The following is a 144,179-nucleotide window of genomic DNA, read 5'->3' as shown; positions in this document are numbered from 1 at the left end:
AATAAGTTAATTAATCGCAACTCGACACGAATTTTCTCATGACTTTATCAAAGAAGAAGCCGCCAAGTCACTTAGCGGCTCACGTGAGTCTGTGAGGCAAATGACTTTCATTTCAGTTTATAGAGGAGATTAGAAAACTGGCTAAGATATGTGTTGAGGAAGGAAACCTACCTCATTTCAGATAAGCCGATATAGAGTTTCGAAATGCCGAATTTATGCTTTCTATTGACCATTTGTTTGATTAACTTGTCAAATGTCTCCTGTAGCTTGGGTGCCCCTGTTTTCGTAATAAAAATCCTTCGAAATGAATTTACTTTTCTTTAATTTGCAGAATATTTTTTCTAACAACTGATCACTTTCTGGTATACAATATAAATCTGGTGTACAAATTAAAAATATCAATGTAATTGTTAAAAATATCAACCTAGAGCCGTTGATAAATCTGCTCAAAAAACAGATTTTTTTTCTTTCTTAATTTTTGCATATGATCTTACGATAAGTGCATGATCTTTCAAAATATACACTTTTATTAATGTACTATAAAATAATTTTATTTTTCAAAATTCTGAAAGTCAAAACAATATTCAGAAACCATAGAGTGCTGAGAATTCTATTACGACAAAGTTAAACCGCAATAAAAGTCATAAAAAAGAAAGTTTCTAACATTCACTAAAAATTGAAAATATATTACAAATATGAATGGATTACAAGTATGAATTATATTACAAATATGAATTAATGTTCTAAATGCATTAGATTTATTTAGAGCATTTCTATTTCATTCATGATTTTGCGATTTTATTTTGAGCTCCAGAGTTTCATTTAAAACTTTTGTATACGTTTTAGTACACTAATAAAAGTGTACTTAAAAAATTTTTTACTTCTAATTTTTAATATTTCAAAATATTAGAAAATATATTGCTCATTTATGGCATTCGGTGGGATAAGATCAAGTACACGACAATGCAATTCAGATCAAGAAGATTTTAAAATGTTTAATGTTGCTACTTAATAAGCGGCAACTAATCAAACAAAAATTTCGTCTCAAATGTAGTCAGACCTCAAGCCGTAAATATTAGGATGATATCAATATTATCGGTTATTTTTAAGCCACTTTATAACCGCAGATTATGGAACCTTATTTCAAAAAACAAATGATTACATTTTACATCTGGGAGTTATTTTCCCATAGCTGTAATAAATTTCGATAATTTTGTTTGATTTTATAACCACCTTTATTCGATAAATCACACAAAACTGTATGTTACAAAATTTGTTCTCCCCGAAACATCTGGGCATTTCAAGTGGACCTCAAAAGAATTGAAGGAATACATATAAACCAATTTTCAGTGGAAGCATAATATAGTTTTAAAGAAAATATATAATTCTTTTTGGGGAATACTAGTTAAGACTTTGAGAGAATCTAGGAAACTGATTTTAGTCCAACTAGAGAGGGAGAAACAAGAAAAACGGAATCAACAACTGGAAAAGTATTTTATCTTCCTTCCAACACCTCGCACCCGACCGCGGACATAAATAACGTGTGCTATCCTTAAATCTTACGCCCACCACGGTGAAGCTTAGGCTCCGATTTCAGAACCACCTGCAAAAAGTGGGGTTGCCCCCTAAACTGCTGACTTCACTCCAGCAATTAAGTGAGGATATAGACTCGGGAAGATTCTTATTCCAAAGCTAAGAAAAATGAATGGCACCTTTTCGGTTGTGAGGAACTAGAGAACGAGAAATATTTATCTCCTGAATATTTAATTTCAAATAATTTTTTTCCACTTTTAGAGGTAAAATTTTTAATTCAACTCCAAATTATAATAATAAATAGTTTATTATTATGATAAACTATTTATTATAATAATTACAAATAGTTCACTTTATTATATATCTTTTAATTCCTATAAATAGTTCCGTTTAGTTATAATAATTAATTCTTATTTATCATTTCATTTTATATATTAGTTTCAAAGGAAGCACGTAAGGCATAAAAATAATATTTAAAGAAAAAAAAAAAAAAAAGAGGCTCGGGATGCAAATGCAGAAAACAAAAAAATGAGTTGATTCTAGTAAATTAAAATTTGCTTCTTGATACTCATAAGTCATGAGTGTCAGGAAGCAAATTTCAGTTGTTTAATTACAACTTTTTGTTTTAACATTTCGAGATTTTTGCTTTTGTTGTCTTAAATATTCTTATATCATGAGACATGAAATAAGCTGAAACTTTCTAAGAAAGTACGATGCAGTTCCTGCATGTTGTGATTTTATTTTGACTCTTCAACTGGAAACTAGTATAAAATGTTTCAAAAGCTACTCATGGTGGCACAAGGGATGCTCAAACTTAGGAGGGAAATGTGTGTTCAATTTTTGAAAATAATAAAAAAGCCCCGATATTATTGTACTATGAGTCAGAATTTTAAATACAATAAACCTTTTATTACATACTATTCCAGAAAACGTATTTAACAATGCTTCATTAAATAGTATGCTGCCTTATATTTTCTAGAAATAAAAATATGTTCAACCGTTACTAGGATTGTCATTTTGCCCTGAAATCAAAATAATTTTACCCTAGTGCCGAGGCATGGTGACATTTTTCTATTGTTGTTTTAAAATTGTAGAATAAAATTGATTATATTCAAATAATTCTAATAAATTAAAATAATATTAAAATTTACTAAAAAAAAGTAATTTATCTCAGAAACTGAATTTATTAAAAATGATCAACTGAGCATATCGTCATCTTGCCTTCATCTGTTTTTCTATTTTTGAAAAAAATAGCAGAAAAAACAGGTTCATACCGAATAAAATTTTGTTATTATTAAATACAGGTACTACCATAAATCTGAAAAGAAATTCCATAACACCTGAAGTATTTTAACTGTGGAAAACTTTCATAATATTAATTACAGATAAACAACAAATGTTCTATATAACAAAATAATAAACTATAGGTATATGCCTTCTAATTGTTATTTTTGATTGGCTAAAGGTTTACTTTTCAGATACGTAAAAATTTCATTTTCAGTAATGTGGCAGAAAGAAAAAAAAAAAGATTAGCATTCAGGCCGCATATTGTTTTTTCTTTCCATTTATCATAATAAGTTTTATAACGTGAGATAAATACAATGATTTTTTGCCTTTACAGCACTCATTAAGACATGATTTTGAAGCATTTACTCAAGAAGCTCTTTCACTCGCCTATATTCGACTGCACATTCATGCTTAAGATGTAAACAGGAAAGTGCAACTTTTATTCAAAACCATTACATTCTGAGATCTTTTTTCTACCGGCTCTGATGGCAACTGAAGGGTAAGTGTTCTAATACATAAAATTTTCTAAATATGGGGAAATTATAAATTTTGAAACGAAAGTTATTGTACTAATATATATTTTCTAATAGAGAATCTTTTATTTAATAAAAAATAGTGAGAAACCTTTTATTCACTCTGCAGTAACAAGCAACTTGGAAATCCATTAATACTTCAAGTCTTTCTGCTTTTTTGCGTTCAGCATTGGATTCATTTGGCCATAATTGTCACCGATTCGTATTTTACATACTTTAACATCTCAGTTATGCATTTGTCGAAGAATTTAATTGGAATATTTTAAAAAATATATAATTTTCATTCAATTTTATTTATAATTTTCATTTAAAAATATCTTGCAAATATTTTCTATTATGCACGAAGATTCAAAAACATTCTAAAATGTTTCAATGTTTTGTCTTTTATGTCACATTACTCGGTAATCCGAAATTGTATCATTAAGCATATTTAATTACATTTCTCTTTGTTTATCATTAATAATCGCTACCTTTTTTCTGATCTGTGTTCTTTACTCATGCGTACATCTAGAATAGCGATCTTTTCCCCCTCTCTCTTCGAAAGGGGCCGTGGAATATCTTTATAGCCAACATAGAATGGAGAGCTGATAAAACTTTGGGATATTATAGCTGTTTTTTAGTAATCTTTTTAATCTTCAAATGTGTGATTGCTTACACGAAGAATTCGTTAGAAAATTTCAAACTTAATGGTCTTGGGAATCTCATAAGGGATTCGAGATGCCGACATATAAGGTTAACTTTCGAATTCTGGTTGATACAGTCATCTTATACTTATCACATAATTGCCACTGAAAATTTTGTGCATTAGTATTTGTTGCCGATCTTTGGATAACAAGTAAAAGTGATATATGAATTGGAATATAAAATGTCGAAAAAATATTAAACAGAGTGGAAGAAACTGTATGGATACATATAACACATATATATATCCAGATAAATTCAAAATCCAGGAATTATTTTTGAGCTTTTTTTATTTTCGATTACATAATACGTAAAAATAATAAAAGGCTTTACCTTTTTCAAATTAAGATGTTAAATTTTTACTAGGGACATTGCTTGGCCAAAAACAAATTACATTCTAAGTCCTGAGTAGAAATGTATAATTATTTTGAAGCATCGATACGCATTATTAACTCTAATCTATAATAAATTTGCATAAATATGTATGTGTGTGTAAATATAATTTTTGAAGCAGAATCGCGGCCGAAGACAGAGAAGACACTTTGAACTTTAAACTTTGCTTTTATTCCATCTCGGGAGGCATAATTTATGTACAAGCAGCGTTGACGGACTAGCTTTCTGTCACCAGCAATACAAGAACAGAAGAAGCGTAAAGAGAGAGAAAATATTTTCCCGAGTTATTTATACTAAGAAATTTTGATAGGGATTTTTCACGTATCGATTTAGGTAAGGGAATTATAGGGATCTTTTAAAAAGAATTCGTTTGGCTCACCGTTTATTATCCCTTTACTCGGAGCGTGTGAACTGCTGATTTAAGTATTTTTACAGCTTCTGTTGAATTAATTAAATAAAGAAGATGGAATTGGATCAGGAAATAAGAGAACGTTTTAGAATGAATTTAATATGGGCTAAATGAAGATAAAACTTTGGAAATTAATTACGGTTAATTTAGATTTTAAAATATCACTACATACACACACACATATTTGAGCAGTTTCATGACCGAAAAGACAGACACTTTGAAATTTTTTAACTTCGTTTTATTCCATCCTGAGAGGCATAATTTATGTACAAAAAGCGAAGACGAAGCTGACGTCCTTTCACAATGATGAGCAGAAGAACGAAATAAAGGCAGAAATATTATTCCCGGTGTTTTTATACTATGAGATTCTGATAGGGATTTATTTACACGTGTCGATTTAGGGAAGGGAATTATAGGTATCTTTTAAAAGAATTTGTTTTGCTTGACAGATTTTTTTCGCTTCACTCAGAGCGTGAGAATCGCCGATTTAAACATTTTTACAGAGCTTGTGTATCATTCATTAAGTAAAAATGGCGGATTTGGATAGGGAAATGAGAGAATATTTTAGATTTAAGTTAATATGGGTTAAATTAAGATAAAAATTAGGAAATTAATTAGGATTTAATTTAGATTTAGAAGCGTCATTGTATATAACTTTTCCTTTGTTTTAGTGGCTCCTCCATAAAAGATATTTTACTAGAAATTCATTTTTTTCAAAAGGTCAATAACTCTGCCTTCTACATCAGAATAAATATTTCAAATCAAATTTCAGGTCAGTTAACTGAATTCTGTTTAACAGCGTAAGTGCTCAATCGAACAGTGCTTTTTCAAAGATATACATAAAGAAATATACGCCGAAAAAATAGTTAAAAATTCAATCAAACTTGAGGCACATTCATTTATGATCGTCCTGAGAATTAACTGGCAGATTCAGAATCAGAGATCTGGCCTCCTTGTTTTAGAGGTGCTATACCAAAGTGTTTCCAGTATTTTATACCTTGATTTTGAGCAGAATAAAGTATAAAAAACAAAAGATGAATTTATTATTCTAACATAGAGGAAATCATAAATATTACTTATAACCATATTTGTTCCTTTTCCTGTTATTTACAACAACTATGCCCCAAAATATTTGTTAAATGGTAGAAAAGTAATTGGATAAGTGCAAATGTCAGAGCAAAAGCCTTTATTCAGGAGCACGCGTAAAAATATGCTGAAAGCAAAAAAAAAAAAAAGTCCTTTCTTTCCCTTTCCATGTGCAAAGAACACTGAATTCCGATGAGAACTTGCTCCTTCCTTCCCAGTCATTTCTTTGTGGGCCATATGGCATAGAAATTGTCGAGGAGGTTTCGGATTATTTACCCGCAAACAGCCTGTTATCCAGACACTCCAGTAATTGACAGGTTTCTAACGCATTGCTGGCGATGAAATGTGTCGGGGCCAATGAGGGTAAGCAGTAATCACCCGGACACCCATGGACATTAGAAAGTTGAAGTGTCAAATTCGCCTTGGTTCGGAGAAAACTCGGAAAATACCGTGTTTCCACAACGGAGGGATGAAGAGAATGAATTAGCTTTATGGGCGTCAAGACGGTTGTAATGTCCCACTTGAAGTGTGTTGTTGCACGGGGTCATGCGAATCTGTAAAGCTGGCATCCAGCGAAAATTCGTCACACGTTACATTTTTATGTTCACAACAGTGGATTTGATATTTAGAGCTAGCATAAGGTACTGAAAAAGCTGTTTTTATTGGATGTATCGAGTCTAGTTATGGACGTTTGGTAGTCAGGCCATCAGGCATCTATCTGCAAGGCAAAGGAAACTATGAAATCTTTTAAACTGCTAAGGCTTATTGTTGATAGAAATAAGGTTCGCTTTTGCAGGCGTTTTATATCCCAATATATAATAAAATCTATAAATCGATGATATTAAAAAATGAAATATTTGTGAATGAAATATTATTATTAAAAATGAAACTATTCAAGAAAAAAATGTATGCTAGGTTTTTAAATAATTTCACAATTTAAGATTTTGCAGTTAAAGAAATAACAGCATATTTTAAATAATATATTAAAATATTCAGTCAACGAATGAATCGATGAATGAGTGAGATATCTCATGTGGACAATTTAAGATTTCCTTTCCAATGAATGAAATTTTTCCTTTCAGGTAATCAAAACTTTAATTTAACTTATAAGGATAATAGAGGGTAGCCATTAACGAATGTCTCCTGTCTGGACGCATCTACAGCTGAAAAGGATGATCGGAATGAAACCGAATTTTACAAACAGAATATGGAAGACATGGGTACATGAGTTTTGAAAAAAATAGTAGCAAATTTCACCGATAAGAGAGATTTTGGAGTTGTCGGAATGAGAATGAGTTGATGGTTACAATGATCGCACGGAAGATAAATTATTAAAAAAAAAAAAAAAAAAAACCTTATTAATATTAGCTTTATAAAAAATACATAAAAATTTAATGATAAACAAAACGAAGCTTTCATTCTGTTTCACTTTGATAAACAGAATGAAAAAAAAAAATTATCTTTTATAAATTAACATTAAAGTCCCTTGCTCTACGCGTAACATTTTCAATCTGATGACCTTCTCTAAGATCTAAGACCTTCTCTCAGCAACTTTTAGAACAATTTTCTACTGGTAAATTTATTACTTATCCCGAATTCGTAAATGAAATTTGGTTTCATTCTATTCACTAATTTTAACTGCAGATTTTTTCAAACAAAGTTATTTTATGATCACCCTCTATTAAGTTTTGGATATTATGAGCCCTTAAGCGAGTGCCCTTCACTAGCAAAATATTCGTCATCACGAGCATGGTGCAATATAGCCAGTGGCATTGCGAAGGCAAGGCATGAAATTATTATTCATTCCTTCATCATGTTTGGCTATCTAAAGAAACAAAATTGACCAACATCATGTCTTCGTTTCTACTAGGAAACGAACGCTCCGGTCATTTCCTAGTTAACGAAGCTCTCCGGCAATTGCTACGCCACTGGTTGTGTCTTATTTACCACTAAATATCTACACCCTTTCTACATACATTCGAACATTTCCTGCAGATATAATGTAAAATTTTGAGATAAAATATGGAATCAAGTTCAAAGTTCAAGATCAAAATTGCTAACTTTGTCTTAAAATAGGCTTGTGTAGTTATAAAAAGCGTCTTTTAATGACCTAAACCAAACATAAATTGTTAAATACTAAATTATGTCCCATTTCTTAGTCGTTAATTTTGCAAATTCAAATAGGAAATTGAAAAATTATTTGAGGATTTTTAATAAAAATTTAAAAACTTGTATTAATTAATCAAGCCAGTGCCATGGATTTGATAGTTTAAAATTAATATATACGCCACCTTTTTCTATAACATTAACGGAAGGGGGGGGGTGATAACTAATCACTGTTCCAAAATTAAAATTCAAGCATTTCAGCCCTGCATGCCTGATGTCATTGACAACAAGAGAGATTCGTTTTGGCTTTTTTGATTCCGGTTCGTGTAGGAACTTAAATAAGATTTGAAATTAATTAAAGTAATAAAGCTAATATTTAGTTTTTTTAAAAAACAGATTACACCATCATAACTATACTTTTACCTAGAAATTTTGAATGCTGATAAAGAGTGAAAATTGAACTCTAATTTTGAATTGTATCTTTGTAATCTGCTTCTCCCCAAACTTATGTTGCTGGGGTTTCCATTAATAAACCCATTTACCAATAAATAAGGAATAGTAAAAAAAAAAATAAATAAATAAATAAATAAAAAAATAAAAAATAAAAAAAAAAGTATTTAGTTGCATTTTTTTTTTTTTTTTTTTTTTGAAATGCATGTATCGATATCAGCATTATAAGAAAACATCTATAGCACAGATAATATCGTGCATTACATTGTATAAACGACATGATGTTTCCCTGGATAGCAATCAGATTTTTAAGCATATCCTCGATTTTTTTTCACGCTAGAAGAGTACATGGATAGGGAATAACTGAAATAAATGTTCCTATGTTTATTTTATTCCGAGACAGGCGGATCAAGTTTCTAAAACGTTTTTGTGATAAGACGATTCGTCGTTTGAAATTGAACATTGACTGCCCCGCCTATCATAAATCCCTCCCTCTTACGCGCAATGATTGGGTGTAAGATAACTGGAAGGAGGGTGCATTCTCTGAATTCCTTTAAAGAAATGTGATGTAATATTGAGTTTTTTTCACATATTCATTCTTTGCGAAGTGATGAAAGATAAGGCGCAGAAGAAAGCGAAGAATCATTTAATGAAATAAGGAATCGTATTGTTGCTAAACTGTACTAATTTTTTTGCTGTTCATCTTTTTATAAACCAATCAAATAGGATGATTTCGACAAATTAACTGAAATCTTTCTTTTGTTTGATCTATTGTTTGCATTACTAAGCATAAATAATATGAAAATTTATTAATTATAAACAAATGAACGATCAAAACATAAATATAATGCTGCAACAAAATTGAAAGATTTGGAAGTTCTTTCTGTTTACATACAAAAATGGAATTGTAGCCTAAAATAAATATACTGAGACATTTTTTTTCCTAAAGTATAGCATTAAATATAATGATAGTTTACATTCTTTGGCAGAGAAAAATTTCTAAATAAAAACCCAGAATTTAACAAATGTTTCCTACTCTAGAAAAAATATGCCAAAAAGAAAATTGTAGAAATAGAATATTTTACCTTGAAACTGGAAGGAACTGAAAGTTTATATACAATTTTTCTAAAATGAAAATTTGCTCTGATTAAAGTTTTAAACCTTACCAGCAGTATTGTTTCGTCAGCTTCGAAACCAGATTAAAAGGCATTCTAATACAATGAATGAATAAAATATATAATTTAGGAAATCTATAAATTCAAATTTATCTTTATATTTCTCAAAAAATTCTGAATTCCAGCATCGGATATTCTGCGTTTCAAACAATTAAATAACTAGCAATTAACGCCTCTTCAATTTAGTAATATTTTCAAAACAATATCTTAATATAAGAATTTATGTAACTGTTACAAAGGTACCCCTTCTACCTTCCGAGGTCAATGACCTCAATAATATTTACTTAACAAGATGATTCATTTCAGCAATATTTAATTTCATCATTTTTTCTTGAATATTAAAAAAAAGCTCTGAAAGTAAGAGTATCCTTCCTTATAATTATAATCTTTGGATCAATTAAAGATTTAGAAAATCAATGGCATTTATTGTTTTGTGGTTGCTCGTTAGCTCAGAAGTTGTTGGAAAAAAATATCAATGCAATATATATATATATATATATATCATGAGCAAATTAAGTATTTGCTTGTCATTGCTGAAAAAACCAGTTATCAAATATGTTCTATTATGTTGCTATTCAAAAAATATCATTTTTTTTTTTTAAATTGAAGTTTAAAATAAGTCTACTTTACCCATAAAAAGCCTATAAATTTCAATTTCAGAGCCAAATTTGAAGTTTGTTGCAGTTCAGACGTATTAAAAAACAAGTGCAAGATTTAAATTCCTTATAATTTTGCCAATAGAAAATTATATTATTACTGTAAATATGATTCAGCCGATAAGGCTATTAGTGCCACTCCTTCTCACACTTCCGTATTTACACCTTCAATTCGATTATGCTAGTCCAAATATGAGTATCCAATATGAAATGTAATAAATGATCTGCAACATTCACAATTTTGTACAAGTAACAATTAATAGTGATTGATCTCTCCTCACAAAATTTTTCATTTGAATAACTTTGTTGAAAACGATGTACAAATTATTTTTGTAGAAATTCATGCACATTTTTTTTTTTTTTCATTCGAATGACTTCCAACAACAGAAATTGAATAATCAATAAAACAAAGTGTCTTTTTTGAAGCAACAAAAAGCAAAACCGACTCATAAACAGCAGGGAGGGCGGAATGATGAAGGAACAAAGGCGAACTTTGGATAGGGTGGGAAAAAAAAGAAATCAGTTGGATACCCACCAAGCTAGTCTGGTCGCACTACAGCTCAACTGTCTACAAATTCAAAAAAAAAAAAAAGAAAGGATCGCATTTGATTTTCAGATAAATCATTCAGTTGTGAGTGTAGTGAGTCATTTCGGTGTCTTCATCGGATGCTCGTTGAACAGCCTGCATTCCTCTTTCTCGTTGATTCATTATCTTTCTTATTTCATGTTTTATTTTATTTTATTTATTTATTTGATTTTGATCCTTTTCGTTGATTATCAAATTCTCAGAATGAAAAATTAAGCAAATTTGATTTTTAAAAAATAAAATGGAAATAGAAATGCAGCATATAAAAATAATCTTAGGGGAGACTGAATCTCTGTCACTGATCTTGTCTAAATATATCATTTTAAAATGTTGTATGTGGAACTGCCAACGCATTTTATTGATGTAAAATATTTGTACAGGTTAGCTACACCTGTTCTCAAGTTGTTGCCTGTAATATGTGATGTATGATTTCCACTTGTTCTGAAATTCTGTGTGTTTAAATAATTCGTCCTTAACAAAGCTTCTTCAACTGTGGGTTACGTTGGAATATTTCCTTATTTGAAATATTTAATAATGCATGCTTTAATAAGTATCTTAAATACTAGCACATATTTAAAAAAATAACCCACATTAATTGAAATACTGTTCTGAACTTTATAAAATGAAATGTCGTTTTTATTTGGGATAATAGTTATTTTTAGTTGCAAAAATAACGATGAATTATTTTTATTATTTATTTTGTTTCTTTTATAAATGATCGGAATAACAAAGAAAAAAAATCGAACAGAAAGGAGTGGAAGGATTAAAGAAATCTTGATATAGAAAAGTGCTGTTTAAACTTTTGCCACGCCCTTCTCTATTCCCACCGCTGCCATTTTGCTTGCAAGATTATTTGGCAACCACAAGAATGAAGACGAGTTTGTTTTCGACTCTAAATGCATAAATAACTAAAATAACTAATAACTGAAAACAAAATGTTAGTTAAAGTTAAGTAAGAAGGAATTCCATAAAATTCTTTCATTTAAAACTTTTATGAAACTTTTCGAATCAAAATTATTTTTTGGTTACTTTTACTTTCTGACAATGATAAATCTGGTAGAAATACCCGCAATCATTTTTAAAATACATGAAAATTCCTGTATGTGACTCTACGTGATATCGAAATCCACATTGAAGATGCTCAGGATCATTGCTCTTCCGGTTGTTTTGTTGCAGTTAGAAAATTTTCACAAACGGCTTTGGAATGACATTATATTGAGCATCACAATATGCAACTTATAATCAGTCATTCAATATAAATAACTTAAGATTAATATTTATAATTTATGGAATATAGGGAACGTTTAGTTTAAAAAAACAACAAAAATGAAGGAAAGGAAATCTTAAGAATAAGATGGGTGGTTAGTCAGGATTTTAAGATAAAATCAGTTTTAAAATATGCTGCGATAGTGGTAGAAAAAGGGGTGCATTGTTACCATGTTTCTGAAGATGCCATCGACTATGAGACAACCCATAATCAACGAGGTAGTCTTCTAAAGGGAGATAGTGATTTCAAAGGGCACTTTAGAAATTGCAAGGGAGGGGGTCACAGAGGAATGTCCTGCTAAAGGGTAGGTACGGTATTTATTTCTTAAACAGTGCAAAGAATACAAAAGAACGTCCACTCTGATATATGAACTGTCACAGATCTCCTAAAAGATGCTTGATGACGCTTAACCTTTTGGGATAAGTACTTAACATTTACCACAATGTTCTAATTTTGGTGCTACCATTTATCATATTAAAATCATTTTGATTTTCGTCTGAACATTTCTACATTAACATACCTATTTTGCTGAAATTTCCGCCAAAGTTGAAACTTTACATTGTATCCCAGTACCAAAAGTGTGGAAACATAGTTTTAATCCCATAACGTGCAATGATGTTAAGCACTTCAAATGACAGAAATTTTTCTATCTATCAGTAACTCCGTTTGTTGTTTGTGTTTGGTTTTATTGCTCAAAAGCCAAGGTTGAGGCCAAACAGATTATATTAATGAAGCAACTCTAAATAAGTATGAATAGAGAATAATTTATAAGCCAAAAATCACTTGGACGATTAAAATTACTTCTTATAGAGATTGAAATAACTATAAATGTTTCAAATTGAATGTATCACCTAATTAAAAGAACAAGAAGGAGCATTCATAAGAAAAGGGGTAGGGTTTGACGGTTTTCAAAAACCGGTTTTTTAAAGTAAATTTGTCACATTTGAAAACCGGTTTTAAGAATTCATATTATTATGTAAAAATTAATTTTTAACTTATTTGATTTGCTATTCATTCTATGCAACGGGCAGCAAATACATTTTTTCAACGTTGCAAGTTGCGTTGGTCAGTGCTTGTGCACTGCACAGTTGCGCCTCGAATTCGTCAATTTATGTTTTTCATGAACATCCCTTTTCATTTTTTTTTTTTCTAGGCGAAACAAAAGTTTGATAAAGTTTATCTCTCGCTTCTCGTCGGATGTTTTGTCTATCGGTATGAAGTCGGTGCTAATAGAAACGTCAGCAATTTGACTGGCTCGTTTCGAAGAACGTCTGAAAGGAATAAATAATTCCCCGTTTTCTGCTTCTTGATCACAGTATTTAATGATATCATATGAAATTTTCTTCGTACTACTCCTGAAAGCTTTTTTACACCACTTGAACTAGCCATATCAATACGAAATATTCAGTTAAAATAAAATGCTGTCAGAAATGACATAACACTCACATACACGTGGAAAAAAAATAGAACTAAAAAAGTAATCCGAGGTCAAATGTGCTCATCGTTCTGCGTCTCATCCCTTAATGAAATGGAATTGTCGAAATGTGGTCTCAGAATCCGATCCGTCTCGAGTCACGACAGGTTTGCTTAATATTGTGAAGGTGAAAACTGGAAACAAAAATATAAAGTTGTTATATTTGGTAAAAATAACGTAAATATTAAGTATGTTTAATTTTTATGTTTATATTTTCTATTTTACATTTTAAAATTTAAATTTTATCATATAAATTTCTTCTATAAAAAATTAGTGTAAAATAAGAAGTTCTGGCTTCTGTTTAATGGAATTTTAAATAAAACACAGGGTGTTAAAATATTCCATATTTTCTTTCGCAACGTTTTAACATAAATTATGTCTTTAGCAAGCATTGGAATTAGATTAAAAAGTGTTTTTTTTTCTTCAAAATTCCTAGAAAATGTATAGATTAGTTTATTTTAAACTGCATTAATATTAATAGTTAAAATAATAAAATTGTAAAATAAACGTCAAAAATATTTATTTAATAACTTTAATTTCATTTTTAGATAAAAGTGAGTAAGTCGGAAGTTTGGGATAGTTTCAAAAAGTTCGGGATAGACAAGGCAATCTGAAATCATTGTAATAAAATGTTGAGCTGCAAAGGATCATCTGCGAGCAATCTACATAATCATTTGAAAGCAGTTCATAAAATAACTGTCGGAAATAATATAATTGTTTAATTTCTCGAAGACCCTGAAGGAAAACTTACAAATCCAAAGACACTGAAAGCTGAATTTTCATTATTTGAACAAACGAATAAAAGAACAAAAAACTTAGATTTGTAATTTGATGCAAAACTCAGTAACTAGTGAACGAGTATTTTCAATTTCAGGCAATATTGTGTCCAAAATAAGAACGAGACATTGGCATCGTTCAGTGGATATTTTATGTTTTTTAAAATCCTATTTTCTTAGGAAAAATTAAAATTAGTGAAAATAATATAAATATTATTTGAAATTTTTGTTTGTTTTCGTTATTTTGTGTAAGTAATATGTATATGTAATCTTTAATTTTGTTTTTTATATTTTAATTTCGATGTTGATTTCGTTTTTTGTTTTTTATATAAATTAAAATAAAATTTAAAGAAATAGAATAGGGAAAAATATTTTATTTTTCTTTATTTAATTTTTTTTGACAAAAATTCGAAAACCGGCTAAAACCGGTTTTTTGGAAATATTGATTTCGAAAACCGGTTTTTCAAAAAGTCGGTTTTTGTATAAACCCTAAAAACGGGCTACCAATACACCCTGGCACTGCACAGAGAATCCATATGAATGGATATATAGATCAGAGGTGGCGGTAGAGATTTGCCGACGAGGGGGCAAGCCAAATCCGAAAGGGGGGCAAGCACCATATCTCTAATTTGACTTCAAAATAACTCTTAATAATTAATTTTACATTTAATTAAAGAAAATAAAGTATTATTTAATTCTTTTTTATTCATATCCTTTTTTTTCATTGTTAAAACTTTATAAAGTTATTTGTAAAAAAAACATGTTCTCAGTTTCTTTTACTAACCATCAAAATATTGTCAATATTTATGACTATGTTTTTTATGAGACTCTTGAGATTTAATTTCTCTGCGATCTAATTTAAGAAAAAAATAGTCATATTCTATTCTAGATTGTAGTATATAGATAGAAGCACAGATTGTACCAGATTGACGCATCGTGATAAATGGAAAAATGTATACTCTTACTATTTTATATGAGAAGCTATATAAAATGAACGTTGAAACAAAAAGTTTTATAAAAGTAACTGTTTTAGAAATTCAGAATAATAAATTAAAAATATTCGATGTTTTCTTCAAAAACCGATTTTTCTGTTTAGTCCCCTACCTGAAATATTTGTTAAGTAAGAATTGCAACAACGAGTAAGAATTAAGATGTGTTTCGAATCCGAGGAGAATAAGTGCGCGTACTCAACAAACCTTTACTATAGTTCGGACACGAACAATATAGAATGCAGAAAAGATTCAATATGTTGTTTATTAAAATATTTTGTAAATATATGTACAAAATTACTATTTTATGCAAGATATAAAAAATATTCTTATGAGAAATGGACTGTTTAAACGTTAGATCCCCCTTGTATTTATTTTTCTATATATATTTAGGCTTAAAAAAACCAATGCATTTTATTTGAAAAAAAAATTAGATCTTGAACATGAATTCACCTATCTTCATTTTTATTTATGTACTTTCTGACTATTCTATGTACTATTGAGTACTTCCTTAATTCGAAGATATTACAAGCTAATTTCCTACCAAAAGGTGAGTTTATCCCCTCAGTTGCATACATAGGCTTTTTTAACCCCTTCATATATAATGACGAGTCTAACTGGAGTATGGAATTATTTAATTTTTAATTTTAAATCTGAAATTAAGTTTAAGTATTATAAAACGCTAAAATCACTTGAAAACGCATCATTACCTCAAATGCCCTTATATTTTTCTAGTGATTAAGGTAACGATAATTGTCCCAAATAAGATCTGCCATTTACTTAGGAAGTAAGTAAATTCGTATATCAAGGGGTTAAAGTGTTATTTATAATTATACTAAGAATGACTATTTTAATCATCTTTTTATCAATACATCTTTATTCAAAGTCTATTAAAAATTTAGGAGCATCTGAAATTATATACTTTTTGCCAATAATAGTAATTGAAAGAAAAGTATATATAAATTATACGTTCTCCGATTACATAGTCATAATATTGAATGCAGAGTCTTAAGCATTTAGGTAGTAATTTATTTAAAAAAATTAGCGCATACTTCGATAAACTCTTTTAGTGTAGCTAAAAAGTTACCATACCAAATTTTTTTTTTTGTCGTCAACTGCAGTCAGTATTATTTCTGTAGAGTAATAATTGTAGCCTGATAAATTAGATTGCAAAAGAAAACAAATATTTTATTGTTGAATGGATTTAATTTACAATTATACAATTTACTTTCTCCATTGATTTATAATGAATTCACATAATTTGGTTACAGCAAAATAACTCTTCTTAGTATGCATACTCACAAGAGTGTCAAAAGAAAACATTGTGTGTGTACGTGTGTGTGTTTTTTTAACTAGATTAACTAGATTTTAGTCAGGCAATTCTCATAGTGAAACGAATAAAATAAATTTATCAATTCGCTACCGAGGAAATAATTATATGAATAAGATGATGATTAATTTTAGAACTTGGATTTGAGTTATGAATTATAGAAAACAACTCTTTTGTCCTATTCATGAATAATATAAAAGTTCCAATTCCTCTAATAATTCCACTGGCAGGCAATAGAAGTGCTCGATGAAAACAATTTTTTTTTTTTTTTTTTTTTTTTTTTATAATCAATGACAAAATCTTAGCCGAAGGATAAAGATTAGTCGGGATAAATGTGACGTGTTCATTTGCCAGATTATTGACTATTCTGCTAAAAATAGTATAAATTATATGCTGAATGAACATTATGACATTTAAATAAAATGACTGAGAATTTGGACTCGTCGACATCCCTTCACATTGAATTCTTAGTCAAACGATCAAATTTTCTTGACAAAATGCGACATGTCTTATACACATGCCGCTTCGTCGGTTATATTGCCAAAAGTAGTGCAAATTGAAAGATTGATGAATGACATTTGAATCAAATATCTGAAAATGTGGATACTTTCTTCGACATTCATCATATTTAGTTCATAGTCGGCCGCCCAAAAGTTATCGGCAGAATGCGGTATCTTATTCACTTGTCGGATATATTGCCAAATTTAATGCAAATTAAGTTAAGTGAACGACATTTCAATCAAATGTCTGAAAATCTGCAGATTTAACATCTTCGGCACTCGCCATTGAGTTTAGTCGAGCGACCAAAAATTGCTGGCAAAATGAAAATATCACCTTGTCAATACCTTATTCACTTGTTACCTTGTCGGTTATATTGCCAAAAGTAGTACATATTATAAGCTTAATTAATGTCTGAAAATTTGCGAACTTAACGTCTTCGACATTCATTGCATTCAGTTCTTAGTTTGGTCTATCAAAAGTTGTCTGTAAAATAGGGCATATTATTGACGTAGAATTCTATCGATTATTGACCTACCTCCAAATGATGTTGCTAAATATATCCAAAACACTTTAACCATTACTTGAATATTTCGATTGTTTACAATATATTAACTTTAAGGTGAATTTTAAACAATCATTCGATAATGCTCAACTCTCTTCAACCATTATGAAATGGTAAACACTTTTGCCAACGAAACTGAATTTCTCGCCGACGGGGGGGGGGATATCGCGAGATTATAATTCCTCCTTCCCCTGCAAGCTCTACTGTAAACGTAATATTTTCTGTCGAAAGCGTTCTCCATATATATTATAATCCCATATTGTCATCCGATTGAACCTTGATCATTATTCTAGAAAACCCATTTACACTAATCTAGGATACAATTCTGACGTGCCTTGCACCAGAGCTGGATGGATTTTGTATTCGAAAGCTTAAAGACGGCAACAAGCCATGGAAACCAAACAAGTGGGCTTCCTCGCGTTTCTTTATTGTTTATTAAATAAATAGTCAGATACTTATGGGAACTCCTGGAGTCTGTACGCCATCGGTTTGGTACAGTCTACTTCTTAGTTACGTGGTCTGCTGGGTTTAAATGCATTTTAACAACCAGCACTCACCTTCTATTTCCTAACGACAAAAACTATTAACGATTTTGGAATGTTTAACTCGCTACATATGCCTTTCAAGGATCGACCATTTCAATGATATCCAACACTTACACCTTTCTCTATGTCAGACAGAGCTGAATTTCGTGGCTAATGCCAATGCTGGATCCTACACGATATTTAAGTATAGAAGATGTGACGTCATCATGACCGCAGATAATCTCATTTGCATGGGTGTCCAAATACTTTTTGGTAGATAGTGTATAATCTTAAGTTCTGTTGTTTGAAATTGCCTTCTGGATTGCTATTTGTGCTATTAAGTATTTAGTATTTATTTATTATTACAATTTAGTATTTAACTCATCTTTTTGTTGTTGTTGTTGTTGATTTCAAAATTCTAAAAAGTGAGGAACATAATAATAGAATATTACTCTATCCTGGAGTTCTTTACCAGGGCTTCAAATACTTTTTACAAATGCAGCCTCATTTGAGATCATATTATTGGCGTTCCCAAGTGTATTCATAATCAAGGAAATTGAAAACAAAAACAAATAACTGATCTGCAATAAAAGAATTTAAAAAGAAATATAGTTTATAGTGCGTATTTGTAAAACTGGAATGAAATTCTTAGAATTAAATGGAGTTATTTATCGCAACTTAATAAATAAAAAAAATCCATATTGCAAAGGCTGACGAAATTATAATAGCATAAAAAGATTTCAAACAATCATGATTAGAACCTGGACCCATAGCTTAAGGAGTTATGCTCCAGTCCATTGATTTGAAGTGAAGTAGATTATAATTTGCAAAGATTTTTGGTATAGTGATATCTCACTTCGTCAGTCGGAGAGGGGCGTTCCCGACTGCCTTAGGATTGAGACAGACTCCTGTTAATCTGATAAAGGTAATTTTTCTCGTGCTTCTATCGCAAGTTGTTTATTATATTCGGTAAATATAAATATCATTACTATGCGGATGTTTTCTAGTACTTTGCTTTAGGTTATAAACTGATAATTATAGACCATTGCCGTTCTAACAGTTTTTTTTTTTTTTTTTTTTTTTTTTTTGCAACCTAATTTTTCTGAGGAGTCAGTTATTTCATAACCCTGTAAGTATTTTGCTGCAAATGAAAGTGAATAATGTTTGACGCTAGTTTTTAATTTTTCTGTAGTTAGTTATCTATGGAATATTCATTCTCAGCCAGCGTATAATATGTATCCTCGTTTGTAACGTTTTGTCACGCAATTTTATTGAATGCCAAGTTGGTAATTGTGAGCCATTGTTCTGAAAATTAATTTAATCTCATTTTCGACACTTTTTGGACATCTTTTGAGCATTTACTCTTCTACTCTTCTTATATAAGCGAAATATGTTGATTAAGCTCCAATTATAACAATTGCTTTATTGTTGAAGAATTTTTAATTGAAGTTCGAATAAGAAATTTATTAATTAAAAGTTTCAATGGCATATCCCGACAAACAATTTGTTTGTCCATTTGGGTCACAATCTTTAAGTTCAAAACCTTTATGGCTATATTAGTATGTGCAATATTTAGTTCGCAAATGCAAAACAATCGCTTTATAACTGCATTTTATCCCTACACTATGAAATCTGAAACTATAGAATTACGAGAATTTGAACAATCGAATTCAAATATATTCCGACATATTTTTTAATGAAACTTCTAATTTCTCAAAGCATATTTCATTTCTAATTGTTTATTTGATATTTTTTTTTTATCTCGGTTGGTTTTCTCTTGAACTGTGAAATCTATACTTAACAAGGAAGTGTATATATTTGTGCCGGAAGTTTACAGGACAGCCACTAAAACTATGAAATTCGGCACAGGTATACTTTATAAAATGAAAATGTTTATCTCTAAGCGATTTTATGAAACTTTAATTGCATACTAAATGAAACTTGAATTTTCTTGGGTGATTATTTCCTGAAACCTTGAAGCAAAAATTTAGTTTCTGCGTCTTTTTAAAATTTAAAAGATTGTCTAAGGAAATGTTATTACCATACAATTTTTCTGAATTTTGACAATATTTAAAATAACTATTAGTTTTTCTTGCTTTACATTATTGTAATGATATTCAAACCATTTGTTTCATCAAATAGCAATCGCATGACTTCCTTCTATTTCTGAAAGCATCTGGAAAAAACGCTTTTACTAATCCTGGAACAAACTGTAATTACATTACCTTAAGATAACTTGAAATTTGATTTAGAATACTCGGAAAATTAATTTTGAGAAACTTAATAAACATTTAAACGATATCATGGAATTATGCTTCATTAGGAACATGCTTCAGTTGAGGATAGAATCATGAGCGTGAAGTTATATTTACGAGATTCAACATAAAACAAAAGCAATATTTCCAGAAAATCGATCAGTGGTTAGTCTGTAATACTCTCCAACCTGAAAGCGCCTGTATTCGTCAGTGAGAATTGAAAGTCGCCATCCTTGGGGTATCTGAAGATGGAATGTTGCAGATATTGTTTTAACTTTAAAAATTCGCCTGAAACTATAATGTGAGCTTAGTAGCTTCTCTAATGCGTTGAATTCAAAGATTTTATATGCAAGCGTAGTGTTAATCTTTTAAGATAAAAGGACCAAAACGAGCCACTCTGATGTCGAAAATGCAATGTATGGTTACAAGGTAAAAATACCGCTAACTTTGTTAATTGCTCAATTTATGTAGAAATTTTTTGTGGAGTTCACATTTCAAAATTATATACTTTGCAATTAAACCATTGCATTTTGTTCATGAAAAATTTCAATCTTAAATGAAATTTCATCTAGGGGCAATTGAATGATTGGATTATGTCGTATCTAATAAGTTATGCTGTGCGTTTTGATGGGTTTTAATTTATCATGCCATTTCTCCTAGCTTATTATAATCGCTAAATTTCGAACTCGAGTTTTTGATGAATTGTTATGTTTCAGTCCTCCACGAGTTCGGAAACTGTCTTTAGAGATGTCTGTATTTGGCCATAATCGAAACGCGTTGAGCTACAACAATGAAACGTAGCTCAAAATTTTAAGAGCTCGATTAAATTTTGGCCAAAACCATTCACAGAACATCTGTGCGAGTACAACACAATAGCCATGAAGTATAAAAAGGTAGACGCTTGGTATTTGGTACAATTTTAACATCTAAATTATCTGTGCCAAATTTGAAACTAATCAGTCAATGGGTTGACTATCAGTAAGTATATTTGCATGTGATAAAAACTCAACATTTAATAAGATGAAATCTGGCATGTGATTTTCGTACACAAATTGGATTTCTAACAATTTTAATTTCGATCAACAAAAAATCCTTATATTCTCGGTTCACTAATATTGAGGTACAAAACGGTCATATGCGGACATCAAATAAAAATAAATTCGTGGTTTTCATGGCCTTAACAATGGTTTACAATTTAAATGCTAGGGCAGGAGGATAACATCTGTATTGGGGAGTTTCTTGAAGACGCTTCGGCATGTTTTGTCAAGCATTTGTTCCACATCAAAAAAACTGAAACTGATTATCTAGCATCAGCTCAACACCAATAAGCTGTCTTTTAATTCTTTATTAAAAGTTTCGCAAAAGATGAGTCTCACTCGTGCATCGAATTACTGAATCTTTAATCTGCAATTAAGTAAAAATATAAATCTAAAAGGCAAATCATTAAAACGCTTCACTACCCAAATGCCCTTTTCATAGAAATTAAAATAATGCCCCAAATAAGTTGCATCATCTGATTAGCAAAATAAATCACTGTCAATGGTTTTATAAACTGAGATCACTTGAGGGATCATATCATTTTCTATATCTTTAAGTTGTGAACAGTTTAAACACGTTTCATTTATATATTTCCGTTCTTTTCAGGCTATTTAATTTGTCATCTCATCTGCTATTGTCTGGATACTTGGCGAGTCGAGAAAATTAGTACAAAAATGTCGGGATTTTAGAAGACTTGCTATAGAAGAATCGACTAATGCCAAACGCAGTGGTGGCTGACTTCCGTAATTATCTGCTGGTGCAATTAGTTTCAACAAGGATAACGCTGGATCCGAGATGCGTTACGCCAGTACGGGACTTTTACAAATGTAAGTAAATTGAAATATCATTATTTTTCTTAGTTTACAATTACTTCCTCTCAACTTTTATGCTTAAATGCTGAATGTTATATTTTAAGCAGCTTACTTAAAATTGTCTCCTGAAATTAATATATTCAATTGCTAATGCTATTTATTGACAGTAAAATCATACTAAGTATATTACTAAATGAGTTTGCTGCATGTGCTTGGTAGAAGTGTTGATTTTTTTTAAATTGCGATTCCATGTTCATTCATACTTTCTAACATATAAAGTACTGTAATTGTCGAAAAATTCAAATTCGAGATTTTCACCACCCCGATTATGAATAACACGAAGTTTGTTCGTCTGTGATACAGTTCAAAAATACTTTGAGACAGACGGGTGAATTTGGACTACGGTTTTTACGCAAGATTTTTAAATTGTTGCCAAATTATAAGCAAAATCCGTCCTAAAGAAATCTGCCCTGCTGCTTAAATAAAAATTAGCACTAACTTCAAGAGTTCAGATGCAACTTGGTACATATTTCAATAGACTAGTGTTGCTTTAAATCTAGACATTAACAGAGCTAAACTAAACTTGGTACAGGCTTAATATCTATAGTATAGATGTCCATTAAATTTTGATCATCTATCAAGGGGTTCACGTTGGTCGGTCAGTCTGTAATTTCAAAAGCATGTAAACATATCTATACTTGTATAAAGTGTGTGTGTGTGTGTGTGTTGGCGCTCTACAGGTCAGACCGTTTGACCTACAACTACCAAATTTGGTACATGTATACCTTGGAGGTCGGGAATGTTCACCTGGGGACCATTTTTATGAAATTTTAATTAAAAACTAACTTTCCCGCCAAAAACTTTTCATTTTCCCCACCGCCAAATGAGTAAGGCTTCAGTTTTTTTTCCTACTCGAATTAGGCTAGGCTTAAAATGTTTTCGACCGATTATTTTAAGATTCGTTTTATTTTCTTAGTGTTTGATGTATTTAAAATTAAACGTTGTTAATTAATCGATCTGGCCATGATGAATCTGAGAAAATATTTCGACAGATTCTTGAAATATTACATAAATTAAGATTCTTTAGTTTAAACGCTCAGTGACTGTTTTCAGTAATCATAATACAAAAAATACTTTGTTTCAGTAAAAAATCTTACTATATTAATTGCAGATTAATCCTTTCCACTTTAAATTAAAGTATAAATTCTATGGGAGCTAATAGAAAATTAGATACATATTACGTTATTATTGAAGGCCTTTATAATATGAGTGAATTATATGACTATCCAAAATTTCAAGTTTTAAAATATTTTGAAGTAGCTATTAAAGTAATTGCATAAAATATTTATTAAAATTTTACTGAACATTAAGATTGAAGAACCGGCTGGTCGCCAAAGGCGGATAGTATATATATATGGTTTTGGGTCAAACCGATTTCAATCGGTTGGAATAAATGCGCCTAAAACGCATTAGTCTTTCGGGTACTATTAACCGCATGCTAGGTATTAATGGGGACACCGTAACATTCTGACGAATTTAGGATCACACGATAAATTCTTTATTGAAATGAATATTTCATAATTGAACACCAAAGCCATGGAACATGTTCTCTGGAGTAACACCTTTTTAGAGTATGTGAGTTTTGGTGCCCACTTCAACTGGCTCTTATTTGTACGGTTAAGAATATATTTAATTCTTCAGTGTTGAAATAAGTTATATATTGTGAAGCAAGATACTTAAATTTACCTCTATTCCCAATAATTTTACTCAACTAAAGCAGTCTAGCCAATTAGCAACAGGCTGTTTCAGTCATAAACTCTACTTAAAATCGTCCTTTCAGCATTTTTCAATTTGTTCATAAAATTAAAGTTAAATGTTTCAAAACTGTCAATTAAAATCCGAAATGTGCTCGAAATGGTTAATGGATCTGTTGCCATCTAGAATGTTTTTAACCAATTGAGTTCAGGAGTAAACTTACGCCATCTAAGTCAAATGCCGATGAAACTGCTCATGCACTCCACTACTTCAATTACACGCAGTGATGTGCTCTTTCATACATAAATTAGGAGTTTAAAATGGATGCGGCTTATTTAATATTGGACGCCTTTCTTCACCAATTGGGTCACCAGGTGTAAAACTCATAAAATTCAGTTAAATATTTGTGCTTTGGTCTCTTAATAGCTTGATCAAAATATTAAGCTTTAAATTCACAGTTCCATAGCTCACATTATAGAAGCCTTACGACATTTTGTCCATCGTAATATCTATTTTCTGTCATCTCCAATTTGCCGTAAGATTTAAATTTGAATTTGAAATGAAAGAGAACTTCAATAAATGCGAACTTTTTTACTAAAACCAGTCATTTTTAATTACAGAAAATCGAATCTTTTGGTTTTGTAAGCTTATATGTATCGAAGAATATTTTATAATTCAGTGAACTTCTGATTCGTCAAATTCAGTTTTTTCTTCAAAAAGATTTGAATGCAGCAAGTGTTATTTCAATCAATAAATGTATCTCAGAAAATTATGAATTCTACGTTATACAGTTCTTTGATCCTGTAAATCATAGTCGGTAAAATTATCTTGCTTCTAACGGTTGTCTTCCGAGATCAAGCCTGATCTAGTTATAATGTTTTGAATATTATTTTAAGATTATCAACGATTGCATTATTTTAGACAATCGGCCTTAGAAAATCCGAGCCCTGAGTAGCGCTTTTTCATCAAGATGATTCTTTTTTATAGAATAGGCATTCAAATTTCCCTTAAGACAATTTAATTGCAAAAGTAATTGCAAAACTTAATATATTTTAATTGCAAAAGAGTGGAACTTTTAATAAAATAGGCTTGAGACATTAATATTTAATGACTTATAGAATATAGGATCCGTATAAATTTTTTAATGTAAAAATAAATCTGAGCGTAATTTATAGGAATATTTGATTCAAACTATATAAAATGTCTCATTTAGACTAATTCGCGTATGTATCTAATAAAGTTGTAGAAATCAGCTCTTGGTCCCTGATTAGTGTGGATATCCTATGTATTAAGTTGTATATGCCTTAAATAAGATTGAATTATTGAACTGATAACCATTTTAAAACATCGTAGAACTTTTTACGTATTGCTTTTTTAGAAAATATCGCATTTCATAGTCTATTTCATACAAATGCTAAAAATCGCATTTTTAGGTTAACATTTCAGAAAGAGTTAATTCGGTCTTTTAACTGGAGTTTTTGCCAGCGTAAGTGCAATATGATAAATAGAACTACTTTTTTCTACGCACTTCATTTCTTTGTGAAATAAATTGTTTGAAAACATTTAAAATATTCTTAAAATTCATTAAAAGTAGAAACTTAATTTATAAGTTAACATTGGTATAATTTGATTTTTTTGAACTTTAAAATGATGCAGAAACCATTTGGGCTATATTTTCGGAAGTCATAGAGGAAAGATACCGATATTTCGCTTCATTTTCAGTTAATGAAAATTCTGATTGAAATTTGCACCTTTTCCCGAAGTAAAATTCCCACCCTCTAAAATGCGTTTCTGACAAGTTTACTAGTTCTAAGTCAAACGGGTTTTGTATGTAGAGCGCAGATATATTAAATTAGCATGAATAGAATATCAAATACGGCGAGATTTTTCTCGCCCTGTATTTCCTTTTCTGACGAAAGCCATAATCTTCAAGCCACAACTATTACGCCGATTTCCTCAATTTACTTTCTCATAAAAAGTATTGCAATTTGCAAAAAAACTCAATTAGGGATTTTTCACGAATCTTTTCAGATATCTTAAAATCCACATCGCCTTTTTGGCATTTATTCCCGATTTTCTGTGAAAGTAAATTCAAACGCTTTGAGCTAAAAATATGAATTTGGTGTGGGACTTAATATCAAATTAATAGTTCTGTCAAATTTTGGAGAAAAAAATCTAATCGGGGAAAGTTAGTCGAAGCTATCCGAGTAAAACGAGCGCAATAAATACAAAACTTAGAACCAACGCATAGTTAAGTGCAGCCAACGTATAGTTTGATACACAAGTTTAGCATCTAAAATGTGGATTCGGTTCAAATTTGGAATCAAATTCGTCTCCAAATTTGGCTTTTATCGATCTGTACTTGCATATCAACGCAATTTAAGTTCATATACAAAATTCTATTTATTTCAGATTACATTTATATCTGTCAAATTTTTGTTTTAATCAGTGAGCAACCAGTGGGAGTAGTTTCACCAAGTTTCCTTTCTAATAAGTGTTATTCCAGAGAACGTCACATGTAACATGTGTAATTGTATTTTAAGCATTAAGTATGTGTTATGTATATGTAAAAACTTTTTACTTAGACAAGCCACTTTGAAGTCCATATCGTTATGTCAATTGACACCCTTGGGGCTGGCAATGCTTTACTTAGAGAAATTCGAATTAAAATGACTTGCTTTTAACAATGTTTATTAAACATAACCGGAAAAATAACGTACGATAATTCGGTCTTTGTACCACTGAACCAAACTAATCATAGTCAAGCTCGGAGAACGCCTTGCATGGCATTAGTCTACTATAGACAAGAAATGCTAACTTTGACATCAGTTTGCCATTTTTATTGAATCCGACTTTTGTTCTTTGGCGAGTTTTTTGCCGATTAATCCTTGGTTTGAGGCAAAGAGTATTTGAAAATCGAATTTGTTGATGCAATTTTTTTGTACAGTTAGAAAGTCTACTCTTGTAATCGCAATCACATGCCAAATTTAACACTCAAGTAAAGTTTACACGTTTCTGAAAGTATGAATCGGCCAACTGTCAACCAAGTTGGATTTGGCTCAAAAGTTCATAGATGTTAAATCTGTGTACCGAAGTTAATCCATTTAGACCCGTTTTTGTAATTACCGCTTTAACTTAAATGCGAACAGACATCCACTGGACGGATTTTGTTCAAAATTTGACTGAAATCTACAAATCTCGTGTGAAAACTGAGTTTGTTGGACATTTGGAAAAGATCCATACAGAAAATTATTTCGGATCCGAATTTTATGGTGTCTTTGGGGTTTTTCAAATTCCGCGCCATAGTCTCCAGTAAACTAAAGGATTCGAACCCGACCTTTTTCGTGATTTGTGGTTGGCAGCAACTGCAATGCAAATTTGGCTGCTGTTTAAACTCGCCTCATGTAAGTACTTTAGACGGAATATGCGAAGTGGTTTAAGCTCTTCGGTCGAGGCGGAAGATAAGTTAACTGTGGGCAACTGGTTTGTTGCTTCACCTTTTTTAAACGGTTTCTTTCAGTTCGTTTAAACTTTAGACAGAAAGGATGAATGGTTCGAATCTGTTGACCAAGATCTGGTAATGTTAATTTGAACTTTGATTTTAACATTTATCGTATTTTGATTGCACCAGTAATGAGCACATTGACTTTATACTTGATAATCAATAAGTTACTTTAAGGAAATTGCTTTCAACTTTATGCCTCCTCGACATAAAATTTGTCTAAAATTTGGGTTAGTTTACTCAGAGGAATAAGTTTTCATATGTCTAGCTTAAAGCTTTTTCAGTTCTGCCATATAGATTTAATGCTGGAAGAACACGGACGGACTGATATAATTACAAAAATGTTTATTTAATTCGATTTCTAAAATGTGGAGACTCGTCAATATCGAGTTTGAATTTTTTGACGATTACAATACTTTATCGATACATCGTATACGAGAAAATGCCAGTTACGCCAAAGATTAATATTTAGTAACTATTGATCACCAATGCCAGTCAAAATATTGGCATATTTTGCCCAAGATTCAGTTTTATGTGAAAGTGTAACGTTTATTAAATGATTTTGGAGAAAGCCAATCCAATTTTTGTTGGATGGAAAAGAAACTGGTGGTCTTTATATAGTCCAAGTGTCACCTGCTCCATGCCGCGCTTCAATTTTTAAGCTCTCAAAATATAAAATTTCGATATAGCCCCAGAATCACCCTCTGGAGTCATTTCGTCGTTTTTCTTCAATTTACGTACATATCTAACCAATAAAAATGTTGACGGCTTAATGTTAAATGGCATTTTCATTTAGTATAAAATTTATTTTATAGATTTCGAAGAACTAGTCACCTACGGTGGCTAGAGATTTCTAAAATTACAAGCCTATTGACATGACATTTGCCATTCGAAATTATTTTAACTGTTTGGTATCTAACTCTGTATACTGTGTACAGATGAGAATCAACTGGACGTAGTCTTGCAGAAATTTTCGCGCATACTTTCTACTTCATCGTTACACTTACCTTCCTTCACATATAATTGTTGAACTTGGACAAGATTGAACTCCACGGGTGCTGAACTTCATTTTCAACTCCTGTATGAGTCTTGCTCTAGAAGTAGAGAATTTTTTCGATGAACCATATATTCAGAAATATAGAATCTTGGTTCGACTGAGGTCACAATTTAGCAAAACTTCAATTTTAGTAAGATTACATAGACAAATAACATTTGATATAAATGCGACGTTTATAGCGCTGCGTTTTTGAGTTATCACTTTTATATCCATAGGAAAGTACAGAACAGATAAAATCTCAATAGATTTATTTCGAAATTTTCCTTTTGTATTTTTCACCTTAAATGCTAATTGTATATACCAAATTTTATCTATCTAGCTCTTTACGTTTTGTAGTTATCGTATTCCTTTATGTTCGTATCACATCTTGTAGAAATCTAGCTATATTTACAAGATATGTAAAGACCACATACCAAATTTCATCCATCAAATTCAGTTTGCAAGTGTTCAAATAAGATCCAAAAATGTTTTTCGAATGCGGAATGGCTTAAAGCGTGGATTCGTTAAAATGTAGAGTTCGAATTTTTTGACGTTCACAATATTTTCTTATAGTTCAGACATGATTAAGTAATATTTGGTAAATTTTTATCTCATTAAACTTTATAATACTTTAATTTTTATCTCAATTCTACGTGTTTAGAGGTTTAAATAAAGTTATTTCTTTTTAGGGTTATTGGTTCTTTCATTACTGAATGCATATAAGAATCTACTGCAAGCTGCTCTGAAGGAGGAACCTGACCAGATAAGTTACTTCAGGAATCTGTTATTCCTGTAAACCCAAGCTTGTTTGCTCTTCCCGAACAGATCAGAAAGTTTCTTCAGAAAATATAGCCCGGAAGAGCCCAAGGAATTGAATTTAACATGGTAATATTTTTGACTTAAATTATAATTAAAAATATCTTTGAATATTTTCTGGATTATTTAAGAAATCTTCATAGTATGTTATCCAAAATAGGATGTTTCTAAAGATATAAAATTTGTGTAAAATGAGCATGTCCAATGAATACTTGAAGCGCTTGACTGACTCTAAATTCCCATTGTAGACTGTCTTAGCAAGTGCTCTCTGCTATTTGGCAGATTTTTCCGAGTCTCGACGAAATTTCAAAAATCTGACCTTGTTAGCAGAAAAACTGCAATTTTCTTTCACAATTGCATGCGAAAGATCTTTGATACAGAAGCTCGAATGATTTTGATTCTTTTTTGTCCATTAGATGTCTAATTTTCAGTATGTTAATCGTTTTAAGTGTTGTGCAGTTCATTGCGAAGTAGTGTAGAAATCTTTTTCCAGTTCTGAAAGCTCGAAATACTTCGATTAACGTACGGCGGTTCAGCCTCTTCCCTCCCCCCCCCCCAAATCTTCATTCCATTAAGATTAGAATTCGAAACTAATCCTTCTATAAGTGGCTGCTCCGAATAATAGTATACAAGCCTCGACGCATCAATAAAACTATTGTCTGTGAAGAATACGATATCTTGTCTTGTGTTTTGATAGACCATGTAAAAATAAAAACATAAATTTGAAACCGTTTTAAATTGTAGTTAAGTACCCGCAGCATACCTTTGAATAAAAGAAAATCAATCCAAGAAACTCAATACTTTGAGCACCGAAAAGTATTCAATATTAATTCGTCCGATTGAAAAAATTCAATACTTATGATATTGAGAATAAAATTGGCTTCATCAAGTCATCTGACTTTTTGCCTTTCAAGACTTAAGTCGTGACTCTTCAAGCAATAAATTTTAATCTCAGAGCCAAGAATGTGAATATGAAGCATGTTAAAAATATATACAAGTTTACACACGGTAAAACTGAAAAAATGGCGACATTAATTTTGGAAATACTCTGAAATTTATTAACTTAAAAACGAATATTAATAGAGTTAGTAGAAATTTGTAAATCGTATAATTTTTCCATCTCGATTCCATTTTTCTCCTAGGAAAGTAATGCATCAGAATAGGAAATGCTGTGCGTTTGTTATTAATTTTAAATTGTGAGAAAGTGTCCTGAATTACGATTCTGAAATTGGAAGTTCAAAAATTAATATGGTGTCTACCACAATAATACAGAAGTAAAGACGTAGAATTAAGATGGAAATATAAATTTTCCGACCCTTTAACTATGCGCCTAATGCTCATCTTTCTCGATATCTAAATCTTTAAAACTTCAAATAACCAATAACAATGCATTTAAAGAACTGAATGTAAAATGGCAGGAACACAATTATCAATCCCCTCTTGCAAAATCCTTCATCAGTAACGTTAGATGCGGGGAAAATGTTTCATTTATATAAAATTGCAAATACTTCAATGAAGGAATTTTTTTCACCATTATATTTAATTCACGACCAAAATCTATAAATCTCTAATAAATTGCACTTCATTCTATCAATGTTGCCTACTTTCTGGATTTATCTTCCTGTAGCAGAGATTGAAGTGAAAATGAATCGATTTTGTATTAACCAAACCCGTTTCACTAACTTTTTAGTACTCGGTGTTCATCAGCCCACGTCGATTCACTTAATTTTTTTATCCGATTCTCGATTTTAATCGACAAACATTATTACGTATTCTTAAGTATAGCGAATTTCATATTCATTTTAATTTGTTGAATACAAAAATTAATACTACATTGACCTTTCATTAATATTACATTTACAACTCCAAGCCATGATTGGCACAGTTTGGCCATATTTGGCTCTTTAATAAAACCATAACTTGTCAGCATACATTTGCAGTGGTGCATTTTGGCACAGATCTGAGCCTTGCGTCATGAAATCGAAACTCGATAATTTCTCAGGAGGTACTTGGACACCATTTCAGTTGCAGAAAGTGAAGGAGGAATTTCATTTCTTTCTCTCGTTCCAACTCTGAAGTATAAAGAAGCGCTTCTTATTTTAGAAAGATTCAGATAAAAATAACGGAAGTGCGCGCGCACTATTAGGGTTAGGTATTTAATAGAAAGGCTTAATATATTTAACATTAAATTGGGGATAAGGTTTAGGATAGCACCCTCCCCTCCCCCTTTTTCTTAAAAAATAGGATGGTCTAGCTACCAGCCGGCTGGTGAGAGGGTGGGAAAATATTCATAACTATAAATTAATTTCTCCCTTTACCACCAAAAGAAGCTTAATTTATACTTTGTTTTGGTAGGTGGTGGAAAAAAATTGAAATTTCCTGTAAAAAGATATCGAACGATAATGTCAATCTTTCTGATGCTCAGCTATAAAAGCAAACCAGAGGCTCATTGAGTTGTTAGGAATATGCATTAAACATCCTGTTCTTCAAAGCTGAATGCGAAATGCAGAATCAAATTCCCCAAATTAGTCTTATAACTCTAAAAATATCGATTGAATACTTATTTGTGCAGTAAAGTTGGTATCACTGCTCGGCTACTTTTGGTAAGTCATCCAGTTATTCAGTTTCTGATCAGTTTTCTAGATGGAAATAATTCATAATCCAATAGAATTTTAAATTTTGCCCAGAATCATTTCTAATTTATTAAATATTTAACAGCCGTTCCTTCTTATCTTCATTGTCAAAGAATGTACAGAATTCTTCCAAAAATGGAGCGAGTTCTATAATTATAGATGCGTTCAACTGCATATTTAACGTCTATTCAAATTTGCGCTACTCTTATTCTTGGAGGATATTGACATCCGCTTATGTTCTGTGGTATTTTAAGTCTTCAAATAAAATTTACTTCGATAGCAAACTTAATTTTTCCCCTTTAAAAATATTTGCACTAAAAGCGCTCTTCTAAAGAATTTAGAAAATTTTATGTATTTTAATGGATTGCGTAAAATTCCCAAATCCAGTTTGGTCCTTTGTTTGGTATAAAATTTTTCCATCTTATTTTATTGATCATTTGTTAGAAATAGCACATTATTAAATACTTGTAGGTGCTCAAAGTTATTGAATTATTAGAAAGCTTAACTAATAAAAACAAACCCAAGTTATTGAGGAAACACGCATTATGAAACGCTTTCAAAATTAAAGTCGAAAAGTAAAAACATGCCCCAACTCAATTTAAAAGATGAAAACACATAAGCTTTAAGATTCTAGCATTCGTTTCGAGACGAGTGCCGCAACATTAACCATCCCAGTGCCTATGCAGCAATTCGTAGAAATCGGAAGCTCTTGGATGCAGCCTTTGATTTTTGAGGGCAACATTTCTTTTAAAATTGCGGCGTTGAATTATATTGCGTAATTAGACATCGTATAACAGTTTTCTAGATGTAAAAAAAGATAGCAAATGTTACAACTAAATGCTTAAATCGGCAGGAAGAGTTTACTCAAATGCTAACATAGTCTCTAGTAGACTTTGGAAGTCTATATTTTATCAGGCTAAAGTAGCCTTAGTTAAATTTTTCCAATATTTTGGATCTGTGCTATTGATTGCCTACTTATTGGTGCAATAGTGGATGTATTCGATAGCTTGAAATAATTTTTTCATAAATCAATCTTCAGTTGTACTTAAATGCATTGAAATTTCTTTCTTCATAACTATTTAAGAACAGTACTACTCATTGTCAGAGGATATAGAACTGCAAAGAACAGAGCACTTGCTTTGGGCCATTATTTTTTAATTCTTAAATCTATAAATTGACTTGTAAAGTTCATATTGGGAATCCAAACTTTTGCCATTGATTTTGTATTCAAATATTTGGTAAAATGAATATAACGATAACTTACAGATGAATGTTGGTGAAATTTTTCATATTTTTACCCTATTTCATTCAATTTTATGTGCTTTCAACATATGTTTATACTTTGTCATTAATACTGCATAAGCAAATATTAAGAATATATTTATATATTGTGCAACTTGTGAAATGGGATAACTTTCTAGGAACTTTTAAAGTAATGCCTATAAAAGTTGCATTATGTACATTAGTGTTATGTTTTTACTACTTTTAACTTAGATAAAATAAAAACTCCTTATTATTGAATAAGTAGTTGGTATGTTTAGCACAGCGAATTCGTTGAATCTTCTTATCCATTGAGAGGGTTTTTCCAAATATTGAAGATTAAATGCTTTGATATGTATTGAATTCAATTCTTCTGTGGAATCTTTTTATATATATCTAATTTCCAATTATGCTTCTTGTATATCTAATTCTTGAGCCTTCAAATTCTTGTTCGTTTATTAATTCTTGCACCCCCAACCCCCCCAACCCTTTTGCATAACTTTTCTGCTTATGTTGATACTGTAAAGAAATGAATCTTGCAAAGATTTTCCCAATTGCTTTCAATTGAGTTGACCTGTAGAAATAACTCGTGGATTTCCACATTTGCTTGGCCATTCTGAAATGGACCAAATGAATCAAGCGATTGTAATGCTTACTGCCTGGTTTTAAATAAATCTTAAAATTATTCTGAAAGTACAGGCTGTTAATCTGCGCTACTTGAATAGGAAATAATGAATGGAGTTGTAAGATTTAGCGTATTTTTATCAAGATTTCAAGATTATAAAACCTAGAACGAAATCTATTGCATTACATTTTCGTATACGAAGTGTAAAGAAAGAATAGTTATTGTCAAATTTTGAACTCGATACTTTGGCGAATCTCCTCGTTTTAAACTTCCCTGAGTTTGAACCCATTTTTGGAAAATGTCTGTCTGTGACAACAAACTTTGAGCTAGACGGTTGAAATTTGATATAAAGTCTCCACACCAAATTTGTAGTCTATGAAATCATAAGCAAAATTCTTTCAAATCCGTCTGCCTTTCTGTTCGAGTTAACACAGTTAAAAAAGAGCTAAATAGATAAAATTCGTTAAAAAAAATAACATCTCTAAGGTACACATATGCGGAATTTTGAGCTAAATCCAACAAAGGGATAACTGTCTGTACTTTCAGAAAAAAATGCAATTGCTATTATTCAAAAACAATGAGATAAATATATCAAATCAGTTAGTATTTTTATTACAAATGCCGTTTTGTTTCAATCGATTGAGAAAAGTGTCTAAAGCCCTAATCCAATTTTTGGAGACTATTAACACATGCCGACGATTCATTGCCAAATAGCTCGCCAAGGATGACACGATCGATACAGTAAATGCCAAACTCAAGCCAAAAGTTAATTTTTCGTTACTATTGTGCATTATGTCATGCAAGGCCCGTTCTGGCACAAGTTTATTAGAGTATGTGGAAGTTTTGGAAAGACCGCTCCTGCTGGTTTTATAAGCATAATGCAACGTTAAAATTAACTTTTAATATTCATTCCAGTTCTGGAAAATAAGCTAGTTTGTCTAATCCTGGGTCTTATTTACAAAACTGCAATCTTTGTAGAAATTGAATATCCAAAATTCAAAAAATCTTCAGAGATGAAATTCTTTATCTTTTAATCGAGTTTCTAGCAATACTCTAAATGTTATTGAAGTGCAACATCTATATTCAAGCTTAAAATAACTGCGAGTCTATCATTTTTTTAATAATTATGTAATCTGATGCAGCCTGAAATACTAACAATGTATGCCTATCTAGTTTATTGATAGTAGCTGCCTTGTGTTTTATTTTGGATTGGAGTCTGAGTTTTAAAGTCCAGTGTGTTCTTTTTTATTTCATTAAAGGTTTTCTGGAAATTCGAATATTTAAATAATTCGTTACAGTATTGGGAAAATCATTGTGGTTATTCAGTTGTGTGAAAATTTAGTGCTTCTCATGCTTGTCTCGTTCTTTTGTCCAAGTCATGGAGGCAACTTTCAATTTAGAACTTTTATCTCTAATTTGGAATTTTGTTACTATTTCACTATTACAATGCAGCATCCTATGTATTGTCGCCATTCTGTAGTCTACAGTGTAGGAAACCTATATTGTCTACTCTATCGGTAGTGATGCGACTGATTTCGAGAGGTTTTGGCATGTTTAACCGTTCACTTCTTTTTGGGGAATTTCATAATACTATTGCAGAAATAGACCAGTGAATAAGTATAAGTTTAGTACGCTGAGAAATAGAAGATAGTTTATTCTATAAATATTTCAGGGGAACTCTGAATGCAACTAACATAGCCGAGTTGAACACATAAGTGATACTTGTAACTAACGCATTAGCAGAAGTCATCTCGCTCTGTAAAGAACACAACAGCACAACAATGTTCGGAGTAAAACTGAAGAGCGCGCTCTGCGTTTAACTTTAAAATTAGCTTCTAGAGTTTTGTATAAATTTTCTTGCAAAGCTTGCAATTACCAAGGGAACAATTTTTGGATCTCCGTTCTTGAAAAGTTTAAATCTCTAAGTTGGCCTATCCCCGTTTTTTCATGCGTATGAAGCATTTCGCTAGAGTTCCGCTATTCAAAATAACCCATTTTAAAATTGACCATCGGTTAAATTTAAAAACAGCTTCTTGGTTATATACAAGTTAGAACAGTTTATTAAAACGCGAGTCGATTCTTTCAATATATTTCTATAACAGAAAATTCAAGGGAAGTCTCTGAAATAAATACATTGTTCCGTTGGTAAAAGAATCGAATTACTCCCAATATACTCCAGGATCTTCGAAAATTATAAGGCTTAAGAGGACTTGTCGTCATCTGGCATGGATGAAAGATTAATGGGTCCGTCTTTCAATATCCCTTACGCAACATGATAACGAGACTAATTTTACCGATCCCAGCAAGGTCTAGGATAAATTCAATGTTTAATTTGCCAATCAAAGCGAACTTTGTTGGGATGCAGTTAAATCTGATATAGATCCTCAGAATTTGAGGCCATCCTCCGAAACTGAAGGAACCTTTACACAAGACAGGCTGTCATGCATTGGTGCTCCACCAGTCTGCTCACTTCATGCTTTATAACCGTGAACTACCCGTGTGGCTGTCATCATAATCAACATGCGCGATGATTCTCTGTAGTGCTTCTTGTAGCATACTGTGCACCCACGAATTTGGACAAGGCTCTCTGCATTGGAAAACGTACTTTATGAAAGTACTCCAGAAGTGACCGAGCAAGGCATCTCTTCTAAATTCTAATTTCATTTTTTCAAATGTGATTGTAGGAAGATCAGGAACAGTTTGGAAACTTTTGTAATAACAATTTCTCAAATATGGGCTAGAAATTGCATTTTTCATGACAACCTGAAATAAAACTGAATTGTTTACTTCTGTTAATTTTATTCGTTGTCAATGCAATTATAAACTCATTAGCATAACATTTCCTATTGCAATGTTACTATGTAGACTATCTTATACGAATTCTATATTTCACATCAAGGCAAGGGATAGCTAACAAAGGAAATAGCGACGCTTCTTTGCTTAACGCAATTTTCCCTTCTCTACAAAATGCTTAATTGTATTTGTTCAACACAATTCATCCGGGAATTATCCATAATATCAAAGGTCTCTTGGGGAGGAGATTCCTTCTGTTAAACTAACTTAAGCGTATTACTTTGTGGTATTAACGATCCCTAATTTGAGAACTCGTTTGCGTGTCTGTGTTTTCCCTCCCCGAGTGCGTGTCTGTGTTTTCCCTCCCCGAGTGCGTGTCCGTGTTTTCTACAGGAAGACCCGTTATTGAATAGAGCATAAGTTCGAGGTCGGTTCATGGGTTTAAGGGATTTATGAACGAATGGAGAATTATGCAACTTGCAGAGAAAGGAAAGTTACATTAAGCAGAAAAGTATCGTCTTCATTTTATGTTGCCATCTCTTCCATGTCTTGATATGGAATGCAGAGTTTTTAAAGGTTATCTACAAGTAGCGTTGTGATTGGAAAAGCTATATTAATGAATTTAATGTTGAAATCGATTAACAGAAATTTTGATCTTGTGGCCTTTTGGTGAGCACGTTGAGGAATTGCCCGAAATAGTAATCTAGGAGAACTTCAATGTTTTAGACGCTAATCTTCTTGGGATCGACAAAATTAGTCTTGCTTTTATTTTGTAGAAGATATTTTGGAAAACAGACCTAGTAATCGTCATCTGGCCATGATGCCAGACACGTCCCTCTTAAGCTGACCTTTATTCGCAATTGTTCTTAAATAGGAAACGTTACTCATTTGTAATCCATGCTATCCATCTGTAATCCATTTTTTGGACCTACCAAACTCAAAATTAAGTTAAAGCAAAAACATTTATTCTAAAATCTTTTTAAATTTTGTGCAGTCTAGTTAAAAATCGTAAACAATTCTGAAAATTAAATGTATAATAGAATACAATTTGAAAATGTGAACGTAGATTATAGGTAAGATAGTAAATAAAAAAAAAACTTTCAGATATATTTAGTTTCTTTTAGATCAAACTAGACGTCTAACGGTTAATATAACCACCTTCCACTTAATGTATTAATCCAAAATTCCCCATTAGAAATAAAATATGCGACTGCATGATAGGTTAATTTTTCGTTGCGATATCTAAGACATTGATTTTTGTGCTTTGTTCCATTAATTCGAAATCATTGTTTTCCTAGTGCCTTCTCATTCTTACACCTTAATTTTAAGCACAAGTCTTCAAAAGCAAATTTTGAGTTTTCGTCGAGGGAAAATTCTCGTATATACTAGTTCGAAAATGCAATGAACAATTGAAGTAAAATTTTCTGTTGTGCTAAGAGTAAAAACTAATTCGTGTATCAGTTTTTCTTATTTAATCCGATAAAGTAAATTCTCCTATTTACTGCAAAACTTAAAAATAAACAATCCATGCTAGTTAGATGCGTGCATTCTTCAGAGAAGAAATTGGGCACTCCCTTCAGCTTATAGGAAACTGCATATCGGAAAATATGAATTATAGTATTTCAGCATTGACTGAAATGAGAGCAAAAAGCATTAATCGACCCATTACTCGATTGGGAATCTTGGATAACGATTTTTCTGAAAATTGGGTTGTCGGCTGTATGCTTAACACAATGCCTCCATATTCATTTCTAACTTTGTCATAGATATGACTGTCGACACATATTTAATAACAAAATGCAATTTGTTAAAAACTGCAGCTCAAACACAGCTGCAGTTGATTTTCAGTTGGCTGCAATATACAAAAGGGCTCTCTAAATAGACAAAAGCGTGAAAGTTAGTCCGATTTCCAATCGTAGTTCGTAATTTGATTCTTGGTCTATGAAATGGTTCTCCTGTACATGTCAGACTTGCATCATTAGGTTCCAAAGATTCTTTTTGTGCAGCTATAGTTCTGTACTTTAATAGTGTCTTCCTTGGTTGTATGTTTAAAAGCTTGTCAGCTATTTTGTCCACTCTTTATTCGATATATGCTTTTGTCCGTCTTACCTTTATGCTGGAATGCTTCAGAAGCATTGCTGTTATACATTTTCTATTAAATTGTTTTTGTGCGTTGTTTTATTCCTAAAAGTTGCCAATTATGCGTCGAAAAAGCAATTTAATATGGGAAATATCTGCTCTTGGATGAAATACATAACACAAACTACAATTTGGGTTCTGGAGTCATCTGTGTATACATCTGTGTCAATGTAAAACTGCAAAATGCCAGTCTGCAAGTGAGGTTTGTTCTTGGCCGAGGTATCTTAAGGAGTTTTCTGTCCAATTTGCAGCTTTTTATTATATAGACTTAATGTCAACAGTCTTAGTCTGCAGAGGTTAGTCATTCTATTTTCCATTTCTTGAGATTAGTCAACCTATAAATGAAATGGTGCTGTCTGTAATCTAATCGCGGCTGTTCTACAAGCGCTTGAATTGCTGAATTTTCTGCCTATCTCTGCTAGGTTCAATATTATACGTGTAAGCCAAGGGGAAACCATCCGGTTTTATTTCACCTGTCTTATAGAGATGATCCACTTGATAATCTTGTAAAAATGACTGATTGGTTGCTGGTTGTAGATAATGTCTCAGTTGAATCTTTTCCATCTATATGGACATCGGGTTATTGATTGCTTACATCCTGCTACTTGTAAATACATTGTTTTGTGACTGATAAAATCGAGTTTACTAAAGGATTTTAGGTAGAAACTGTTTACTCATTTTCAGTAATATAATTTGGACGACTATTGGATTTTCCTTTTCAAGACAGGTTTGGTCTTGCCGAGTCGTTTACATAAGTTTGTATTGTGATCTTGTCTCCAATAACCATGACTTAATCATTATAATATGGTGCTTTGAGATAATGGTTGACTCTTTCATTGTGTTGAAAATATGGCATATGAAGTTTGTTATTTCTGGATGAAAACGGAAAGAAATGTTAAGGGATTCTTTGTTTAATTCATTTTTGTAATTCTGTCTGGATAAAGCTTCTCCGATTGAGTATGGAATCGGTAAGTAACCAGTAATTTAAAATGGCTTCATCCGATTAACTAGGCAGAGCCGAAGGTTAAAATAAAAGGTTAGCATTGAAAGTATTCCAGTTAGCTTGCATCTGTGAATTTTTGTTTTTCACTCTCCAAGGCAGCTACTTTCCAATTGTCTGTACTATCGCAATTTTTTTAATGTTGGGTACCATATTGTCATTTGTTGTGGGAAAGTAAGAGGGAATTGCATCTTTTAAAAAATATATATTTCAGTACTTGCTTTTGAGTTTCTAGTTTAATATTTCAACTTTAAAAGTATAATATACTTAAATATCAAATGAAAATTCTAGAAGCCAATGGCCTGTTTGACTTCAGCAATAACAGCCATGGTTATGGGCATATATTGATCAATTCTTTGAACATATTCTGTCCTAAATATTTAGGAATTCAATTTGACTGAGCGAAAAGGACTGCGTAGTAAACTTTTAATGCCTTCTGGTAAGCTACTTAATTTTCACTGATCTTCAGAAATTTATCTCGAGACTGATAAATCCCAGGAGACGAAACAATGCTTTACTTCCTGTTAAAAAAATTTTTTTCTGACGAAATCTTAACCTATTCAGCCAAGGTGCCTTTTTGGGTTTTTAATGATCATATTTAGAATTTAATTAAAAACTTCAAATGCCATTTTGATCCAAAAACTGCCTGAAATCCAAGTCGCACGTGTTCTATGGAAGTGTTCGTCTCCAGAATTAAATTGTATCATTGGATAGACTCGAACACTGTCGCTTATCAATCCGATTTATTCCATTTCGTAATGGAGATAAATATTGTATATTTGAGGTTTGGCAAATCCTTATAAATTATACTTCTAAATACTTAGAAGAATCAAAGATCGGGTTCTTTGACTTTCATAAGAAGGTGAAGAAACTGGCTTTCTCAGTCTCCATTTGCCCTCGTCCATAAGAATCTCTCGGTGAATTCGATGCCATTTCTAAGGCTCTTTATATAGACTTATATATCGGATTAGATTTGCCCATAAGCAATTTTATAAGCCAGTTTTAAACTTGAATCTTTGCCATCTAAATACTATTTTAAATGACTTGTATTTCTTTACTGTCTTAAACAAGTAAAACGTTCCGTAAAAGGCAAAGCAACTACTGATTAACAACCAATATTAGTTGATATCAGCAAGTCTTTCTGTATTTGAATAAATTGTATTTAATCCTAAATCATGCACGAGATTCAATGTCCTCGTAACAATATCAGTGGAATGCTAAAGACTAAATTTTTCCGCACATTTTTCTCTGCATACGCTTGTGCTTACTAGATTGGAGAAATTTATTGTCGGACACCAGTGGTCGAGAATCGGACCAATTCTGGTCAGTCTCCAATTGCGGCAACAGTTCAATAACTTCAATTCTATATGCCATGCTTTTGTCTTAATATCTAGTTGGAGCTTATCTGGTCTTCCGTATTCGTAAAAAGCTTTTTCACTTTCTCTTTGCATTCATGCATGGAAAGCATTAGTATATCGTGGTTACTTTAAACTCTTCTAAGAATAACAGTTTATTACAATAGAAGCTGGTTATCTACTACTTTAATCTAATTCGTCATAGGTAGAATTCTGATCGTTTAAATTTCATTCTATTTTGTTTAGATTACTTCAAATTCCAAACTTATTAGCTTTTCACATAATCAAAGTATAATATTGTAATTGAATTGTATATGCATATCTAAAGAAGAAAAAACAATGTATTCAATTAGGAAATGCCCTAATCAGCTTTAAAAGTAAAAAAAAAAATATCGGGAAAACTCTCACTTAGCCTTTGTATTATTCTTATGGCATATGTTTCATGTGTGTAAACTGTATCCAGTTCTAGTGTGTGTAAACTGTATCCAGTTCTAGTGTGTGTAAACTGTATCCAGTTCTAGTGTGTGTAAACTGTATCAGTTCTAGTGTGTGTAAACTGTATCAGTTCTAGTGTGTGTAAACTGTATCAGTTCTAGTGTGTGTAAACTGTATCCAGTTCTAGTGTGTGTAAACTGTATCCAGTTCTAGTGTGTGTAAACTGTATCCAGTTCTAGTGTGTGTAAACTGTATCCAGTTCTAGTGCGTGTAAAGTGTATCCAGTTCTAGTGCGTGTAAAGTGTATCCAGTTCTAGTGCGTGTAAAGTGTATCCAGTTCTAGTGCGTGTAAAGTGTATCCAGTTCTAGTGCGTGTAAAGTGTATCCAGTTCTAGTGCGTGTAAAGTGTATCCAGTTCTAGTGCGTGTAAAGTGTATCCAGTTCTAGTGCGTGTAAAGTGTATCCAGTTCTAGTGCGTGTAAAGTGTATCCAGTTCTAGTGCGTGTAAAGTGTATCCAGTTCTAGTGCGTGTAAAGTGTATCCAGTTCTAGTGCGTGTAAAGTGTATCCAGTTCTAGTGCGTGTAAAGCGTTCTAAATGGTTGTATGCAATTTCAAATTATCCTTTATACTTGTATAATCTAATTTTTCTATAATTCTAGTTTATAGAAGACAGACTGTAAATAACTTCGACTGTGTGTAATAAAGTTGTTTTGTTGAAATTTGTCATTTGTTAATATATATTAATCGTAAGATCTCTATTCTTTGTTTCCGTAATGATTTTACATAGCCGGCAAAGTTCGAACTAAAGATTTTAACGTGTTGACTATGTATTTTAATTGCATCCAAATCTGAAATTAGCTTGTGAACCAAATTTCGCGTGTAAATTTATTTATTTTATTTTTAAAATATTTAGAAGTTTTGAAGATCTATTCTTAAACTAAAAAGGTTTTTGTACACAAGTATTTAGAAGGATGCAATACCCTCTACTAATCTAACAAAATACTGAAAAGTATCTTATTCTAGATAATAAAACTCTATAAATCTCGGAAATCCCCAATTAATCGAGTGTTAAATTTAATGTGTGTACAGATCTCAAAAAATTATCAAAAGATTATAATTCCAGAAAAATTCTTGTAAATTCGTTGCTATCGCATCTACTGGAAATTGATATCGATGGAAATTACTCAAGACTAGTTTATGGAGTTTCGGTTTTTATGATCTCCGCATTCAATGTAGGCATTAGCTTCTTAAGAAATGTCCAATTCATTATAAGCAATTAACTTGTGTTTAGGAAACATGTTTTAATTGCGTTTCCCATCGTCTTAACTATAACAAACCATTTCTACTCAATGGTCGAAAAACACGGTACGTAAGAAAATAGAAGCGAAGTTGAAGTAAAACGTTCTATATTAATCAGTTAAGTTGATGTTTAACAATACAAATGTCTTAAAATAATACAATCGATTCTTCAATTTTGTTGCTGCCAATCCGCTACAAGTTTATTGAGATAGAAAAATTCATTCACAGAGTTAATTAGAATTTTTTGATTCCGAAAATCCGGCTTTTTGATCATTTGATCCAGTGTTTTTTATGTGCATAAAATTTCATTCCAAAATTCGTATTGTGAGATAATTAATTTTGGATCCTTTTGGGTAGTTTTAAGTAATCCATTATGGGCCACATATTAAAGAAATCTGTGTGCTAAAAGCAAAATAAATGCATTAATTTTAATTTCACTTGGATTCCAAAGAATTAACTAAACTTGAATCTGACTGATCGTTAGATTAAAACTCGTTTCCAGATTCCAATTAGTATATTGTTAAAAATTTCAGGACCTCATTACCTTAATTTTTCAGAATCCTCCAGGGGTTTATCCCTCCCAAGCTAATTTTATATCATGAAATTTGAATTATGATTGAAATTCGCTTCTAATACTTCTAAGTGAAATTTTACTTTATGAAGGAACTAAGTTGAATGACATTTTAAGCTAATGACTTTATTAAAGTTTAAATAAAGGTGGATTTAAACTCAGCCAATCATAAATTTCAGTAAGTCGCACATCAGCAGAAATTAGATTGCCATTATCTGTTCTTTCAGCTTATACACAAAATCTTGTTCTCGGCAAGTATGTACTTGCTACAGTAGGGTGGAACGAAAAAACGAACTTTTGATTTTTAATTTGGAATAGCGCGGAAAAGTTGCCTTTTGGTGTAGATAAAATAAACTATAAATATGATCAATATTGGAGTACGTCTTGAGGTGCGCAAGAGCGTTAAAATGTCATAAAATTGAAATTTTTGCTATATTTTAGATTTTTTACGAAATAATCAGCTTTTGATTTTTAATTTGTAAAAGCGTGGAAAAGATGTCTTTTGGTAAAGATAAGATAAATAAAAATTATTAGAGTACGGTGTCACAAGGACGTTGAATTTTCATAAAAACACACTTTTTGCAACTTTTTAAAGATTTTTGCAAGTCTCGATTAGGAAATAAAGAGCTCTAAATTGGCGTTTTAATATGAATAGAAAAAATTTTTTACTCTTGCATTGCTATGGCATCCAGGAAGCTGAGTCATCACTAAAGTAGATGTTATTGAGGGGAGACTGAGTTATGTGTGCGTTTGGTGATGAGATCAGAACTGGTGCCGAGTTCAGTTGAGTTTACGGATAACGAATATTTTACGAGCGGTTATTACGTAACTAATATCAAAGTCAAATACCAGTTATCAATACTTTTCAAAGAGGGGTGCGATTCAAATCCGTGATACGTTCTTACTGACGATATTCCGATTAAAGGTCTTGGATCACGATAGAAAGCAACATCGATACGATCTGTCCAATGGAAGCTCTCGAACAAGAGTTCAATCATGCATAGGGAAAGTCCGTTACCCACTGAAGTAAATGGGCTGATTATTTTCGGAATTATCGTCTCATTGAATTGCATATCACTGAAATTTAGCGAAGCGGTGATTTCACTGGAAAGTGTGAGGCTTCACTGCAAAGTGCGAAGTCACCGCTCCACTTCATGGGAGTGGCCTTGACTTTCCGACAGAGGCGGCGGCAGAGATTTGCCGACGGGGAGGCAGGACAAATCCGACAGGGGGGCAAACAAAATATCTCTAATCTGACTTCAACTGACTGTGAAAATATTGCTAATATTTGAGCATATCTTTTATGAGACTCTTGAGATTTAATTGCACTGAGATCTAATTTTAGAAAAGAACTAAGACTTTATTTTATTCTAGGTTGTAGTATATAGATAGGAACACAGATTGAGCCAGAATAGCATTCTATGTTCCTGCAAGCAAATGCATAAGAACTTTCTAACAAATGAATAAGAAAATGCATTTGTTCATTCTAAATGAACAAATGTATGTTCTTAACTTGGAATCTATATGAAATGCATGTTGAAAGAAAAAAGTTTTGTAAAAGAAACTTTTTCAGAAATCCAAAATAATAATTAATAAATACTCGATGTTTTCACCAAAACATTAATTTTTCAGCTCAGTTCCCTACTTAAAATATTTGTTAAATAAGGATTGCGACAACGAGCAGAGGTGTTGGGAATCTGAGGAGAATCAATGGGCGTACTCAACAAAAATTGACTATAGTTCGGACACGAACAATATAGAATGCGGAAAAGATACAGTGATGTTGTTTCTTAAGAAGGCTGGAGAAAATATTTTCTAAATTTATGTATAAACTTACTATTTTATATAAGATATGAAAAACATTCTTATGAAATTTTTATGACTGTTTAAACATTATATCCCCCATGTATTTTTAAATATATTGTCGTGGCTGGTTCGTGAGTGCTTTGAAAAAAATAGGCAAATAGAAAACTTAACAAATTTATTGCAGATTCGTTCGAGTTACTCTGCTCAGTAACTCCTTCTCCTCCAAGAGCAAACACTCGAATGACATCACTCTTTTAATTACACTCGCGCTAGTTGTCTAGCGCCATCTATGAACGTTTATTTCCTAACGCTTCAAAATCCAATCACTACATATATATTTAGGCTTAAAAGAACCAACTCATTTTATTTAAAAACAATTAGATGTTGAATATGAACTTCTCTATCTTCATTTTTAGGCACGCGTTCTTGCGATTAAGTACTTTTTTAATTCGAAGTTATTGCAAACTAACATTCCACCCAAAAGCGTTAGTTTTATTCCCTCAGTTGCATGCATTGGTTTTTCTTAACCCCTTTATATACAATGGCAAATCTGACTCGCTTATGGAATTATTGAATTTTAAATCTGAAATTAAGTGAAAGCATTAAGTAATTTAAAATGCAAAAATCACTTGAAAATGCATTACCTCAAATGCCCTTATATTTTTCTAAGGATTAAAATAACAATAATTGTCCCAAATAAGATCTGTCGTCTAATTAAGAAATTAAGTAAATCCGTATTTCAAGAGGTTGCGTTATTTATGAATATTCTAAAAATAACTATTTTAATCATCTTTATACCAAGGCATCTTTATTCAAAGTCTGTTAAAAAAAATTAGAAGCATCTGAAATTATATAGTTTTTACCGCAAATAGTAATTGAAAGGAAAAAAAAATATATAAACGATACATTCCCCGATTACATAGTCATAATATTGAATAAAGAGTTTGAAGCTAGGTAGTAATTTATTTATTTAACAAATTGAATGCATATTTAGGTAAACTGTTTTAGTGTAGCTAAAAAGCTATCATACCGCAAATATTTATTTATTTTTGTCATCAACTGTAGTCGGTAATATTTGTTTAGTGTATTAACTGTAGCCTGATAAATTAGATTGCGAAAAAAAAGATATTTTACTTTTAAATAAGTTTAATTTACAATTAACAATTTACTTACTTTATTTAGTGATTTATAATGAATTCACATATGACTTCAGCAAAATAATTTTTTTAGCATGCATTTTCACAAGAATGTCAAAAGAAAAGAGCGTTTTATTAAATTTAGTTTAACCTTTAAACAGATTTTAGTCGGACCATTCTCATAGTGAAATGAATAAAATAAATTTACCAGTTCGTTACTGTGGAAATAACGATTATATAAATAAGATGACGATTAATTTTAGAACTTGAATTTGAATGATGAATTATAGAAAGCAACTCTATCGTCTTATTCATGAATAATATAAAAGCATCAATTTCTCTAATAGTTTCACTAAAGATAATCAAAGTGATGAAAAATTTTTTTTTCCATAATCTATTTGTTCTTCTTACCCGAAGAACAAATATTAGAAAAAATGTGACGTTTTCATTTGCCATCTTATTATTCTACTAAATTGAGTATAAATTAAATACTGACTGAACATTATGACATTTAAATAAAATGACTGAGAATTTGGACTCGTCGGCAACCATTCGCATTAAATTCTTAGTCAAAACTTTTTGACAAAATGGGGCATATCATATGTCTTATTCACATGTCGTCTTGTCGGTTACATTGCCAAAAGTAGTGCAAATTAAAAACTTGATGAGCGACATTTGAGTCAAATGTCTGAAAATCAGTGGATAGAATTTTCGACTTTCGTCACATGCAGTTCATAGTCGATCGCCCAAAAATTGTCGGCACAATGCGATATCTTATTCACTTGTCGGATATATTGCCAAATCTAGTGTAAATTATAAGTTAAATGAACATTTCAATCAAATGTCTGAAAATCTGCAGATTTAACGTCTTCGGCATTCACCGCATTGAGTTCATAATCGACAGACCAAAAATTACCAACAAAATGAGAATATCACCTTATTGATATCTTATTCACTTGTTACCTTGTCGGTTATATTGCCAAAAGTAGTACAAATTATAAGCTTAATGAACGACATTTGAATCAGATGTCTGAAATCTGCTAATTTAACATCTTCGACATCCATTGCATTCAGTTCTTAATTCGGTCTATCAAAAATTATCCGCAAAATACGGTATATTATTGGCCTACCATCCTATTGATTATTTTGCCGAATAGAGTCAAAATACTTTAACCGTTACTTGTGATACTTCGACTGTTTACAGTATATTAACTAAAGTGAATTTTAAATAATCATATTCGATAATGTGCAACTCCCTACAACCATCCTGAAATGAACGCTTTTGCCGACGAAACTCTCAATCTCTCGCCGACGGGGGGGGGCAATTGCCCCCCTGCAGAGGTGGCGGTAGAGATTTGCCGACGGGGGCAAGACAAATCAGACAGGGGGGCAAGCACAATATCTCTAATTTGGCTTCAAAATTACTCATAATAATTAATTTTACATTTAATTAAAGAAAATCAAGTATCATTTAATTCTTTTTTATTCAGATGCTTATCCTTTTTTTTTCACTGTTAAAACTTTATAAAGGTATTTGTAAAAAAACAGGTTCTCAGTTTTTTTACTAACCATCAAAAAATTGTCAATATTTGAGTCTATATTTTTATGAGACTCTTGAGATTTAATTTATTTGCGATCTAATTTTAGAAAAAATATAGTCATGTTTCATTCTAGATTGTAGTATATAGATAGAAACATAGATTGTATCAGAATGACGTGTCACGCTAAATGGACAAATGATGTACTCTTGACGTACTCTTACTATTTTATATGAGAATTTATATAAAATGAATGTTGAAACAAAAAGTTTTATAAAAGTAACTGTTTTAGAAATTCAGAATAATAAATTAAAAATATTCGATGTTTTCTCCAAAAACCAATTTTTCTGCTAAAATATTTGTTAAGTAAGGATTGCAACAACGAGCAAGAATCAAGATGTGTTTAAAATCCGAGGAAAATAAGTGCGCGTACTCAACAAAAATTTATTATAGTTCGGACACGAACAATATAGAATGCAGAAAAGATACAATATGTTGTTTCTTAAGTAGGCCGGAGAGAATATTTTGTAAATATATGTACAAATTTTCTATTTTATATCAGATGTGAAAAATATTCTTATGAAAAATGGACTGCTTAAACGTTAGATCCCCCTTGTATTTATTTTTCTATATATATTTAGGCTTAAAAAGACCAATGCATTTTATTTGAAAAAAAATCGGATCTTGAACATGAATTCATTTATCTTCATTTTTATTTATGTACTTTCTGATTATTCTATGTACTATTAAGTACTTTCTTAATTCGAAGTTATTACAAGCTAATATTCCGACCAAAAGGTGAGTTTTATCCATTCAGTTGCATGCATAGGCTTTTTTTTAACCCCTTCATATACAATGGCGAGTCAAACTCGCGTATGGAATTATTTAATTTTTAATTTTAAATCTGCAATTAAGTGAAAGTATTAAGTTATTTAAAACGCTAAAATCATTTGAAAACGCATCATTACCTCAAATGCCCTTATAGTTTTCTGGGGATTAAGATAACGATACTTGTCCCAATTAAGATCTGCCATCTAATTAGGAAATTAAGTAAATTTGTATATCAAGGGGTTAATGTGTTATTTATGAATATTCTAAGAATAACTATTTTAATAATCTTTTTATCAAGGCATCTTTACTGAAAGTCTATTAAAAATTTAGGAGCATCTGAAATTATATACTTTTTGCTGATAATAGTAATGAAAGAAAAGTATATATAAATGATACGTTCTCTGATTACATAGTCATAATATTGAATGCAGAGTCTTAAGCATTTATATAGTAATTTATTTTAAAAAAATTAGTGCATACTTGAATAAACTCTTTTAGTGTAGCTAAAAAGCTACCATACCAAAAATGTTTTTTTTTTTTGTCCTCAACTGCAATTGCTAATATTTCTTTAATGTTATAATGTAGCCTGATAAATTAGATTGCAAAAGAAAACAGATATTTTATTGTTAAATGGATTTAATTTACAATTATACAATTTACTTACACCAGTGATTTATAAGAATTCACATAATTTGGTTACAGCAAAATAACTCTTCTTAGCATGCATACTCACAAGAGTGTCAAAAGAAAACAGTGTTTTTTTTGTGTTTTTTTTTTAATTTAGTTTAATCATTAACTAGATTTTAGTAAGGCAATTCTCCTAGTGAAATGAATAAAATAAATTTATCAATTCGTTACCGAGGAAATAACAATTATATGAATAAGATTATGATTCATTTTAGAACTTGGATTTGAATTAAGGATGACGAATATTTTAAGAGCGATTATTGTGTAACCAATATCAAAAAGTCACAAATACAAGTGATCAATACTTTTCAAAGAGGGGTGTGATTCAAATTCTAGATACGATCTTACTGGTGGTATTTCGATTACAGGTCTTGGATCACGATAGAAGTAACAATCGATACGATATCACTGAAATTTACCGGAGCGGTGACTTCACTGGAAAGTAACAATCGATACGATCTGTCAAATGGAAGCTCTCGAAAGAAATCTGTGATTGGATTGAAAAGTGAACGGACCGGTTATTGGAATTATCGTATGGTATCATTGAATTGCATATCACTGAAATTTATCGGAGCTGTGATTTTATCGGAAAGTGCGAAGTCACCGCTCCACTTTACGGGAGTAACCGATATTCGTATTTGATGATGCGCTATTCCATATAGATCATTTTTAATTGCTCGTGACATGATTGACTTTGATTACATGTACTCTGTTTACTCCTGGCGCCATCTATTGGTAGAATATAGAACTAAAGTAAACATTTTAAAGAAATGACATATATTTTTAACTCATCTTTTCCAGAAAATGGTTTACTCTAATAAATAAATTAAATAAATAGTTTTGAGAAAAAAAATAAAATTTAAGAAGTAAGCTGAAAGAGATAAATTAATTCAATCACACGTTAATTAAATTAGTAAATTAAGTATTAATTACAATTAATAAATTTTATATTTAATATTAAGTAATAATTTTTAATTAATAATATGATTGAAATAACAGATATTTGGAACTCATATTTAAAAATAACAATAGCAATATTATTTGTTATTCAAAAAATCGTGGATTATGCATCTCTAATTTGAATTATGAATTATGGAAAACAACTTATGGTCCTATTCATGAATAATATAAAAGCTTCAATTTCTTTAATAATTCCACTGGCAGATAGTCGAAGTTCTCGATGAAAACAATTCGTTTTTCATAATCTATGATAAAATCTTAGCCGAAGGATAAAGATTAGTCGGAAAAAATGTGACGTCGTATTCATTTGCCAGATTATTGACTATTCTGCTAAACATAGTATAAATTGTATGCTAAATGAACATTATGACATTTAAATAAAATGACTGAGAATTTGGACTCGTCGGCATCCCTTCGCATTGAATTCTTAGTCAACTGATCAAAATTTTTTGACAAAAAGCGACATGTCTTATGTTTTATACACATGTCGTCTTGTTCGTCATATTGCCAAAAGTAGTGCAAATTAAAAGCTTGATGAACGAGATTTGAATCAAATGTCTCAAAATCTGTGGACATATTTTTCGACATTCATCATATTTAGTTCATAGTCGGCGGCCCAAAAGTTATCGGCAGAATGCGGTATCTTATTCACTTGTCGGATATATTGGCAAATCTAATGCAAATTATAAGCTAAGTGAACGACATTAACATCTTCGGTATTCACCGCATTGAGTTCAGTCGACCGACCAAAAATTGCTAGAAAAATGAGAATACCACCTTGTCATTATCTTATTCACTTGTTACCTTGTCGGTTATATTGCCAAAAGTAGTACAAATTATAGCTTAATGAAAGACATTTGAATCAAATGTCTGAAAAACTGCGAACTTAACGTCTTCGACATCCATTGCATGTAGTTCTTAGTTTGGTCTATCAAAAATTGTCCGCAAAATACGGCAGATTATTGACCTACCTCCCTATCTATAATTGATCTCCCCTAATCGACTTTACCAAATATAGCCATAACACTTGAACCATTACTTGTATATTTTGATTGTTTACAATATATTAACTTTAAGGTGGATTTTAAATAATCATATTCGATAATGCTCAACTCTCTACAACCATTATGAAATGGTGAATACTTTTGCCGACGAAACTCTGCATTGCTCTCCGACGGGGGGGGGGGGGCAAGAGGCTGCCGACAGGGGAGCAATTGCCCCCCTTGCCCCCCTGCTACCGCCGCCTCTGATATGGATACACATTTTGAACCTCTATACAGTTATTGAGAAAGAATCCTCAATATACATATTGTATACTGGAGATTTTTTCCTATTTTCCTGAAATAGTTTATTAAAATAAAACCATTTTAAATGCAACCATTTCAGCCTGCAAAATATTTGTACAACAATGTGTCTATTGTATGACTGACCATAAAAGTTTACTTTTTGAACTTACCGTATATAATTTATGATATGTAATTTTCAGTCATATAATATGATGTGATAATTTGCGGAAAATAAATCGTTTAATTTAACTAATATTAAGAAAAATGTTTCGGTAGGTTAGAATTAACGAATGGTAGAAATATACTCATAAAATGTCGTTTTCAGTAATTCTGTGTTTTTATGAATGCAGCATATTTTATTAAAACTCATGTTAGTAGTTTTAGACGAATTAAAGGAAGAGAAAAAGAAGTCATGGTTTTTTTAAGAGAGAAATTATTTCTGTCATTCATTATGTGCATGAAAGAAAAATATTTTCTTCTTAATGAAATTTATTTTTTCCAAGCGAGATACCATATCCGTTATCGTTCGGATAAATGTCACCGAGTTCAAAACCGTAATTTTGAGATATAGCTCATTTAAACGTTTGACTAGTTATGAAAAATAGTAAAATTTCTTTTAGATGTTTGTAACTTTCATGGTAGATTTTCTGATGGTCAAATTATTGATTTAAGTGGTTAATCAACTAAGTGGAAATTCTAGTATGCTGTAGTATCTCGTCAAAGGTTATTTTGACTTTGACCTGTTGAAAGGTAAACTGCTTCTATGACTTCTTTTAAATCAGTAATTATTATTTAAGTGAACTTAATTTGCTTATAGCCTCAATTTGATATGTTTGTATAAATGCAAGTGATGATTTAACAATATTAGCACAAAAAAATAAATTCTTACCCATAATTTATATTAATACTTTATCCAACGTATTACCATTGAATTAGTTATTCACTTTATAGTTGCTTTTGGAATTATCCACATCATTTGTTTAGCATGCCATTATGAAAAATTATTATAATAACAGTAATTTATTTTAGTGACACCTTAATTATATGTAAAAGCAAAATCAGTTTCATTTTCTTTCACTTTTATTGTCCTTATTTCATCCCATTCCTGTCTTGACTACGGATTTAGGTTCTTGGAGCTTGACAGGAATTTATAACACGAATGAAATTCTTGTGGTATCACTCCTTCTTTTACATAACTGAATCAGCTCACTATAATTCTATTCAAAAATTGGAAGGGAAGGCTTACAAGTCTGATTTAGGGAATATTTAAGCACCCTTGGCCATAGACATTGATATTTGAGATATTCCTTGAATGACCGCATCAGAAAAAATATCGATGCAAAGAGTGTTTTTCTTTCCTTAAACGTTTTATCTTCAGACAGTTGACTTTATTTCCTTCTGTATCTTTTGTTTTATTCTGCATAGAAAAAGATCAAGAAAATCATTGAACTTAAATTCCTACAAACAAATAAGAGTATTCTTCCTTCATCCAATCTGGCATAATATAGAATGAAATGTATTTTTTTCTGTCGCTCAGTAACGTTGTGCATATTGCCATATTCCATCGATGAATTTCCGGACTCCAGAAATGTATGCTCAATCATTTCAATAGGAGGTGGGTGACATATTACTGGGAGTTGAACAGTGCATTTACTATTGACTTCATACCACGTATAAGAATGTGCATTACTTGGGGAGGGGCTGCTTTGTATATTGTTAAGTCAACACAATTTCCTGCTATAATACATTTGTAACACAGCATTGGAAGGAATCTGAAGAACACTTTGGAGATCAAATGAAACACTTACAAAATTTTTATCATATACCGCTCGTTGTCAACTGCTTCCTTTTCATGTTATTTGTGTTTTTTGGTATGCCTGTTGCAGCTATTCTATTTGGGTTTAATTACATTTTGTGCATAAAGAGCACTGATCCTTTTTCCAAATTTTCGCACAACCTTTCCCACTGTGTCATCAACTATTTCCGGAAGATATCATTATACAATCCTGGCTGTAGGAGACAATCACTAAGTCCTTTAATGTTTTTTAACACATCTGCGGTGAAAGTCACTGAGTGATTTTTACCTGATGGATAAGTGTCTATAGGACCTAGTAAAATACAAACATCTCTATTACTCAGCAACGAAAAGTCAGAAAAGTTTGCAAGCTGTGTCAGACTGTAGGGAATTAATTGGAGATAATGACAAGTTAGATATCGCAAAATCGAAAATCGTGGACTTAGTTACTCTTACTAGAACGACGACTATGTGCATTTATATTACTTAATTATATAACCTTTTTAAACAAGCATATTAAATATGTAATATTTTTATTTAGATATCAAGACATCAAACAAATATGATTATAAGTGCATTCCATGAACAGAAAATAACAAAAAGGGGACGAAATAAGCTAGGCAGCAGAGTTGAAATACGGAAAAGTCTTAGACAAAGTTCGTATAATGGTTTTATAAAAAATGAACTGGCAAGATTTATTATCTTCCAATTAATTTCTTAAAAGTAAATTTAAATCGAGAGATTGATTCGGCTTTAACCAAGCATAAATTATCCACGTGTAGTGATACACTTTATAATGGTTTTGAATTCATTCAGAGATCGCACATACACAGAAGATGACGATTTTGAGTCCCTTTTCCTCATACGTTTTCGCAACTATTATACCGACACGAATTGAATTATTTTGATCCCTTGAAAGCCACAGATCATGAATCCACGAATCAAATCCATAAAAAAAATTTGCCATAATTCTATACTACTTGCTGACAGTGAATAACAGAATTCAAAATGGTCTTTGAAATTTATACGTTGTATTTCACTTGAAGTATTAGGAAATGATACAACATAAATAATGAATATTAAAATAAATTATGAAATTTTTTTGTAAAACAGTTTATAGAGCTATTCTAATATAAAAAAAAATTAAATATGTTAAAATGTTGTATATATTTTTTGCATAGTTACACAGTTTATTGAAACCTCTAAATAGAAAATCTATTAATAAAGTTTTGTCTAATGTTGAAAATATGATGGCCCCAATAATACACAATGTTTTTTCTTTTAGGTTGTATGAATTTTCCGTACGGACCGTTTCCGTACCGATCAGAAAACTGTCAATCAATGAACTTGTTTACAAGGCAGTTGTGTTACTGATTAGAGTCAGTTCTAGAAGAGGTTACAACATTTTAAATGTCATGTAAAAGTGTAAGATTTGGCAAAAATTAATATAATGTTTAACGCAATTTTGAATACTGAATGACATGATCTTTAATACAATTTCATGCGCTTTAATACAATCTGAAAACTTTCCACTTTATTATCCACTGTTATGAATTTATTTTAAATTGTATGATAAAAATCAAGGACGAATGATATTTCTTCTCATACAAATACTCTATCCATTTCGAAACAATAATAATTTCTTCTAGATTTTAGATGCTAAATACATTAATTTATATAAATATAACGATTTGCATTAAACAAAAGGGTTTTGGTTTCATTAGTTTTTTCTTTATTTCTTCTTGATTCGTTTTCTTAATTCAATAAGTTCGAACACTGAAATATATGTTATTTAAATATAGGCACTTAAAAAAAGTTTCTTCAGTTTGAAGTACAGTTAAATGAGGTTAGTGGCATGGGAATAATTTTTAAGGAGGGAATAGTTGCCAAAGAAATTCTTGAAATGCCGTAAGTATTAAAAAAAAAGCTTCCAACTGCGGATGCTAAGTTTCCATGTTATATCAGCTTCCAGAGTAGAAGTGCCATTACAAATTTAAACTTTTCTGTTTATCATCGTAGAATTAATTTCAATGCTGTTGCATTTTTTAAAAATCTGTCTTCTGATAAAGATAAATTATTTGTTCATTATATAACTTTTCATCTTTTATGGGAAATATTGCGAGTACATAAAAAGAAAGAGCATACTGAAACAGAAGAATATTAATATTTTGCTAACTGATCATTTGCATTTGCGAAAATCTGTAGGAGATGTTAGCTGAATTGAAATTTAATTTTCTTCTAGATGCATTATTTATTAAATCATTACCCAAATCTACTACTGAAGAATAAAGCAAAATTTTAAAAATGATTTTTATATTAATATATGTAGTATGTATTCTTGAGAAAATTTTATTTTTTTAAAGATCATTCATTACATGTAAAATAAGTCATTAAAAATCGTGAAAAATGAACTTCTGGTAATACATTCTTCAACAATATACATCTACACTTTTATTGTAAGTTTTTACTGATTAATTAATTTTTATTCAGGAGTTTTAAGTAGCAAGTTTCGAAAAACTGCAGTCACAAGTCCCCTTTTAAAAAGTCCATTCCAATATTTCACGTATAAAAAAAGTGCACTGTTAAAATGTAAAATTAACTTTAAAATATTAAAAACAAAAGACAACTTTCTTTAATACACTCTAAATAATATTGTAAAAGGAGGGGTCATTTCTTTAAAACTGAAAAGCTCCAAAATTTTAGAATTATAAAAGAGCATAAGGAATAACTTGTAATTGGTAATTAGGAATATTATTAGAATAAAGTTCCAAAATTAATTTAATCATTACTTGATTTTGACTTTAATAAATTCGATTTCAAGGCCCCTATCATTAAATGAAAGTATAAAATTAAATAATCTTCTGAAACTGCTAAAAATTTTCAAGAACTGAGGGGCTCCTTGGAAATTGCCAATTTTGCTTATTTAGTAATCCTGCCCTTCCTCCCTCCCCTTGCTTAGAATTATTTAAATAATCTATTTGGACTCTTGATGTTACAGGTCCTGTACTGTAGATATAAATCCCTTGGGAATTTAAGTATATTTATTAGAAATAGCTTTAAGGGCACGTTTCGATGTGCCCATTAATTTGGACGTTCTTAAGCATTTTTTTTTTTTTAAACAATGTGCATGTTGTAAACATTTTGCTATAGAAAAAGTCTGGTTATCTAACAATAAGCCCACAGTTTGCAGTCGAGATCAGTATAAGATTTCAAGAGGCAATGAATTTAGAACATTAGTATTTAGCGAGTAATAGTTATCATAAGTATCCTTTATATGCTTCCTATGCATCTACTTTCAAAATTTACAGCATCAATGGAAAATCAAGAGAATATAGCGTTTCAAAATTACCAAAATGTGTAACAATGTCGTGAAAGACAAAGGAAATCATACGTAGAATATTTTTAAATAATATCCTATACATTGCAATGCTATAAAAATCAAATAAATAGTAAATGTTAGATAAGTTTTAAAAAATAGTAAAAAATTGCTTTCTTACGTATTATTATTCCATTTTTAGTTGTGACGTTGCATTAAAATATCTCGAATTGCAATTTTAATTCATAAAATAAAACAAAAACAGTTTTAGAAACTTAAATAACAAGCTTCCAGATAATACACACACACACAGACAAACTGGATTTGTAACACGGAAGCATATGCTTTAAATTTGAAAGGTATCTCCAAATTTTTCGTTTAAAATTAATCAAAAATTAAAGAGTATTCAGACTTTAATCTAAAAATTTTAATTCACAAAATAAGATTTTCTTCCAAGAGTAAAAGGGAGTGTATATATATGCGTCTATAAGTCTGTTTTACAAGATAGACCATTGTACTTGGAGATACTAAATTTTGCACAAATATATTTGAGAGAAAGAAATATGTAATTCAGTGCAACTAAGAATATTAACACAAAAAAAAGTGTTATCTCTAACGTAAATTATCTTAAAATTAAAAAACAAATTCATGAATTTTATTGGTTTATCAGTCTTTATGATGCGTGTTTTCACTCTGTTAAAAAATATATGTATAGATCTTAGATAGCATGTATGTTTTATAGTCAAAATCCTCCGTTTATATTTACGTATAAAAAGATAAAGTTTTTATATAAACGTGAATACTAGATTTCTAAATATGAGATTTAATGTATTTTTATAACTATATCAGGTTTGTTAAATAATTTATTTCATGTGTATATGAATTATTTATTTGATCACCGTGCATTCAAAACAGATTTAATTTCAAATATAAAAAATTTAGCAACTGTTATGTTCTATTAAATAGCTGAAATGTACATCTGAATGATCCATTTATCTTAAAACAATTGGAATTGTCTGTGACTGAATTAGTTAAGAGTTCTAGTGTATTTTTTTAGAATAGAATTTCGCTATTTTATATTTTTCAAAGTTAATTCATTTTTATTTGAGAACTATATTTGGCATACTTTGACTGTGAATAAATAATTCAGAGAGTTGATATGATTTGCAAACGTTCTTGATATATTTAGCTGTATATTTAAAAACTTGCCACCTTTGGCGATCAGTTAGTTAGCTGTGATTAATGGTTGAAGAAAATTTCAATTGTTTCCACAACAAATCCTTCTTAAACTTCAACTTTTGAATATATATATATATATATATATATATATATATATATATATATATATATATATATATATATATATATATATATATATATATATATATATATATATATATATATATGAGTTATGTTATTTCAAAAGCCTTCCATTGTTTTTATCTTCATTGTGCTTTGAACTTATCCAGTTTTATGTTTTTCTATCTATACTTTATGCACATAATATTTAATTTATTTTTTCAATTATATCACAGGTAAAAGCAGCAATATTTTAAATGGAAGAATTAAAAAAAATTCAAAATTGCTTCATTCTGAAGCAATCTGAAGTTAAATCTTATTCGTAAACACACACACACACACAAAAAAAAAAGTATCAAAAAAAATTTATTACAATTATACCTAATATTGAAACCTATACTCATCATGGAAAACTAAACTTACTTTTCATATCCTGGTCACAACGATAGAAACAAAAAATGAAATATTCATAACAACAAGACAAAAGGCAAGATGAAATATTCCTACCATTGGTTTTGAGTTTCTTTTCAACAGTGAAATATATTGTTGCAAAATAAGTTTAAAATATTTCAAAAAATTTATTAAATAAACAAAGAAACATTATACGGTTAAAAATTTAATATCATTAAAAAGATAATTTTTTTGAATTTTACGATGTTGTAAAAACTATTTTTCTACTGTAAAATTTTTGAAAGTCATCCCGAAAAAAGTCAATATTTCACTTAATTTTTGATTAATTAAAATTCTAATTTAAAATTTTAAAAAATCGCTCTGAAAATCCCTTTTGCACCCTCCAAAACATATATTTACAAAATTGGATGCGCAAAAGTCGGATTTTCTGGTTTGTACAGAGTCGGCACACACACACAATCACACATAAACAGAAACTTTTTCCTTATGTTTAAGCATAAAAGTTTAGTTAAAATACCAATATAATTTCTCGCCAAATACTCTTTCCAACAGCTAACATGCTTTTAGCAAACCTAGATTAATCACTCCTTACCCCCTTTATTTCAAATAGCTATGCATGATTTATTGGAGGCTTATGACCGGCACAGAAATGTCCCTTACGGGTGAGTCCCACTACCTTTCTTTTAAACACGTTGAAATAAAATGTGCTTACTCAGAATGTGTTCTGAATTGTGCCATGAGATTATTGAATAGTACAACTCTCCCTTAATAGGAAAGGAGGATGAGGGGAATCGTGGTTTTCTGAAATAGCGGTCATTGTGATGGATGTTGAATGCAACGGATTATTCGTGGATTTCCCAGTTAGAGAGTTAAGTTAAATCAAGTTTAGAGAGTTAAATTAAATCAAGTTTGTTGATTGATGTCTATTCGAAGAAGGGAAGAAAATGTAAAAGAACTGATAAAGATAGAACTGATGACTGGTTTAATATAATAAATCATATGAATACATACAGTTTTTAGTGAAACTGTTTTTCATACGCACTATCGGCAATTATCAGAATATTGTTTTCTTACTATTTACTTCTATGAATGTTGTTATATATTTTATAAGAAAAATTATTTAAAAACTTTTATTCAAAAAATAACTCAAGCTTGAATCAATATTAAATTAATTTCCTTCGATAAAGGAACTCTGATATGGAAACATGGATTCGAAATTTTTACGAAGAAAAAACAAAATGTATTTTCCTTTAAAAATCTTTCCTTGCTGCAAATCCTTTTCAGATGTTTAAAAAGAAATTTCCGTTCTTCCCCATTTATTCTGTGATCAGAAAGCAAGTAAAGAACCGGTTTATTGTGGACAACAAGGTTGTTGTGTCCTGATGTGTCCAAATATTTCTGGTGAACCTAAGGGGAAGATTTCATCCCTCTCCCTTTCATTTAAAACCGCTAATGAGGTACTCCTAAAACGGATTTGGCGTGTTTTATGGAGCAGCCACACAGCTTTGTGACATAAATGTCCCTTGTAGGTGGTAAAGTGTTTAGTTACGCTTCACAATTCACCTGATGACAAACTTTCTCCCCACTGTGCTTTGAAAAGTGAGATTTCCTCTCAAAACCCATCTTCCGCTGTGGTTGGGAGGGAGAAGTCTAGAACTCAGTAGGGTCTGGAAGGAGAAGGTCAAGCCTAATAAATTACTTTGAATGTGTAAGGTGTGTCAAAGTACCCTTTTGGCTAGAAACGCATGTCAAAAAAGTAGGCCTTTGTGAGGAACATCAGTGGTGCCACTAATGGATGTGATGGGCGCCCACTACACCAAGGGATACCGCAGCCATCGAGACAGATAACAAGCGACTCCAAAGAAAGAGTTCGGCTTTCATGGTCACTTTAAGCAGTGAATAAACTTAATAACAAAGAAACAGTAAGCAAGCAAAATAAATAAATAAAATAAAAATTAAAAAAATAATATTAATAATTAAAAAAATAAATAAATAAAAATTAGTAGACACACTAAAAACACTAAAATTAAAATGCTTAATAAAGTTCTTTCGTTTTTAAGATTCATTTGAAGCCAATGAAATACTCTGAATGCTCGAGGAATGCTGAAGTCGACTCTCAGATTAGAAATGCATATGGCAAATACTAGACTGCAACTTTTGCGTAGAAAATAACTGCTGTTACTCCTGAAAAGTTCGGCGAAGGCCCATTGAATCACGCAACGCATAATACTGGTGATAAAAAAAAAATATTTAAAGAATATTTTTAATTTTTTTATCACAACAAAATAATTGAGAAATGAATTAAAGTTCAAAAAATTCTGCGAATAAATAAAAAAATATCTGTGATATAATTTGAAATTCATCCTGCCTTAACAATTAATTCTCCACTTAGTAGCTGCTGCTAGTTATAAAAAAAATAATGAAAGAAGTAAAAAAAGTTCTTTATTACAAAATCAAGTTATTGTTTCAATATTTAAATGTGATATTCTTTTATAGAGGCCAGGGCAAAAATACTATTCTAAGTTTAAAATGTGTAGTTGTGTGCATTGGGCTTCCAAACAAATTCTTAAGCTGCGGAAACACCCCTAGAATTGATTATAAACAATAAGAATATTTTTTAAATACTCATGTTTATTCTTCAGGATGTAAATTCTATTTGTATGAAAAACGAGTAACTACTCATTGACTCGATCAATCGTTCATGAGCACTGTTATTTATTTAGAATTCGGTTATTTTATTTAAAGTTTTTTCCTCATAAAAAACGGTATAAAACATTTAACGTGCTATTCAAGAATGAAATGTAAAAATAGTTTTTTTAAAAAAAATTTTATTTACTATAAAGAATATCAATTATACCGCAGATACAATAAGAATATTTTTCAAAAAATTATTTGAAGATAATTGTATCTGAAATTTTCACAAGGATGAAGCTAAAAACTTTTCCTGTGTGTATAATCCAAATTTTAAAAAAAATTAAAAAGAAAACAAAAACATACGCCATATTTGTTTTATGCTTTTTTTCTAAGCACTAATTCGCCTAGTCAAATGTTCATCAGCATGTATTGTTTTCTGCATTAATGCATTAATAATGTTAAAAAAAAGAATGAATTAAAATGGTTTCAATTAACTCCTTTTTTTGTTGAACATTTTGATGTTCTATTCATATAATGAATAGATGTGTGTGATGGAATAGAAATGAAAAAGAAGAAACAAATTATTTGAGCGATACAGTTTGACTAAAATATGTTTCAATTGTGCATTTGTACAATTAAGCTACCCCCCCCCCCTTCTTGCTCCTAAAATCTTGAGTAATGAAGTCGATAATTGCTGAAATAACATATGTCAAGTGCGTGGTATTAATTTAATTTTGGTATCCATCTCACATTTTGCAAGAGGGAAAAAAAGGAAATGTCTTTATATCGGAGCGTAAGATATGCGCTGTCATGTTACTATTTGAGTTGAGGCTAATAACGATGAATGATATTAATACTTATAAATAATTTCTAAATTTAATCACTTTTTTGGAAATTCCTTGCTGCATGATCGGTAGATATTTATTTGCTCTGGCAAGCTGCAAAACTTATTCTAAACGAATTATCGGCATGTTTATTTCTCTCCTTTATAGAAATTTCTGAAAATTTCTCCGAAAAAATAGTTTCCTAACGAACGATTAAATGTGAATTGGTATTCAAGACGAGCGAAAATTTCTAAAGATAAGTTGTTTTTTTTTCTGTTGAAATTTCATGTTCTTGATCATGATTTTGGATTCCAAAGCAATCGCTGAAAAGGTAAGTTAAAGAAAAACTCTTCTTGAGTCATTAGATAATGGATAAAATAAGGATAATAACTTAAAGCACGAAATAAAAACCAAGGTAATTGTTTAAACGACTCTCTAATGCAAAAATCTCACTATTTTTTCCTTCTTAGATAAGTATTAAAAACGAAGTGAAAATGGGATAAATCTTGCCAAGCCCAACTTATTCTATATGTGTGCAGAATGCTTAAAATGATAAAATTAATAGTGTAAATGGTGAAAACATCTTTATGAGGTAATTCATCCAATAAAAGAAGAAGGAAGAGGGCTGCCGATGAATCAGGAAAGGTGCCAGAAATGTTGCGAATTCAATTAATTTCTGGAAAACTAGGTGCTAATGGCTTCTCTTGAAACGAGATAATCTTATTGAGTATGCCGTGAAATAATTTTCTTTCCAGATTACCACTTTTCTTAGAAAAAAATTATCTGTCTTTTTCTAAAAAAAGCATAAATTTACTATTTTCATTATCTTTACCAAAGTTTCGAACATAAACTTAACAATTGTTCTGTCGCGTTTATGGAAAGAATTCATTTCTGGAATAGTTTCATTTGAGAAAATAATGAAATTTCGGAAAGAATGTTGAAAAAAAAGAAGATTGCGTTTAACATTCATGCCTTTAATAATGATCAAGAAGCCGGGATAGGCAAAACAGAAACCTATCAGAATTTTTATTTCTCAAGATCGTATGTAATAATATTTGATTGGAAGCCTTTATTTAATCGCTTTACTGTTTTGCCCGAGTGCCATACGTGCATCGATTTATCGAATTTTGATAGTTATAAGCAAAAATAAATAAATAAATAAACCATTCATAACGATTATAATTCAATATTAAAATTACTTCAAATACATAGAAATGTCAAGTATTCAATGGATTTCCATTTGAACCAAAATAAGAAAATATTCCTAAACAGAAGGTGTCATCTAATTAGATAGTAAAGAAAATAAAACAGTAAAATGGTTAATACTTAAACTGATGAATATATTGATTAATAATTCTAAATAAATCATTATCTATCTAAGCTAATGGTCTAATCGAATAAATTCTGATTTATTAAAAAGCCTTCGAAATTTTCAATCAAGGAAAATATTATAGTGGCATTAAAAAAAAAAAAAAAAAGAGAGAAAGGAAAAAAAAAAAAAAAAGGAAAAGCTCAGTATTTTTATTTACATTTTTGACGACTAATCAAATGAAAGAAAAGTGATATGAATAAATGAAGATCAAGGATTTGGATTCCTTCACTTTCTCAAATCTCTAAATGTAATATAAAAAAGTTAAGAGCTAGAGTTTCATTTTTCTAAAGTCTACTAACACTTGAAATTTGTACGAAAGTATGAAAAAAGATGAATTATATTTTTAATCTTAAGATTTCCCTTATATGATTCATTTCAACTTCGTGATCAGATTAAAATCAGCACATACTTCTTTTCATATCGCAAGCGATGTGTCTTTAAAAAAAACCTGTATTATTTCTTAAAATACTATCCCACATACCAGAAAATTTTATATATAAGAATGACACGAAATAATCTTATTGAGCAAACAGAGTCTCATTGAAATAATTTTCTTCCTAGATTACTATTTTTCTTAGAAAAGATTATCTATCTTTTCTTAAAGAAAGCATAAGTTCACAATGTTCATTACATTTCCCAAATCAGCACATACTTCTTTCTATATCTCAAGAAAGTTCTCTATTTTACACATATTTTTAAAAAAGATCTACATTACTTTTTAAAATGCTATCACAGAAAGAAAAAAAAATTATTTTAGGTCATAGCTTATTATTATTATCTATCTCGCAGCAATTTTCCAATTAGAAAAAAACAGTTTGGATTTTCCAAAACCTGTATAGTTATCTATAGTATCTGAAGACAGATTAAAATCATTTTTCATTAATTATTGAAAAATATAAATTTTTAGTAACATATTTCCTATACATTTCACTGAAAATAACCACAAAAGAAAAAGTGAGAATTTGATTTATTTCTAATACTAGCCGCCTTTGGCGACCAGCCGGTTCGCCAATCTTAATGTTCGTTAAAATTTTAATAATTAAATATTTTATGCAATTCCAACTTTAATAGATTCTTCAGCAAAATATTTTAAAACTTCAAATTTTGATAGTCATATAATTCACTCATAATATTATAAAGGCCTTCAGTCATAACGTGATATGTATCTCTCTCATTTTCTGTTACCCCTCGTAGAATTTATGCTTTAAATTAAAGTGTAAAGGATTAATCTGCAATTAATATAATAATATTTTTTTACTGAAACAAAGCATTTTTTTTAATAATATGATTACTGATAATAGAGTCACTGAGCGTTTAAACTTTATGGGCACTAAAGAATATCTTTCTTAATTTATGTAATATCTCAAGAATTTGTCAACAAAATTTTCTCAGATTCATCATGAATGGATAGATTCATTAACAATGTTTCATTTTAAATGCATCAAACACTAAGAAAATAAAATGAATCGTTTAAAATAATCGGTCGAAAACAGGTTTAAAAAACTACTTAAAAAACGATGTACTTAAAACTATAAGCATATACAAAAAATATATAACTAACATAAATACAATTTACTTACAAAAGCTTACAACTAACCTAAAAGTAATTTAAATCTTCCATTGATAATGGTTGCCATGCCAACAATCAGAACACAGTGCGCATGCGTGAATTTTCTTCGCCTTTTACAGTAACGCAAATGCGTGAATTTTTCTACGCCAGTTGGGGTAACGGTATGCAGATTAGACATTTTTAATTTCCTTTATTCTGTGTTATTTTAATTCAAAAGTACTTCAGAATGAATCTGAAACATGGATTAATTAACAATGTTTAATTTTAAATGCATAAAACATTAAGAAAATAAACAGAATCGTTTGAAATAATCCGCCGAAAAATCTTAACCCTAGCCTCATTACTGTTGGGAGAAAAAAAGAACTAAAGCCTAAATCATTTGGCGTTGGGGAAAATGGAAGATTATTTTGGCGGAAAAGTTGGCGGTGGGGAAAATGGAGGATTTTTTTGGCGGGAAAGTTAGTTTTTAATTAATAATTAAAATTCTAATTAAAATTTCAAAAAAAGGGACCCCAGGTGCACATTCCCGACCTCTAAGGTATACATGTACCAAATTTGGTAGCTTTATGTCAAATGACCTTGCCTGTAGAGCGCCAACACACACACACACACACACACACACACACATTGAGCTTTATTATAAGTATATAGATTAAACGCATAAGAGCAATTTTGAGGCAGACCTTGTAACTTTGAGTCGTGGTAAGAAAAAAAAGATGACATTTGAGCCAGTCCTCTCTCTCCAAACGTTTATTCCAGATTGAATTCAACAAACCCCATTTCTGTATATATTGGTGAGTATTATACAGCGTAATGGGATTACGAACTACTGACCCTTATGTCCCGAAATCGAGATTTTTCCATGAGAGCAAAACCGCTTAAGAAAATCGAAGAAGAGTTTTCTGTTAGAAGTTAAAGTGGTCAAATTTAACTTAATTCGATTTGTTCTTCTATTGATTTGTTGAATTCTTGAAAAAAGTAAATTTTTTTTTATATATATTAAAGCAAATCAAGTTTAATCAGTACCGCAGTTAAAGATATATTCATGTATTTAAGATAAATAGCATGTTTTGTCTATTAAAAATAAAGGTAAAAGAATTATCGAGTAAAAATAATAAAGATATTTTTATTTAAATTTCCAAAAATGTCATATATAATGTAGTATGTAGTCGGTGTAATGTAGTATGTCAAAATGTCATATGTATGTCAATGTAGGATGTCAAACCATAAAATGTAACAAGATTTTTGAAGCTTCATTTTTATATTTCTCATTATACAGAATTATTAATAACAGTGAAATTAGATTGGCCTTAAAATGTCTCTTCGCAGATCAATGATTACTAAAAATATTTATACCATCATTTTTGTTTTATTACTTTTTTACAGATGGCTATAAAGTAACTTTCCCTGTTTGGAGACATTTGCAGCTGAAACTAACGAACAGAATTAAACCAAATTTCATACACACCTCATGAAAGACATGGAGAGGTATATTTCGAAAATAAAAAAAAGGACCAGAAGTTGTTGATGCAATATTTTGCATCCAAGAGGGTCAGCGCATTGAAAATGCTGCTCAGCTAGGGGACTTTTATCCCGATTTCTAAAAGGCTATTTTCTGGAACTTTCATATAATGTATATCATTAATTTCTGTATGTGCGTTTTTTAACACCCGAATATTAATGAAACTTTGCATAATTCTTTTTTCATCAGTTCTTTGGGACTCTTTTCGTTCTGAAAGTATAAAATGATTTTCTGTTTTTGCTGATACAGTTTTCTTTTTTTTTTTTTTCGGAATTCATTATGAAATTTGGTTCTCTTGCGATCATTAATTTGGCTGTAGATGTCCGCCAACACAGAAGGCTCTTTTATGGCCTATAATTTCAAAATAAGCCTACGCTTATGTTAAAACCTAAAGATTTTGAAGTTTTTTTGTTTTTTTTCGGACCTGTAAGTTAGGCGAGTTTACTTCGCTGAGTTGTTGAAAATAAAATTTAGCCCCTTTCTACAAGTTACCAGTTAAAGAACATTTGGTCCCGACGTTCTAGACTTGCTTATTTAGTGGTTTTTCGACGAAAACAAGTTTCCTGCTTCTTTCCAGTTTTTACTATCAGGCCACCGCGACCTCCTTAAAATAAGGACAAACGGGATTCTCTTTTTTTTTATGAAATGCATTATCAAAAGTATACATAGCTTTAATAAGTATCAAAATCACTTAAATAAATCACACATAAAGTGTATGTTCATCATATTTCAATATTATTAACCTGCATTTCTTTAGAGCACGTTTAAATGCAATTACTCGATTCCTTGATTTTACGCCCCCATGACAATGTTGGGGGCGTTGTCCGTCCTTGCGTAGTAATTAGTAACTTCTAGTAATATAAAGACGGTATAGTTATTTTTTTTAAATTCGTAAATATTGAGATTTTCAAATTCATTCGAATAATTTTTATTCAGTATTAAAATTTTAGACTGAAGATTTGTAAATTGATGAATGATTTATTAAGTTTAACACGCTCACTGACTGCCACGGTTTACACTTATGATTCGAATAATCTGTCTAATTAGATTACCCTTCTTTGTCATTAACTGTAGTAATGAAGAGGTCCTTTAATTTGACAGAAGGTATAACTAATGAGATAGTAAGTGTAAATCACAAGCGAGAAACGCGGCAGATAATGTGGTAATTGGGGAAAATACATGGACAAGATTCGTAAAAAGAAGAAGAAGAAGGGGGGGGGGGGAAGCAATTAAATTGTTCTTTTAAAAAATAAACTTCTTTTCATGATATTTTAAGATATTGGTCGCCTGAGGATAGCTGGTAATCGACATCTGGTTATTTCAATAGAGCCGGGTGGGTCATAGGTAACCGGCAAATTAGACTAATCTTCAGCTATCGTTCAAAGCTGCCAATCACATTCGTTGTGTATTTCATTATGTAAAGTGACCGATGTGGCTCTTCTGCATATATAGACTGAGAATATTATTTGAAAAAAACATAACATATGCTCATGTAGCAAAAGTATTCCATTAGCGCAGTCACCGGCATTGACGACTGCATATCAAAAGAAATGTTGAATTTATTAAAAAATGTAGCAAAATAATTTTAAAAAAATAATTGTGTTTATATATCTTAGCAAAATAGGACTGAAAACCAATAATCATTTTCCAAGCAATTTATATACAATTCTAGGGGGATCTAGGTGCTATTGACTAGGAGTTAATATAGAGATAAGGTTCTTTTAACACATACCTTGGTATAAAAACTTAAAATTTTTATTCTATCAACATTTATTACTATTCTTAGTGACGGGATTTTAAACTTACATTTTATTAAATAATCGAGGCTTTCTCATTGTATCAATAAAAATAAAGAGGTAACAAGCCCTCCTCCCGCTCTATTTCAAGTGTTCTTAAAGCAAAGCAGGCGTATTCACTTCGATGACATTGTTTGTTCCGAAGAGTTGCGTAAACCACACTTGAATAAGGGAGTAACTCCCAGGCGGCATTTTGACATCGGCACTAGTGAAGGGGTGATTTGTTGAAGGGATCTTCCAAATAGGACTTTTAATCTGCTCTAAAAGGCCAAGTTCCGAAAGAATCTCTTTTCCTTTATCAACCGCCGAAGATGAGGGGTTTGGCTGCAGTCCCCGTGCAACCAACTCCCTAGTCGAGGTAGGTATGTTTGATAAGCTACAATGAGCGAAATTGGACCCCCAAGGTGGATCTCGATAAGGCCTCGGGGTGTGTTTGGTGAAAGATTTTTCCCCAGCGGAGTATTTGGGAGAAAAATATTTTTATCTTTGTATGCATGTGTATTTTATTATTAATCTTATTTTCTTGTTTCAATAATAATTCTGACAACTCAGGCCTGTTACTCATGGAATATTAATTTTAAAATGTAACTTGGGGAGTTTTGTTTGAAGCACAATCTAACCTCTATAATCTATCTAACCTCCAAAATTGTTTCCTTTGAATCAGAATCCCAAATATTTTCACCTATATTGCACCAACCAAACTCGGGCACTAATGCTAATTTAGCTGATAAAGTTTTAACGGCATTATATAATAATAATAATCTGAAGATTACTAGTCTTCGAAAAAATTAAGAAATCATAACTGTTCATATATTCTACAGAGCATACTTTATTAGATATGAATAAAATTTTCATCTTGTTTCTCATCTCGACTCGGATGTGAAAAGTTAAATATTTTTGGTATGTACAAACTGAATTCGTGGCTATTTGGCCTGATTTTCAGCGTGATGTTTCTCTACTCTCTGAGCTTAATGTATTCCAATGAGACATTAAACAATGTCAGATAAGAAAAAACTTTAAATGTGAAATTTAATTATATGCATGTATAATTTATCTGTTCAAGACATTTTCAATATATTTCATCAAATAGTAAAGGGTGCAGTGTGCAAAGGCTTACCATAAAATATCAATTTATTACAATTTCTATCATTATTATTATTAGCTGTTACAATTTCAAAGGCCGAAACTTACAGTCTGCAATTGCCCTATCACATTTATCCGAAAGTACAATGTGTATTCCCAGTAGCCATAGGGAAGAACAAAGGATGTAACTGTGATAATGCACAGTTAAGTAAGCTCGGAATCGCCTATTAGAAAATGCACAAATGTTTTTCGGTCCACCCATGGATTGGGAGAGGAATACCTGAATCGTCCCCATTAAACATATTTATTGTCTACCTGGAAAGGAGGAATCCGAGGGGCTCTGCCCAGCAACTATTGAAGGCTTTCATTTCATTCTTAACTGAAATACGTGACTCTTTGTAAAAATGTAAACATTTAGTTGTACGTGATGAGAGTTCCCCAATAAAACATACTAGAAAGGACAAGTATAGCTAAAGAACTACCAACAACTGTATAATTTTGCTAAATCATTTAAAAAAAGAGTTAGGCCAATATGTTCGGAGAAAGACATAAAGTCTGACATTTTCTGAATCTTTATGAAGAAGTATAGTAGGCAGACACCAACACTTATCAGCGAAGTTAGGATCGTTTTAATTCAGAATTGATCAACTTTGTCGAATTTCTTCGAATATGCTCTGAAAGTTGGAAAAATTTTCTGAACTATTTAAGTTCGTTATTTTAATTTTGAATTACTTATAAGTGACTTTTGGACATCAATAAATGTCAGATGTGTTTAATGCGATTGAATCGGGGATTAAAAAATTTGGTCTATTGAAATATATCGTCGCTTGAGTTCTAAAGGTTATACTGAAAACAAATTTGTTTGAAATCCAAACCATACTTCTTCATATTGCCAATGAATGACAAGTCTCCAATGCTACAAAGAAAGATGGTATTGATGTATTGCCACTCTTTAATAACAGGAAAGAACTGACAAATGGATGTCAACCCTATTTAATGTTTGATATAGGATTTTTTACACTGTGAACGACGATATGTAGAAGAATAATGATTTGTACAAATTTTTTCACACACTAGTGAGGATGTAACTTACTCGAAAACGAGCTTCCTTTTTCTCTTATGTTTGCTTCACAATGTCTTCCCAGGTTCTCAACTATATCTTTGATATAGCATGAATAAATAGGACTCTTGCGCCATTAAGTCCAATAAATTAATTAACTAACCAACCAACTTCTCAAGTTCTTAAAGAGATTCATTAGAATGACTGGTAATAAGTATTGTTATAACTTTTGATTGTATGCTGTAAAATATTTCATTTTCATGCAAAAACATAGAAAGCTAACGAAATACAAAAGCTAAAGTATGTATTTTGAAATAAATTTTATACACCATAATCCAGTTTTAATTATTATTGATCCGATGGTTTCTTCCTTTCTTTCTTTTTTTAGTTATTAAATTTGCATGTCTGAATAACAATAAAATTGCAAAAGATTTTTTTTTTTCTCTCGAAAAGTAAACTTGTGATTTTTATTTCAAGTTGAAAAAAAAAAAAAAAAGATTAAATAAATTCTCTTTTTTAGCTTTTTAACTTTTTAAACATAACAGGGAAAATAATTTTAATTTATTCAATAATTATTTACAAAGTAATATTGCTGGAAAAAGCCAATTATATTTTCCCCCCAAACAACGAATCATTACCTATTTATGATATTATTTCTGTGAGCTCATTTAAGGTATAAAATAAAATTGCTGAATTCAAAGAGCATTCATTAGCAACAAATAATAATTTAAATTATTATAAAATTAAATAATCTAACAGTTATTGTATGTCATATTGAAATAATAATGATTAAAAGTATCCGAAATTGTCATCTTTTTAAACATAACGAGTTATGAGACAAAATATGCGAATATAAATTTGTAATTTCTAAGGGGCCCTAGAAGTTCTACGCCAGGGACCCTTAACAAACTTAATCCACTCCTGATTTTGATCACAGGCTTTTATTTCTCTACAGTACATTCACAATGCAAGGGCACTTTCATTTTTACTTCTCTGTAAATTTGGAGGTTCAAAACTTAAACTTTGCAAGCGGTTCTTCATATAATGTTAATCGTGGAATCAATAAGACAATATTGGCTCTTTTGGAGTGCTCTTGGCGAGATGTTAGATTTCAGCAACCCTAAGGGACTATTATTGTAAATTTCAAGCTGTGAAACACCTTTACTGAAATAAGAAAATATTTGAATACCTTCCAGGCAAAGTGGGAGGAGCTGCTCGTAAGTTTCACTTCCTTGCCCTTTTCTGCGGAAAAGTCAACAGTTTCAAGGGGAGGATACGAATTAATCAATGTAGGTAATAATATGGCTTTGCTCTGGTTATTGCCGGGAAGTGCCCTGTTTAAAAGATGGCGGTTTTTCGCTTGGCTATTACTGTGATTAAGCTTCCTTTTTAGAACGTTAATGGTGTTGTAAATCGACAAATAATAGAAGGGTTTTTAAAAATTCACCGCTATTAGCTGTGTTTCTTGGTAAAAAAGAGAAAATAAGTGAAAGTTCAAGCACCCATTTTGCAAGAGTCTTTGTTGAAAGGTTTGTCTACGATTGTTCCAGTAAAAGAGATACATCTATTTCTTATTACTTCCGGGTAAAAAGTGGTATTTTCTTAGAAGGAAAAAATAGGTGAGCACTTAGTTTTGAAAAGGAGGTTTTAAATATTCATTTTAAATCTAGTTTGCCAATGGTAGAATCGTAAATAACAAAATGGTAGAATCCAGTTACTTGACTAAATTTTCTAAACGTGCGGTAACACACAAAAGTATTTTATTTTTGAATGGGTAGTTAACAAGTTAGCTTACTTTCTACTCGGACTATTTCTTTAAAATGTATTGTTACCTTTTCTTTTCGTTATTTACTCGAAAGTATAGAAAAAAGACGGGTAAAATATCCTGGATTAAGAACATATCTTCTATAGTTAATTACAGCTTAAGTTGACAGTACGACGAAAGCTGCATGATGTACTATTGCGTGCAGTTAAATAACCCTCAATGTGATGCTAATGCTTTTTAAAAAAATAGTTGAGCACTCTATTAATACAGCTCTATTAATACAGATAAAATTTTAAATCATGATATATTTTCTTTCGGTAAGGATTTCCTCATTATTAGAAATAATAAAGAAATATATCCTGAAACATTGCCATGCGCTAAGATTTTAACTCTTTTATTAGTTTTCAAGCATTTTACATGAATTTTTTCAGAGCTTTAATGGGTTGTTTTAAGTCTATTTGGAATATACTGATTTTCGTTGTTTCATTTTCATTTTTCTAATGACTATTTATGAGTGTTTAAAAACAAACAAACATCACTGTAAAATGAGGGAGGAGAGCTTTTATAATTTACAAAAATATTTAGAGGGAAGAAAAACACATTTCTATTCCGAAATTCTTCTATTGTAAAGTGAGGTAAATTCTATAGACTTTCTTTAAAAAAAATTGCTAATATATATGAGGAAATGTAATGTTGCGAAGTTTTTTTTTAAACATTACATTTAGCAACATTCATTTTCTCATACCTTTTAGCAATTTTCTTTTAAAGAAAATGTATAGAATTTTCTCACTTTACAATAGAAAAATTTTGGAATAGAAATGTGCTTTTCTTCCCTCTTAATATTTTCTTAAGTTATAAAAACTCGCTTCCCTCATTTTACAGCTTTTTCATGGGCGAGTTTTAGACTCATTCTTTAAACCCATCTCGGTTTGTAAAGGCCTAGAATTTACTGAAACGTACTTTTAAATGTGAAAAAATTCTATATTTAAAACGAAACTTCTTCCATTTTAAAGGAGATCAGAGATAAATCGTATCAAACTACGCAATGCATCTCTTATCTGTAATGAGATCATTTATAGATTTCTATGTCCTGTCATATTGTCATTATGATTCTTCAGAAGTGTAGTTTTCTTTGAAAAGGTTTATCCAAATAACGTTTCTATTGCCTTAGGCTAATTTCAAACGTAGGGAAGAAAATCATGTCCAGTGATTTTTATCCTGATTCTGAAACTTCTGCTTTTCTTCTTTAGACGGAAATGGAAATAAGTTTTCAATATTGACATTAGCATAAATGAAGTCAAAAATTTCCCCTGCACCAAACAATTGCAATGCCTGCCACCAATATCATATGTGAGGGTCAGGGGTGTATTAAGTTTATTGGGAGATGCTTAGAGCTAAATATGTTAGGAGCTCTCTGAAATATCACAGGATCGGTTAGTATCAGTTAGGGTCACTGAGAAAGAATTTTGCAGAAGTTGTTATTTTCTTCAATTTAATACGTTCTAATGTGAAACAAAATAATTCTATAATTTATGTAAGTGCTTAATCGTGCTATGGAGTGCTTATTAAATGATGCCTTTTCCCCCAAATTAATTAATTAACCAAGCAATCTTTGTTACAGCAACATTCTAAACTACCCAAGTATGATCTCAATTATCTCAAAGACCATGGGGTAAATGGAAATGCATATTTTGGCTTTGATCACACTAACGAATTGATTTGAAGATAATAAATAAATTTAATACCACAATTAAATAAATTTATTACCACAATTTATTTTACCTTCCGCTCTCTGCTCCCCTAAAGTACTACTTTATTAATTTTTCAATAAAAATATATTACATTTCATGGAATATCGTATATACATTGTCATAACTATTTTATACTTTCAGTTTGAAATAATTTATAATCATTTCATCCCAACTTTGTCCAGAAAAAAAGAAAAGGAATAGAGGAAAATATATCAGAAGTTCATTTTAAAATGAGATAAAATAGAACTCCCTTTTCAAGTAGAATGTTCAATATCTCAAATTCAAATAATTTTTCTTTGGAATTTATGTTATCTGAAAAATTCTACTCAATAAAATAGTATCTAGTAGTATATATTTTATTTGACTCTCACTCTCACTCTCACAAACACAAATTTTGATTTAGTCTAACTGGTGCTCTTCAAATCTGTCATATTTACCAGAACCATCATAAACTCCATCAATCCTTCAGACAAACGAATAATGGTTATTCATTCTGGCATCTTCAACATTATCGATCAAAAAATATGTATTTGTTTAAAAAATCAAAATGGAAAATTCGAAATGTACTTTCTCCATCGCCATATTCCCAGTTTCGTATTGAAAAGAGTCAAAATCATGATCTTCAGATTCTTCTTTTGGAAACACGTTTTTTTTTTTCTCTCTCTCTCTCTTTCACGAAGTCAGTTTTCTTGTTTATTTCGATACTTGACGTCAATCAGTATCAAATCATTATTAATAACAAGTCTTCAGATTCCAAAAGTATTATGTATGTAAATTACAAGATAGAATCTTTAAAAATATGTTACGTTAGCATAAAATTATAAATGTTAACAGTGGGACAGGACACCACTGTGTTTCTAGACTGCATACCCTGTCGTACCGTACAATAAATTATTCAAAATGCATGAAAAATATAAGTTTTTACGACATTACATTTAAATTTCCCCACAAGGAAAAATATTAGGGATAATTTAGAATCCTATACCATTTCTTAGGAGAAAAATCTAAAAATGGAAATTAAATTTTACTTGTAACCGTTACATCCAACAGATCCAAGAAATATATAATTTAGCAACTTAGCTTGTAGCAACTTAGCAACAAGTTTTGGTTTCACTTTTTTTGAATACTATTGCAACTATAGTAAATACACATGAGAAAATTCACTGAAAAAAGCTGGAAAGTGTTTATTATCTCCCTCAAAAGGGTACTGATTAAGGCGTCTATTTCCTAGCTCCCCATATCTTCACTGGTGCGTACTGTTGTCGTAGTTCCCAATTACTCTCACTGACTCTACGTCTACATAAATATTATGGAAATAAATGTTAATTTTCAATTCATGAAAAGAAATGCAACTGGCTCTTTCTTAGAAAAATTACTTTGTTATTATTATTGAAATAATATTAATATTTTAATAACTATTTCATATATTCTATAACTATTTTCTATAACTATTAATTTATAATTGACTACATATCACCATAATTATTAAAGCTAAAAACAGGTAGTCAGTTTAATAACAAAAACTTAAAAATCAAAAGCATTAATTACAAAACATAATAAAATTTACCTTAAATAACAATTAATGATTAATTATTGAACCAAGAAATAAATAATTAATAATTACCTTAAATAATAATTAAATAAAACACAGAATTTTTTATATTTTTTACAAATCTGCATTTGGTGTCTGTGTGGGAGGGGAGGGGGCTCACTAGCGCTTGCTGCGTCTTGCCTTTAATTTGCTCATGCTCTGAGGGTGAGGTAGCATCAAAAGAATCGGAAAGTTCCGGAAGTAATAACTAAAAATCATGTGATTGTTTTAAAGAATCCAAGCTATGGAAACAACATTACCACGCTATACACATTCTTCACAATTACAAGTGACTTTTTAGATAATTAGATATTTATCAACAAATTCGCTTACACATTAAATCTACAGAGTAGATTTGAGAATATCAGAGATGTAACTTATTCAGTTGAATATTCATTAATAATTAAGTTTATTCTCAATGATTAAGAAATTCAGTAAATATACTGCAATATATGCATATAAAAATGAATGAATAACATAATAATATTTTAAAACATATTAAAATGATCAAATTGGTTAAGGATATATATATATATATATATATCCTTATGGAATTAAAGCACCCAAGTAAGTTCGGAGATCTTCTTTATTTTTTAAAATACTGATATTTGAAGTAGGGATTGCAATACCTGTATACCGGTATACCGAATACCGGTATTTTGAGCCATTTGCACAATTTTGTAATACCGGTATTCACAAGTTTAAATACCGGTTTTTCGGTATTTACTAGAAATTTTTAAAATTGTCTCCATTATATGTTCAGGTATCGCGAACTTAGCAAAATAGTATACGTTTTTGTTTTTATGTCTCCCAAACGGGCGAAATTAATTAGCTAATGAATTGCTTAAATCTAAATAAGCGAAATATGGATTATCCCTGAAAGAAAATATTGTATCCATAACGACTGATGGAGCAACAATTATGAAAAAAGTTGGAAAGTTGATTGGTGCAAATCAGCAGTTGTGCTTAAAAGGTGCTTATTTTTATAATGGTTCATGATTAGAATTAAATTTTGGTTCATTCCCTAAATAGTATTATAAACCGAATGTATGAAAAATTTTAAATGAAAATAAAAATTGTTTTTCAATGGGATTAAAAAAAAAGATTTTTTTTTTAGACTTCTAAAATTTGTTCGTTATTCCGTCTTTATCTTCAACGTAAGTCATTTTTTTTAAATTTTTAATTTTGAAAATACGTAGTTATTTAGTCCCTTTCTCAGCTTTTATCATTGTATTGTGCATTTGCTATGCAACTGGTAATAGCAGATTTCTATATTTCTACATTTTTGTAACCTGAAAATGTATGAACTAACCTGAGATACTGTCACTAATTATTATTTGTCATCATTGCTATTTAAATACTTTCCATTCGTTTATTGTCAGAAAATGCAGCATCAGTGGAAAAATAAGAAAACTGAGTGATTCAGAATTATCTAAATTCGCAACAATGCCTTTATAAACAAAGAAACTCATACTGAAAATATTCCAAAATAATATCTAATATATAGTAAAAGAAATGAAATATAAAAAGATAATAATTTTTAAACAATCTCAATAAAAATATGGCAAAATACTTATTTATTGCATTGTTTATAGTTAATTCTATTAAAATGTCTTTCATTTCATTTGTTATTATTATAGACATAAAATAAAAACGGTTTTGAGATGGTAAAAGAAAAGGCTCCCGAGAAAATATTTTAAAAAGGAAAATGCGAATTTTGGTCAAAAATAGGTTTTAATGTAACTTAGCAAGAATGCATATCTAGATGGGTTGTATGCTAGGAACAAAACAATAATTAGCTCTGTCAGAGTATGAATAATTCTTTTTATTTGTAACTGAATGGAGATAGAAGTTTGAAAAAAAAATGGAATAATTCAGAATTTTTTTTAGTTTTTTTTTCTTTGATGAACATCTCGTGACGAATCTACACTAATTTGAGACGGCCCTCAGAATTTAATGGCATGGTATCGAGGATGACATCACAAACAGGATTTACTCTTCAGAATTCCAATATATTTGCATGATCATTAACGGTAGAATTAACGTGTTCTGGGTCGATGCATGCGATAAATATTCAATAGTATCGGTTCTCGAACTCAGGATCATCTGGTCGCAAAGACTCTTCTACCAGGGCGCCATGGTCGTCTGAATTTTAGAAATTATATTTTAGTGACTAAAAGCTCAAAATTATGTTTATAAGAATATGTTTAGTAAGGATAAATTCAAGAAAAATTATTTTTTTATCCGTGCATTTTTTTTTCCCCACTTTTAGTGTTTCAAAAAAATTTGAGGGATTATTCGAGAATGATAGAGTTAAATATGTTTGAAGCAGAGTCGCGAAAGAGAAACTTTTAATAATCTCTTATTTTTATCCTGCAGAATGAACTTAAAGCAGATTAAACTACTCAAATTGTAAGCTCCCCTCCCCTTTACTGTCTTGCCGTGCCCAGGCGGTCTCACAGGCCTCTCGTCTATCAGACGTGTTTATTTTAACCTGAATAAAGTTAAGAGTCTGCGTAATCTCAAGCGGTACCGCCGGCAGTGAAAGCGTTTAGGGACCACTCTTTGGAGGGTGGAGGTGATACCCCTTTAATCAGATAAACGCCCCCCATCTTAAGTCGGCCATTCAGACCATTATGATGAACCCACCGGAGCTGACAACAGTCCATTAACACATGAGGCTATACTTTACATTAAGTACCCTTAGCAGAAATATAAAAAATAGGCCTTGGAGACAAAAGAGCTGCGTTCTCAACTCTTAACAAATTTCTCGAGTTAGAAAAAAGTTTGATCTGTCATGTGGTCAATGTCAAAAACTTGGTTTTAAAAGAACTGCACGGCAGCGCAGACAAGAGATTAGATGAGCCTTAGATTTCACTCGTGAGTAGTGACAAGTCTTCCACTGATAAGGATTTTAATAAAAGGGGTAGAATTGTATAAGAGATGTACGGTTTTTATTCTTGCAGGAGATTGGAGAGATATCATAAATATTACTTTAGGAGAGGGAAAATGAGGTTGGAAAAAGTGCACTTTTCTTCTAATTCTGAAGCGCTTAAAGTTTATCTCATTCTGCTTGAAACACTATAAAATGTCACTACTGTGCAACAGATATAGGATGTAATATACTTATGACCAATATACAATACAATAATACAAATTATATTAAAATAGATTGTGAAATAAATGGTTGCTGAATTTTTTTTTTTTTTTTTTTTTTTGTTACATGTCTAAATTAATTCTGTTTATATTTAATTTCATCGTAAGTTATAAAAAAGATTCAAATGTTCCTACGTGCTATTTTGTATGACTTTCTTCACTTTTCTTCTTTTTTGGATATTTATAAGATGAGTATTAATGAGTTTTAGAATATTATTATTTATTTTTTTCTTCTCTCATAAATATTTTTATTATTACATTAGTAAAATTATTTATGAGAGATGAAAAATAATAATTGTAATCTAATATGGAGCACAAAAGCGCAATTGAAGTTGTATAATATGTCAAACTTAAAGATTTCTAGAAAAAAAATTTAATTTATAGAAATTCTGATAGACAGAAAAACACAATGTAACTTTTTCATAATTTTCTTGCTAAAAACAATTAATGTATAGTTTATTATTTAAGGCCAAGGAAGACTTTGAAAATTTAACTATCACAGAGTTTATTATTATGAATGTAAAAATATGTAAGCAATTTTTAAATTTATTACAATGCACTGGAAGATACATGCTCGTACACAGAAAAAGAAACTAAATTTTTATTTATTTTTGGATATAGTATCTCTTATATCTCTTTGAACATAATCTTTTACCGAAGCTGTTTCGAAACAACGTTCATTTTTATTCAGAGACGTAAAAATTTCTCAAACCTTGTTAAACACTTTAAAATTCTTTCATTATTTGTCTTGTAATCAGATTTTCAATTAATTTCCCTTTGAGTCCATTTTTATCAAAGCAGTCTTCCAATATGCTTTATTTAGTGAAGAAATCTGCCATATTTATGATCTCGTCCATATGTGAAAATCCTTCCAGTTAAATACTTTATTATTCTCCTAAATTATTATGTAATTCGTCCATTATTTAGACCGTTATATTGAAAAAAGTTTTTTTCAATATAGAGAAATTTTATTCCATATGCAGAAACTGCTTCTCCAAATAAAATTCGAAATACTTTTATAGTTGAATTGTATAGTTAATACTTGTATAGTTAAAATTCGAAATACTTGTAGAGAGATTCGACTGTAGTTTTAAAATTATAAAATTTCAACATTATTATATATTTATTGGCTGAATTAAGGTTTTCAAAATAAAATAAGGTTTGAAATAAGTAAAGGCACGAATATTTATTTTTGGAAGCATTTCTAAAGAATTCCTCCTCATAAATGTGTAAATAAAATATTTTTATACTATAATGGTATAGTTAGGGTAAATGGCATGGGAAATATTATTTTCAAAGTCTCATTCGTCGATTACTGGCATTTAAAAAATAAATAAACTCAAAAATAGTGTCTCTAAAGTGTCCTCCAAAATTTCCTCGAACATTTATAGCCCCCCCCCCCTACTTTCTATCCCACCACTTAATATACCAGCCCACTTAATATCAAGGTGAGCTAGAAGATTCTATTAAATACTATTAATTGCGTATATTTAGTTAAAAATTGACTAAGAAAATTTAAAAAGTAAAAAAAAACAAAAACATCTAGATAGACATTACTTTTGAGTTTCAGGTTTTGATTTTAAACCTCAAATTGTTAGATTTTTTTTCCATGACGTTGACAATGCTGCGCCATCAAAATTGTTAGAAAATCAGACAGGACTTAACAGAATCAAATTTTTAGTTTTCTTCCTTACTTACAGTAATGTAGAAAATTTGCAGACAGAATGAACGATTGAAGTCATCGCTTGGTAGCTTTCTTTATATAAATGAAAGAGGAGCAACATCCCTCAAAAACTTCCCCAAGAAGGTATTACTTCATAATATTTTTTCTAGATCCATTTCAGTCTTCAGATATTGTATCATAGGCGTAATTTAATGATTATTGCGAAAAGAAAATTTAAATGATAAAATGTAATCGACATTTCGGGAAGAAACAATTAAAAATATGAAATATTTCATTAAGTAAAACCATTTCTTACATTTAATTTTCCTAGTACAAGAGCCATTTTCAGCTACATTGCGGTTAACCACTCATGAAAAATTAATTAAAATATCACGCTGTGCTCAATTTTTCGTGTGACACAATGAAACAGAACTGTTTATTGTCGACAAAATTGTTTTAAAGAAATATTATTGAAGTTACGAACTTTAAAGGATTTATAGAACGCCAGTACGATAATATACAATAACTCGTCTAATTTTCAAACTCATTTCAAACGAGAATTTCTGTCTCCTTGTCAACTTTGGCGTTGATTTCTTCACGTAACGCCTAACTATGCCATGGCTCATTTGTTTTACCACGTCAGTTATAACTGATACTACGGCACTGCTTATTACAGCCTAATTGAGAAGTGACTTAAATTGTTTCTGAGTTTCTCCACGCTACGAAGTGAAAAGGTCATTGGTCACGCATTTGATGGACAAACAAACTTGGATGGTTTTCCTAGTCTGACCTTCATATAGGAAAAAAAAAAAAAAAAAAACCGGCGGTGCAGCGTCTAAACGCCGGAGAAAATAGAGAAATGCTTGCTCTTAATGGCATTTAAGAGGTTACTCACCTAACTTATTTTAATATGAAATTTCTGGCACGTTTTTCTGGCAGACACCAAATAAAGATGTCTGTCAACGCCATAGGTTTGTAAAAGATTATTTTGATTAATTGCGTCTTTATTTCTTCAATTATAGCATCTCTTTTCTCATTGGCTGTGAGTCCAATACCTCCATTTATCACCTTTTCGTTTAATCATGTTAAAGCTTTTACTTACGAATTTTCTTTTCCTTCTAAGACTTGATCATCCCTCTAGGAAGTCTGGAAAGAAGGTGTCAAGGTACCTCCATCTGTCTGCTGGATAAACCGTCTTTTCTTCGGACTTGGCACCTCATTTGTTAAATAAAGGTAAGAAGCTTTCAACTTGATTGCTTGCAAAGCAATCAGAGTAATCAATTGTTGGCCACAGATTTCATTTCTTGATTTGATTTCTGTTTATGAATTTTCTTTTTCGACTTTTCAATATAAAGATACTCTCCTGACCAATTCCGTTTTATTTATTGCCTATTTTTTCTCCTAGATCATCTTCCAGGAAGTTATTACATAGGCGGTGTCAAGGTGCAATCTATTGGAAGGATAAATTATGTCCCTTTCACCTAACTCTGTTTGTTCAACAAGATGTAAGGACCATCCAAATATGTTATTAAAAAAGCAATTAAGGATATATATTGCCAGTGGATTTCATCAAAAGATTTTAATTTAATATTCTCTTTAATATTGCTCATTTTCTTTTGAAAGCAATTCATTGTTTTCTGCCATCCTGAATACTGAATGCAACACTTTTTTAAAATTTATATTTCACCTCGTAGTAGTATTTACCTTTTGCATTTGCTCTTGTAATTTTCATATCACTGAAGTTAATTTAAAATTGTGATTAATGTGACAGTATTTTTTTTCTATTAAAATCAATTGATGGTATGGAGGTTTCTTTGAAAAGTCACTACAAAGACTTTTTTTGTTAGTTCTGGATCACATTTTATCTTTATTTGCAATTTTTCTTTTTCGCTTTTGTAATTTTGATACGAAGCAACAAATTAGATTAGAGTAACTATATTAAATACATCACAAAAATTATCATTTATCCGAAAATCCAACCATTAAAAATTTCACATAATTGCTCGCTTAAATTACAAAATACCAATACATTTCAGAATATCAGGGTATATTATTTTAATAATTATTTAAATATTTCAGGATTAACTTTTTAGAAATCATTTGATGTTTCTAATTTTATCCCCCTCCCACAAAAAAATAAATGAATGAATGAAGCAATTTTAAATTCACGCAAACAGAATTTAGAAAATATTATTTTAAAAAATTAATAAGTTTCTACCAAAGATATATGTTTAGAAAATCTGAATCTTTATTTTCTGGTTATCCAATCAAATTTTATTAGTTAACTTAAATTTTATGATTTTCTTTTCAGTGAAAATTTGAAAATTCTTTCCCATTGGTAAGAAAATAACAATGAAAATTGATTTTAAAAAGTTGAATAATAATCATGTTTTGTATTTATAACTTTACATCTGCTGATTTATGAAGTTTTCGGTCTTATTAGATAAAAAAAAGATTTCCTTTTTTAAAGAATTACTTAAATGATGGTAACTGAGAACGGCGTTATAAAGCATTCAAAGCACTTGCAAATGGACATATATTGCTTTTTTTACAGAATTCCAGAACTTATTTTATTTTGGGAAATAAGTATGGATAAAAATTGTTTATTTGATGCTTTATTCTAATTAACAACCCTGTACATTGGTGCGTTTATGCAATACAGAATATAAAGGCGTATTGCAAGCTTCCTTTTACCTCATCCTCCAAAGTCCGTTTACAATTTCTTTGACAATGACTATTTGTTTATCCATTATGAATGCTGATGTCCAACTTGATTTCTCATCAACCTCACGAATTTTTTTGAACCGTTGAGGTCCCTCATAAATTATAACCCGAAATATCTACTTCACAGTAAACACAAGAGAACTACCCCTCGAATGACCCGACTGTCACGATTATATGGGTTGTGCCCTCATTATGGCACAACCCATGCTTCACACCTTCAGGTATGACTATCCATTCAAGGGGAGATAATGCAACCTCACCATTATTGTATCCACCAGGAAATGGAGAACTTGCCTTTTTCTTTCAAACTCTTCTCGCATTTATAAGCATAACATTTGAGTCTTCATCTACAAGTTTTCATAAAAATTTTCCAAATAAATATTTTTAATTGCATTTCTTTAAGTAATCATCATTTAATATTTACATATTTTACTTTTTGAACTGAGAAAGTTTTTCTCCCACAAAAGGGGTCAGGTGCAAAAAGTTGAAGAAGGCTTGATAGGTGTAATGCTGGTTTATATTTAAGTTTCTTTAAAATATTTTGAGAATGGTATAAATTATTCAATATGCAATTCAGTATCAACTCTCAGTTTTCAAAAGAAACGGCCTAAAGATATTGACGAGAATGTTAAATTTATATCAAACAATTCAATTTCGAAAGTCTTCTTTTTCTAGGATAACTCAAGTTTTCAAAAGTACCAGTATGGACTTTTGGGACAAAAATGCACCCTACCTGTTGGGTGGGTGTGGTGATAGGCATTCTTACCTAGGGGAAGGAAAAAATTTCATGTATGGAGCGTATTGATCCCTAGAAGAAAGGGCGTGAAATGTTAGAAGTAAACAAGCTTTGATTGGCAGTAGGTTCGTCCCCACATCCAGTGAAGCGATACCTTAGGGTTTTGCTTGCCATACAGACTGATATGTTTTCCCGTCATTTAAGGCTAAAAACCTATAATAGATCCTAATCTGTACAGAGGTCAATCTGTGGATAATGTTACCTACCTGGAAGCAAGACCTTCCTATCTAAGAGGAAAAAAAAAGGACTGCTGGAAAAGTTTATTTAATGATCTTTTTAAAATCTTCTAAAAAATGTAAAATGCATATTTACTTATTTATTTTACAATTTTCTGTGTGAGTGGATTCTATGTAGGAATATTATGTTTATTTTTATTTAACATGAAACCTTGAAGGTGGTAGGTGTTAGAAGCGGCTTGTTCAAGTGGATTGTAAAATTACTGTATCTCATACAATTATTTCACAAATTTTTTGCAACATTTTCTACTTTTCCAATTCTGAGATTTTGTTGGTCTTATGCAGATTAAGACAAAAACCATTTCTTAATCACATCCTATATCTGCGATTTGGGTTGTGCAAATCGCTGTTCAGATTGCTTTGATTTCTCTCTCCGTCTTGGAACCTTTCGAATAATTTGAGTTTATAATAGTTTAATAAACATTGTGAAATGACATATGAATAATAAAAACTGCAGTTTTTGTATCAGTATCGAGACTGCTGACCTTAAATCTCAACCCTAACCGTATGGAAAATTAACTATTGGAGCTCTTCAAATCTCTTCTTACCTCCTTCATTTTTTATTCCTTCCCTAAACTTTTTTCATAGATTTTATTTTTTATTCCTTTCGTTTTGCTGCTCCTGCGAAGAAAGTATTCCCTACTAGTATTGTTTTTATTATGACTTCTCTTGTCTTAGATGAGACAAAGAGCGTTGTTTTCCAGAAAGAAGAGTAAAAATTCTTGGAATAACCGTCTTGTATTAATCGGACTGAAGCAAATTAAACAATGAACCTTTTTCACTGTATACTCATCCCTGCCCTGATGGAAATTGATGCGAGTGGAAAAAGAAAAGTCTTAAGTGCTTTGTTTCCTTAAATATCTATGCATGATAAGTGGAGAGAAGAAATGATTAAAATTATGAAAGGTACGAATTGTTTTACAATTTACGAATCCTGAAAGATACAAAAACAATATTTTTGCACAATCATCATTGCATCATTTTCCCTTTATTTCCATAAGAAAGGTGTGAAAAAATGAGTTCCAGCTGAGATATAGCTAAAAGGAATCATAGAATTTTTATCTAAAAAAAAAAATTAAAAAGACATTTTTTCTTCCTTACTATTAAGCGTTTCTGAATAGAGAACCGTTACTTATATATTATCCTTAAAAAATGGAAAAGTTTATATATTCGAAACTTTCAACTTCTGATTACTGCGTGAATGAAAATACTTTCTGTTTTCATTCAATCCAGAAATCCCTACGAATGGTACATTCCCTGGAGATATATCGATAGTAAAATGCATTCAAAATTATTTAATATTCTTCAAGCCCATTAATAAAAAGTGATTGATAATTAAATGAACGATTCAAGCCTGTTATTTATATAATGATAAATTATAGACATGCAATAAAAAATGACAAAATTTATTAATGCGTTGAACTCTACTAATCTGAACTCTATGCTGAACAGTCATCTAAGGTTTTAGAAATCCTAAGAAAAATAAAAATGTACAATTCGAAAGTCACGAGGTATGAGACTCATTAGTGTTAAAGTCCTTCAAACACTACATCTTCCTCTATCTTTTGTTCTTTTTTTTCTGGAGTTTCCTAATATACCTGAAGCAGCTGAAATTCAGAAATAGCTTTAAACCTCAATAACTGTCGGATTGAAATGAAGCCGTGCAGTCTAAGGACTAGAATGAAGCTACAGATTAGACGTCACACTGAGGCGACATCATAGCCTAATCAGAGTCGAACTTCGGTCTATAAATGTTTAGGGATCCCTGCAGTTTTGCATCGTGTCGTATATCTGTTTGAAAGAGAATATATCTGGTGTGACCCAGACGTTCAGGGCATCAATGGAAAAACCTGAATAACCATTGCTTTTGAGGCAGTTGTCTTAATACTGGAAGGTGTATTATAAAACTGGCCCATGATGTAAGGAGTGGTGAGTGGTTAAATTTAACTGTCCTTCTGAGCTGTCACTTGTGAAGAGTTCATGTAGTATCAAACTACATTTTTCTAAGAGATGAAATAAAAAAATTCCTAAAATAGCATTAAAAATTTTTTTTCGTATTTTTTTTATTAAAGAATACATTTTGTAAAGAATTTCTGTGCTCAAATCTCTTTCAATATATAACCTTTAAAAAAAATTGCATTTTTTATAAAAGCATACATTTTGTAAATAATTTTTGTACTCAAGTCTCTTTCAATATAAATTTCCACTCATTTAAAAATGGACAAGTTTAATTCTTTACCATTTTGTAGTTCTATAATTATCCTTATCATTCAAATATCAAAAGTATGAAAATTCGTTGGAGAAAATATAAAAACCGAAGTATAAGGCATCTAAGACTCAAAAGTATTTTTACAAGAAATAATTCTACGGATATTTCTGCATGCCTGCCTACTTTGATCATTGTTTTCTGTTTAGTTCGATAATTTTATCTTGAAATGTAAATTCTGTTAGGAATGTTCTGCTTTGCACAATGGAAAAATCATTGCTAAAATGCCGCTGTTAAAAAGTAAGTTCCCTCTAAGTTCGCAAGAGAAGAGAACAAAATTCTGGCTAGCTTTGAAAAATTGGGCAATTTATCTCCAAAATCTTTTTTCAAACTCAATTCCTAAAAGACAACTACTAGGTAAAAACATGGCAGATTTTACTTTTTTTCATCTGAAAAATTCTGTAATGGCATTCTTTTTGCTTTTTAAAAATCATAAAAGCAAATCTATAGAAAAGCAACCAATTTATGAATTGATCAACAACCTGAGAAGCTGGTAATGGGAATATTTTTGTGATACCACTTGTTGTTCGTTTATTTATATGAATAGAATTGCTTATAAATATAACACAAGCGATTGAATGTAACGCAAGCGAAATTATTTACTTATTATCATATGTTAGCACTTAGTTTCTTGCGAAGCGTTTATTATTTTTTTTTTAAAAAAAAAGCTTTTCTATTTTTAGAACTTTGTAATTGATTCTCTCTGTAAAAATTCCTCATGAAAACTATTGGAAAGTAATTGATTCAGTAGTTAATACATTAATTTTTTTTTTTTTTTTTTGCTTCTTTTAATCTAAAATTTTAAATGATTTGATGACCCATTGTCTGGGGACGTTGAGAGCTTTTAAACAGATACTGATGGGGACAAAACGAATTTCCATGTAATATGATATTTACGAAATAATTTTATTCCTCCTTCTAATAAAATGACACAGTCTGCTTCGAATTTATGTTGTCACTTTTGTTCAATTAAGTGTTTGTAAGACGCTTGAGAATTTAAAAAATTCTGTTTAATTTTTGAATCGAATATTAAACTTTATGAGCAAATTAATTTTAGATTAAAAGATTAACAACTTGATGTGCGAGTTTGATTCATCAAAACATATTTTAGGTTACATTTTATTCAGTTTTTTTTTTTATATGATGCAATTTTTTAAAATTTTGATCGAGATAAAAAAATTTCGCGTTATTTTAAGAATGAATAAAAAAAAAAACTAAAAAACTAAAATTGAAATGAAATTAAATAATTTTAAGACAAAGTCTATGTCACAAACTATCATCCCTATTTTTTATGCACTTTTATATTCAAATATATATTCATTGTATATATTATACATTTCATATACGTTAATATTTATATTATACATTTTATTCATATTTTTATTCAAATGTGATTCTGAATCTAAGAACGAATTGTTTGAATTTATTTTTAAAATGCGAGGATATATAAGATAAATTTTCATTTCTTCTGCGCTAATATTCAAAGTCAAATGCAATATATAAAAGATAGAATCAAGATATAAATGCCAGTTATGGAGGTATATTTTAACTTTTGACATGAATATATATTTCTTTATGATTTCTCAATTGTATTATTACCTTAACAAAGTATTACAACTAAAGCACAACTTTTTCTTGCCATTTTTCGCTATCTTGTTTCGCAGTAACACTTGCAATTTCTATAGGTCATAATGAGTTAAATAGTTACCACGTTGTTGACCTGAGTTCGAATGCATAGAAAGCTATAGTTATTGTGACTTTCTAACTGCAAAGAGCATGTTTGCTTTCCGAATGACTTTAATCCTCTTGTTAAAATAACTATACCTTATCATATGTTGTTATAAATCAGAAAAATGTCGAAATTGGCCGCTTCCACCATCGTTAAAAGAATAGAAAGGATCAAAATGTGAAGAGAGGATGCATACAATATTTTATTAAAGGAAGTTTAAAACAAAGAAATATAATCTTTACTTCCGGTTTTTTACGGGGAAAGGGAGACTACACTTCTTTCACATTCTGAACAAAATGAATATATGCTCGTAGTTAAATCTGAAGAAAAGTATTACAAAGACAACAACTTCTCATTATAATAATTTAATTATGAAAATTTTGTTACACTTTTGAATGTTTTATTCTTAATAGAATTATTTAACTGTGAAAAAAATGTTGGTCATCAAATAAGAGACATTACGTTAAGAGGCAGCAAAATTAAAAGTCATACGTTCTAATCATAATAATTTGTGTATAAAATGTGAGAAAAATTATGTCTACATCTGAAGCCTAATCAGAAGACGGATTAATTTTAAAGGTAATTAGACCCTAAGATAGTTTTCAAAAGTTTGTGCATTTTTATATTTAGAAACAGGGCTCTTACGAAATTTGCACAAGAAGTCAACTTCATCAATAAATACGAGCAACAAATAACCAAAATTCCGAATATAGCAGTATTGGTAATTTTCACTTGCTCTATTGTCTTACCATTTAGAAGTCGAAAGTCTGAAATTAAGTAAATTATTAGATTTCAACAAAATGTAATTATTTCCCTTAAGAGCTTTAAACACAGATGGCAAGGCAATATAATTGCAATTATAAAGTCATATCTCTCTCTATCTTGTCCCTTAAAAGTCAAAGATTGGCTTACATTTAAGAATGAATTTACAAAACTAATATGATTCCATTTTACAATTTACCAGTTAGCTGCCGCGATTCCCTTTTGGAGATTTTGGAATTTTATGTACAACAGCAGGTGCCAAAAATATATTTGGTGCGCCTGACTGTTTAGTTCATTCTATATATATTAGTCGATATTGTATGTATAGCAAGTTTATATTCTGTACTTCATTCCTTTACAATAAGCGAACAAATTTAAAATTCATCCGTAAACGGAACAGAATTTTCATATTTGAATAATTATATTTTTGGTTCGGTTTTTATATTATAATGAAATATCGTGCAATATTAATTAAGAGGTTATAGTTACTTACTCATCTTTTGTTTTTTACTGAAATGATTTGTATCGATCATTTTATAATGATGCTATTTTTTTAAAAATATCAACTATTTTCAAAACAAAACGTAATTTGAATACAATTATTATACTGTTACACAACTTTTTTTGCGTATATATATCTTATCCAAACAAAAATTTTTTAAAAAAAGTGACAGTTAATCGGTTAAAAAAAAAAGACAAGAAAAAGATAAAATCTGAAACTAAAACAATAACAAAGGAGATTTCCATTTGACTTGTCTACTTACCCTGCTCCTCAAAAACACGAAATTTGACATAAATGCAATTTGAATGAATGCACGAATTTGACAATGATTTACAAACCTTTTTGTTAATCTGAAATTGACAAGGCTAAACGATTTCTCATATGATCAGTAGCGAAAAGCACTGTACCTTTGACCAATTATATAGGTCGTCCGAAAAGTATCCGGGAATTTGTTATTGTTCATAATCTGTAAAATTTAAATTCAACATCAAAATCTCATTTGATTTGAAAGAAAGTACCCTTTAAAAATATGTAGATTATATTCGCATAAGGGTCCATATATATATATATATATATATATATATATATATATATATATATATATATATATATATATATATATATATATATATATATATATATATATGCATAATCTTCAACTGCAGCCTCAAATGTTTCATCTTTTAACTGAATCTGTTTAACAAGAATACCCAGACATAAAATTTTAGACAAATCTGTTTTATAAAAAACAGGAGATATACGGGGAAAAAGATTTAGGGTCTGTTTCATTAAAAGCAAACATTGTAAATAGGTCATTCTATTAATATTTTCTTTAATTCAAGTTTTCAATTCAATTGTTAGTATGTAATTTTTTTATAAAAATGTTTATATAAAATGTAATGTTTTATCATGCATAATGTTAACAACCAAATAAGAATAATAAGGATTTGAAACCCACTCTTTTGTATTTTATTTAACATTGTTTTACTTGTTTATATATTATTCTCTACATAAATTACTTATTAAGTACAGAATTAATTAATGAAAAAAGCAAGCACAGAAGCAGAATTATGCACTCATTTTGCTTCCGTGCTTTTTTCATTAATCAACGATCTCATAAATACCCCCCCCCCCATTTGTCTCAAATAAAATTTACAGGGATCAGTAACTTGAAATAAAGATGTAACCGGAGTAGAACCTGTTACAGGTATCGTTTTTTTTCCCCTCTACGTGTTAGCATTTATTTTTTTAAAAAAATACAGTGTGAATTGTCTTTCTGAAACTTTCTCGCATGCTCTTCAATAAAGATCTTATCCTCTGTTTAAAACTGGGGACTTCGGGTAAGGGCGCGAATATCTAGCATGGCATTGATGAAAGATCTTTAGATCTTTGGGCGTGAATCTAGAATTTTTACTGAATCTATGACGATAATATATACAATTGACACTTTTTTGCCGGATCACTGACACCAAAATTTGACACGGAACTACAGCTGTAGTCACAAAATTGCATACCGAATTTCTTAATTTAAGTCATTGCGTTTACATCCATGCGGAAGCACAGATCGATGGACGTCAATCGTTTGACGGATTTGGTTCAAAATTTGAAGAGTATCTACATTTTAGATACTAAACCTGTGTATCAAATTTTATTAACCTAGCTCTTTGTGTTTTGCATTTATCGAGTTCACTTGTTTTCGAACAGCCTGTTTGGCTGTTCGAAAACAAGGGATGATTTATCCTGATGTCATGCATGATTCAGCCGTTGCAAGTTCATCTTCGCTGATTTTGATCCTAAGTTACATCAATCTACATAGATCTCCTCAATGATGACTCCTGAAAATGGGAAGCATTTCCCTAAAGATAGAGCATAATAGGAACGAATAAAGAGAGATCAAATGTTCAATCAAAGGTTATCACAGATAGCTCTGAAAAATCAGCAATACAAGCTTTGAAATACAGCGATGTCCCCCCCCTAAAAAAAAGGTATTAAAATAACTTTGTTGCTTTAATTAAAAAGAAAGAGGGATTATTAAAGAAATGAATTCTGAAAGTAGATTATATATATATATATATATATATATATATATATATATATATATTGAATTTATTATTATTTTTTCATAAGTTCAAAGGAAAAACACTTTTCGGTCAGAAGTACAACAGTACGCTGTACCACTGACCACCGTGTAAAGATTTTTTATTATAAAAATCATTAAAACTGCTAAAACTAAAGATTTTGCTCTTTAAAAATATGTAATAACTATACAAATTAAACATAGCTAAGATCAGCATTCGCAACCGAATGTGAACTTGCATACGAAGCCAATAAAAAATAAATATTGAAAATGGATCAAAGATACAACACTCTCTCTTAATCTTTTATAAAAGACAGAAATATGGGCCACGATTACAACAGCGATGTTCATTAAGTTTCTCTATCTCATTATGACACATAAGCCGAAAGTAAAGCAAAAAGATATCAAGAAAGAAATTTACATTACCGCATTGTTCTATTTCGCCATTAAAGTACATCGCGATTTCCATTGGACTTCTCGATTCGTTTTTGTTCTCAGAAACAGAAAATCAGGAAAAGTTGAAAATTGAAATTGATCAAAGTTGAAAAATATTTGTGGAATTTATAAAGTCGGGGTATTTTTCATTTCATAAGTTTACAAATTCGATAAAATAATCTGCCCATGAAATTTATAATTTCCTTTAAGAGCTACAGAAGTTAAAAATTTGGTTTAAAAGATTTAAAAAAAAATTACTGCACTAATATTATTTTTTTCATTATTAAATATATCAAGGCCAATGCATGGGACTGCGTCATAACTTTCATTAAGGATCTTTATCTCCTCAAAAGCAATAAGTTTAGAATTAAGGGAGAGAGGGAGAAAAAAATGGTGTTTTGAGTCATCTTTGAACCCAGGCGAACCCGGATTATCTGCGTTTTAATTATACTTTAAAATATTTCAGATCTTTATTCTCCATTTCTACTAATAAAATCAATTCTCGCCTCTTTTCCCATTTGTGGCTTGTGAGACAGCTCTAATTTATCTTCACACTTCGCAGCGGGATGCATTTTAATAGAGCATTTAATTCAAAACCCGATGAGACAGCTATCGCCGAATGTGCGACAGCTTTACACGCTTGCGCGCAGCGGGAGCAGCGAACAAAATGCGTGTAACAAATGTTCTGGAAAAAAAAATCAAATAAAATACAAAGACCACAATTACAGGAAAATGGCTTCGAGTGCTTTATTGTAATGACATCTCAGTCATCCTACGTGTACCGCCTACAGAATCACTTAGGTATTGTCTTCATTCCATACTGCAGTCTACGTTGTCTTAATACTAAATGAACCTTAGAAAAATACTTGTGGTTAAGTGACTAAAATAAAATTCAATAAAGCTCTTAATGTCTCTTGTTGGAATAATAGTCTCATGTAATTGCTACAGAATTCATTTTATCGTGTATTTGCAGCGTGAAGCAATAGAGCTAAATTGTTAAATAAGCAAAGTAGGCAGCTGCCAAGAAGTCCCGCAATTTCGGGAAAAGGAATCCAAGGTATTAATTCCCCCCCCCCCTGTATTTTCGTGGTAATCTAATTTTGTGATTTCAGTTGATTTATAAGGCCACGTATTCGAACTTATTCGAATTAAAATCAAGTATCATTTAAATTTCAGAACAATAATCTCGGGATTTTTTTCTTCATGTTTTCGAACTCACTTTTTGCATTTGGCTGATGAACGGAAGTCAACAATCCTGGTACACTTTATATTAAAGCATTTAGAACACCTTAAAAATTTCTAGAATAATTCCATGTTTTTTTAATACAAAATGACAATGAAAAAAATATTTTTAAGATCTCAAAATATAGAAATAAAGCAAGAAAATGAATTGCTAATCAATTCATTTTGTTGTCAGCAAAAAAGTTAGTTAATAATAGTTCTTTTTAATTCTATAAGATGCACAATAATTTTAAAAGTGAATTGGCTCGAAACATTTAACTTGCATCTCTTGGGCAATTAATGACTCCAATATTGGGTGAATTTCAAATCGTTCGTCAAAATCCTTCTTAGTTATTTTTCACAAATAGGAGGGATTGTTTATCTCTGATCATTAACACTTATCTCGGTATGGGATGCCCATTCCTATAGCAATACAGTTGAACTGTCTCAAGCAATGCTCATTAGTACTTAATAAAAGCCTGTTGTTTATCAATCAGGTCTCATTTATGAGTACACGTATGGAATTGTTTTTGTATGAATAAAGCAAAAGATTTGTAAAATTATATTTTTTTAATTTAAAGATTGATTTGAAGATTAAAGAATTGTTTGAGGATTTCCACTGTATTCCAATACATTCTCGATAAGTGAATCTACAAGTTGTTTGTAAAATTAAACATTGCCTGTGAAGATTACTGTGTGTTAAAACTGTAACCAATTGCACCTCGTACCTTGGATCACAAATACATCTTGAACCAGGGATCACAGATCTATCACATTAACCTGTCAAATGTAAGGAAGAGAAAACAGCTCGAATTAAAAAGATTGAAACTGTTTATGACAAAGCACGCTGCGGCATTATCGTTTAAAAGGTCAGTAAAGACAAATTTATCAAAAACAACAACTTTCAACTATACCAAAGTTAAAATCTCCTTTAAAAATCTCGATGATACACAGCTGAGATTAGGTCTTTTCCTTCTCATTGCTTCTGGAATCAGGATTAAACAGAACTAAAAACAATCCAGAAGTAGTATTATTCAGGATATAAGAAGGAGTGATCCAAGGTATCAGAATATCTTGTATCACGGATAACTTTTCGCGCAATAATAATTTTTTCTTTTTCTTTTTAAATAACTTTCCTTGTCTCACTGCTTACAAATGATGAAAACTCAAGATGAATAGATGTTTCATAAAATAGAGTACCTATAACTAAAATACAACTGTAAATTATTTGTTATTAGTGGTATAATAGAAAAAGTAATTCAGTTTCCCTTAATAAGGAATTAATAAATAATGCCAAAACATTCGAGGTCTCAGCAATTTTCCATACGAACCCAGATGGAATCACGATCCATATTTAAGAAATACTAATTTAATGACTACTGTTTAAACATAAATGATTACGTGCGTTTTATACAGAAATTTTGAGAATAGATATGGATTTGAATTGATCACAATTTCTTTTCATCTTGGATACAAGATATGACACTTTTTATTTTCAGATATAAAAATGCAACTCACGCTTCAGTTATTGCAAAGACCATTTATCTAGCAATACATGAAAAGATCGCTTCTTCGGAAAGCATTGAACTCTCCTCCCCTGAGTTAAATTTTAAGTACATAACGCAACAAAGCTAAAAGTTTAAAGAGCTAAGTTGACTGCAGAAATTGGTAATCCATCGTTTTAAATAAAGCCATCTCGAACCTCCCTAACTTTTTCATTGAGTCTATTCCTTTATAAAACAGAATCATAAAAGTTTGACCATAAAAGAAACTTCGAAAGAAGCATATAATTTACCGGCAATTTTTAGACACCGTTCTTTTTTTCCAGCTACTATCGCTGACAAGCCAACAGAAAATCCAGTACACTACATTGAGGTAAAAGATCTTGAAAAGTACCATTTCTACTACCCAACAACAGAAAAAGACGAACGATACATGCTAGTTCATAGATCCTGCCAACAATAGACCCCTCTGTAAGCCATTCATCTGCAGAGGGGGGAATGGTGGTTTTAGGGGCTCTGAGGGGAGGTAAAAACCCCATGAAGCGATGCTGACGGAATCACAGCTCGTGTCAATATCAACAACGCTCTGACGCGATCTATAACTAACGCCATTGACGCAACCATAATGGAACTTGATTAAGAGCTCAACTGGCAGCTAATGCAGAGAATTACGTGCATGGTTTTGGTTGATCGGTTACAGAGAGGGCTCAGAATTGGTCCCTCTGCGACCGGCTGTCGCCAGAAGATTGTTGGGGATCTTTTCAAATATTAAATGATCCGACGATGCAATGAAAAATAAATTTCAAGTTACATTCTGCGGAAATATCCCTTATGATGCATGATTGATAACAGATGATGTGATTTTGATCCATGTGATGTTCCTGCCATGAATTTTATTTTGTAATGATTAAATGGTTACTTTTATGTGCAATATTTTATGGATTCAGTAACTGATATTTAAAAGATTGTACCTTTAAATTTAAAATTTCATTATCGGCTTTGCAACTTATCTTCTTAGGGTTATAACCGTTTTTTTTTTTATACAATGATAAAACTATTTGATGATAATTACATAATTTATACAAAATGTCTTAAAATGCATTTAGTTTAAACAGTGATAATTCAATTTTATATACTTCAAATAAATTTTTGAGTTGTGTTGTAATAGATGCTGTGATGTTAAAAATTATAGCTCCATATATCCATTATTAATGTCTTTAAACTTCTTTTTTGCTTTATTTAATCATTTTATGAGTATTATATAACTCATGAATAGTCCAGTGCTCTAAGAACATGCAAGAACTAATAATATATTTCAGAAAAACATCCATTTTTTCAATGACAGTAGTCCTTTTTACACTACAAAGTTTCTTTTTTCTCTTGTAATTTTGGGGGAATCATGAATAATTATTCTAATCTTTAGATGTCAATTAAAGTAAACATTTTGTTTCCATTAAATACAATCTTGTGATCGAAAATACGAATACATAAGTCACTAAATGAGCTTTTTCTTTTAAAATGCGCTTTAAAGAGCTACAACTATAAATATAATAATAGCAAAAGATTTTATATACATCAATAATAATGAATGTTACGTTCTAGAATGCATAATAAGAAAACTGCAACAATATGATAATAACAATGGAGATAATTTTTTATACAAATTTTATGACGAGTATCATTTGTATTATGATGGGATTTGAAATCATTTGTAAATTAATTTTGTTGACAAATTAAATACCTCTATTTTTGTTTATGGATTCTCTTACTACCTTAACATAGGAGGATTAAAGGCAAGAAGCAACGATGGTCCATCAAAAGCCCTGAAATGTATATTTTTTTAAATATCTAAATTAGTTATTATGTAAGGTAGTTATTAATTATTAATAACTAATCATTATTTCAAATAAATTTTTCTTTATCCTTAGTGTTTTTTATTTTTCAATTTTTAGTATTAAATGAATCCCTTTTTAAACTTTATGGCTCATTATGGAACACAGTTATTAAGAAAGTTATTCGAATAGGAAACAGTTACAGAAAATAATAGTATTTACTTAAAATTAAAACGCAAAGCAATTTTGCTAAGGAAAAGTCAATTACATTTCGATTCATGCAATGAAAACTTAACCTATTTCGATAATATTAAGTATTTTGAATGTAAAGATAAAATTGCCCGAATATTCAAGCGTCTTAACAAAGATTCATTAAACTAATTATATATTTAATAATATATCAGTATTTGCAAATACGCAAATATGATGATAAAAATTATTCAAAATTATATTATTTTAAAATTATTGATTTAAAAGTAAAAATATACAAGTATTTGAGTGTAATATTATAGAGGCCCCTTAAGACATTCAACACCAAAGACCCTCAACAAGCTTAATAGGTACCTTTATGTCATAAAATTGCAAAGAAATATTGATTTATGGTATTATGTATATCTCAAGATACTGATTTAAAAATTGAAAAAGAAAACTTATCAGTCAAAAATAAAAAATGAAAAGAATGAAAATGAAATTTAAATAAAAATAATTTCAATGAATATGTCTACTTTCTCATCTAATATTATTTTAAACCAATTTAATGTAGGAAGTAAACATCGGTTTTCTTACATCCTTCATTCTAAACATCAGTATATACATATAAATAGGTAAATAATGTAAGCAATATAATACAACGACATTTCACACCTAAAGAACACATTGAAATGAATTTATTATCAAACTAAGAAGCAGAAATCAAACTTATTCAGTTTCTTCATTACCGCCGTGAAAGCAGAAGATTATTTATTGACTTTTTTTTCAGGTTATTAAAATCAAAATTTTTTCCAAGAATGAATATCTTTTTTCTGAGGCAACACTTATGGAAACAATCTTTAAGGATAGAACACAATACAAAATTTTACATTGTGCTTTATTTTCTAAAAATAAATTGCTCGCTAGCAGAAAAATGCGTTTAAACCCAACCTTTCTGGTCGGAACTAGTAAATATTTCTGTTTCAGACTTAAAAACATAAATATATTCATTATGTATGAAAAACAATTTATTTATTTTTATTGATCAAACAAAACTGCTCTATAAACTCATGATCTTTATAAATATTCCGTTTTATTAATAGTCATCAACATTTGTTTATTTAAAATATTAAATCAGGAATGTCTTCGAAAATGTCCATGCATTACTTATAAACAGCGTGAGGAATTATTACACTTCAACGCAATACAGCAGCTTCCATTTAAATGTTTATGAGAGATAATTATGACGAAATTAAGTTATCATCACTCTCTGGGAAAATATTTTTTTTTTCTTAAGTGTATCTTGATACAGGAACACATGACTTTTTTTTTTGTTTCTTTGTATCTATAAATCTCATTTATATCAATAATGTTTTTTTGCTTTGTATAAATTGCAATTTTTGGATTTTTTTTACATAAATTTTAATTCATATATTTTATTTTAAATATTTCAAGAAGTTTCTCTCAGTTTTTCCTTCCAATAATTGTCAAAATAAGGTTTTTTAAATCTTATTTTTTGATCTTTTTTGTATATAATGACTTTTTATTATGAAATTCAGGGACAAAAATCACATTAAAATCACTGAGATGTAAATAAGATATTTTTCTGCCAGGAGTGGGTTTTCCCCCAAAAGGACATGGTGCATTCAATACGAAGTGCGTGATATCGCGTATGCTTTTTCTTTTCGACATGCATATATTGCACTATATATAAACACATAGCGCATTCAGAAGTCCGTGAGAGCTCCCTCCGTGTAAGCAATGATCTGGAAAGCCGGATAAACGGGGGTAAAATGACACCCTCATGGTTTGTCCCGCCCAGTGTTGCACTCAATCTTTTGATCGTTAGCAATTGACACTAAGTCATATATTCTGTCCCTCCTCTTTTGCTAAGGGGACATGAACCAAAAAAGCGGAAACGGAAACAAACTGTTCCTGCGTTCTTCAAGTACGCGTGTCTAGGGGAGCAAATACTCATTGCTTATTCGACTTTTCAGTCATGGAAAAAAATACAAGTCCATTATAACGACAATCCATAATTACAGTGCAAACTGTCGTTACAACGGACTTCTTATAATTGTATCATAGTAGAATAATATACAGTAAAGAATGTTGAAAATAATATATGAATGCCTATATCTTTTTTTCTTTTTTATTTAAAATTGTTTTAATTAAAATGAATACCTAATGTATTTTGATTTCAAATGATCGATTGAATAATATAACAAATTCTAGGACTGAAGCATTTTAAAAACTATAAAGAATGCCTAATGACTTTCAATATTTCTATCAAACCGTTTCGAAGAGGAGCATTTTTAATTCCTCTCTATTTCCCTTCTCCCACCTGTTGAACTGAGGTTGTAGTGGTCTCCTACCCTGTTTCGACTTCATTACTTGAGTTCGCGGTTTCAAGGGAAATCTGTCATAGACCTGGTGCACGCCAAATCCACCGAAGGTCAAATGCCTTTCCGTTGGTATGGTGCTGAAGCTTAAAGTGAGGCTCAGGTGTCGCTCTCCTCATTTGGGGGTCCGACAATACAAGGTTCGTTCCAAAATAGCCTTTTTATCGTTTTAACATTTACTAGACTTTAGAAAACCCAAAATTCTTCAAAAATACCTATGATATCTCTCTATACTTATGTTCCCCAAATCATTCTGTTTGAAAATCCCGCATTCCGCTCTATGTGCTCCAGGGAATGCATTCAATGCAGCTAAAAAAGATTTCATGACTAATAATATTCCACTTCAATACCTTGTCATTTTTATCTTGCTTCTTAGGAAATCTTTGCTGAAAATGACAGAATATTTTTGTTTCATCCATTTTAAAGTCAACGTTACAGTGAAAATGTACTTCATTTCTACATCTATAAACTTATTCTTTTTGTATCTTTAACATTAGTTCTTAAATAGTGCATTTCAAATCACACGAAACAGCTGAAATATCGTTATAAATCGTGTTCGTTATATCGAATTTTTACTGTATTATAGCATAACGTAATTTTACGTGTTTTTTTTTTTTTAATTATTTATCCTATGGAAATTGTTAAAAGATGTTTAACAGTAAATATTACGAAAATGGCACTCATAAAATTACTATTTGAAAATTTTAGACGTGAGTAATAGTAGTTTAATTTTACATTTTATTTTACCATTTGTTTCAATGGCATAGCGAGAGGAATGACAAATGGGGGAGCAAGAAGAATCTAGATCTTAGTTTTATTTATTTTTCTAAGAGTGGTGAAGACATAATACAAGAGAGTTTATCACACTAGCTAAAGTCAAATATAAAGTAATGCAAGGGAGCGAAATTAAAAAGTTTGATGAAAAGAGAAAACAGATATCAGAAAGGAATTTTGGGATTTTTCTCGCTGTCTACACGGGTTTGCCGTTTCATATGGCTCTATGACAAGCGTATTAATTAAGAAATTTGTGTGTAATTAATTATCGATGATTGCATCTAGAACTTTTGGTAATGAGTCACAATTTTAATAAAATCTATGTAAAATATTTAAAAAACACTGAACGTGAAGAAAGTTTTCATAGTTATATCTTCTCGTTTTTTTGCAATATAGTTCATTTTATCTGTCCTTTCTCATTCTGTTGAGCAACCGAGTAACTTTCTTTTTTTTCAAGATTCAGACAATTTCCCGTAATTAAAACTTTGGAGGAACTCGTTTTCTGTTTTTCAAGTATCAAATAAATTCATAATTAAAAATTTGTCTTATAAAAGAAATATTTATTTCAGTAAAATGCTTAAATAATTTGTAATGCAATTCATAGTAATTGATAAAACGAGGAAAGAAAGATGCCTAATGGATCGTTTTATTGCAAAGCTGGATGACACAAAAGTGCTGCCAAAATGATCTTATCAATCTGAACCATCAACAGATTAAAACCAAAATAGCAAAAGATCTCGGCCAACCACTGGTGAAACATTGCACCCCAGAACGCGCGAGATTGTACGCGATGTCGCTCCGATATTGGTCATGTCCCCCGACGGAAAGGCGGGACATGATCTCCGCGGCTTGTTTCCCGACAAATTTGCAGATCATTTCCCGACGTGTATTATCACGGGCGACTTTATACCAAGTATTTTTCGATGTGTTTCATCAATGGGCGACCCAATACCAATCATGTCTCCAGTATATTATCAATGGGTGACCAAATACCAATCATTAGACGATTTATTTCTGAACACTTGCCGGCGTCATACTGAAATATTAGTTTAGTGGTTATTCAATTTTCTCAAACTCTATAAACTAGTGTCATAATATTTCAAACTATCGCACTTTAAAATTTTGCAAACGACTGAAAATGTGAAATATTTACGTAATTTACTCTCTTTTTTTTATTTATAAATAATTTCGTTTGTTACTTACAATATTTTTATAAATTTAAATTTCCATAAAAAACTTTCTCTTGATAGAATGACGTTTTTCATGATTTTCATTCCAACTTTTTAAACTATTATTATAGCATATATTTTGCCACATTCTTACCCTATAAGATTTTTAAATGATATATATATATATATATATATATATATATATTTGCCACTCTTTAGGAAAAATAAACAAATGTTAAAATAATCTGAAATAATTTTAAATTTGATCAAACTGCACATCTATCTATATATAAGATTTATTTCCTTCACTTATATTTCTTGTTTATTTCATTGCATGAGAAAAACTAACATATTCATAATTTCAATTTTATAATTAATCAGTATAATTTTACTGATATATATATATAAGTATATAGTAAAGTATATATATATACATACATATACATACTATACTTTACTATATACTTTTAAATTGCTTAATGTGAGGAATAAACAAACAATTACTAATAAGTAATGAATGAAATGAATAAAACACAAATTCCTCTTTGAACATGTTTTGCAACCTCCTCTATTTTTAAAGCATTGGTTAAAAATTGATTAAGACACTCAATTATATAATTCCCATTATATATTTCTTCATTAGACAGCATTTTACAAGCACAAATCAATAATTTACTTCAAATTTCTAATATTTTCTTGATATATAATTAGTTTGATATGGTTTTATGGCAGAGGAACTAAATTTGATCTATGATTAACTCTGAATATTTCACAAATATGTTTCATAAAAAATGCAACACTTTTTAAAATTATAAAAAAGTTCTCATATTCATGCTATTAGCTATTAACTTATAAAGTTACTTCATGCTGTGGAAATTTTATACTTCATTATAAATGTATAACAAGAATTGCTTTTCTGTTACTCTTAATTTGAGTAATAGACAAATATTTTTTTTAAATAAACTATAATCCCCCCCCCCTTTTACTTTTTGGAGATTGGAAAAAACAACTATGAAAACTATTTATAAAGACCTTCATTAAATGATATTTTATAAATGCAAAGTTATAATAACAATTTACTTCAAAATTTTGTCTGAATTTTCTGTAATTACTTATACACCCCAGGAGTATCCAGAAACTATGACATTCAAGAAGAAATAGAATTGTCACAAAGTTATTGACATACAAACAAAATTTATTTAAACTTTATTTACAATATTTGTAATACTTGAAGATTTTGAAATTTCTAAAAATCCACACACGTTTATATATATGGACGTATGTGTATGTGTATAATTGAATCTTCTGCTACATATAAAGAATTATGCATTTCTACAGGTTCATTTTCCCTTTTTGATCAGAAGTGATTAACCTAGAAAACAATTATAATAATGATTGAGCTTTCACTTCGTTTAAAAGTACAAATAAAATATTAAATTATTAAAGAATGAGCAAAAGTCTTATGAAACTTTAAAGGTATGATGATGTTTCCGATCTAATAATGGACTGTATAAGCAAATTTTATAATAACTTTTAGGATCATAAAGAAAAAGAAAAAATTACTCCAACTAATGGGAATAAAATGTATGTTACTATTTCATTAAATGTGAAATAATTATAAACTATTCATTTAAGAGTATACAAAAATACTTACATAATCGCAAGATTTAAAGAATTTTTTTTTTTGAAGTTTGCAATAAATATATTCACATTTTACAAAACTGGCAATTACTTTTTGAAATTTAAATTAGAAAAATAAACATTTAAATATTCTCTTAAATTGTTATGCGAGAGATATTCGTTTTAAAATATAATTTATCTTTAATCAGTGCAAATTATTTTCTTTTTCCTTATCATTATCTTCAAAACCCTGATAGCTTCTTTTTTCAAGTTGCTGACAGTTATTATTAGGAGCGATACAAGATGGAGATAAAATATGATACAAATTAGAAGATTCTTTATCAATAATGACCTACTCAAAAGTCTACAAGAAAAAAAAAATGAATAAAGTGCCAATTTATGTAAACCGCTAAAAGAAAAACCGTTTCAATCTTTCTCTCATATTATATATATTATTATTTGTTAGCCTGGAAGGGTATTCATTAATACTAAAGGAGTGGATATTTGTGCAGCAAGCTTTCAATGATAACAACAGCTACCATAAAAACAATTTATTTCTTCAGAAACATAAAGCTCTACACTTTGAGCAAGGAAAATAATATTGAACTGTTAAAAACAGGTGCATTTCACAAAAATCAGTTTACCATCTTAACCCGATCGTATCCAAAGCTCCATCAAGCAAAACAGGGTGCGAGCGTACCCACCGCGAGCACTAGCGGAGATACGACTTGATACTCACTTTTGATACACCATGATCCTCATTACGGCCGACCTGAAATACATTCAGTATTTACATATTTAGTGATGGCAACCGCGAGAAACATAACTTGGCAGCGATCGGGTTCGAATAATGCATTTGAGATCATGGAGCGAGATTGGAAAAATACACGAGGACACCGCAAAACTTGGGTCCAACATTATTATTATTATTATTTTCAAAAAGTACCGCATTAAGAAGGAATAATATTAATTATAAGATTAATATTTTCTCTACGATTTTTTTCCGTTTCTGCCGTCTGTCTTATTTCAGATAAAATCGTTAAGTATGGTAACTTTCTAAAACTGACTGAGGTTAAGCATTGTTAATTTCGACGAGATTTCCTTCATAAATACAATGGTGATATGTCTGTTGGTATGCATACTTGGGACTAAGGAAAAGTTTTTTAGAAATCAATTTTTTTTTCTTTAAATTTTTAATGGACAGGAAGGGAATCAAAAAAAGGTTAAAGTTTCGAAACTTCTTTTTTCTCTAAAGCTTTTCTAAAATATGTGACATAAAATAGTATATCTAAAAAAATGTGACATAAAATAATATTTCTAAAAATCGTGACTTAATATAGCATTTCTAAAAATTGTTAAGCTAGACAAGTATGAACTTGATAAGTATTACTATTCAGAAAGCTAGATACAAAGTGTTTTTCACAGAGGGACTGCTGTTTACTTATTATTGAACGTGCATGAGCATAGTTTTTGCCGGAAATGGTAGGCGGTGTTTTGAGCATTTGTTTTGTTTTTCGAAAAGATAATTATATATAAAAAAGGAAAACACACGCAAATTATTCAACTCGACAAATTCTGCTTAGAAATTTAAAAAAAAAAGTTGTTTGGTGAAGTCCTAAAAGGTTATTTAGTATCTCTTTTAAATGGAAAAGTAAATTATTATGTCAGTTTAATAAGCATATACCATTCTACATGCTTTCTTGTTTTAAAAGCTTATAGTTTGCATAATGGCATGCCATTTGAATTTCAAAACGGAACCTGGAGCCTATTTGCTAGTCTATGGGCATAATTTTAACCAATATTACAAAGTAGAAATAAATTATGCAAAAGAGAATTTTAAAAACATTAGGTTTTGACTGATATAATATAATGCTTCAGAAAATTTTTATTTTGCTTCTTTTATTTACAATTGAACGTCAGCTTTGTACAAAACGTAAATGAATCTGTTATTCCAAAGTTGTGAAGTATTTGCATAATGAAGATAATCTGCAACTTCATATGTCATAATCTATAATGCGAGAAATGAATGAACAGAATATTCTTTAATAGCAGCAGCCGAGAGCTGCTGAGAAAATCCTTTTGATTCAAAATAATTTATTAATAATATATTAAACAGCTGAATTTAGTGATATTAATTTTTAATCATCGTATAATGACCTAATGAAAAGGTTTCGAGAATTTGATATTCATTTACAGAAGGAATAAACACAGATGTCTTTCCCGTTATCTCAGAACATTTCAAAGTGATTGGATCCGTCTCAAAGCAGCCTTCGTATTGCTTCAGAATGGAACATTCAGAAAATAAAATTCATTCAAACTTTAATCATTAGAAATAAATACAAGATATGTCCGTTAACGTCACATATATGGGAACTTGAATGAATGATTTTTCAAGTCTATTTTAAAGAGACAGCAAGCATCGAAAATTCAAGAAAATTTTAATTTGTTTGTATACAAATAAAACAATGAGTATTACGGCGTTATCGAAAGAAGTTATTTAAGAAGTTAAATGTTTCTTTCAAAAATGAACGCATAATCATATCCTCGAGATCGGGATTCCTTCAATATTTGTTAAATGAAATGTCGAAAAAATTTTTGCCGGGTTAAATATTTTCATTAAGTAATTTTCCAGAAATTTTTTTTAAATAACTTATTTTCTGTTTATCGCAAATCATATTTTGAAAAGTGAAACAACGAGTTTGGTATTTATAGTAATAAAGGCGCTATTTCCCCAAAGTCCTGATGAATAGACACGTTATTAAAAGTACTGAAATGCTTCTCTGCTTGAAGAGAATCTATAAGATTACTTTTATTTGTCGTTAGTATAGTCTAAAAGGCTTTAAAGAAATATTTTCTTGCTTGTGAATAGGAAGTCAGTCCTAAAGTAGATCCCAAATAATTTCTTATTTGATTCCCATGCTTATAAATCTCAATGGTCCTTAAAAAACTATTTTTTTTTTTTATCGAATTGGCGATCGCGATTAATAAAAGTTTAAGAATCATTGCCATGAATCGATCAACTCATTACATTACCCATATATCATATACAATTAATACATAACACGATCATAAATTGTTATTATGTTGCTGGTACAGATTAAAATACATTAAATGCCAATATTTAGATTTTCTACGCTTAGATTCTGTATTATTCAATACTTACTTTAATTGTTTTATTTCAACAAACTGAAACCTGGCTTGGTTTTTTTAGTTTGACAATTTACTTTATCTTTGAATCAAATATTATTGCATAGCTTTATACTCAATTTTCTTGCTTCTTCAAGCAGCATATATCATTATTATTAATGATATCTTTTAAACATAATTAAATATTGCATATTCTCAACTATTTATGTTAGAAAACTTTCGTCGTATGTAATACAAAATTCATTTCTTCACTGTTTTCTCCCCTTAAAAATAACTCTTATAAATATTTTTAATTAAGTTTTCTTAAGCTGTAGACAGGAATCACAAGCAAAGAGGCGTCGAACCATTTTAATCGATGGATTTGATATCATATTTTTTGAATTTCTACGAAGATATTATTAAGAAATCATTTTAACTTAATCATTAAATCATTTCATGAAAAATATTACCGAAAAGCAATTTTTATTGAATTGATAATATTTTTAATTTAAAAGTTTTTTTTAGACATTTTTGACGTAAGAGAGACAAGGACAATTTGATGGGCGATACAAGACGAATTTAGTTTACGTTCATATTATTCAAAATACATCATCTTGCGGATGTAGCAATTGCTTTACATTGCTGGACACTAAAAATTTATCCACTGAAGTCACAACCGCCATTTTGTTGTTTGTTAGATGATGTTCGTGTATTTTCACTAATGTTTTGTATTTTTCAAGATCTGCAACTTAAGATAGATGGGGAATGTATTTGGTTATTCTTTGTTTTATATAACTACCTAGACAATATACTTTTTATAATCAACATTTACTTGTATCTTATTTTTGTTTATCCTACCAAAAAAAAATCAAACTTTTTTTAATGTTTTCAATTGGAGTAAATTGACGACTTCGTCATCTTGCCTTAAAGGTTTTTTATGGCTTTCTGTTTGGTGTTAATATGCATTTACTATTTATTTTCTGCGATTTTCTTGATCAATAAGATTCACAAACTGTTTCAAACCATTTTTTAAGTCGCGTAGATCTATGGATAATATTCTAAAAATCCATTTTTGGAAGATAAGTTAATTTCACGGGAGACTTGTAAATAAGAATATTTAAGCATCAAATAAGAATATTTAAAGCATCAAAAGCAAGAAGCTCGGGATACAAAAATTTGTTTCCTGACACTCGTAACATGAGCTGAAACTTCTTTAAAATGTACAGAGCAATTCTTACATATTGTGAGATCTATTTTCACCCTACATCAGGAAAAGGGGATAGAATGTCTCAAATTGTGGTGCAAAGAATACAAAAAACAGAGATAATAAAAATAATAGATGTTATGAGATCTAAGTTAATACCAAAAAACACCGATTTTAAGTTATATTAACTTATCTGAGCTAGATGTTTCAACCTTTCATTTCATATTATTCCAGAAAATGTACTTAACAATATTCAAATAATTAGTATACTGTCTTCTTAAAATAGAAATGTATCCGATTTTTTTCAACATTGGCATCTCGCCCCAGTAACTGGGATAGATGTCCTTTTTGTATTATCTTTTTAAAATGGCTAAATAATATTGATTATATAAAAATATAAATTTATTCAATAAAAGAAAAGGCCATTTTAATAATGCATGTAAAGAAAAAGCAATTTACCTTGGAAATTCAATTTATTAAAACTGGTCAAATGTTAACGGCGTCATCTTGCCCCAGTATAGTTTAAGTTCAAATAGTTTATATGCATACAAAATTTCATAACCTTAAGTTAATTATTTCCAAAATGCCAAATAGACTCCGCCGTCTTCTTTATTCTTTGCAGTTAAGTGGGTTAAAAAATATCCACCTTTTGTTTAACTTTTTATGCATGATGGGATATATTTTAACCCACCTCGAAAAACTGAAATTACTCGTAGTTATACAGTTTAATATTCTGTTGAAAGTTTTTCATTCGGTTGACAATGCTAAGATTCAACAGTAAATGCATAAGTAAGTTAAAAAAAAATGTATGCAAGTCAAAACGCAATTGTAAGTTCTTGATACTTTTGGGATTTATGTTGGCGAATTGTGTAAGGCTGTGAATTTTGTCTTTCCTAATGGTATTTATTGCTTTCTTTCTTAAAATTTATTATGAATGAATAAATTGTTTTATAATGAAATAAAGCGTATCATTCCATACTAATTTTGAAGGTAAGGAAGAGATGGGATTCTTTATATTTCACTTCTTAAGTTATTGAAAATTATACAAAATTATAATTTTAAATTATTTTTTCATTTATTAGCAGCTAACTGTATTAATCACTGCTTATATATTCTTTCCTTTTAGATTCAGTATGTAAAACAATAAGAGGCGGGAATTGTTATCTGAAGATAATATTGAAGATAGTATGGTAGAAATTTTATGCCCCCCCCCTATTTTAAATAATATTTGGTTAAATAAATTGAGATGAAAGATTTTTTCATTTTCTTTACAGTTAGGCAATTTTGTGAATTTCAGTTTTTATTTTGTTTAAACTCGTATACATAAAAGAGTAAAAGTAACTCAATTTTTTTTTTCGTCCCACATAAATGGCAATTAAAAATATTTTAATATCTTGTTTAAATATATCTATAAACAGCACTTTAAAATCTCGCACCTTTGAATATCTTACTATATATATCTTCTGGGAGTATTAAAATTGAAATTATGCTTCTGTACAAAGATTAAAACGTCAGAATGAAAAATTATAGTCTGAAGATTAAAACGTCAACTGTTACCTCTTCAATTCAACGCGAAAGTTACATCGCCGCATACTTGCTTTTATTGCTTTTATTTCAACAGTCTGAATACCAGCTTAGTTCTTCCAGGAGATAAATTTGTTTTATTACTGGAGCAAATATTATTACACTGTTGCTCGCATATTCCACACCTCCCTACATCTCTGCTTTCAAGTACCATCTTCTTTTAATTTTTTTCCTTGTTGACGCAGTCAACCAAAAATATATATTCGACTCGCTATTTATATGAGAGAACACTCATGACTGGTATAACTTACGAGCGGAGATGACTTCTCGAAAAATTGCTGATTCTATAATTTTAAAGATCCGCTTATATTTATCGAAAAACAGACAGCTGGACAGTAAAGCTTTCACTTTGCTGATTTATAAAGTTAAGATTTAGGATAGGTGCGACACTCTTTGCAAGAACTTGGGCACTTAGTATTCTAAAGCGGTTTGTCAGGCGTATAATCACATAAAATGACACCGTGAATTTTTTTTATGGTTCTATACGATTTAGCGGCCATTTTATAGCGAGCCGTGATAAAGTTGAGACAAAAGTTCAAGACTGGATGTTTGAGAACATGTCAGGTTTTAACTCCCCGCTGTTACATTCATTAGCAACGCTTTTGGTGTAGATGCGGAGATATATTTACTTTCGCTCTTTTCATGAAACAAGATTGTGACAGATGGGCTTTTCTGTGTCATTTCATTCGATAAAGAAGATGTCTCGCTGAATTGAAACATTTCATTAATAATTTCTTGAGGAGAGACCCGGTTCATTAAAAGTTCATTGAAAATAATTGCTATTAATAGTAGTTACGGTATCATTTCTAGTGAATAATTTGTGTTCGCTGTAACCACTAGAGACAGCCCTGATAAAACTGAGATAACATTATATGTTAAGATAGCAGAATAAATTAATTGTAAAACGAAATTTTTATGTATTCAACACATTCGTCGCAGTAAGATGAGTTGTCTTTTATATTATATATTTTGCATGTAATATTCGATGAGATCTAATATATATGATTATATGATTTATATAAATCCTTCACATTATATCTTTGCATATAAATACACTTCATAATATGCAGTTTGCTCATATAGTTCAAGTGCTGTTTAAAATATTTGTGAGTTAAAATATATGTGATAAACATAATGCCACAAAAAGGATCAGAAATGTTCATGTATATAAACTCTTTTCTTTAGAAATATTATTTTTGACCATTTAACGGAAAAGTTACATATTTCCCACTGTTTCACTAGAAAAAAATGCAAATTTCGTTCTTCGATTGACTGAAATAAAATCTATTATTGCTGTTGAAAGAATCTTTGTAACCTAAATACAAAACGATAGCACCACAGAAGAATTACATTTCAGAAGAGATGTAAAAATTTGAAACCAACCAAAGAACGCAATTAGCTTTCTTTTCTAATAATGCTCTGGGTCAAAAATGTTTCTAAAATTTAAGAAATATCTCAATTCAATTTCTAAAAATAAAATTTTCTGAAGACAAAAATTTTTAAAGGTAACCAAGTTTTTAAATCCTTTTACTGATTCTTTTTTTTTTTTTTTAATCACATACAATAATCTTTACCACAATTTTGAATTATAGATTACTTTTATTAATACTTTGCATAATAATAAAAAAAAATTCAAATAATAGTTCAGAGGCCATTCAATACTCTCCTTTCAGTCGATATGAATGTTTTAAAACGCATTTCAGAATCTAAAAATCTTGCAAACTTTTTTTCTACTTGCAAATTTTCAAAAAGCCAATTCAAGAAACCGAACTTTTTTTTTTACATAATATATTATTTAAGTAATCTTATTTGTAATTTACACTTAATTCCATTTCATTATTACATAATTAAATAGATGTAGAGAGTCAAAGAAAAAGATTCAACATTCTAAAATTCTTTGACAGTATTTTGAAAAAAGTTACTTTCATAAATAAAAAGATGAGAATTGTAAGTTTTGATATTTGAATAAAGAGTGCAATACGCTGTCGAGTTTTCATTCTTGAGTAATTTTATTGGTCTAAAATGATTAAGTGATTTAAAAATGAGTTAATGAATTTATTTGACAAAATTATATTAAAAAAAAGACACATGGATAATACCATTAAGCAGTTTTTAAAATTGAATTTGGTATATAAATTAGAAAATCAATTATATTCTATATTAATAGTGTTTTAGGATTACTTTTTGTCACAAAGCTTCTGTACAACAAATTGCAACATTTGTTCAGCAGATTTCATTAATGGATTCCAGCATGATTTACTTCAAAAATCAAATGCTTACAAAATGGTAGCAAAAAGTTGTTGATAATTGCTCTCTAAACGAGATTCCAAAGACAATAATGAATTATATGACTCTTTTTATCCCTTATTTCAATATGGATAAGTTTCATTTAGTTCCATTTGAAATCAACACAAGAATTAATGTAATGGATTTCGTAATGTTGAATCGCGATTAGATGATTTCATTATGGATGGAGAAGATTTCTTTCGCTTTTAAGAAATTCAATTGAGAAATCGAAGATTTCGTGTAGGAATGCAATGCATTTGCATGTCGAAAATTAATGACACTGCTGAAACGTTCTGTAAAATTGCGATGAAGGAGTTAGCATGCTTAAAAGAAACCAGCATCTATAAATCATTGTGGGTTGAGTTAGTATACACTTAAAAGTATTCGAAAAATATGTTCCTGCATAAAGTCCTTAAAAGCAATTCACCCTTAAGCGCTTGGAAATAAAGAAATTTTCTAATAAGGTACTTGAAAAATTTTAGGATTTTAGATTACTCGTTTTTGCCGAAGCATTACTGAGGAAAACTTGACGAAAATGCAGAAAGGAAAATATTAATGATATATTAAAAGCATGCAAAAAATTAGAATTTTAAAGCCCAGAATATGCCACATTGTAAAATTAAGTATGTAAAATCTAAGGAGGAGAGTTTCAGAATCTAAAAGTCGCACCTGAATTCAAAGATACATATGTGAAACTTAAAGAAAAATATCATCGAATTTTATAGAAATGATTTTAATTTAGATCTTTAGGAAATGAAAATAGATAAATGACACAAACCGGATAGAAAAGAATTCCCAATGTAATAAAATTCGGAAAGAACTACAGTAAATAGTGAAAAGAGTCAATACAAGGGAAGGAAAGAAATCTATTTTCTTGGAAAGGATAAAATCTAAAAATGATAAAAATCTGACTTTTAATTTCATTATTTTAAGACTAAAACAGATATACAGCAGGATTATCAATTTAATTACGCATGAGGTTTAGATAGTTCAAATGAGAGTCAGTCTAAAGTTCATTATACCAGTACAAGAAGAATCCCATTGTCCTTGAAAGAAGTTCAAAGTACACTGCAAAACGAATAGTCGTTTAAAACCACAAAAGAGGGACCTGACATTTTATAATCTTCCTGTGTTTACGATATTATCCTTAGACCACATAACACTGATGTCGTTATAGAATAAGTTTGTACTATTTCTTTGCTAGATTTCAACCTGGCTCGCTTTCACACTCGCATTCTTATGAGGTTTTATATAAATATAATTAATGTTAAAATTACTGCCGCTTGTTTACCTTTAATGTATTTAAGTAAATAAACGTATATAGGTTATATCATTTTTACATTACACAGTGGCGAATATAAATATCGTTGGTTCAGTTATACTAACGTCCCGTTAAAAGCACCACTAGGTCTATTTTGGGATGGGCCTAGTAATTTTGAATCGCGGTCAGATAACCAGGACGACATATCAGCTGTCATTCCCCCTCTCCAAATTTCCGCACCACGCCAGCGGGAGGACGTTTGGCCCCACCGGATTTAGTGTGCTCCAGGCCCACTTAAACGACGGTTCTTCGGTGAAATCGGATTTCGAGCCTGAAAACCTACGGTTCCGAAGCCGACGCCTTTCCACCAGGCCACCTCCATCCCTTTAAAAATAATCAGATTTTGAATTTTAGGCGAAATTTTTTAACTAGACAAATATATTTATTAACTACATTATGAAACTGAAACATTGGCTTTTCTATTCAAAAATAAAAACATTAGAACAAGGCTGGTTAAACTTTTTCTCTCCCGAAATCCCTTTTCGTGATAAAGAAAAAATATACATATAGTGTCTTATTTTCTCCCGATAAAACTTTTTGAGACTCCAAATTCAAATAATAAATATAAAAATGGTTGAATGATTAAAAAGAAATTGAAAGTAGTGACGTTTTAAGTAGTTATTTAGGAAATTTTAACAAAATGTTTAAAATTGAAATTTTCCTTAGAATTTTTTTCAATGCAAATATTGATAAATTTGGGGGGGGGGATTTTTCATGTCAAGTGTAATATCACTTAAATGGCTTCATCTGAAGTCTCGACTTTCAGCATTAGAAACTTAGTCATGTGTGAGGGAAACAGATGCAATTTGGAATTTCAGTTCAGGTTTCTTCCTTTTTGGCTTTCTTCGAAGAGGCTATTGTCCATAAAAGTATCAATATCTATTCTACATCTTCCTGTGTAGATCCTTAAAGTGGCTGGATGGTCTCTGAGAATGGTTTTGTCATTTGAGAGCTAACACTTTAAAACATATTTAGAAGCAAAGTGAGCCATTCGAGCACTTAAATAATTAACTTGAACTATTGTTTTTAAGTTTTCCCAGATGTGTGATACAGATGCTCCACAACAGTTTTTTTCGTTTATGAACAGAGTGGTACAATATGGTGTTTTAATACTGCTTAGTCTAACATATCTAGCCAAGCTCATGTGTTAAAAACTCATTTGATAAAGAGGAAGCATAGCATTTTCTATTAGTCAAAATGACTTTTAAACGCTTACCATATGGGGGTAATTTTCCGTCGCGAACGACTTAAGGAGAAACTATCCCACCTCTCCAAGAGCCATTTTATAATCCGTTGCCAAATCGCGTATCAGTTTACATTTATGTAAATAATGTTTATCATGGTAGAGCTGTTTTATCATTAAAACGTTTAAAATGCAGATTAAATCTCGAAAATTCTGTAATTCTGACATCTCATTTTAGTATAAGGGATCATAGGTTATCTATTTCTATGCTCACTTAAAGAATTTCAGTTATACCTTTGTTCAATATTCCTTTAAAGAGATTCCTACTTCTACTCTTTTGTAAGTACTACCTTGCCGTACTTTCCTTTTTTTTTTTTTTTTTAATTTTTGGGTCTTTTATGTCAGCATTTTAAGAAATCTGAATAGTAGAATTAAGGAAAATTTACAAGGCTTCCCATCCGTCATCGTTTGCAAAAAGATATTCAAAAATCGTCTGGCTGCTTTAAATCCTGCGACGTCTTAAATCTGCTTTCAAACAAAGGGCTTTTCGCCGTATTCATCCGCTTTTTCAGCACAATTTTATTTCAGTGAAACTGAAACAGAAAAATCGTATTTAGTTGAAATAAGTACTGGGATTAATGGTTTTTAGTCTTGTTTATGCCCGTTTCTGCTAAAAAGGATTAAATTAATTTCACTTTATCCATAAAACAACTCGAAAGCAGAGACAAATGAAATTATTTATACATGTGTTCATAGGAGATAAAGAGGGTGCTGCCCGCACTGTAGGACATGCCAGTAAATAAATAATGGAAACTCATTGTCTGAAACTTTCAGAAAAAGTTATTATATTTCAAATAATTTTAACCATTCAACAGGCTTACGAATATATTTTACAAGAAATATTATCCAATTTTTATTGAATGATAGTTCTTTCATTCGAAAATAAAAGCCTATACATACTTGTAAAGTGTACAAATTTATTTAAATAGAAGTCAATTACTGAAATCTTCGCAATAATGTTTCAAAATTATTTAAAAGATTAAATGCATTTTAAGCTGGAAATTATATTTATAAACATATTAAACAGAGAAGATAGAATAAGTAACAGCATAGTAACCGCATTCTGTATCATTGTCTTCAGTTAAGTTGGCTGCATGCTCTTCAAATTATACAATATTTTTGCTTTTTTGTGAAATTTAAAATATATTGGAATTGTTTAGCAAACATCTGATTAAAACATGAACTTTAAATAATTTTTTTATTATTATTTAAAAGCAACAGATTTTGTTAAGTCAAACTTCGCAAACTATATGATAAAAGAGCGTATAAAACAGGATTAATAAATTTTCTATTTTATGAAATAATGATACAATCTATCTTTAAAAACGTACATTTATTAGTGTATTAAAAGGTAGAAACTTCTTTTATTTTAATTTTCAACTTAACAGTCTAATTCATAACTCATTGTTCTAAAACCTGATAAGTATGATAAAGTATGATATTTTACCAAGTTTTCTCAGTTTTCCTACCAGATGATATAATTCATAATAAATCAATTTAATTAAATTAATCAATCAATTAATAATTAAATTTTAAAGATATTAAAATAGTGCCCTTCATCATCAACAGACAAGAGTAAAAAATTTCAATGTTTATATTTCAGGAAGTGGGTAAAAAATCAATTACAAAATTTAATCTTTACAAACATGAAATAAGACCAGTTAAATAAAAGTGTGTGAAGCGGTTCAGTAAAGTGTGTAAAATAATCTTTCTTAACTATGAAGTTTCATTTACATTTGAAGCGTATCAAGACCGCATTAACATGAAAGGATTGATAACTTTTAAAAAATCCACTTTGGATTGCATTAGAACTTTAGAGAAATTTGTGTCACCTCAAGAGTGTTCTTCTGACAAAGGTTCATGCATAAGCAAGGTTATTGCGAAGTCCGTCCAAGATAATCTTTAAAAAGTTTCAAAACGAGATGTTTATCTATCAGATCAAAAATCTTAAATATTTTGATCACCATTAAGTGCAGCCAACCACTCTGCCACTGCCGAGCCACAAGATTGATGTGGTCAATCATTGTATATACTACCACCCAGTTACGGCAACAGGAAAACTTCTCAAACCTGACAGTCTCTTTAGTTGGCTTCTCCGTTTCCTCTAGGGGCATGTTCAGAACAGTCCCGTGCTCATCGTCATCGCTCCCTGCTTACCACTTTCTTGTACACGGTGATTGCCTTCCAGCCATAATTCATCAGGTTGAACTCGACCTCCTCACATCATCATCAACACCTGAAGTTCTGGAAGACCGAGACTCGAGCATCTCTTTAACTTCACGTAACTACCGTCACTCAACTGAAATTCTCTCAAAACCAGCTGTTACCCTCACTTCGATAACTATCGTCCTATGACTCATTATACACACTAAACTAAATGCTTCTACAACGACTGCCATCCTACGACTCACGACTCCTACCAGACTAAATGTTTCTTAAACTATAGCAACCATCCTGTAATTCAAATTCTCTCCAAACCAGATGCTATATTTACTTCAACAAACGAGTGGTGCTTCTCTATTTCTTCTTCCAAACTGATTACTAACCGTTCTTTTTATTGTCTCACTTCTTTAGGTCAACTATTTCCTATTTTCAGATAACCCTATTAGGTTTACTGCGTCTGTTAAATTACAGCTATACTCCTTCCCAACGCCACTCTAGTCAGAAAACCTTAAATTTCTCAACTCAGTGATGTACTCGTGCCCTTACATCATCCAAGGGTCTTTGAAATCCTCTGCAAACTAAATACCTGTTTGCCAAGTCTGCCTTGCAGATTAAGATGTAGCTCCCCAAAAACATCAATCCGATCAATAGATAGCCTCGTCCTTTAGTACCTACGAGACCAATTACTAACAATACTTCACTGTTCTTTGCAGTCCTATTAAGCCAGGAGGCCCAATCCTGACTTTTCAAATAATCCTACAAAGCATCCTGCCTTCTATTTTTCCAGAGACTGTCTCGTTCTGCACCAACTGTCCTCGGATAATCCATAAGAATGATCTCTTCTTTCTTGCAACCAACAGTGCCGAATGCAGGTTCCGAATCCTAAGTCTGCTCGATTGCAGATCGTGATTCAGTTTCCGGCAGTCATCACTCACTCATCAACACAACTAACAAGTTTCTAGAGAAATCAAGACAGATTATCAACGGCAAAAAAAAAAAAAAAAAAAAAAAAAAAAAAAAAAACATTTTTCCACGTTTAAGGAGTTATAAATAATTCTCCCTAACGAATTATAACTAATTATAAAGCTTGCTTTCAAACGAATGGGTAATTCCCATCCATTCGCCATCTAAAGAAGAGATGTAAAAAAGATTCCCGAGTACCTCAGGATCAGGGCATCTTTACACTCCTATAAACGATGAACTCCTCAGGTGATTTTGATTACCAGTTGGAAAAATTTGGAACAACCGATTCAAACAAGGGAAATGTCATATCGCTTTTAGTTGTTCATAATTTTGACCAAATTCGAACTGCTAATTTTGGCAGGAACTCTTCAAGAGGAAGAAGTTTCGATTTTGTCATGTAAAAGAAGAAACTTGTTAAATTTTGTTTGATATCGACATGTAAAATTTTATGTTATGATATAGGATAGTTGGGAACGAATTTTGCAGTTTTTTTTTTTTTTTTTCCATTTTGTTCGACTTGAAATGATCATATGAGGTGAAAAACAGATCCATAATTTAAATAAATGTCTATTCAAGCTCTGGAGGATTCATTAAACAGTGCCTTTTTTTCCAAATTTATTAATTAATCAAGCTCAGTTACAGTGACGTTTATAATTACCCCTATATGTTCTCAATTACCTCAAAGACTACGGGGTAATTGCAAATACATGTTTTGACTTTTGAACATAATAATGAACTGATTTGAAAAGAATATATTTGAAATGATATATAAAATAAATATTATTACTCAGAATTTATTTCACCGCTCTTTCCCAACTATTCCAGAATGCTACAATAATACTCTCTCTTTTTTTTTTTTTTTTAAGATTGTTTATAAACTGTATAACTCCAAATTGAAGGTATCAAATAGTAATTTATAATAATTCTGTTCCTAATTTTATCTGAAAAAATCACGAGATGAACCTTAAAAAAAAAAAAAAAAACAGAAATGACTGAATTTTATAAGACAAGAGAAGGAAATATATAAGATTTAGAAACTTACTGTAAAATGAATAAAAACTAGTAGTTTAATTTATTAGAGAAGAAGATATAACTTTGAGCTATATAAAATCTATAGAGAGCCAGATATTATAAAGTTCATAAAAATAAATTGAATGAACTGGGCGGCACATATATTTAGAATGGATGATAATTCCATATTAAAGAAAATTCTTTTACATAAACCTCTAACAAGTAGGCAAAGGGGTAAACCGAAAATGAGATGGATGGAGTCAGTGGAGACAGACTTCCTGGCTATGAAAAAAAGAAACTGGCTCACAAATGTCAAAAGTAGAATGCGGTAGAACAGAATTCAGAGGAAGGCACTGGCCCACCCTGGGCTGTCTAGCCAAATATGGTGATGATGGTGATTAATTTATTAGAAGAAAATAGAGCTCTCATTTCAAAAAGAACTTTCAATATCGCAAATTCAACTAATTTTTTTTTTCTGACATTGACGCGATTTGAAAAATTTTACCTAAGCAATAGGATCTGTTTGAATAACTTTCACCTAACTCTCAGAAATCCCAAACTGACATTCATTTCCAAAATAAGTTTCGATTTAGATAAATTGGTCCTTTTCAAACCTGCTACATATATCTGACCGCCCATAACTCCACCAATAACTCCAATAGTCCGCATTCATTCTGGGCCCTTTAACATAATCGATCAAAATGTACATATTTACTGAAAAATCAATCTGTATGATTCAAGATGAATTTCTTCCTCCATGGCTACAATCTCTGTTTTTTACCAAAGGAGATCAAAATTTTCATTATCAAACACCTGCTTCAGCATCACACTTTTTTCTTACTCAACGCCTCGTTTTCTTCCATACTTGATGTCATATAGCATCACATCATTATCAATATTAGTGGAAAATAATATGTATGTATATCACTGGGGAATATTAAATTATTTGATATTAAATAATGAACATTATTGCCATACGGAATGCTACCACGTTCTTAGATTTAATATCACTCATTTCCTATTATATAACAAATTAATCCAAATGCAGGAAAAATATGGTGTTTCTTAATGTGAAAACTTGTTCCTAATTAGTCTGCGATGAAAATTATCAAGGATGATTGTGTATTGAGTTGCTCTGAAAAAAGTCTAAAAATGAAAAGTAAACATTACTTGTAACCTTTATATCCTATAGGTCCGAGATGTATATAACTTTGCAACTTACCTTATAAATAATTGAATGAATAATGACACTTCGGAAAGTTTTGATTTCAATCTCTTAGAACATGGGTTGTAACTATAGAAAATGAACGTTAAAAAGTAACAATGAAAAAAAGCAGCAAAGCTTTGCTCGTCTTCCTCCAGAATGCCATAAACAAGACACATGCTTCGCAACTCGCTAAGGCCTCACAGTTCCCATGTACCATTTCTGATCTTATTTAATATAATATATCTCAGTTATATTATTCCAGCTTTGAGTAGGATTTATTATAAATTTCGAAATTTTTCAAAGATTTAATTTCTTATTATCTCAGTAAAAACAAAAAAGCAAACAGAATTTCTCTGATTGCATTAACACTGTTATAATCATAATCATTTTTGATAAAGTCATAGGATATCTCACTGATACAAAATTTATTTATATGTTCATGCGTATTTTGGTAATTTCCCCTTTGAATTATATCAGTTAGTGCTAATAAGAATGTAAATGAGACTTAGTAAATGTGAATTTAAATTGACATGCGTCAGAAGCAGAATAGAACAAAACAGATTAAACTAATTCCGCATGCATATCTATTAGAAGTTGCAACTATAGTTTGTGTAAATAGGCGATTCAAAGTCAGAGGACTTTCTCACTCTCCACGCTTTCCCCTTCTATGTTACCACGGTTTGGATAAATCTGCTTTTTCAACAAACCAGAATGTTTCAGTTAGAAGTTGGAATAGGAAACAAAAAATTGGATATTCTGGCTACTATTTGAAAACTTATATGATACCGAAATATACTAACACGATGATTTTTGATGATATTTAATATGGACTTTGTAAATATTTTAACATAATTATGTTTTATGTCATCAAGTAATTTCCTAACATCTTTAATTTTGAAATGTTTTTATTTGAAATTTCACCTTTCACTTGCGCCCAGATAAGTTCTATTTCATTGTATTGCTAGTGACACGGGGAGGGGGGGGGGAGTTTCGCCACTTCATGTCCACAACTTACCACTTTATTTCGTCAGTTGTTTTCTGCGACAGTTAAAAACGATTCTTTTACAGTAGTTTTCGATTTAGATGACACCGACTCTTTTAAAAAACTATACATATTATATACAATTATCTTTGATTGCTTCCTGATTTCAGGACTATTCATGATAGCAGAGATAGCCAAAAACAAACATTTCAGCACTATTTTGTGCAAATGAATCAACTTATAATCGAGAGCAAATGGCAAGAGATCAAACTGTAATGCATTCGCCAAAAGGAGGTAATCAGAAAATTATTGAAACAACCTAACAGCCGTGTAAAAAAAAAAAAAAAAAAAAAAAAGAGAGAGAGGGGGGGGGGAATGGTGCCTCTGTTTGCTGCATCGTTCCAAGGCGACGGAGTAGAAAATGTGAGCTTGAAACACCCACTGTATTTACACAGATTGCAACAAAAAAGTAATAAATAGCTGAATAATATTTTTTTAGCTCTTTAATTGATTACACAGGCGTTACAATTGCTCCTTTAATTGCTTATTTGCATACATTGAAACACTGAAAAAATTCTTGTAATTATATTAAGAATAACAATAGTTAAGTAATGAAATATTTCATTTGTCTAACTGATTTCAAACTATGACTGTATGTTTATTCATTTTCGATATATCCTCGAGAATTTCAGCTCTAGACCGAATCATTAAGAAATGCATTGAACCTTTTACGCTTTTTTGCTATTCAATAGCTAATTAAATGCTATGCTTTGCTGATCTGGTTAGTTTCTTTACAAGATAACGCAATTATTTTGACTAGTAATCAGAATTAGGGTTACTACCTCAATAAAAGTTTCTCTACATTACTTGAATAATAAATTCTGTATATTATTTGTATTTTAAGTGCAAAATATATATGCAACTTAATGCCTTCTTAACGATATCAATAGAGTATTAAAGATTAATTAACAGCAATTTATCAATATTTAATAGAAAATAAATGATAAAAGTGTTAGATTCTGAAGTTATATTCAAAGCTGCTGTTACTAAATGCGGTATCCGCTTGGAATTTCTGAGAATCATCTTATAAGCGGAAATGAACTTGCTTTTACGATTGGCAAATTCTTTGCAACAATATTTAACTTTTATTTTTCGTTGGTACATTTGAATTGCAGATATTTTGCAAGTTTAATCAAAGACATTTTAGTTTCCATCCTTCATGAAATTGTTATTTTTGTCACTTTATTTCCCTAAATACTATTTGTCATTGATCCGGTTATTAACCCGTCACGTTTTACAGTGACAGAATTCCTCTACGTAATAAGTTATGATCTCCAATTGGAAGTTGAAAGAACAGCACATATAGAATCTGACAGGTATACACTTCTGCAGGTGAGAGACAACAAAACGAATAACAAATGTACAGGGAATATGTGATTTAATGATAATAAAGAAGTCTGTAATCGTTTTGTTGCCTGGAGCCTACGCGAAATAGCTTGTAAATGGTGACCTTAATCGCTGTGTTACTTGATTAGATGATAACAGCTAGTTGAATAAAAATCAGGTAAGTGGTTCTAATTATATGGTTTAGCCCTTTGTTTGAGTTCTTAAGTGGAAGATGGTTGACAAGCTATTGGGTAATAGCTAATCTTTGAGGAGTGAAGTCTGATTTGTCAACATTTCTGGGGATAAATACTAAAAAAATATCCTTAACTTTAGCTACATGAATAAATAAATACACCGCAGACCAACTGTTATTTATATTGGTATAAATTAAATAGTTCGGCTTTAACTTGACACGTAGATTGCGATCATCCGACAGGGAATATTAATGTCTTTGACGTGGCATAAATGATTAATTGGTTTTTCGAGCAATGATTATAAGAAAATATTTTAACTGTTTTATTTTTATATTATGGTTTGTGTCAGAAGAGACGGCCCTCTCATCTTAAATAAACTGTAATAGAAAAGAATTGTATTGCATAATTTTGCAACTTCTTATTTTTGATTTGATAGACGTTTCCATGGTAAATTTTTTTTCAATTGATTGTTAAACTGAATTGTAGCACACTGAATAAAACACGATTGTCAATTAATCCTTATTTTGGAATGTGAGACGATGGAAATTTCAGTTTGTTTCTTAATTTTTTTTAAATTTTTTATTTTACTATGCCTTTTCTTTTTCACAGAAAATAAAAATTCCTCTTCAAATTCTTAACTTGATAAGGCAAAGATATTTTTTACAATAAAGCAAAGACGCAACACTGTAAAAATGAGATAAGCTTTAACAAAACGTACAATTTTGCATGGAATTATACATGAAAGGAACTGGATGAGATTTCTCTTCAATAGGGTTCTATAACTAATCAATATTTAATTTCCAATCTGTCTTAAAAGTATGAGTTTTTTTCGTTTTTATACCATTGATTATTATGAAATCTTGATTTTTTCCTTTCATTCTTAGTTTGAAACGTAATTATAAGCCAATACCAGAAAGAAATTCTGTTATAATCTTTCTTTTTTCAGTAAGAAATAAGTCTAAGCAAAGAATGACAGATAATCTTATCTATCATTCTTATAAGAGCTCTTGTTTGGGCAGCATGCCCAAATGAAAGTTCTTGAGTTGGGTTGTGCCGGTTTTCGATTTATCAAAAAAAAAAAAAAAAAAAAAAAAAAAGAAAGAAAAAAAAAACGATTTTTCGATGCCAGTTTTTGAAAAATAACGATCTATCGGTATCATGATCATGAAAATTGGTTCACGATGAATCGCGATACAATAAATCGATATTCACAATTAATTTGAATTTTCGATTTCGTTTTGGTTATCGGTTAAAGTTTATTTTTGTTGCTCTTCATTCTTTTTCATACATAATTTTGCTAATATTTTTATAAATACTGTCATATTCTAACATATAAAAATACTTGTTTTTAAGCATGCTATTTTGGAATAAATCCATTTCTGTATCTAACTGATTTTCCATAATGATACCATTATGGAAAAATAATTGCGGTTACCAGAAGGTTGTTGACTATCCTTTCTTTAATCGCTAAATATTCATCTTCAGAGATAAAAGCAAAAGGGATTAATTCAGGTATAATTCACAATTTTATTCGCAGCTCGCATTTTCACACTCAAGCGTACTCGCATAATATGAAATTGCCCATACTTATCGAATTTGCCGATGCATATCGGATTCGCGATATTTATCGATGTTGTATTTTCATTAATTGCCAAATTTTGGGTAATTTCGAGATTTTGATAGTGATTGAATTCGCATGACTATTGAGAATCAGCCCTGGCAATGTTTTACAAATAGTTTTTGAGGATTTCAGGGCATTGGTTTACATATCGGTGGAAAATATGTGTTCTTTTCTTTTTAATCCGCATGCTTTTCTGTAGTATGCGCTTTTATATTTCTAAAAGTTTATAAGTTTTCTTGTTTTATATCTTTAAAAAATGCTGTTTTCTAATTTCATTACATATTTTTTAATACAATATATTATTTTTTTATTTAAGATAAATATTATTTTAATGAATAAATTTTATTACTCTAATTTATTTCACTTTATGTGATTGGATTATATGTTGTGCTTTTTACCAATTTTCACGCAGTTTAAAAGTTTTCTTTTCTTTCCTTTTTTTATTTATGTTTTTTTTTATTATTATTATTATTTTCAAATGCACAGTATTTTTAATTGATTTAAAAATTCCTGCAGTCAGTTATTTCACTTCAAATTTTATATTATGCCAAAATGTTTATAAAATACTTAGAAATAAAGAATAATTAGCTAGAATTTTAATATCAGAAACACAGCGTTGTATTTCAATGTTGGTTATTTTCTCATTGCGTTTATTTTAATGATGATATATAATGGCATATTTTTCTTTTATTTAATCATGATCAGAACCTTTTCTAAAATTTTTAATGCATTATTCGCTCGTAAATAAATTTACCCTCTATAATATTTGTTATTAAAGTTTTACTCATTTCGGAATTACTGTATATATATATTTTTTTTGTCTCTTTTTAAGTTTTGAAATAGCAAATTGAATGATTAATTTTAGTTATATAGCATATCTATTGTTAACGTTTTAGTGCATGTTTAATTTAAATCTGCCAATAATACTATTAAAATAAGAATAAAAATTGATATATACAGAATTAATTGAAAAAAACTGAAGTTTTATAATTCAGCAGTAAAAAGTACAAAATTTAAAAAATTTTATTGTATTCAAAAACCGCAATATCTTAAATTGTAACATGCAGACATTGCTTTAGCATTGACACACTTTATAAAAAAGGTTTTAAAACAATTATTCTCTAACTACTTTTATTCAAAAGAAAACGAATATTTTTTATATAAATTGAAACTTTCTTTTGTTTGGAATCAGTCAATATGTTAACCCTTTTTAGGGCCTTGGGAAGTATGCTTCCCACCAAATTTATCGATCTTCGTATGAAATTATGTAGGATGGCATAAGTTCTGACAAATTTTTTTAGAAAGACAGAAACTTAGATGCTTCAGTTCTTTATCTCACACAAAAGGATGTGTCTTGGTTTTTTACTTAATTATTAATTAACCAAATTAATTAATTAATCAAATTAAATTTATCTAATAAGCTAAATGAATTCCTTTTCTTATTCTAATTTCAAGTCTAAAAATATTTTAACATAATATGACTAGAAAAAAATGGCCCTTTAAAGGGTTAAAAGATGCTATTTATAACTTATAATAGCTATAAATAAATAATGATATCACGATATATCGAAAAATATCGATATATGTTGGACGATTTATCCCGATGATGAAGTTCGGTTATCGCCCAGCCCTATTCTTGAACCATATGCTCCAAACCAAACTAAATAATGAATATTCTACTTTACACTTAAGATTGAACTGAAATTCTATGGGTTGATATCCCAGAAAGGCAATTATTATTATCTGAAAAGGCTCTCAAATCTTATACAGTCAAAGAAAATAAAAACAAAGAGAGTGAAAGCAAACCTTTCACAGTTTCGAGCGTTTCATGATGCATGGACAGGCATACAAAGCACGGATAGAATCATTCGATCCTTAAGGACAAATAACTTTACGTATATGGATTTAACTAATCCATATAAGCACATAAAGTTATTTGTCCTTAAGGAGGACGCATGAATATATAAATTTTTTTTGGTAGTAATCTTTCCAGAAAAGAAATTTCAAATTTGCGAAGACTGCTGAAATAAATTCATCCTATAATCTTAAGATAAGTAGGATTTCATTTGAACTCTGTTTAAAGCCTCGTATGCATTATTTCTGTCCTTGAAAATCTTTAAAGTTTGCAAAAAGTAATTATAAAAAAAATTCTTAAATTTATAACTTAAATAATTTTTCAAAAATTTCAATTAAATTTTTTTAGATAAAGCTAATTTTTATCAAAGACAATTTAAATTAAAGTGTAATGTATATAAAAACTTTTTTATAAATTTGACTGTAAGAATTGCATGATATCAGACGAGTCTCTTTTAATACGTAAGAAGATGGAAGAAAATCGATGTTTGACAGATCTGGTTGCGTTTCATTCTTTCGTGGCATGCAATGGAAGATATATTAACTATGCTAAGTGGAGAGGGGGGGGCGGGGAAATGCATTGAATCCAACACAATCGTATTTATTACTATTTCTCCGCTATCTTCTCTCGTTTTTCTCTTTTCTCTTTTTCAGTAAATGAACTTATCTGCTTTTCTGGTATCCGTATAAAAGTATCTTAAGCTTTAAAAAGTTTACTAAAGTAAGAAAAAATATATATATCCCGGAAAATCATTTTAGCTTGAAAAAAAGGGGATCTAATCAACGTCCTAAGGGTTTTTTCCGTATTTCTAAGCATACGCAAGAATTGAAAAATGAAACAGGTAAATGAAATATTGATAATTCAAATCAATGTACGATTGACTCGGAGTTATTTCAATAAACTGGAATTCGGCAATTCTCATAATGAATGGAAAATGCTTTTTTTTCTAATTATTTTTATACTCGATCGGTTCAAGCAAATTTTGTATTTTTACTTAAAATTTGTTAATCCGAATTTATTCAATGTAGAATTCATTCAGCTTATAAATTTCTGATCTATATAAACGATGCTAATACCGTGTTTCCTATATGCTTTATAAATTGTAAATGAAAATTTTCTAGAAGAAAGTAAATAAAAGCATTTTTGTCGGACGTTTTCTCAGGAAACTGAAACCAATTGACTGGCAATTAATTAAAAAAAAAGGATTCTGAAACAATGGGTTCCAAATTCTAATGGAGTCATTTAAATGACTAGGTGGGTCCCGGTATCATTAGTAAAGTATGTCAGATTATTCAATATGCAAGGCTTCCTCCCTAATCGTGTTGTAAAAGCTAATTTCTAAATCGTTAGATATGCGTATACTTACTTCTAATCGGAAAAAATGGTATAAAGGATGCGAATTGCATTTTAAGTTGTTTCAGCCAATAAATGCTCCTTTGAAAACAAGTATGTTCCTTAAATTTTTATATAATACCCTGATCCTATTAGTCATATTGAAAAAATATTCTTGGTGTAATGAAATTACTTTTTAACTTTGTATAATCACTTTTACATTATACACATGTACATTATATTATATACATATATTATATTATATGCATATATTATATATATTATACACATTATGGGTGTTTTAAACAAAACGTTCCACTCTTCTAACTAAAATTGACAGAGTTATGAACGAGGATTTAAGACTGTCATAGCAAGATCTCCTCGGTTAATATCCATTGATAAATTCTCAGCGTTTCTTCGAGGCGGCCAATGTTTGGCTTAAAATGATCAAATCCAGAGCTTCATGATTCCATCAGTTTTGGTCACAATAGACTAGTTTTTTTTTGTTTTTTTTTGTTTTTTTTTTTTTTTTTGCACAAATTGTTAATGTATCAAAAATATTTTCATGTATATAACTAATAGAACCGGGAGTGCTGTCTAACGAAAAAAAAAAAAAAATCCCTACTTTTGTATCCGTACAGTTTTCTTGTACCTCCCTTTTTCTTTCTTTTTTTTTTTTTTTTTTCCCTTTCTTACAGCATTTGTTCACATATTGAAATTTTGAATGCCTTCTAACCTTCCTATTTTTCAAGACATAAAATATCAATCGAAGCAAAAGTATTTTAGTCGCCGCATTCCAAGCAATGCGCCGGTACATCTACAGATCAATTTCAAAACTGTTCGTGGACATCACGTGGCGGGAATGTTTATCCAAGATTTTACGATCCTAAATCTGCTAGTGTCAAGACGTCAGCTCGGATGACAAGGGAACTATTGGGAGAAGTCTCATAATTGCGAACGGAACTGTTAGGTCTAAAGGTATGCTGTCCGTCAGTGACGGTTTCATCAGGTTGACTGCAGGGGTCGCTATTTATCAGGGAGGGGACTCAGTGTGGCTTATGAAGATTGTAAAAACGGAGGGAATCAAGAGGTCATCATTGAGTTCAAAAGCTGCCACAGATCATAACATCGTGGGATGTTTCCCGTATGCATGACATTGTCACCTTCAGGGTTTTTTCGTGTTTAAATAAATGGTTTTTTGAAAAGCAAAAAATAAAAGGGCGATTTTCTTTGAAGCTTTTAAAGTTATTAAAATAAAAAATGTAACAGAGATTTTCATTTATATTAGAGGTTTGGATTATTTTAGTATTTAGTGTCTGGTTTAATGTCAGCATTGTTAAGCTATTGCTTTATTCAGATACCATTGTATTGTCTGTTAATTAAATTATTATATGCAGTTATTTTAAAAACATTTTCTAGACAAATAATGGAAAGAGATTAAAGACTCTTAGAATAATTGTTTTTCAAAAAACCTGAGCTTCATGAGCGGATTTAGGTTTTATGTATTCTAGGATTAAAATTCTAAAATTTGGTGGCTATATAATCGCATCATATGCACACATTTCTGTATTTCAATTTTTCTTTGGATTTTGAAATGTTATTTCGTATATTATTAATTATTGCGCCTAATATTTTTTTTTTAATTAATGCCTTTTATGTTCATTGTATTATCCAATTTTCGTAACTATTTCAATTAATACATATTGATAACTAAGATAAATTCAATAATTTAAAATCTTTATCTGAAATTCCTGAACATTAATTTTTACACAAGATTACTGAAAAGACTTGAAAATCCCAATTATTATTATTATTTTCTTTTTTATAGGAAAATTTTTTGGGATATTACTAAATAATTACTATTAACAATATGCTATTATTACTTTAATAACCACAGTTATTTTCTACTCTGAAAAATAGAACGCACTTATTTCGCAAATATTAGTAGGAGATAGAATTCAAAAAATAAATTAAGATCAATGTTGTTTAGTTTTACAATAAAAACTTGAATGCAGTTTAGGTCTACAGACTGTCATAATTTTATCTTTTTCATAATTTCTATGATATTCTACTAGAACAATTCTTCATATATGATTGATAACTAAAAATTAAGGAACTCAAAAATGACTTTTATTTTGGAATTGTTTAAGGAATTTTATAAATCGAAATGTGCCGCTTTAAAGAGAAATTCGAATTTTAAAAATATTTATCTTCAGGAAAACTTTTCACTAAAACACAGAAGATAAATTTTAAAAATAAAAATTTTCTAGAGTTAATTAGCATAGAAATTCAGTTCTTAAGAGATTTTTTTAAAAAAATTTATTATTTGTTCATTTTTAATGGAAGTACCATTTAAAGCTTACTTTATTCAAGAAAAATAGTATTTCATATAAGTAATACAATATGCTGATGTTTTTAAGCCTCATCCAACTTTGAACTATCAGAACTTGTGTATTCGAAAGCAGTGAGCTGTTGTAAGTGATTTTCTACAATTCTAAAATAAAATATTCTCAACTAAGTTCTATTATGTGCAATGCAAAAGGAGTTGTGCATGTCTGTTCATGTAATACTTTATTGAGTTCTTCAATAATAATAATAATATAGAAATCTCGTTCATAAAACGAATATTTGGGATTTATCTATTAATAAAAATAGTATTTCATACATTATGCGTAGAGTTAAATTAAAGTTTGCATCTTTCAACGCTCTCAGTTGTAGCTTTGTAAAATGGTTACTATTATTCAATGCACTAAACTTACCAAGTATTAAATTCTTTTAAGTCATAAAGACTTTAAAATTTTTCAGTGATGTTGATTGCTAGCTTTTGTTGTTCGATAATTTTTTTTTAATTGTGGAGAGATTTTGTATCTTATTTTTCTGAATGAATTTTGCACGCTCTGGTTCATTTTCGATTTCTTAAAAATAGTTGTATTTTTACTATTCCAGAAATGATCGTTTTATTTTTATTTTTTATGGATATTCATTATGTTTATAAGAATATCAAGCAATAATAATCATGAAAATTAAATTTTTCTAATTATGTTCAATTTTTTGAAGGTTTTAAAATATTTCCACTTAACCTCAGTCTGATATTACAAACAATTTAAGAAATTTTGCATGCTATATTCAGTTTAAAATTTCAAAAAAATATTTTTTATGAATTTTAGAATTGATAAGTGGCATTGCAAAAATGAGAAACAATTAAATGCAACTCATTCAAAGGCAAACTGATATATTTGTCTCTTCACATCAATCATAAAAGTAGTACGAAGACTCATACTTTTATTGCCCTTTTTAAACCTAAATATGATAAATGGATCGGGAAAAAATCTTTTGCCCCAGGTGCAATTTATACTTTCTACGCTTTTGTGCTAGAGACAACATAGAAAACTTTATTATTTCCACAGAGAGAAACTCAAAAAATGAATATTTTCTCGATTTTTTTTAATTTTTATTTTATATTTAATAGTAGAATAAATTCAGTATATAACGTCACTCTGAAATTTATACAAATAGAAATGGGTCATGCAAAAAAAGTGTTTAGAACTTGATTGTAAAAATCTGTTCAGTCAAATGTACAAATTTGGTTTACATGTTATCTCGATCATGAGATTTCAATTTTATTAAAAAAAATTTTTTTAAGTAAATAAAAAAAAAATAATCTACAGCAATATGGTGCAGTAATAAGTATATAACTGGCTAAATAAATTTGCCAAAGCTATTTCAGAAATCGCAATTCCCACTACTAATTTCATTTTATCGTAGTTGCACCTATAAGTTTATTTCTATAAATTAAAATTCCATGGTTGGAATAATACGTAAATCAAACGGAGTTACATTTCACTGAAAAGATTTTCAGCTGAGCTCAAAACATTACATATTAATCTGTAGCTAAAATGGCCAGTTTATTAAAAGAGGGGCCCTAATTTGTGTAGCCTAGGGCCTAAATTGCCTGAATCTGCATATGATTAAAGATAACAAGAATGATTCCGTAAAAAACATGACTTTTCAATTTACGCTCAGTGTTCATTAGATTTCACCATCAAAAACACTTAAACAGCGTTTAACAACACACCATGTTCGGGCCGTCGTGTGTATTCATAGTTCAATATATCATTTCAAAGTTACAAAGCCTGTATTGAGGTGTTTTATTATTATTATTATTATTTTACTACTTATATACTAAAGGAAAGTAAGGTAATTGTCGAGAAATTCTACTCAAGATTTTGCCAAATTTTAATCATCCAGTGTCTTAAAAGTACATATCTATGAGAACGACGAGTTGGAAAGTGTGAAATTTTATCTGTGTTCTTCACAACAAAATTGTAGATTTCTAGCAAATTTGGACAAATTTGGAAATCTATCAAAGTATTCTTTGTCTACATGCTCTCACGCGAACACGAAAACTAGAAAAGTCTTCGCTCTAATAAATATTTGAAATTTGCTTTGCAAGTTTATCCACTAACATTTTTATTTGAATGAAATTTTTGTAATTTCACTAAAATGCTTGTTGTGTGAGAAGGAATATGTGATAATAATCTCAGATCAATATCCACATTATTTTTCAAAAACTAGACTAATTGAGGGAGAAGAAGAGAATAATTACTAGAAATACTTTCCCATTTGAATTCAGAAAAAAAATCATATTCTAATAATATTGTTTTACATTTTTAATTGGTTATTCTAAAGAAAGTGATGAGCTTGTATTTTATGATATCCTGAACACTGATTTTAATATTTTTCGAAAAAAAATTGCCAATTTCCTCTCCTTCCAATTTTAACATACATAAAATATTTCAATTTATAGAACACTTTTAAAATAGGACTTTTTTCGGAACAAAAAAAAATATATATATTTATTATACTTATCCAAAGAGTCTTGTTAAAAAAAATATACTGCAATTTAATCTTCTTAAAAATATTTACTCCTATATAACAAATTCTTAAGTAGAATCGCAAAAATTTTGCTGGAATTAAAAAAAAAATTCATGCATATGAAATCTTATTTTCCAGTACAAGAAGTAGGAAATGAATCTTTTAAAATGTATTTTATCTTTCATTATTATTACAGAAAATACTTCAATTTTAGATTCTTTCAATAGTTCTTCGTTGAATTCCTGACCAGACAATGACGCAGTCTGAATAGGAAGTGAGAAAGCTAGAAAAGGGGGGAAAGAGGTCATGGGAACGTTTTCTGAACTTATGCAGCTTCAGAAGAGAATTTAGCCTTAACAGCATTTAATTTAGGCACTTGCACACTTAAAATATGAGAATGAAAGAATTCCCACATTTCAAGCATTTTTGAATTCAAGTTAGTAAAAAATAATTATTTTAAGAATGCGAATAAACGGAAATAATTTTGTGAATGAAATTCAAGTTTCTGTGGTGTTGAGCCATTTAAAATAATGCCATAATACACACACTTTGTCAATACTAAAGTACAGTAAACTCCCGATTATCCGCGCACTAAGTTTTTTTTTTTTTTTTTTTTTTTGCTTCCAAGTTCCAAGCAAAGAGAAAATGATGCTTCCAAAGCAAGAAGCAAACACAAATGACTGATTTCTTCAAAAAGGTGTAGTTTTACAGCTATGCTTTTGTAATTACATAATACATTACAGTATTAAAACAGTACATATGTATTCATTTTTCTGTGTATCCTTGACGCCTCTCGTAAGTACAAAGCACTTTTCTGTTTTCATTAACAAAATGCATTTTAGGTTAGTTTTGAGTGATATACTAAAATATTAAGCGTTAGTTAAACATTTCCTGCTGTTTATTTTACGTTTTATTGTACATAAGACGATTTTTCAAAGTTGGAATGCCTGTTTTCTCTTTTGCTATACCCGTTTTTAGCTTTTTTCGGATTATCCGCGATTTTTGTTATCCGCGGCGGCCGCGCCACCCAATTCCGCGGATAATCGGGAGTGTACTGTATATTCTCTGAACAAAAGGGGAAAGATAAACGTTATAAATACGGTAAAGAACAATATAAGGAATTGCTTTTTTAATTAAATAGCGAATATTAGAAAATAATACAAATACATTTAGTTCTGGTTTCTTTCTTGTCATTAATAGATTTTGAGGACCCTCAAAATAATTTCATGCTTGTAGCTTCACATTGTAAAATTTTCGCCACTGTGTACAGGAGGTATTCGGGTATTTAAAATAATTAAAAAAAGAAAACAAATATTTTCCTTTTTTAACTATAAATAGATCAGAAGTAGGAGGGGAAAAAAAACATGTTTTGAAATTACTAGAACTTTTTGTCAAAACAACAGAGTTGCATGTTTTGTTATAGTATGCTATCTTAAAGTGTTCCATTTCCTTATTTATCGCGAAATTTATACCTATACTTCGTCGCAAGAAAGTTCTAGGATCGAAAATGAGATTAAAATAAATTTTTTTAAACGAAAATGAGGACGCAATGGGAAAATGTTTTAAATGGCCAGGAACAGATTATTGAAAGTGATAAAATCTTACGAAATCTGTAAAAGAGACAAAGTTTGAAGCACAAGGTCATATTTTGGTGCAAAATAGCCAACCGAGTAACCTAACTATTATCTCACGTAACTGATAACGTCTAATTGCTGTTTTCGCAACCAACCCAAAAGAGCTATAAGGATGTCGAAAGTCAACACAGTTAGTGAAACCTTATACACTTCAGTCATACAGACACATCATTATAGCTGGCGTATCAATAAAATAAATGGGTTCCTTCAAAGTCACATTCATGAAAAACTGGGTGGCCTCCATAAATTGGGAGACTTAGGCTGATGTCTGCGTTACTGAGCCAAAGTTGACAGGGCCATCAAAATGTCGTCGACCATTAGCGGGAAAGGATTTTTGGCACTTTAAACGCCTTGAAATACCTTCCGAACGTCCAAAAAAAATTGAACAAAATTCAGATCTTGATAACTGCTAAGTGCTTGAGCAGTAAGAAACTGTCCTTAGGTGATGATTCTGCACGCGTGCTCTTTTCTTGTTTCATCGCACACTTCACCAAAAAGGAAGCCGTATGTTTATTTGGATCCATACTGACGACTGATGCTTTGAGACCATTGCACTTCGACAGAGTCAAATGTTTGGAAACGCCACGCGAGTTAACACAAACAAATGATAGGGAGATAGTTGCATTGAAGGAAACGGCCAAAGCATAGACATGCCGCCTGTGAAAGGTGAAACTGCGGCTTGTCGGGTTTTTTTTTTTTTTTTTCCTGTGTGAGGGTGTTTGACAAACTTGCTTATCAATGCCTCAAACGGATGCCATTTGCAGATATATTGACTCTGGGGGCTTCTGAGTAGTAACTTCTTGGAACTTTTCCCTTCATTATTCACTTGAAAGACGGGTATAAATAGAAGTTAGGTAATAGAAAAAAAAATGAAATGTTTTCCAACAGTTTTCCATTAAGATCCCATGAGCGTTTGTTGGATCAGAAAATTGAAGATGGAAGAGGCAGAAGGTGGAATTTTAAATATCCAATAAGCTGCAAACAAGCAAACTGTTCTACTTCTTGCGGATTTTATTTAACGGATATTTTAAAACCTAAATACCATTCCATAATTAGACAGAATGTTTCACGATTAAGCAGTGAATTTTTAGCAGCTTTTAAAAGCTCTTTATGAAAGCCATGATCAGGAACTCGAATGACACGCTCAGCACAGCCAGGCACAAAATAGGGAAAGAGGACAGTGTAAAAGCATTCAGAGCATTTATAGATTCTAGAAAGGAATTTTAATGAAATTAACTGTATTTATTTTGCTTCGCTTACTATGAAATACCCTAAATTTTTTAAAGTATTGCGTTTTCAATAAAAATCGGGGATTTTTTCGACTTAAAAAGTTTCAGTAAGATGTGGTTTAGAAACGGTCTTAATAAATTCGCCTAAAACTTGTTACGGGCACGGAAAGGTTTAAGGTCTCCACTTTGTCTTAAAGTGAACTATATACAGTGTAATTGAAAATGAATATAGCAATTACAAACGTCTATAGCTATTTAATGAAAAAGAATTTATCGTTAAGATTAACACATAATGTAGATGGAACTTCAAAATTTTGTATACATACATCATAGATGTTCTATGTGACTACCTTTGGTCACACGGACAGTATCTAGGCAGTAGTCCATTTCACGCCATATATTCTAAAGCATTTTTGCAGTCACCGACGCAAGCGCATTACAAATGCGTACTTTGAGTTCTTTAATTGTTTGGTGCATAGGTATATTTGGGGAGCACATACATGTGTATTTGCTCCTATGGAAAGCATGGGAAGCAAAGTACGCATTTGTAATCGCATGCGTCGGTGACTGCAGACATGCTTCAGAATGTATGGCGTGAAATAGACTACTGCCTGAATCCTGTTCGTGTGACCAAGGGGAGTCACATAGAACATCTATGACGTATGTATACAAAGTTTTGAAGTTCCGTCTACATTATGTGTTAATCTTATTGATAAATTCTTTTTTATTAAATAGTTATAGCCGTTTGTATTCGCTATATTCAATTTGAATTAACCTGCATAATTCTGAATTATTCAAAAATTACACTGTTTGCAATGTCCGCTGCGTACATTACACAGCCTTGCTTACTCTTATTAATATACATATTAAAAATATTTTTTTTGCTTTAAATTGGGAAGTAAATATTTTGTTGCCAAAATATTATAGTATCCAAAAATTCATTATTATATTAATATTAGCGTAAATGGATCAAGAATAGCATTCGCAACTCATTATAAAAAAACGAGCTCTTTCCCTCCTTCTCCCTCTCTCTCACTCACATACACACATTAACGAAGAAATTTCATTTTTACTAAAGAGATTTTTTTATATAAAAAATTAAACACGTTCAGTTCAAACTGTAGGACCAAAAATTCCTAAACGATGGATCCAATGAAAAAATTTGTTTAAGGAAAGCAGAAAAAAAATTGTTTTTATTGATTTTTTTCCAATCTAATCAAATTAATAAACAATTAAATTTTAATCTATCAATCTAATTATATTAATCTATCTATGATTATCCAATCTATCAATAAATAATCAGTTCTGTAGCTTCTGTGGCATTTTATTCTAATTGAAGAATGAAAAAAAAAAAAAAAAACACTGAGTAGCGCACAGAAATGCTGAAAAGATCATGCAGATTAAAGCATTATAGTCGAATGCATTGGGAATATGAAGTAATTATAATCATAAACTGCGCGCTATTAGCTCAGTATTTTTGTATATTTACATCTTAGCCCCATAAATTCCTTTAAATACAATGTAATAACTTCATATCTTTGACATCTAAAACATTTAATGCGAAATTATTAATAATGACCTAAATATAAAAGGAACATTTTACTCTTTTATATTCATCACCTGCTACATGAGCATACTACTTAAATTCTAGCACACGCACATCATATTATTTTTCTTAACGGTTGAAATCACTTCCTTTTACTTAACGCTATCAACAGCAAAACGATAAGCGTTGAAAATATTACAGACAAGTATTATAATTAAAACATATTGCAAAACTCTCCGAAGATGCTTCACTAAGTCTTATTAAGAAGTCTAGACAAGAAACCGTTTAAAAAGATAACAAGTTCTGCTTTCATTTCTCTTAACAGTTCATTTTATCCGTATCCGGCACCTTAAAACGGACATAACTTACCATCATGATACGGAACAAATTATGTAATTCCCACATTTTATACATAGACAGTTCTTCTTACCAAAGCATTTAAATAGCTTCAGTAACTTTGCGAGGACTATTTTAAAAGGTTGGGCTGCAACCAACATTCTAAGTTCGGTGTCATAAGCTGGGAGAAAGAAAGTCAAAAATAACTAATCGTCATGGACTTGTTATCATGGAAACAAGATACGATTCAATTACAAAGCTCCGTTCTTATCAGTTATATAGCTTCCTAAAGCCATATTCTGGAAAATAAAACCACTCCTCTGAGCCACGGGAGAGGATATATAAGTTTTAAATCTAGGCATAAAAGCTCAGTCTGGTGAAGATATTCCGAATTTACCAGCAGTAACAGGACGTAAAAAAGCGACATTTGTGTTTTTTTTTCTATTGCACGGATTCTGTTGTGAAGAGGGTGATTTTTGTCACAAGATGCTCTACGTTGAGTGAGGGGGATCGTAAAATGTCTAAAGTGAGATACCTTAGATTGGCAGGAAGAGATTTGCTGGTAAGAAGTCCTACTAATGGGATCAAATGCAATACGTGAGACGTGCTTTGGTGATAAAATTCAACACAAGAACAACACCTTTCAATTTGCTTTACTTAGTTCGGAACGGCAGAGCGCAGTTCAGTTCAGCAGTATAAAGTTTTTACTTCTGGGTCGCGATGTTTGAAATTAACATGTGTTTGCAATGAAACAAAAATAATTTCCTCAGAAGAAACGAAGAGAGTGTAGGTAAGAGTGCGTTATCCTCCACAAAACATTGATGTTTTAGACGCTTTTTTTACATCCCCGTTTCCTTTTAATAACCACTTCATAAAAAAGCATATCAAACGTTTTTGATAATTTTTTAAAATCAAGATCTCAACTTTATGCAGGAAAATATTAAAATAGAGTTGATGAAATGAAAAATTGCCAAAATAAAACTTTTAAAAAATGCAAAATTCTAAAATAACAGTATAATATGTATTAATAATTATGTATTTTTTTTTTTTTTTTCATTTTTGTTTATTGGATTTTTGGGAAAAGTGCTAAAATCATTTATTATTCAGAAAAAAAAGAGACTTTGATTCGTACAATGAATTTTGTTCACTTTCTCGTATACTCAATACACAAATAGAATGTCTTCTTATAATCAAAAATGCCGAATTCTACATTTTGACGAATCTTAGCGTTTCAGTCCTCTCTGAGCCTGAAAACCCATTTCTGGAATTATATCTACCAGTTTGTGATCATAATTCAAAATCATTTTACGCTAGATAGATGAAATTTGGTAGATGGACCAAATGTATAAAGTTCTGTCATATTTTAGATACAATCCATCCGAAGGAATTCTTGTCTGTCTATTCAAATGCAAGCGAAACACAAAGAGCTAGATAAAAAAGAATTGGTTTAGAATCGAAAATGTAGACTCTGAACAAATTTGGAATAAAATCCGTCAAGGGGTGGATTCTGTCTATCAGTACTTTCACAAGCCTGTAAATGCGATAACTCAAAATCATAGTGACTTGTATATTTGAAATTGATTTGTAATTTTGTGAATACAAAAAGAGATATTTATGAAATTTTGATTTCAATCATTTAGGAAAAAGGCGCCCAAAATACATATTCGACCTTTTGGTACTTTTATATTAACGCGTCCCAGCGATTAATCGTTAAAGATTGTACGCTAATAAAATTTTTATTAACTACTGTTCGTCAATGGCATGTGGTAAATAATATTCAAGTACATTTATTATAGTGTATGCAAGAAAGTTTCGTGGAGACCTCTCCCTCTAGTTCTAAGTAAATTCCTTTACTTTTAGTAACCAGTAAGGTGGCTTCAACAGTAAAGCTCTGTAGTTGTTGAATAATGACAGGAATGCTTTCTGCTATAAAACGTGACGAATACATAAGTACTGAAAAATAGATAGTTTCAATTTTTTTTAATCTGTTCAAAATCTCTGGCCAGTTTTTTAGTTTACATTTCTACAGGTTCGAAATTGATAAAATTCAAAATTTTGAAGCCATCGGAGCCCATTAACGAGTATTTTTAAGATTTTATTTGAAATAATTGCCACTTTTTAAAGAACTTTTTGTTGTAATAATCCGGTTGGAGTTGAATATTTGTATGTTATTCGTAGAGCTAAAATACATAATGAATTCTCTTTCTGAGCGGCTATGTGTAATGTCTTTCAGTTTGAAGGAAAATTAGACGTGCTTTGTTCCAGAATCTTCTATTTTAAATTGTTCCCAAATTTAAAGTTGTTGTCAAGGGTTGGTATTCTTATTTGAACTCATTTTCTCAGTTAAAGGATTTCTCACTTCTCTGTTTGAAAAGTGGTCTTCTATGGAAAGCAAAGAGTTTTGTTTTCTATATATTTATTATTATTCAAAAAATTGAATTTTATTGGTTGAGACCGATTCGTCTAGCAGCTGAAGGCGTAGGGCGATGAGATGCCAATTTATTAACAAATGAAGGCAAATTTGAATTTCTGTTATTTGAAATAAAAAATTTAAACACTGAAATAAGTTTGAAATTATTATATGCTTTAGAAGAACGAATTCAAGAAAGAAGACGAGTAGAATTACCAACTCTTTTACTGTATTTGCAAAATCCACAAAACATTTCTAGTTCAGCGAAGAAACCTAGTGTACTTTCTTTAGTTCCAAAAACCGAAATTATTAAGTTATCTGGAAAGATATTGTCTTGAATACTTCCAAATTCTTATGTGGAAATCGATTCTGATAAAGAGCAAACCTAAGAAACTACATCAGAGTAATGCTTTTTTAAAAGAAGTCATAGAAAAATCAATTCATAAGTTTCTTGAAGACCCCGGAGAAAAACTTACAAATCCAAAAACACTGAATTTTCATTATTTGTGGCAACGGATAAAAGAAAAAAAAAACTTAGATTTGTTATTTGATGCTCTGAAAACTAGAAAACCAAGTTCAATAGCTAGTGAACAAGTATTTTCAATTGCAGGCAATATTATGTCCAAAATAAGAACAAGACTTAGCCACCGTTCAGTGAATATTTTATGTTTTTTAAAATCCTATTTTCTTAGGAGAAATTAAAATTAGTGAAAATAATATAAATATTATTTGAAATTTTTGTTTGAGTTTTCGTTATTTTGTGCAAGTAATATGTATATGTAATCCTTAATTTTTTTCTTATATTTTGATTTTGATATTGATTTCGTTTGTTATTTTATATAAATTTAAAAAAAAAATATTTTTCCCTTTCATTTTTTATTTTTGATAAAAATTCGAAAACCGGCTAAAACCGGTTTTTTGGAAATATTGATTTCGAAAACTGGTTTTTCAAAAAGTCGGGTTTTGTATAATCCCTAGACATTAGAGACGCGAGAGTTTCAATTCGGCGCTGCACGAACAACGAATGCCTTCCAATATTGGGCAAGCGAAAGCCTATAGCACCATAAAACGGGACTTGGACCTACGAACTTCCAATGTCAAAAATCAAATATTCGCATTGGAAGATGTTTTGGTGGTTGGTCTTTTATACCCGATGTAAAGGAAGTCACGAACATCCATAGCAGGCCATTTTGTTATATATGGTCATATGGCTGCACGGTACGAATCATTTTACCGCCATTAATCAGATAAACAACTATTCATTAACTGCACTTAGTACATTGGAACTAGATAAATGCCATCAATGCGTCAGCAACAACTGCAACTTCTCCCGCCATCTACAAATGCACGCAAACGTCAAACGTTGGATTAAGTTCAATTGTATCAAACATTTATTACACCGTAGCATCTGCCTCTGTAATTGACGAATCATTTGACTCAAACTTATGACTCAAGGCTCGACGCATTGATTAACACCCATGTTATCGGATCTACAAAATGCCCAAAACATACAATCAACCAATTACCTATTGAAATAATTAGGAATAAAATGTATAACTTTCTATTTTACAAACACCCTTGAAAAAGAATTTATATGTTACACCTCAGTAATCAGATACCGTCTCTCAAATTCTTATAGAATATTTAAATTTATTCTTTAATTTTACATTAGAATGAAGCTGTAAGAAAAATAAATGACCTCAAAGGCCTGATAGAACCTATTACGGAGTGAGAAAAATGTTAACATCGTATAACAGGAGGTACTTTATGGGGTCATCACGAAGCGAGGGCAGAGATAAGACTAGAGAACTCATATTCTTTCTCCGATACCATCACTAAATGAGGAAAAATCCGTCCCAGAAATGTTGCTCGACCAGCTATTGAATAAAGAATTGTCGTAATCTTTGCGTATCTCAGTTGTTGTATATTTTCCGTGACTTCTAGTTTTGTGAAAAGTGAACGTTATTCGAGCATAACTCACGAAAACTTCTGTTTTGTTTTAGTTTTATTAATTGCCTAGTGCTAATCTTAATAAACTTTAAAAAACAAGATAGTTTATGATTACCTGCTCGAAGTTTAAGACTAGGTTATGAAATATGCCTGTTGGATTTTCAGATACTGAAGGCAACGATATTGCAGGCATTTTCCAATTAGTTCAGGTCCCGACTGTATACATTAGATCTAAATAGATCTCCGTTTTATGAATAATATAAGTTTATCGCTCTCGTTTCAAAGATGAGCAATGTTATGTAAATGTATCATTAAAAAGGCTTAAAGGGCAAAACACTCTTTGGCTTGGATATAGAAGTTCGTTCTATGGTGCTCGACCAGACTGATAACAGATGGAGATTTAAACTGATTCGGCGAAAATAATTTGCTGCGGTAACGATTCTGTCCAAACTATATCCTTGACCGAATAACCGAAATATTAAATCTCTCATGCCTCTTAGACTGTCCATCGTACCCAATCTCAGGTTTTCATTTAAAACTGGAGTTTATTTATACCGTGCGAATTACTTTTGTTTTGGAATCAATTACGGTTCTGGCTAGAATGTAGCATTATGTCACAACAAAGCTAACGATATCGTGCAATTATATGTTATATGACATGTTTGGGGTCGCTACCATTTGGCTGTGATATCACACGGTGTCACTTCATTACTGTTCTGAAATTTTCTCCTTTTTCTAGCCCTTCTGAACCGCGTAACTAAATGAAATGCTAGCAAGACCCATCATTGCCAAGTGGGTTGAGGAAGAATGAAAGGGAAAAAGTCATGGAGTCTTTCCTCTGCCCGTGTACTTAGCCAGTATTGCTCAAAGACGGCAACGTCGTGATGTTTCGGAGTTCCGTGGTATGACACAGTGGTCACGAGCACATCCACATCATAATTTGAGAATAGTTATTATAATTTGGAAGTTTAGAAAAAGATTAAAATTAATTGAAACTAGTTTAGACGAGCGCATAAAGCTCTAACGTAATGAAATTTGGTAGAATTGTTAGATTTTAACTATTATGAAGCAATTATTAATATAAACTAATATTTTGATTATTTATGGGGGAAATAGAACTTTAATGAAATTACGTTGTGCGTCGCTTTTACTATGGCGACTGATGTAACTATTTTGATTAGTTATTTTCGAAAAAAAAAACAAAAAAAACCCAGAAATTTCACGCGTGTAGCTCATGGCAGCTATCTAAGGCCAAAACAGGAATAATTTTGAGAGATTTTAATCCACCAGATTGGTAAAATATTTTTTTAAATTCTCAGTCTTTTTATAGACGAAAAATTCATGTAAAAATTGTCGATTGCAGCTCTCGCTCTTTTCCTAGAGCTGGGCACAGCTGGATCATTTGAAATAACTCGTTACGAATCTGGGGTAGTTTTTCGAAGAACTTCATTAATGTTCTTTTAATAAATTCCGAAACAGGTTTAATTTGGAGGTCATCATGAAGTATTTTCCTTCTGACGTACCAGGGCGCATTAACTTCATCAGATGTTTATTTTGGTAAACTTGCAACTTCTTAATGTTTTGAGCGGAAGTGCTCCTGCCCAAATTTGAGAGGCCTACATCAACAATGGTCTTAAAATAACTTTGTAGAAAAGAAGCTTGAGCCTAATCGAGAACTTATTCCATGGAGCAATTAAGCTGTTGAGTTTAACACTCATAATTGTAGCTTTGGTGAGGGCCGCTTTAATACGACTATTAAAGCTTAATTACCGTCTAAAATGAACCCTAAATATTTGTACTCATTTACAAAGGGCCTAATCGGCCTAGTCGAAAATTTGGATAGATCGGGCATTACCAATTTTTTAGTAAATGGGAGGCACGTGCATTTATTTGGGTTGACTTTTATTTTCCAGCCGATGAGCCAGCACTGTAAAAGGGTCATGTACTGCTTAGTTGTGTAGTTACAATTTGTGGATCCTTATGCTGTGTAAGAATGGCGGTATCGTCTGCAAAAATTGCTAAATGACCATTCCTAACTCTCGGTAGATCACCAACATAAATGTTAAAAAGCGCTGGGGAGAGGTTTAATAATTTTTTGTCATTGAAATGATAGCTCTTATTCACCAAATTCTGGTCTCAAAAATATTCATTTAAAATGAAAATGCATTCCTTATGTTGTTAAGCTAATCTAATGCATCAAATTAAGTTGCAACATTTTAAATTTAATATATTAACTTGCATATGCAAAATTTTCTACTGATCTGCTAACAAATGGAGATAAAAATTAATAATTACGAGTGTTAGAAAATTTATAAAATGTGTTATCACATTTATAATTAAAGCAGGCCTACATCTAATGTAAACTGATTTATCAGATATCAAAGTACTGCAGTATAACGAGATTTCTCAATAACTTGGAAGAAAAATTATTCCACATGTAAAGACTAAATGAAAAAAAATATTCAAGATATATATACCATGCATGAGATATTTAATCAATCATATCGACAGATAATGTCTTTGAATTCAGTGTTTTCGAAAATGATGAGTAAGTTAAACTTTGATTTAAATCCCTTTTTGTGCTAAGTATTTTTTTAGGATTTCTTTTTCAGTGAGCTTGGTATGAAAAACAGTAATCTATTCTATTTATTATAATCTGTTTATTATTTAAGTGTCATTTTACTATCGATATCATAATAAGACTGCTGTTTTTTTATATATGTTGAGGGCTTGGTTTTTGATCGTGGATAGAATAATTTCACAATTAATCCAAAAAAGTATTTTATTCTTAAGCAACTGTTTTATATGAAAATTTAAAGGATTCGTCCCCAAAGTAACATGCAGAAACTTTTTAAATCTGAAAAATTTGAGTACCATGGTCTTTCTAGTATCAACAGTAATCAAAATAATCTTTAATACTATATCTACTTTAATACGAATTCGTAAAATTTAACTAAGAATACTAGATTTAATTCTCTTTTCATTTCCCATCCATTAATATTCGTTTTGCTCGGGGTTTTTGTGCAACTATATACATATCCACACGTGGCTTTGAAAATTTGATCAAACAAAAGTTGGATCGTTTTTATTTTTTAAAATTTATTTTGTGAAAAAAAAATGTGGTGAATGACCTTTTAACTATAGAAATGGTTTGCTGTTTTTTTCATTTTTAATGAAAAAAAAAGTTAATCTGAAAAGAAAGTTAATAAACTTTTGTCTGAGAGTTTTTGAATTAGTTCATGAAACTGAAATTTTGAAATGAGATTTCCATGAGGCAATTACTGTGCTTTGAAATCGCAGTTATATGAACAAGAAAAACTCTTAAATCAGCCCTTCTTCCTCAGTAAGTCCAAGTCGTCTTTCACAAGCTTCAAAACATTGCAGTATTTTGTATCCCGAAATATAATTCAAATCCGCTGCAGCCACTTTTAAAAAGTACTGTTGAATTTCGAATTTTTATTATGAATTTTCACTGTTTTGGAGGGGGGGGGATTAAAAATGTTTTTTGTCATTTTATGGAATTCGTAGTTTGGGAAAATAGAATGGGTAATAAAAATTTATTTAGATTTATTTTTGTGTTAATACGAGACGCATACATTTTACTTCCCCGGTTAGATATAAACAAATGAAGCAGTGAATCGACTTTTCGTAAAGTGCCACAGGCTGTTTATCAGTGCATTTGAAAGTAGAATTTTGCAAGTCAGTTACAATTATTACTGATCGCAAACCAGGTCATTTTTAATGGTTGCATTGCTAGAGAAAAGATTTATATTCCATATAAATCAAAAATACAATAATATAAATAGGACAGTGAATAAAATAACATATATAATGTAAATATTCCGCATTGCACTTAACTTTTTTTTTAATTATTTATTTGATTCAAAAACATGCTTTTAATTTATGCGAAAAGTATTATTCAAGTAAATAAATTTTACAAATTTGAATAATATAATATATTGCTGTCTGATTATAATAGCTAATCATATT

This window comes from Argiope bruennichi, chromosome X2 (genome assembly GCF_947563725.1).
Source record: "Argiope bruennichi chromosome X2, qqArgBrue1.1, whole genome shotgun sequence".
Lineage (NCBI taxonomy): Eukaryota > Metazoa > Arthropoda > Arachnida > Araneae > Araneidae > Argiope > Argiope bruennichi.
The sequence above is the reverse complement of the archived record's forward strand: the minus strand, read 5'-3'. Positions refer to the sequence as shown.